The sequence below is a fragment of the Urocitellus parryii genome, unplaced genomic scaffold (assembly GCF_045843805.1).
Source record: "Urocitellus parryii isolate mUroPar1 unplaced genomic scaffold, mUroPar1.hap1 Scaffold_439, whole genome shotgun sequence".
NCBI lineage: Eukaryota > Metazoa > Chordata > Mammalia > Rodentia > Sciuridae > Urocitellus > Urocitellus parryii.
The window spans coordinates 1-144,179 of NW_027553914.1; the positions used below are offsets into that span (position 1 = coordinate 1).

Below are 144,179 nucleotides of genomic sequence, written 5' to 3' on the forward strand. Positions count from 1 at the left end.
CTATTCTAATGATACAACAGATAATATAATAATACCTCATTATTATTTATTACTTCCAAAGCCTGTTGGTGGTTTTGGTAGAGTGGGTGTCTTCTGTCAGGCTTACTCTTTAAGTGCAGCCTCTTTTTAACTGGATCTTCAAGTTCAAATGTTGGTGAACTGGTATCCAACAGTTGTGAAATATGTGGCACAAATATGAAAGGCTTAAAAACTGATCTAGAAGAAAGAGACTTAATTAAATTGACATGTCAAAATGTTTAAAAATTCAGCATTATTCTAAGTTTTCCAAGATTCTCTTAGAGAAGTTTCTGTTAATGATGCTACATAAGTAAGTTGTTCCTGTCATATTAATTATGCTATGCCCAAATCCCAGTGTACAGTGTGATCTCATTTATAGCAGGGGCAATGCTTAATTTAGGGCTGCATTCATACCGACCTACTGAGAGCACAGCACATATACCATGTCAGTGAATGAACAGTTTTCCATTTCCTAAGGTAAGAACAATTCTCAGTGTTATAGACTGAGGATTATAACTTGGAGTGAAAATCAGTACAAGTGTTAATGAAGGGACACAGGTTTCACACTCTAACTTCTTGAAGTATCTTTAACAATATGAAAGTCTATAACATTAAGGGATAGCAAGTACGAAATCATTTCTAAATGTAATGTGGTGTTAAATTTGGTAAGAGATACAAATGACTTGAATCAAGATAGTCTATAAATAAAGTCCTAAAGATATAACTTGAACTACTGATAGTTTAAGTTTTATATGTATGTGTTTTCTATATGTACAAAAGTAAATCTAGCACAACTACATTACTTATTCAATTTACTAACTTATAAATCATCTAATGTCATTAATGTCTGAAATCTGAGTAGAGAAACCTATCTACCTTCTTTTCTTGACAATGTTAAATATATTTGTAGGAAAGAGGAGTACAGATAAGGGTAAATACAAAACTATAAGCCTTTTCTTCCCATAAAAAATGAGAACAGTTACACATTTATGGAAATTGCAATCTAAAATTGGCCCAGAAAATCCACCAACAAGTTGTCTTATTTATGTAACAAAAATTTAGTCTCACAGAATTATCAACACACTATGATTCTTCCCCATACCATGACCACTTGCTAGTTCACAGTATTTTGTGACTTTACCTCTCAGGATCAGGAGTCCCCGTAAAGAAGTGAATGCAAGGAAGGTTGGAATCTTGAGGTAAAACAGAAACCATGCTTGCAGTGGTCAGGAATTCTCCCTCCATATTAATGCCACTTGGTTTATCTCGGAGAATTTCCATCATTGTTTCAAATGTTATGTTTCCTAGGGAAATAATTTTAAAATCCATTAAATATGTTTGCATATATATATTTTACAATTACAAACTGCTTTCTCTACTGATAATATAGGAGATATCGATTTTGGTATAAATGAGATATCAACTATAAACAAACTCTGTTTCAACAGCACATTGTCACAGAAAGATATTTTCTTTTAAATATAAAATATGCAAAATCTCAAAAACATTCTAACAGGTAAAAACTTTGTAAGCAAAAGCAATCAATAGTATAAAAATACATTCAATCCTATTGCACTAACAGAATTTTTAAGGCATATTTAGTAATGAACTGATGATATTTCAATAACCTATTATCTGAGCCTGTCCATTCAATCAATAAAAATATTGTATTTAGTTTCCAATATTATAAAAAATTATTTTTATAAAACAACACATTATTTTTCCTATATTAATTTCTGTGTCTGACATTAATAAGCTTACATTAAAGTGTGGGCTAGAACTTGAAAAAGAATGAAGATGACAAAACACATTATGGTTAATGGAATTTGGGTGTGCATAATCCTGCTGGGCTACTTTAAAAATTAAACGTCCATGTGTGAGATGAAACATGTATGTGATGATATATTGCATGTGATTATACTGTTTTATGCTTTTATATTTAATGTGTATTGTTTTTCAGAATTTTTTTTGAGGAAAATAGAAAAAATTATTTTCTATCTTTAGTAAATATAACATGTCCCTGGTTACACAGAGTTTCAGAATTCAGTATTTGGAAAGCATCACAAAATTTTTTTTAAAGTCATTGATGTTTTCAGACAGCTCTGTTCCTTGCTATACACATTTATAGTCAAAGATGTGGCTCAGAACTACCTTACAGTAACAACAACAACAACAAAAAAACCCTAACCTACCTATATAGTTATTATGGTTTGGATATAAGGTATTTCCCCAAAGTTCCTGTGTGAAGGCAGAAATGTTCAGCAGTGAGAGGATTAGATTGTAAGAGTTGAAACCTAATTAGTGGATTAAGCCACTTGATGGATTAATAATTTGAATGGACTAGTTGGGCAGTAACTATAGGCAGGTGGGAATGACTGGAGGAATTAGGTCTCTAGAGGTGTACCTTTGTATTTGTCCCTGATCCCTCTCTGTCTGCTTTCTGGACATCATGAGTTGAGTAGTTTTCCTCCATCAGCCCTTCCACCATGATGTTATGCCTCACCAAGAGCTCAGAGCAATGGAATCAGCTGAGACCTCTGAAACTGTGAGCCAAAATAAACTTCCTCCTCAAAGTTGTACTTGTCAAGTATCTTGGTCACAGCAATTAAAAAGCTGACTAACACAGCAGTCCTACAAAAATAGTTTGTTTTTCTTCTGACCTATCATTAATTTTCTTCTGCAAAATTTATCACTCCAAATTCCTCCTAAATCAAATTCAAACTCCTGAAAATTAAAACTTACTATTAAGCTCAACTGAAATGACCTTTTCCTCTCCATCTATAAGCATTACTAATCTTTTGTTTATTTGTTGTAGCCCCATCATTAGATTATACATTCCCTATAGAAAAGGATGATATTTCCCTCTATTTAGTTCTCATTTATTTAAAAAAAAAAAACATTTTGGGGCATCTGTTAAGTGCCAGGCACTGTCATAGAAACTAGAGGTGTATATCTATATAGAGATATAAATATGAAGAGATATATCTCTTCATGAATATGATCCAATTTCAACTAAAGTAACAACAGTTAACAAGTCATTGACAATCTCTCCTAAAAAGTTTCAGAATAGGCTTAAAAGTTTTCCTTTGAATATAAGAAATTCTCATTATCAAAAGAAAACTGACACAAGAAAAGACTACTACTCAAAGTAACACATTTAAAATGAGAATCAAAACTTCATGGTAAATAATGGAGTAAAAAGGATTGATTGAACTTTTAATGTAAAATAAAAATATTACAGAAATAAATTTATATAAATATAAACTTACAAAAAACAATTTAGTTTTAAATTTTAACATGCTAATTCTTAGAACAAAGAATGAAGTATAATTTTTCCAACAAAATTTTATGAGAATACTTTATGACTACTGCAGGATGATCATAAAGACAATTTTCACAAAAATATTTGAGGATTACATCAAGTTTCTTAACCCATCATTTCCCAGCATCCAATAATGGGTTGTCACTCTCTTAATCCTTTAATACTGAAGTCACTGTCTTTGAAAGCACTTGATCATATTACCATCCTTAGTTTTCTCTTCAATTAATAGGTCTAACTCTACCCATGTGTTATTTGTCATTGACTTTGTATGAGACTTTTCTTGGGATAAACTGAAAAAATATTATAAAATTCATTGGCAAAAATGAACATTCAAGAATTTCCAGAAATAAAAAAAATTAAATCAACTAAAAATAAAATAAAATATATGATTATTAAAAAAATTGCCAGGATAATTCTGAAAAAGCAGAGTAATAAGGAGGTGTTTTTCATGTCACATAAAAAAACAGTATTATAAATACTCTCATATTGTTCTCTAGCTCATAAAACAGGTTTTGGGGGGCTGGCGATATTAGCTCTGTAACTCAGAGGAAGAGTACTTGCCTAGCATGAATGAAGCCCTGGGTTCAATATATAGCACTGAAGAGAGAAAGAAAGAAAAAGAGAAACTGGGTACCATGGGGCACACCTATAATCCCGCTACTTGGAACACAGGATTGCAAGTTAGAGGCCAGTCTGGGTTAACTCAGCAAAACCTGTCTCAAAATTAAAAGAGGGGTGGGGTATAGTCAGCCTAGCATACTTGAAAAATGTTCAATTCCCAGGACTGCAAAAAAAAAAAGTCATGTTCTGACTGTTTCAGGTATTCATTCATGTTTTTAAACAGGGAGATTTCCACTACTCCAGTTATTATAGTTATTCCTGGAAGAAGGTAAGTTTAATTCCAAGTACTCCAACACAGGTAGCAGTATTCTTTTAACCACTCCATTATTATGCCTCCAATTTATTAAATACATCAGTTTTTTCTTACCCAGAAATAGTACCAGGTTATTTTTTTTAAAGAGAGAGTGAGAGAGAGGAGAGAGAGAGAGAGAGAGAGAGAGAGAGAGAGAGAGAGAATTTTTAATATTTATTTTTTAGTTCTCGGAGGACACAACATCTTTGTTGTTATGTGGTGCTGAGGATCGAACCCGGGCCGCACGCATGCCAGGCGAGCGCACTACCGCTTGAGCCACATCCCCAGCCCAGTACCAGGTTCTTAATAACAACAATGAACATGGTATATCCATATTGTAACAAGTACAGTTTGTTTGTTTTTTAAGTAATAAAACATAGTGTCTGCCATCAGGTATTTCAGATAACTTATGTGGAAATATTTAATTGTTTCCTTAAAATCAGTTTTTGGTTTTGTTTTTGATTGTACCCAGGGGTGCTTAATCACTGAATCACATCCACAGCCCTTTTTATTTTTTATTTTAAGACAGGGTTTTGCTACATTGCTGAAGCTGGCTTTGAACTTCCTATCCTCCTGCCTTAGTCTCCCAAACTGCTAAGATTACAGGCGAGCATCACCATGCCCAGCTAAACATAGTTCTAAAGACTTAAATAACTTTCACTTAACATGGTTAATTGACCACAAGTTTTTGTTTGTTTGTTTGTTTTCCTCTCTCCCCAAACTCTACAGTTTTGGGGCTGGAGATATAGCTCAGTGGTAGAGCACACGCTTAGTATGCACAATGCCGTGGATTCAATCCCCAGCACCAAATAATAAACACAACATTTTACAATACTTACCAGAAAGAAATTTTAAAATGAAGTAACTCACAAAGATAAATAGAATAGGGAAAGCAAGAATCTCCCCACACCATTCCCCTAACATGGGGATTAAAAGAAAAAGCTTCACTGGGAGCAGTGGTGCATGCCTATAATCCCAATGGAAGGCTGAGACAGGAAGATTGCAAGTTCAAACCCAGAGTTTAGCAATTTAGCAAGGCCCTAAGTAACTCAGCAAGACCCTGTCTCTAATAAAATACAAAAAGGTTTGGAGATGTGACTCAGTGGTTGAGTGCCCCTGGGTTCAATTCCGGGAGGGAAAATGGAGGGAAGGAAAGAAAGAAAAGAAAAAGCTCATAGCAAGTCTATACCCAAAATATGATTTTTGTGATACTTCAAAAGAAAATTAACTTTCATATACAATAATGTAATGTTCTGTCATCAGTTAATCATGCAACTTACCAACAATTTTATGGTAATGAAAATAGATTTACACAAGTCCATATTCTATCTGGTTTCTTCACAGTATAACCATGACTTCAAATTCAAACAAGAAAAATAACTTACTGAATTTATAGGTAACTTGTTATAGGAGTCATAATTTTCTGTTAATTTTGAAAAACACAGGAAGAAAAAAGGGTGTTACCCAAAAAAGCACCTTTAATGTTAAAACTCGGCAATAAAACAAAAGCCTACCACCCATACTGATCTACTACTATCAGATACATAGCTCCAATACCTAGTGAGATTTAAAAATGATTCAAGTCTAAATTCCTATAAATGCAAGTTTTAATAAAAAACAGTGGCAGAACATAACACTGTGATAATACAAGTATTACAAAAATGTTTTCTGTATTCAAAACCTACAATTCTTAAAATGAAAGGAGGATTTACATGATCACTTGAGTAGGGTAGCTATAAGTAATCCACTAGCAAGCATTGAATAAGTACTGAGACTGCAGTGGCAGGGTTCAGTAAAATAAATGCAAAACACAGGGTGCAATTTCATTGCAATTTAAACTAGTTATTTAAAATACATGAGTGAATATAGATACAATTTGGATATACATGCAGCACAGTTAATAGCCATCAGGTAGGGATGGTTAGAAAGGAGAAAGGTAGGCTCTTCTATCTAGAAAAATTAGCCATAATGTACTAGTGGACAATTTTCTATGAAAGAATTGGAAATACATTTATTCTTTTGGCAAAGCACAGAAAGCTAGATGAACTATACTTCACACTTGAAAAAAATAAGCTTCATGTCAGATGCATATATTAATATATTCATGTATAACTATCAAATCTACAATTCAGTATTTTGTAGTTAAATATAACAAGTATTATGATGCACTGGGGAATTAATGTTTTATTATTTCTATTTGGTTTTCTTCCTTTTGTCCAATTACTCTAAACCTTACATTCTTGACATTTTCCTTTCCATCTTAATTATGCATTGTTGCTCTTCATTTTTAAAAATTATCTGCTAATTTTATTTCCTTGACTTTATGTTTACTGCCTGAAAAATATACACAACAGTGATCTTTGCTAAACTACCTAGAAGTTACAATTTAATTCAATTCAACCCAATAATGATTCTTAATTAATCATTTCAACACTTATTAAGCACACACAACATAGTAGTACAAGACATTGAGCTAAGTATTAAGAGAAAAATAAAGGTAAATTTAAAAAGCCCTTTTTTCAGTTTCATAGAGAATATAAATGAAGAGCACAAATACATATAGTTTTCTCATTTGTAAAATGAAGATAATATCTACTTCATATGGCTGTTTAAAAAGAAAATGTAAGTGAATAACTTAATACAGTACCTAGCCCTGGATAAGTTTGCAATAAATGAGAGTAGATACTGCTACAACTTTTTTTAAATCTACTTTTATAATAAGTCTAAAATTGAAATATTTAGTATAACATTCTGTATCATTTTTTATATACCTATCCCTATGGAAAAATAGTTTAAATATACTTATAAAATGATAAATTAGCTGGGCATGGTTGTACACACCTGTAATCCCAGTGGCTCAGAAGGCTGAGGCAGGAGGATCAAAAGTTTAAAGCTATACTCAGCAACTTAGCGAGGCCCTAAACATCTCAGGAAGATCCTATCTCTAAATAAAATACAAAAAAGGGCTGGGGATGTGGCTCAGTGGTTCAGCACCCCTGTGTTCAATCCCAGTACTAAAAATAAATTAATTAATACATAAAATAAAATGATAAACTAACATTAAGAAACTTTGTAGAAAATATTTCAAATTTTGACATTGTTTTAGAAATTAAAATATAAGATATTAAATACTTTGAAAAATAACTAATGTGAAATTAATTTGTTTAATGAATACTTGAAAAAAGCAAATATCAATCACTGACTGATCCATCTGAGTAGTTGGTATCTGATTGATTTATAGAACCATTTTATTCTTTAAGTGAAGGAGGATAGAGCAGTCACATGTTTTTTTAGTAAAATGACTCTTTTAGCTATTATCTGCTACTCAGTAATCTAAATAAAATTTATTCTGCCAGAATTATTTGGTAGCAAAGGGGAAAAGTACATTAAAAGTTATTTTTTTAGGAGTTAATAGTGACCCAATATAAAAAATGGGAAAAAGATACACTAATAAGTGGACAATTTATAAGAAAATTATAAATTTTCAATAAATATCAGAATGTCTAATCTTACTAATAAAATAATATATATTGAGATAATAATATGCCACTTTTACCTACAAAATTTATAAGGGCTAGTCAGGTGCAGTGGCACACACCTATAATCCCAGTGTTTCAGGAGGCAGAGGCAGAAGGATTATGTGTTCAAGATTAGCTTCGGCAGACTAACCCACAAAATTACAATTATCTTATATTAGACAAAGGTACCAAAAACATGCACTGGAGAAAAAATAGCCTCTTCAACAGATGGTGCTGGGAAAACTGGAAATCCATATGCAACAAAAAGAAATTAAAACCTTATTTCTCACCACTCAAAAAACTCAACTCAAAATGGATCAAGGACTTAGGAATAAAACCAGAGACCCTGCATCTAATAGAAGAAAAAGTAGGCCCTAATTTCCATTATGTGGGATTGAGCCCCAACTTCCTTAATAAGACTCCTGTGGCACAAGAATTAAAATCAAGAATCAATAAATGGGATGGAATCAAACTAAAAAGTTTCTTCTCAGCAAAAGAAATAATCTGTGAGGTGAATAGAGAGCCTACATCTTGGGGGCAAATCTTTACCGCTCACACATCAGATAGAGCACTAATCTCTAGGGTATATAAAGAACTTAAAAAGCTAAGCACCAAAAAAACACAAATAACCCAATCAATAAATGGGCCAAGGACCTGAACAGACACTTCTCAGAAGATGATATAAGTCAATCAACAAATATATGAAAAAATGTTCATCATCACTAGCAATTAGAGAAGTGCAAATCAAAACCACTCTAAGATTTCATCTCACTCCAGTCAGAATGGCAGCTAGTATGCATACAAACAACAAGTGTTGGCGAGGATGTGGAGGAAAAGGTACATACATTGCTGGTGGGATTGCAAATTGGTGCAGCCAATATAGAAAGCAGTTTGGAGATTTCTTGGAAAATTGGGACTGGAGCCATCATTTGACCCAGCTATCCACTCTCCTGGGTCTATACCCAAAGGACTTAAAACAGCTTACTATAGGGACACAATCACATCAGTGTTTATAGCAGCACGATTCACAATAGCTAAACTGTGGAACCAACCTAGATGCCCTTCAGTAGATGAATGTATTAAAAGAAATGTGGCATATACACAATTGATTATTACTCAGGAATAAAAGAGAAAAAATCATGGGATTTGCAGGTGAATGGATGGACTTAGAGAAGATAATGCTAAGTGAAGTTAATCAATCCCCCAAAAAACAATCCTGAATGTCTTCTTTGATATAAGGAGGCTGATTTATAGTGGGATAGGGAGAGGGAGCATGAGAGGCAGGGATGAACTCTAGATAGGGCAGAGTTGTTGGAGGGGAAGAGGGGGACATGGGGTTATAAATGATAGTGGAATGTGATGATCATTATTATCCAAAGTAAATGTATGAAGACACGAATTGATGTGAATATACTTTGTATACAACCAGAGATATGAAAAATTATGCTCTATGTGTGTGGTAAGAATTGTAATGCATCCCACAGTCATATATAAATAAAAATTTAAAAAATAAAAAGAACTATTTAAAAATGAATAAAAATAAGATCAGCCTCAGCAATTTAGCAAGGCCGTAAACAACTCAGCAAGACTCTTGTCTCTAAATAAAACATAAAAAAGGGCTGGAGATGTGGCTCAGTGGTTAAGTGCCCCTGGGTTCAATCCTGGGTACCCCCCACAAAATTATAAAGGTTAAAAAATAAGTATTTAGAAAATAGGCACTCAACTATTCAAATATTGCTGGTGTTAATTTAAATTGATGTATCTATTCTGGTGGCCACTGTGGCAGTGTGTTTCAAAAACTTTAAAATATATATACATCTTGACTGCACATTCTTCTTCTAAAAACTCATTCTACTAAAATAACCATGGATATGAATATAAGTAGGCTATGAACACTTTATATGATTTTCAGTAATGAAAAACTAAAAATTACCTAAGTAACAGTTATTTGTTAGCTAAAGTATGATTCATACAATCATTCTTTATTATGTAATGATCAAAATACTACTACATAAAAATTGAGGCAATATCAAAATAATAAATATGTATCTATTTAAAGGAAAGTTCTGCAGATACTAAAATAGAATGATCTGTATTATATACTACTAACTTTGGAAAGTTATATGTACAAAAGTATAAATGGCATGCTACCATTTCAGTAAAATACATATACATATTTGTCTCATTAAACCTGTTTCATCTCTGGGAGAATATATAAAGAACTGCCTATGGGGGAAAAAACTAAGTATTTGGGGACAGACTACAAATGTACCTTTAAATTTTCAATCATGTGAATATATTTATTTTTAAAAGTAAAATAATATCATGGAATAATAAAAGACATGTGAAGGAGTTCTACTTTGAACTTCACTATGTAAGCTCGTATCAGACCAACCCTCCCTAATATAAACTTGGAATAAAAATGCAATGAACAATTAACCTGAGGGCTCTTTACAACTAACAAAGGCAAGAAAATTTGGAGGTGATGTGGATGAGAGGATGATGCATAGGGTGAGTTTCCCAATTTTTTTATGACTGCAACTTATAGGAAGTCCACAGTCAGTGCTGTGCTGGCTGCAACAGATAACCTTGGTATTTCTGACCTCAAGAACCAGAGGTCAACCACAAGCACTGGAAAGTGAAGGGCAAATCCCATAATGCAGAGAGTCAGGCAGAAGAAATTCTAAATTCTCTGTTCAAAACAATAACAAAAAAAGAACACATCTGCCCAAATAACCCAAATATTCATCTGATCCCTAAATAATCATGTGGGGCAGAATGCAAGAAATGGACTGAAAGTTGAGCCAATGATAGTTTGCAGATTGAGTATAATCAATTAAGATAAGTATCTGCTAAAACAAGTTATCCATTTCTTATTAGGTAATTTTGGTGTTCTGTGGATTTTAGGGAATTGGTTCATTTCCTCTGAGTTAATGAATTTAGGAGCATAGATTTATTTGTAGTATTCCTTTGTTAGTTTCCTAAAGTTTGTGGAGCCTATAATGAACTCTTATTTCTGACACTAGTCATTTATATCTTCTTCCTCCCCAGAATTAGACTTAAACCAGCCCCAAAGGAAAGACTACTATAGAGCGATCCTAATAAATCTTAAAAATAGGCCTAAAGGAATGAAATTACTAAAATTCCAATAGTGTTTCAAAGAATACAAAATTGCAGCATTCATCAAATAAAATCATAATGCCCACCATCCAATCAAAATTACTAGATCCTTGAAAATGCAACTCCCCCTCCCGCAAAAAAGATGAAAATTTGGTCACCGGAAGACAGACTCAAAAATTATGGAGATGATATTGTTAGCAGACAAGAATGCTAAAATTTCTATTACATTGCTATATGACGAATATGCTCAAGGATTTAAAGAAAAACACAAAGGTAATGAGTAGACAAATGAAAGATAAAGAACCAAATGAAATTTGTAGAGATGAAATACAATATTGAAAATGAAAACATCACTAGATGAGATTTAACAGCAGATCAGATAATACACAGGAAAAGTCAGAATACTTGAGGACATTACAGGAGAAGCTATTATAGTATAGATAGAAACTTCATTCTTTCATCAGAATCCCATGTAATTTAAATGTTTTCAGTGCAGTTACATGTAGATTTATTATAGTACATTTTCCATTAGATAGGTAATTTGAGTAAAATCTGAATATGTATTGTATCAAATATTCACATAGTAGAGTTAGAAATACACATATGCTGAGGTCTTGTATGGTTTACTAATTCCAAACCAACATTTGTTTCTCAGCCCCACACAGGTAGCCCACAAAATAAATGTGGTTGAGAGTTCAATCTCTCATAAGAGACTGTATTGACTTATAGCCTGAGAAAGCAGGAAGCGCAACTCTAGGCTAGGAATCTAGGCAAGAAGTACAGTAGTATTTTTTAGATTTGTACCTTGGGAAAGAGCCTAGCTCCTATTTTCCAAACAAGTCTTTGACCTAGCCATCTATGCTTTCATGGATGTTAAAACTCTAGCCTGTAAGGCTTAGCTCCAATGCAGAATCCCCCTGCCCTTTGACCCAGAGATGAGGAGGACTGTCTGGGGGTGGAAATATTCCAAATCTTGCTCATATTATAGGTTTTCTCTTCATTTTTAGAACCTGGTGATTTCCTATTCTTGTATTTGAACTTAGTTATATATGCTTTTAATGACTATTTTAATCAATATTTCTGCAGTTTTGAAGTGGGAAGGAGGGAATTCTTGTATCTGCTCAGTTTGTCTTCTCAACCAGAACTTCTAGATATAATTTACAGTAATAAAATAACCAATAAGAGTACTATCAAGGGGCTGTAGCTGTAGCTCAGTGGTAAGCACTTGCCTTGTATATGTGAGGCACTAGGTTTGATCCTCAGCACCATGTAAAAATAAATAAACATACTGTATGTTTATCTACAACTAAATAAATATTTTTTAAAAGAGTACTATCAAAAGATAAATACAAGAAGTAGCAGCAAGAGTCAAAGAAGCATGTTTCCATGTTTCAAAAAATTCTGAGAGCCAGGTAGGGTGGTGCACGCATGTAATGCCAGCAGCTCAGGAGGCTGAGGCAGGAGGATCACAAATTCAAAGCCAGGCTCATCGACTTAGCAAAGAACTGGGAATGTAGCTCAGTGGTTAAGCAGCCCTGAGTTCAACCCTGGTACCAAAAAAAAAAAAAAATCTGAGAAGTAACCACAATTTTGTTTGAAGAATATTAACAGAATTTTTTTTAAAGTTTCTAAGAAATGAAAATCTGAACTTTCACATAGAATCATTACCTTCCCACAATTATAAATTTTACACATCTCAAAAAATAGCTTACATCATCATACTGTTTTCAGTTTTAATGACTATATTTTTATTAAATATAATTCCTAAAAACAGATTTATCACTCCTACATTATATCCACAAAAATGTAATTTGTTATTTTGACATTATTAAAATGCTAAAATTACCTTTGTGTTTATTCAGAAGCTTGTAGCCCTCACAGTATCTGCCTGATGAAGTCATCATCTTGGCTGTGTCAAGATAAGAATATGTTGCAGCAAAATCAAATTCCTTTTTACCATCCCACCATCCTTTCTGCTTAGCATAGTTTCTCATGTCTGGGTGTTCTTGGTCAATCTTGGTTGTTATAGAAAGCTGATTAGAAATATTACGAACTCCTTCTATTTTCAAAGAAAAGGGAAATGAAAACGAAAAGTTATGTTTAACATTAATGTTCCATCTATACATTATAAATTCTTAATCACTATTTAAATGTAAACATAGACTTCTAAATTTTGTACTATGTTCATCTATTGCATATTCTAAGAGACAATTTTTAGAATTAAACTTTTTATGTTCAGATAATTGTAGATGCATATGCAGTTATAAGAAATAATCCAGGGAGAAACTGTGTTCCCTTTACTCCATATCCCCCAACAAAAACATTTTGAAAAACTAGAGTATAAAGTCACAATCATAATACTGGTAATGATACAGTCAAGAAAAAGAATGCTTGTACTACCACAAGAATCCTTTATGTTGCCCCCTCTTAGAGCCATACCCACTGTCTCCCACCCGTAGCATACATGAACTCCAGGCAACCACTAGTTTGTTCTTTTATTTCTCTAAATATTAATTCTAAAAATCCTAGCTTTTTTTTTTACTCAACATAATTCTCTTTTTTTAATATTTATTTTTTAGTTTTCGGCGGACACAACATCTTTGTTTGTATGTGGTGCTGGGAATCGAACCCAGGCCACACGCATGCCAGGCGGGCGCGCTACCACCTGAGCCACATCCCCAGCCCCTCAACATAATTCTCTAAAGATTCATCCAGCTTACTGTAGGTATCAACAGTTCGTTCCTTTTTATTGCTGAGTAATACTCAAGGATGTGGATTTACTATAGTTTCTAACACTATTTTTTTTAAATCATAAATACATTGCTTGCAAAGATATTGTGGCACAAGTCACAAATAAAATTTTCCACTAAAATACAAAAGAGGAAAAAATAATAAAAGTCTGTTCACAATAAATTATATAGCTGATGATAAATGAAAATTGACCCAACCACTCAGGAGAATCACAAGTTTGAGGACAGCCTAGACAACTTAGGAAGACCCTGTCTCAAAATTTTTTACAAAGGGCTGAGAATGTAGCCCAGGGGTAAAGTGTCCCTGGGTTTAATCCCCGTACCACAAAAATAAATGTTAATTAATTAAAATTGATAATGTTTTGAAACTGATTTAAAAGACAGCTGCAAAGTAAAAATCAACTAAGTAATTATTCTACTGAAGTAATACTTGGGATAGTCTCACTATAAAATCAAGACTTAAGTCAAAATAGAATCAAGGATAGTGATGAAGTTTCCATCTAAGAGATGATTCCCTATAATCCAACAATTCAGTTTTTTTAAATCAACATATATTTTAATTGACACATAATAATTGTACATATTTATGTGGTACAGTGTAGCATTTCATTACATGTATAATAATGTCTAATAATCAGACCAAGGCAAATGGGTGTATATTATATCAGACATTTATCATTTCTTTGTGTTAGGAACATTCAAAGACAACAATTTAGTTCTTGGGCTCATTTAGAAATAGAAAAACTGGTGACAAAACGTACAACTGGATAATGATACCCAGTGAAGGTGCTTATTTTGCATGACCTAATGAGACTTTTTCACAGAATGTTGAACTGTGTTGAACAGAATTCGTTTGTCTTTTCATGTAGCATATTTGATAAAATTAAAAGTGCTTAATGATATAATAGGGTCAATTAACACAATCAGAAAATAGTCTAAGTTAAACTTTATATATTAAAAAAGATAAAATACATAAAATAAAACATAAAACAATATATATAAAGCAAAATATATAACAAAATGTCCAACAAAACAACTGGCAATGATCTGTTTTGAAAATAATATCCAAATCCTCCAAAGCTCAAGTCTTCCTTTATGAAGCCTTTCTGAACTCCCCCAGCTTACAATGACCTTTCCTTTCTTTAATATTCACAGCATCTATGTGTATCATTCATACAACAATTAACATTTTTACATGTATATATTATCTCCTTAGTAAAACTAGGAGATCCTCCTGGATCTCAAACATAATCACATGATTATGTTTGAACACAGGTTGTGCTCTAGTGAAAGAACACTGAACTGAAATCAGGAAGATCTCAATTCCAAGTTTTGCATATACCAGTCTCTTACATCTCTGGATTTCCTCACTTGAAACAAATAAAAGGAATATATGATCAAAACAAAACCATGGGAAAGAAAAAGCAAAGCATTCTAAAGCAAACAACTTGTGTTGTTCTACCCAATGACATAAAATTTTGTTTTACTATTATATCATCGTACCCTTTCTTTTTTTACTGATAACATTAAAATTAAGCATAATAGTGGGATTTATTATTACATATTAATACATGCACATAATTTAGTCAATTTCATTCACCAGTACCTTCTTTTCCCTCTCCTCTATCCTCCTCCTTGTCCCTTTCTTCTACTCCACTGGTCTCCTTTCTATTTTTATGACAACCTTGCCCCTGCCTTTTATTTTCTTTAGCATCCACATACGAAAGAGAATATGACCATTGAGTTTCTGAGTCTGGCTTACTTCATTTAACATAATGTTCTCAAGTTCCATCCATTTTCCTTTAAATTACACAGTTTCATTCATATTTATGTCTGAATAAAACTCCATTGTCCAAAGTACATGTATGAAGGCACAAATTGGTGTCAACATACTTTATATACAACCAGAGATATGAAAATTGTGCTGTATATGTGTAATAAGAATTGTATCCGGGGCCGGGGATGTGGCTCAAGCGGTAGCGCGCTCGCCTGGCATGCGTGCGGCCCGGGTTCGATCCTCAGCATCACATACCAACAAAGATATTGTGTCCGCTGAGAACTAAAGAATAAATGTTGAAAGTTCTCTCTCTCTCTCTCTCTCTTTCTCTCCTCTCTCACTCTCTCTTTAAAAAAAAAGAATTGTATTGCATTCCGCTGTCATTTATTTTTTTAAAAATCAATTTTAAAAAGCTCCATTGTATATATATGCCACATTTTCTTTATTCACTTATCCATTGATAGACAATGTTAAGGTCTGTAAACAAGTCAAAATAACACCTGGTATTTTGCCAGGGGAATGTTAGAGTTCGTAAACAAGTCTGGATGGTGCCTGGCAAAATGCCAGAGGGAGTGGTTTGAAAAGTAACAAAAGCGAGCCATTAAGTGTGGAGATTCCTTATTGGTTGACTGATGTATCTACTTTATACTAATTAAGATAAGCTGTGCAAAATGTATAAATAGCTCTGTTGTCCTACAATAAACGGTCCTACTCCTGCTGTATCAATCTACAGAAGTTATTCGTCACCCCCCACCCCCCCACCCCCGGCTATTTTGCTGCAGCCGGACTGCAGCAGATCTGGCATTTTGCCAGGCAGGCACCATCCAGACTTGTTTACGAACTCTAACATTCCCCTGGCAAAATACCAGGTGTTATTTTGACTTGTTTACAGACCTTAACATTAGACACTTACAGACAGACATTGGTTCTATACCTTGGCTATTGGGAATTGCATTGCTATAAACATGGGTATGTATGTATAGCTATGCTGACTTTAATTCTTTTGAATAAATATTGAGGAATATCATAGCTGCATCATATGATCTTTCCATTCCTAGTCTTTTGAGGAACCTCCATACTGATTTCCATACTGGTTATACAAAGTCATAATCCCATCAAGATCCCATAAGTATTCTTTTTCTCCTTCATTCTTGCCAGCATTTATTATTATTTGTATTTCTTGATTACTGCCATTCTAATTGGAATAAGATGAACTCTTAGGGTAATTTTGATTTGCATTTCCCTGATTGCTAAAGATGTTGAAATTTTTTTCATATATTTGTTGACCATTTGTATTTCTTCTTTTGAGAAGTGTTTAATTTTTTTCCCCATTTATTGACTGGGTTATTTTATAGATTTTTAAAGTTCTTTATATATTATGGATATTAATCCTCTGTTGAAAAACTAGCTAGCAAAGACTTCTCCCAGTTTGTATACTCTCTTCATGCTCTTTTTTTACTTTGCTGTACAGAAGCTTTTCAATTTGATGCAAACCCATTTATTAATTTTTGGTACTATTTCCTGAAGTTTAGGAGTCTTGTTGAAGAAGTTGTTGCTTGTCTGTACCTATATGTTGAAGTGCTGACCCACTTTAAAGTTGCCACGTTTCTGGTCTGATTCCTAGGTCTTTCATCCATTTTGAGTTGACTTTTGTGCAGGGTGAGAGGGAGCTCAACCTCAAATTCAGGGTGAGTTTCATTATTCTACATCTGGATATTCAGTTTTTCCACACATTTGTTTAAAAGGCTATCTTTTCTCCAAAGTATATTTTGGGCACCTTTGTAAGGATCAGATGAATGTATCTGTGTGGGTCTGTCTCTGTGTCTTCTATTGCATTGCTCTATGTGTGTTTTTATGCCAGTTCTGTTCTGTTTTTCTTACTAGCTTTGTAGTGTAATTTAAAATTGGGTATTGTGATGCCATCAGCATTTTTTTATTTTCTTTGAGTTGCTTGTGATATTCTGGATTTTATATTCTTCCATATGAATTTTTGGACTGTTTTTTCTAGTTCTTTGAATAATATTATTGGTATTTTGATGGACATTGCATTGAATCTGTAGATCACTTTTTGTACTACGGCTATTCTGTCTCTCCATGAACATGGGAGATCTGTCCATTTTCTAGTGTCTTCTTCAATTTCTTTCTTCAGTGTTCTATAATTTTCATTATAAAGGTCTTTCACCTCTTTGATTAGATTTATTCTTTCTTTCTTTCTTTAGGTTATTATGCATGGGATTGTTTTCCTAATTTCTTTTTCAATGGATTGATTATTGGTGAATAGGAAAGTTACTGATTCTTGAATATTGATTTTGTATCTTGATACTTTGTTGAGTTTGTTTATTAGTTCTAGAAGTCTGGGGGAACTTTTTAGATCTTATAAGTATGGGATAATATCACCTGCAAACAGTGATAATTTGACTTTTCCCTTTACTCTTTGTATCCCTTTTATTTTATTTCCTTCTCACATAATTGCTAAAATTTCAGAAAATGTATTGAAATATATATACTCGTGAGAGTGGACATTCTTGTTTCACTATATCCTTTCTAACCACCAACCCAAAGACATCCATCTCCAGCTCCATTCCCCTTTTCTCACCTCCATACTTAAGCATGAAAGAATTTTGGTGTTCAGCTCAAAGTTAAAAGAGGACAAGATAGCAAGGGGTTATTAAAAGAAAAAAAGCACTATAAAATAGCCAAAAACTGATGCACATAAAATATACACACATTATATGAAACTCATATAGCCAGAGATAATGCTACCTTTTAACCTTTTCAAGAATGCACTTCATAGTACATGTTCTTTCCAATTTTTAACTTTTCCCCTACAGGTTACCCTTTATTTTGCTGGAATATAAATCTTCAAAGACAATGAAATGCAATATCTGCAGTTAAGGGTATATTTTATTAATAGTAAATTAAATCACACAAAAAAGTTGTCCATCTAGATTAATTACCACAAGAGCAAGTTATTAAAGCAAAGTCATTCCTTATGTTCTTCGTCTTCTGCATGTGCCCATTTGCCCTACTGCTTTCCCCTATAGGCCGAAGCAGTAAGACCTGCCACAAGAAACTGAGCAGATGTGCCACCATATTCTTGGATTTTCCCCCCTTTCAGAATTGTGAGCCAAAATAGATTTGTTCCCTTATAAATAAAAAAAAAAAGTTTTCCATACCTTTTACTTTTTCTGCTGCCCAATGCTTCCCTGCAGTCTCCAGAATCCAGGCTTCATTCCTATCAGCTATCAGGAAACTGTTGTGATAACTAAATTCCATCCTGCCCTCTGTACAGTTTCCACCATGGCCATATTTCTCTAACAAATCAACAATGACCTTGAGGGCTTTTTCAGCTGTGTCAGCTCTTTCAAGGCCAAGTCTAAAATAAAAATATTAAAATAAACTTTGTTTATTTTTCTGAAATATTTTCATGCTCATATGACTTTGTGTTTACATTCAAAGCAAAAATTCTTTCAAGTTAACAAATAATATGAAATCTAATTTTTAAACTTTTTGACTTGGTAATTTATCGGCAAGTTGCTTTATATCTGAAATTCAGATATCTCATTTGTAAAATTATGATAGTAATACATATTCCATAAGGTTATTGTGTAAATTACACAATTATATTAGGTACTTCCAATGAATCATGATTTCCCTCTCCTTCCCTTCTCCCAATTAGTGATCTTTGATAGCCATGAAATTGCATGCTGAAACTCTAAAACATTTTTATCTTTGATACTATGAAGTATCAAAGTCCAAAAAAAGAAAAATTGAAAAATAAAATAGGTAAGAATTATACCAAGATTTAACAATTAGACAAGTTCTATAATGAAAAAATATAACACACAAATAACCTGACAAGGTCCATGCCCAGTAGTGCTTCTTCATCACAAACTTCTTCTCTTCCCCATACAGCTTCATTCCCAATGCAAACTCCATGCTCACTGGCTCCCATTTCTGCCCCCCACAACCAAGCAGGGCAACTAAGGACAACAGCATATGTTTCTGGAACTTGATCAATTTCTATATAAGTACACTGTTAAAAAAAAGTCATAGCCATAACCACAAAACCAAAAAAAGTTATCAAAATCTAGAATTTCAAAAATCATTCAAAAGATACACCATTATCAAAGAGGTCAATGAAATATAACTAAATTGAAACTTTTAGTAATAAAGGCATTACTCTTAAAAATATTCAGAATTAATGCTAAATCATTTATTCATCCAAATAATGGCTGAGTATCTCCTACCGTAAAGTAGTCTGCTAAAAGAGATCTTAGTTATAAAGACTTAATCAATACAAAGCTTACTTATAACAAACTAAGACTTCTACATTAAGACACAACAAAATATAAAGTACAAGGGTCATGAAGAGAAGTGAACATGAGGCACTACAGAAGCTCAGGAAAGAATTCTAGTTGTAAAGTCTTGAACATTTTTTGCAAAGGAAGATGTATAGGAATTGATGATTAAGAAAGGAATTCTCCAGCTGCGGTTGTGCCTCAGCAGTAGATCACTCGCCTAGCACATGCGAGGCCGTGTGTGCGAGGGCCTGGGTTTGATCCTCAGCACCACATAAAAATAAAATAAAGATATTGTGTCCATCTACAACTAAAAAATAAAATATGAAAAAGAAATGAATTCTCAACCTCAATGTCCAGTGTTTCCTAATTAGGCACACATATGGTAACCCCTAAATACAGGAGTATTATCATAGAAGTCTATATCACTTGTGGAAGAAGTCCATCAGGTATGTCTGCAGCAGTGGAAAGAATGAGAACCACTGGTTTACAAGATAGCCAGATTTAAATATAGAGATAAAGTGGAACCGGTATCCCAGATGAATAAACAGTTTCAGAAAAAGAAAAAAATATAGCCTAATATATAGAAAATGTCTAATATATCTGAGTGTTAGAATGTCACAGAATTAAAATACAAAAAGTACATAACTTAGCAATAAAATATAAAGTGAAACTTTCACTAAAGTTCCATAGTAAATTATTTCTTCCATAAAAATTTTAAAGGATCCTTCAATTCATTTGTATACTATCAAGTGACTGAATAAAATGCATGTTGTTAGTGCTATTGCAGGGCTTAATAAACCTTTTAATGAGTCATAAACCTTTATCCAGAATCTGGATTAACTTTTCTTATTCTACACCAATCAAAATCTTTTTTGTCTAACAAACTTCCTAGTGAAGCTTTCCTTGATCCCTAGTCTGAATCACATGTTTCTCCTATGCTGCAATATGTTGCTTCTACTTAAATTTATCATTTAATTTATAGTGGAATTAGTTGCATATACCTCCTATTCCAACTGTAGACTCTGAATTCCCATCAGACAACATCTGAATCTTACAGCTGACTTTAAACTCCTTGCTCTAACATGCTTGCATGTGAAAAGTATTCTAATATTTCATCAAAGAATAATTTTCATTAGTTATTTCAATTGCTTCCAAATCATTGAAATAAAAATCAGAAGCCTATTTCTAATTCAATTATTTTTCATATTTAAATTCTTGAATTTTAACTTCTATTATCTCTTCCAAATTGCTAGTTAATGATAGTAATAGGGCTGGGGATGTGGCTCAAACGGTAGCGCGCTCGCCTGGAATGCGTGCGGCCCAGGTTCGATCCTCAGCACCACATACCAACAAAGATGTTGTGTCCGCCGAAAACTAAAAAGTAAAATATTAAAAAATTCTCTCTCTCTCTCTCTCTCTCTCTCTCTCTCTCTCTCCTCTCTCCCTCTCTCCCTCTCCCTCTCTCCCTCTCTCTCAAAAAAAATGATAGTAATAACTGTTTTATGATATTTTTAAAGTAGCATATTGCTAATAAAACATGTATTTCAGATTTCCTGTTTTCTGGGATACTTTGGTTTGCAATTTGAAGCAATGAAGATCTCTGACATGCTAGAGGGCTCTGCCTGTTTTTTGTGTCAATTCATGGCCTTGGTGATTTGTCTATAAACTATTCTAAATTCTGGCTCCTGGTCAGAATTAGACAAATGCCTTTTGTGAATAACATGCCACCCCAGAACTCATCTAGGAACGGGTTGTCTTGTAAGCAGAGTGATGCCTGACCTCTTAAAATTCATTTATACTCACCTTCTGTGGCATCAAGAAACATGAACACCCATGGGATATTCTCATTGAAAGTTGTCACATATAAACCAGTGTTTTTAAATATTAGAGGTTACACCTAACATTATTCTCTGATCAAAGGAAGTTTTCAATCACTGTTGTGTAAAAAGAGTTACGAAATAATAGTGCTACATCTGGAGAAACAATCCAAGGGCCAGTGGGAAACAAAAATTCAACATCATCTCAAATAGAAAGTTGGGGACCCTTCTAAGAGTGTCAGATAGAAGCAGTTTTTCCCTTGGTGGACTGTCTAATTTTTTAAAAGAGAGAGAGAGAGAGAGAGAGAGAGAGAGAGAGAATTTTTTAATATTTATTTTTTGGTTTTCGGCAGACACAACATCTTTGTATGTGGTGCTCAGGATCGAACCCGGGCCACATGCATGCTAGGCAAGCACGCTACCACTTGAGCCACATCCCCAGCCCAGGACTGTCTAATTTTTATTGCTTGGTATTAAGTGGAGAAATTAAGCTATAGATTCTGGTGTTTAAGACAACCTTGGTACTCTGGCGATGTGAGGACTGCACTGCCTCTTAGAAGATGGACTAATATCTATGGGTGTTATCTTATACTTTTTTAATGACATTCTTTTAAAAATGAGTTTCTGGGCTGGGGTTGTGGCTCAGTGGCTGAGCACTTACCTAGAATGTGTGGGGCACTGGGTTCAATTCTCAGCACCACATTGAAAAAATACATAAATAAAGGTATTGTGTCTATCTACAACTAAAAAATATTTTTTTAAAAAACGAATATTTTTTTAAAAATGAGTTTCCTCTGTTGTACATATTTATGCACTCTTTGTGAGGTGAAGGTGCTTCCCAGATTTAGACTTGGAATGAAGGCAATTTTTAAAAATAAAGATTTGAATATCTAGAAAATAAAAACATATATTTTACCTACCTTAAGAGGTTCTCTGTTATCATGAACTGCAGCAGGAAAATAAACTACCTCTTGTACTTCATCACAGAGTCTGTCTGAATTTTTTCCAAAAATAATCCTCTTATCAATTGTTGCTGGAGGTAATGCCACAAATGTATCACAGGAATAGGGCTCCATTTTCTAAACAACTACCAATCACATAGAAGTTTTTAAATAACAAGAGAAAATATTGTTAAGTATATACAAAACAAATACTCCTACTCTCTGGCCAAGGGATATTATTACCATGTCTAATAAAGGGTGTTCATTAAAGCTTTAAATATCATAAACTATAATACAATAATCAACATGACTTAAGAATCAACCATGAACTACAAGAATCAACAAGAAAATAGCAATGTGAACTACTTTCTTCTAGTTGATGGGTCAAATTTATTCTCTAAAACCTTTCTCTCCTAAAGTCTCCCCTGAATTTCTTTTCATTATTCCTATATTCGGGAATCTCTACACCTAGCCTACTGTTATAAAGGCTATATTCTATATATTTGTGCACCAGTCCTCTTATTGGCAATAAAATCCTTATGAGGCGAGAGTATGCCTTAATTATCTTTGTATTGTTATCATTGAAACTTACAGGGGGAAAAAAAAACATGTTTTCAGTATTTTCTCGAAATAAGAAAGAAAAGGTTTCCTTTGACCTAAGGAAGAATATGCAGAGATTATAATATTAAAAAGACAGAAATTTTGAAACAGATTCACTACTTCAAATATAAAAAATGTCAATGAAATTCCAATTGTCAATATTTCATGGTGGAAGTTCACAAATATAATTTGTAAATCCTGATTGTAGAATTTCATATGTAGATTGTCTTCACTAGAAATTTGTAAAATTTAAATCATCAATTTTAGTAATATACTTAAGTATTCTATACTTTATTTTGCTTTCAGAATAGACACATTGTTTTAGCTGTTTATTTTATAATGCCCAAACTCCTGAAGTTTTTCTCTTCTCAATGATGAGAAAGAGGTCACTATCCTTATTGTTCTTTTCTTTGAGTATTTCAACTTTTATATCTTGCATCTCCTTCTATTTGTGTTCCAAAGTTGGTTCCACCACTACATAACTTTGACAAGCTATTTAATTGTTCTATGCTTGCAGGCTCAATAGTAGAATAAAAGATTAAACAGAGTTATTACGGGAGATTTCAATTAGACAAGTTAAGCATTTTGCTTAACATGAAACATAGTAGATCCTCAAATGAAAGATGTTATTATCTGGCAGAAGAGTAAATTACACAAATAGTCTAGTCTAAACCCCGCTAGAGGACTTGGTTGATGTGTGCTCTATAATAATAGCAGCCACATCTATTCAAAACCCTGGAGTCCTGACGTCCATCACGCTGCACTAGGAGATCTCAACTATCCAAGAGGGGTCGTCAGGGAAGCTAGGTACAATTGCTGCCTAGTTAGAATGGTACTTGGCCCATTGAGGACATGAAACTTGGACTCTCACACCATTTATCACTCAACAAATGTTTGCTGAACATCTTTCTGCACTAGGGAACGTACAGCTGGAAATAACTAGAAACAAAAGGAGCTCCCGCTCCTGTAGAGCTGACATTCTATTTTATAGCTTTCAAAAAGCATCACATCGTTTGAACCTCACAATCGTACTCCAGTTAAAGCGAGAATTACTCTCTCCACAAGACAGGTGAAAAACCCGGTGCAGAAAAGTTTTTGCAACTCGTGTCAGCGTTCAACGAAAGCAATCTGACAGCTGGTAGAAAGAGCCGCCACCGCGGACCCCGTACACTGCGTGAGACGATCAAACGGCTGTGGCCGCGAGTCCCGCGGTCAGGCAGCGCTGCGCCGCAGCTAGTCCAGGGCTCTGGCCTCCGCTGCGCACGTTCCTCCCTCTAGCAAGCCCCTCACCTGGCCTCTGCGCTTCCAGAAGTGACAGCTGAAAGTAGCGGGAGGAGGCGCCAGTTGACGGAAGCTGTCACCTTTGACCTAGGAAGTTCCCGCGGCTGCTGGAGGCGCAGTTCCGGTTAGGCGGCAGAGTTTGTTTACGTTGCTCGCTGACCGGTTGGTTGCCTTCCTCAGCTCGGATGCCAAGATGGGGAAATCCTTCGCCAACTTCATGTGCAAAAAGGACTTTCATCCTGCCTCCAAATCCAATATCAAAAAGGTGAGTAGAAGAAACCCAAAGGGATCTGGCTTACGGCCACTGGGTCCCCAGGGGCTGCTGGGGTGAGAGTGGTGATGTCGCTGGGATGCCAGGATATCACCTCCTCTCCAGGCCAGAAGCCCAGGTGCTCTCGCCCCCTTTTCCTCACTGATGAAGCAGGCGCTCTACGTTTGTTCTACATCCAAGACGAGTTGGGATGCTCTCGTTGGCTCTGTCGGTCAAAGTGTAAATCCATAAAACGTGGAGCCTGCGCTCACAGTTGCTCAATACTTGCCTTAACTGGTTCGGGTTTGGTCTTTTCGAATCCGAGGTTCACGGCTCCTTAGTTTTCTCCTCTACAAAGACTACTGTTTATTTAAGATAGATCGTATAAAAGAAATCACCCTCATTGAATATTAGCGTTTTAAATAATTAATTACAGTCGGGGCGGTGACGCACTCCGGAGGATCTCAAGTTGGAGGCCAGCCTTTGCAATTTAGCGAGATCCGCAACTTCGCGAGACCCTGTCTCAAAATAAAAAAAAAAAAAGAAGAAGAAGAAGAAGAAGAAGAAGAAGGGGTTGAGGATGTAGCTTAGTGATAGAGTACATCTGGACTCAATCACTGGCACCAAAAATAAATAAAGCAAAATTAATTTATTAGAGGCTGGAGTTGTGGCTCAGTGATAGAGCACTTGCTTAGCATGTGTGAGGCACTGGGTTCAATTCTCAGCACCGCATATAAATAAATGAATACAATCAAGGTCCATCAACATCTTAAAAAATATTTTTTAAAAAATAATTAATTAGGGCTGGGGATGTGGCTCAAGCGGTAGCGCGCTCGCCTGGCATGCGTGCGGCCCAGGTTCGATCCTCAGCACCACATACAAACAAAGATGTGTTCGCCAAAAACTAAAAAATAAATATTAAAATTCTCTCTCAAAAAAAAATAATTAATTAATTAATTAATTACAGTTTGGCTAAGCTCAGGGCAGAAAAACCATAGCGAAAATGATTGTGGTGAAAAGCAAAAGGATGAAGTAAAAAGTCAGGGCTTTGGAGGCAGACGAGGATTCTAACCATTCCAGCATAGTCGGTATTAGACCTTGCATAAAATATTTATATATTAATTTGTTTATTGGTATTGGGGATTGAACCAATGGGCTACATCCCAACCATTTTTTATTTTGAGACAAGTTCTGCTAAGTTGCTAAGGATCTCTCTCTACAAGTTGCTGACACTAACCTTAAACTTAGCAATCCTCCTGCAGTCCCTGAATTACAGGCATTGTCACACAAAATAGTTAATATTCCTGATCCAAAATTTCTTAATCTACAAATAAAGGATGATCAGTATCACTTGCTTTGACTTGTAAAGTTGTGAAGAGTAAATGAGATGGTGTATCTCATCCAGCCCCTAGGACTGTCCTCCATAAATATTAACACCTCATACCATTGAACTGCCATCCTTTTCTTTATACCCTGCATTCTTCCTTGAATGTGTATCTACTTTCCTAAATCTCTATCTGTGCCTTTGGGGGGAAAAATGAGATAGTGTGGGTAGAGGATTTGAAACAAAGTGAGTGCTTACTACTGTGTGCATCACATACAGGGGGTACTAAAATTGTTAATTGACTATACACACAAAGTTGTGAAATGAACTAGGCTTTTAATTTTATATATAGCATGTTTTATGTTTTTGAGTTTTATATAGCCATGTGAATATGTACATATATATGTAAAGTATGTTACCACCATGTAAATAGAATTATGTTTTATATACTAATGCATATGCATTAGAAAATCTTTGGCAGAACAGGGCATAATAGTGCACACCTGTAATATCAGTGGCTTGGGAGACTGAGGCAGGAGGATCACAAGTTCAAAACCAGCATCTGCAACTTAGTGAGGCCCTAAGCAACATAGAGAGACCCTGTCTCTAAATAAAATTTTAAAAGGGCTGAGGGTGTGTGGCTTGGTAGATAAGACCCTTGGGTTCAATCCCTGGTGCCAAAAAAAAAAATCTTTGGCAAGGGTTGGGGTTGTAGCTCAATGGTAGAGCACTTGCCCAGCACATGTGAGGCACTGGGTTCAATCCTCAACAGCACATAAAAATAAATAAGTCAAATAAATATATTGTGTCCATCTACAACTTTAAAAAAATTTAAAAAGAATCTTTGGCAGGATATGCAATAAATGGATAACACTAGCAACCTGTGAATACAATTACTTGATAAAAAATAACTTTTAATAACCAAAACTAAAAAATAAATAACCAAAACTTATAAAGCATTCTATGCTTGTAAAGCATTCTAATCTATGTCTCATTCTCTTTACTATTTTTATGGTGTTGTGAATTTCACACAGACACCTTTACCCTAAGGTGTTCATGCTCCTGAGCACTTCTGTCTTATTTCTTTGGTTTTTTGTTTTGTTTTATGCTGAGGATTGAACCTAGGGCCTCCATCATGTTGGGCAAGCACTCTACCACTAAACTAAATCCCTAGCCCCTGTCTTATCTCTTTGTTTCTTTTCTTGTCTCTTTCTTTTTTTCCTACAATTTCATTTCCTTTCCCTTTTTTCTCTTTCTCCAGTTCTCCTCTCTTAGGGTATTGGTGACACCCAGTAGCATTGGTGGCCATTGCATAACACTACTTCTAATGTTCTGTACTAATGGGTTATCTATGTTAAACATATTCTATGTAAAGAAATGCTTTTTTTGCTCTCTGAAATAATGTAGGGACCGGTACAAGGTGCTGTTGTACCACACATACTGAAAGCAGTTCTCATGTTTGTGTGAAAGTATAGCTATGTTGAATGGTTGAATTTTAGGATTTATATCAAGATACAAATCATATTTTCAGATATTATTTTGTGATGATGTCATTATTACTAAATTGGACTGTCATAAACAATGCCATTTTATATTTAATTATGAAAAAACAAACTTGCTACTTAACTTAAATCCAACTATTTAATTTACTTTTTTACTTTACTCATTTAGGTATGGATGGCAGAACAGAAAATATCATATGATAAGAAGAAACAAGAAGAATTAATGCAACAGTACCTTAAAGAACAAGAGTCATATGATAATAGGTGAGATATGCCCCTCTGCCATTGTTTATAGAATAATCAATTACAGGAGACTAATCCCTTTACTCTCATAGATGGTCACTTTATTTGACTTTACCCATAATTCACGTAAAATGTATTTTCTACGACTCATATAGTTTCTGAGAAAAGCTGGGTGTGGTAGCTGCTTCAGAGGTGTGGCAAGAGATTTGCTTGAGCCCAAGAGTTTGAGACCAGCCTTGGAAAATAGTGAGACCACTGTCACAAAAATAGATTTAATAAACAAAGCACAGTGGGGCACATCTGTATTCCTAGCAGCTCAGGAGGCTGAGGCAGGAGGATTGGAGTTGAAAGCCAGCCTCAGCACCTTAACAAGGCTCCAAGCAACTCATTGAGACCCTGGCTGTAAATAAAATATAAAAAAGGGATAGGGTTGTGGCTCAGTAGTTGAGTGCCCTTGGGTTCAATCACTTGTACAAAAATATAAATAAATAAATAATAAAAATAAGTAAACCAATCAATAAAAATCAAGTGAACTGTAGAACACTCCTCTGTTTATAGGCATTGGGTTGCTTATACTTTTGAGCTATTGTGAATAATGCTGTGTAAATCTTTAGAGGTAACTGCTCAAGTTCCTGTTTTCAATTTCTTTAAATATATTTTTAGGTGGGGCTGGGATTGTGGCTCAGCGATAGAGTGCTCGCCTAGCACTGGTGGGACTGGGGTTTGATCCTCAGCACCACATAAAAATAAAGGCATTGTGTTATGTCCATCTACACCTAAAAAATAAATATTAAAAAATAAAATTAAAAAATAATAAATATATTTTTAGGAATGGAATCACTGGATCATATAATTCACCAAATTCTTTTCTGTAGTGACTGTGCTATCTTTTTTTTTTATTAGAACTTTATAGTTATATATAGTAGTTGGGGGGCTCATCCCAACAAACTCATACATGCATGAAATTTTAATTCAGGTCATGATCCCCACTTTTTCCTCCCATTTCCTTCCCCTCTCCCATTCTCCTTCCTCTACTATAATTCCATTTGCTTATTTATTTATATTTGATCAGTTCTTTTTACTTATGCATAATGGTGAAGTTCCCTGTTGATTTTTGTTTGTTTGTTTGGTATCAGGAATTGACTCAGGGGCACTCAACCACTGAACCACATCCCCAGTCCTATTGTATTTTATTTAGAGACAGGGTCTCACTGAGTTGCTGAGCACCTCACTTTTGCTGAGGCTGGCTTTGAACTCATGATCCTCCTGCCCCAGCCTCCCAAGCCACTGGGATTTCAGGCATGTTTTTGTTTTTTAATTTATTTTTTATTTTTAATTTATTTTTTATTTTTTAGTTATAGGTGGACACAATATCTGTATTTTATATTTATGTGGTGCTGAGGATAGAACCGAGAGCCTCACCATGCTAGGCGAGCGCTCTACCTCTGAGCCACAACCCCAGCCCCTCCCGGCCACAATTTCTTAATCCATCATTTATTGGTGGGCACCTGGGTTGATTTCATAATTTAGTTATTGTGAATTGCTCTGCAATGAACATGGAGGTGAATTTATTGCTGTAGTATGCCAATTTTAGATCTTTTAGGAAAATACCAAGGAATGAGATAGGTGGGTTATCCCTAGTTTTGTAAGAAATCTCTATACTGCTTTCCTGAGTAGTTGTACTAGTCTACAGTTCCACAAAAATGTACAAGTGTACTTTTTCCTTGCCAGCATTTACTGTTTGTGTTCTTGATCGCTGCTGTTCTGACTGGAATAAGATGAAATCTTGGTGTAGTTTTGATTTGCGTTTCCCTGATTGATAGAGATGTTAAACATTTTTTCATAGATTTTTTTGACCATTTGTGTTTCTTTTTTCAGAAGTTTCTGGTTAGTTCTTTGGCCCATTTATTGATTGAGTTAGTTGGTTTGAGTTTTTGTTGTGTTTTTTTGGGGGGGTATTAAGTTGAATTCTTTATATATTCTGTATGTTAACCCCCTATTGGAGACGTCACTGGTCAAGATTTTCTCCCATTCTGTAGCTCTCTCTCCATACTTTTAATAATTTCCTTTGCTGAAATGCTCTATTTAACTTTTTTTTTTTTTTTTGGTTTTTTGTGTTCAGCAGTAACCATCCTAGTAAGTATGAAGTGGTATCTCATTGCAGTTTTGGATTTACATTTCCATAATATTTAGTGATGCTGATCTTTTTAATTTTCACTTTTTAAAAATATTTTTTAGTAGTAGTTGGATACAGTATCTTTATTTTATTTATTTTTATGTGTTGCCGAGGATCAAACCCAGGGCTTCGCACGTGCTAGGCAATTGCTCTACTGCTAAGCCACAACCCAGCCCTTAATTTTCATTTTTTAATGGTGTTAATATAAGACAAAATTTACATACTTGTGTAAAGATATGTTGACTTCTAAGTATATTAAGAGTTTTTGGGGCTGGGGATGTGGCTCAAGCGGTAGCGCGCTCGCCTGGCATGCGTGCGGCCCGGGTTCGATCCTCAGCACCACATACCAACAAAGATGTTGTGTCCACCAATAACTAAGAGTTTTGGCATCATCACCATAATCTAATTTCAGAACGTTTCATCTCTGAAAAAGAAATCTTATACCTATTAGCAATTACTTCCAATTTCCCAACCTTGTCCTTCTTCTACCTCTCAGCCCTAAGTAATTGCCAGTCTACTATCTCTATAAATTTGCCAATTCTGGACATGTCCTGTACATGTGGCATCTTGTAACTGATTTCTTTTTCTTAGCATGTTTCATGGTATGACATGTATCAGCACTTAATTCCTTTCTGTTGCTGAATAATAATCCATTGTATGGATGTCTGTACCTATGTTCCTTTGCTTCTCTTTTTTTTTCCATAACAGTTGTTTATAGAATCCAATGGAAGTAAGAGAAGAATCTCAATCATGTAGCATATCCATTTTGATTGTCTTTTCCAAGTATGAGAGGAAATTCTATTTCCTTGTTGGCTTTCTTCTTTATAATTAGCACTTTACCTGTATTTTTTTTTTATATTTATTTTTTTAGTTATCGGCAGACACGTTGTTTGTATGTGATGCTGAGGATCGAACCCGGGCCGCACGCATGCCAGGCGAGCGTGCTACCGCTTGAGCCACATCCCCAGCCCTTTACCTGTATTTTTTGAATTAAACTTTAACTCAGGCATACAATTTGTGGCTGAGGATTTTTTATAAAAAGCCAAACATTTCTTTTTGTAAATGGAACCTGAACAGGAAACTTTCAGTGTTAAAATGGAACAATAAAAATAAGATTTTTGAGGTACAGCAGGCACTGATTCTATCATATTAAGTTGCTTATTGGAGAGTTTTTTTAAAATGAGTCTTTTTTCATTGGCCTCACTAAAGAATTTGATTCTCTCATTTAGATTCTTACAAGCATTAATTGGCTTTGACTTTCTCAAGAAAACCCAGACTCATTTTCAAAACTGATTCCTCACAATTAAGAAAAACTGTTGGCAACCTTGTCCTTGTCCAACTGTTTAACTTAATTCCAACTCTGTGATGACCTTCAGGATTTCAACAGCATTTCAGAATTTAAGAAAAGTCCTTTAGAGTGACCGTAGAGCTTTTCCTCTTTTTTGTTGAGAGGACCAGAATATTTCAAGTAAGAAGACGGTTTCAAAACTTACAGCCTATTATTAAAGAAATAGTATTGTGATTTCCATTCACATATTCTAAAGAAACAGTATTGTTTGATTTCCGTTCACATATTCTAAATGTCCTCTAATCAGTGGGGTAAAATTTTAGAATTTGAACTCTAACAAAAAAAATATTTATTTTTATTCTCTTGGGGTTCCTTTTGGGGTGGAAGGATAAAACTGTTAAGTTTATTTCTTATGTCATTTAGATTGCTTATGGGAGATGAACGTGTAAAGAATGGCCTTAATTTCATGTATGAAGCCCCACCAGGAGCCAAAAAAGGTACTTGCCCTGTTTCCTTAAAATATTTTATATGTTTACAACTACAGATTGAGAACTGCTGGGTGTGATAGCACAAACCTGTAGTGGCAGCTACCAGGGAGTCTCAAAACAGGAAGAGGCAAATTCAGGACCAACCTGCACAACATAGTGACCTCCATCTCAAAGAAATTAATTAATCAAAATTTTTAAAAAAGATTGAAAACTGCTAATAGACTTTTTTTAAGAGAGAGAGGAGAGAGAGAGAAAATTTTTTTGTTGTTGTTTTTAGTATTTATTTTTCAGTTTTCGGTGGACACAACATCTTTATTTTATGTGGTGCTGAGGATAGAACCCAGCTCTCCACACATGCCAGGAGAGCGTGTTACCGCTTGAGCCACATCCCCAGCCAGCTAACAGACTTTTTAAAAGTATTCTTTGTTTTTAAAGATTGTTATCATGTCAGGTGCAATGGTGCAAACCTATAATCCTTATCTGGGAGGCTGAGACAGGAAGATCACAACTTTAGTAACACCCTCACTTAAATAAAAAGGACTGGGTTTGTAGTTCAGTGTTAGAGCACCCCTGGCTTCAATCCCCAGTACTACAAAATAATAAATAAAAAATAAATAAAATTGGTTTTCTGAGGAGATAATAAAGAATAATATTATAACCAATAAAGTAGAATAAATATTAAAAATATTGTTCTAGTAATTTTTCATGAGGTGTCCTTTTGGGAGGAAAAAAAATCTCAACACCAGCAGAAATGCATTTATTCTTTTATAATGTGGTTATATCTTTAGTCTTTCCTTCTAAATATACTTGTGTATATAAAATACAATATTCACTATCTGTAAAAAGCATAAAAGTTTCAAAATTAGCAATTAACAATTAGCAGTTAACATGTTTGTTAAATATAGTATTGTTAAATTCAGTATTGTATTTTATCCTTTCGTCCTTGATTTTTATCTCATGCAAAAAGAAAGAAGTCAAACCAGTACAATCTTACAAATTATAATCAAATAACATATCATAGTGGTAATATACATTTGATTTTTACACTGATAATTTTAACTTGTCTTACTTTTTCCCCTCCTGTATTTTTGATATGCAATCAAGAAAACAAAGAGGTAAAGCACTATTTACTGTTTTAATTTACTTATAATTAATTTTGATTTTATGGAGAAAATTGAAAGACTTTTTAATGAATGTTTTAGAAAGAAGAAACAGAAGGAGAGACAGAATACAAATTTGAATGGCAGAAAGGAGCTCCATGAGAAAAGTACGGTCTGGTTTGCTTTTAAGATACAATATATATCACTATATCTGCAATCCCATCTTATGTTATTACCTTTATATGCGTTAGAGAAAGTAACTAATATGAAAACATTTTTATTGAACTTTCTTATGCAACCAATCTACTTTTATCATAGTCTTGTTTTATATTCTTGTTCTTTTTATTTATAAATTACAAACTATAAGCCTAGATATTTGATAACTATTTTGAAATATTAAATAGACTATAGTTCTGTATACTTATTGAAGTAATAACACATTTCATATTGTTTTGAGGACTATAACTTTTTCAAGTTAACTACCATTGAATTTATTAAATTATTCTTAATATTTTATTTATACATTTTCTCTATTTAATAGATATGCCAAAGATGACATGAACATCAGAGATCAGCCCTTTGGCATTCAGGCAAGTGACATGTATTTTACCCTTTACGAATAATTTTTATTTAGTAAATATCTACATAATTATCAAAAAGGTGTTCACGCTGAAAAAGAACAATATGGTTTGTATTGGTATCAGATGATGGTAGGAATAAGGAGAAAACATTAAATGTGGTAGACTGACCAAAAATGTGAATCAAAATTACTAATAAGAGTTATGGGGAGGCTGGGATTGTAGCTCAATGGTAGAGCGCTCGCCTAGCATGCGTGGGGCCCTGTGTTCGATCCTCAGCGCCGCATAAATTAAATGAGTGGAATAAAGGGATTGTATCCAACTACAACTTAAAAAAATAAATATTAAAAAAAAAATTATAGGGCTGCAGTTGTGGCTCAGCTGTAGAGCCCTCACCTAGCATGTGTGAGGCCTGGGTTTGATCCTCAGCACCACATAATAATAAATAAATAAGATAAAGATATTGTATCCAACTGCAACTAAAAAATAAATACTTAAAAAAAAGAGTTATAATGATGTTGGTGTCTGCTCTTTTCCAAGAATTTAGAGAATTAGGTCATGACCAAGAAAAGATTTAAAACAGTAATTTGTTTAGAATCAGGGCAGCCTGTCACTAGAGGGAATCCTTATAAAGAAAATGTTGTTGGAACCTTTCCTTGCTTTTCATTTATGTATTATCTGTAACTTAAACAGCAGAGCTGAGTCCTTACAGTTGGCACAGAGGTTGGGCCTAAAAAGCCTAAAATAAGTTCTATTTGAACCTTTACAGGAAAATTTTGCCAGCTCCTGGTTTAGAAATTTGAAACTTTTAATTTTGACTTATTAAAACTAAGAAATTTTAAGATGATATTGTTATATTGCAACCAACTAAGAAGTAAAAAACAATAGGATTCAGCTTAGGTGTTAGGCAGAATTTATAATAAGATTTTAGTATTTGTATTAAATTTACCAAACTTAGTTTTGTAGTATCTTTTCCTACAGATCTTTTTAAAATGTGAGTAATTTAACTTGAATCCTGCCAAACATTGGTTAGATTCGTAGTATTTTAGTAACCAAAAGAATATTCATTCACTTTTCTCAGGTTCGAAATGTAAGATGTATTAAATGTCACAAATGGGGTCATGTCAACACAGATCGAGAATGTCCTTTGTTTGGTCTTTCTGGAATCAATGCAAGTTCGGTTCCCACTGATGGCTCAGGTAGGCATTAGACATGATTTTTTTTAGAATTTAGGTAAATAAGGAAAGAAAAATAACATTTTTTTCTTTAATCTGAGTATTTTTTGTTTTATTTGAGTTTTATTGTTTTAGACTAAGGCACATTACCAAAATATGATTATCATTGAGAAATTCTGTGTTGAAACTAAAATGCTTTGTAATAGAATTAAAATGTAATTTTTCCAGCCAAAGGCCCTATGAACTTGATTTTTTAAGGTAAGATAACAATAAATACTTTATCAGGTTAGTGGCCTAAAATTAGAAAATAAATAGTTGATTCTCATATTTAGATTCTCCTGATTTTTAAAAAAGGCTGGAGTGAAAGCCTCAGCAATCATTTCTCTTTGGTTCATGGAATTAAAAACAAAACTGAGTAAAAAAAGATGATAAATATGTTTAAATTGGGTTTATATTGGAAAATTATTTATCTTACTACGTATTATTTTCTAAAAAAAAATTTGTCCACTTGGGTTTGCATCATTTTGGCTCTTCATAAAAAGGATACTAAAACTGTGAAGTTTTAGCTTAAGTTCATCATTATCTTACTACTATTTCATTGAGATAGCCATACTAATTTAATCCTGTCTCAGAATAAGTCATAATAGAAATACCCTACTTAATTCTATAACCTTCAATGAGTAATTTCACTTTTATGGGCTTCAACTCCTGATTTTTTTTTTTTTTTTTTTTTTGGTACAAGGGATTGAACCCAAGGGCACTTTATTACTGAACTACATCCCCAGCCCTTTATAAAATCTTTTACCTGGAGGTAGGGTTCCACTAAGTTGCTGAGAGTCTGACTGAATTGCTGAGGCTGACATCAAACTTGAGATCTTCCTACCTGAGCTTCCCTAGTCACTGGAATTACAGGCATGAGCCATCACACCCAGCTCAACTCCTGATTTTACAATAAGGATGATAGTATGACTCAGATTTTCAGCACTTTATAAAGCAGCTATAGAACTCTTTTTTTTTTAAAGAAATCTTACATAAAACCCTAAAACATAAAAGCACTGCTATTTATTGAAACAAGTCCTCTGGGCATTAAGTCCCCTTCTTTCAGTTGCAAGGCCTCCAGTCATCTCTTTAGAATCTCTATGGCTTTTGCTGTTCACCTCAATCTTGAGCCTAGGGTTCACCCTCATTCAGCTTTCAACCTTTTGCATCTGTTCTTACTTTCTTCTAGAAAACCACGTTCAAAAAAGTTCATCTTAATATTAGGAGTTTAGGAATTTGATCCATCGTTATTTTGGGCATTTCCCTAGTGGTGGTATAGATGTTAGAATTGGTGAAGGAAGCATACCTATAAAATACTGTGATTGATTTTTGAAAAATCTTTATTCCTGTAAAATAAGTTCAGAAACCACCTTTTAAGGAGAAGGAGAACTAGTTGTTCAGTTGTAAGACAATGTTAATACAGTCTTTGTTCTGGCAAAATACCTTATAAAAGAACTTACCAGGGCTGGGGATGTGGCTGAAGTGGTAGCACGCTCGCCTGGCATGCGTGCGGCCCGGGTTCGATCCTCAGCACCACATACCAACAAAGATGTTGTGTCCGCCGAGAACTAAAAAATAAATATTAAAAAATTCTCTCTCTCTCTCTCTCCTCTCTCACTCTATCTTTAAAAAAAAAAGAACTTACCACTGATACCACAATACAGATACTCTTAATAACCCACATAGCTAATTCTCCCTCCTTCCCTGCCCTCTTCCAATTAGTAGAAGGGATAAAGGCCCCAAAGGAAATAAAACCCCAAAGAAAATGGAGTGGAGTAGGTCATACATCACGAACCCATTTGGCTCAAATATTTTTGACACTTCCCTTTCTTAGTCCAGAGATTCATTGTTACATCTTAAAAGTATATTCTGTTTTCAAGATAGGGTTGCTTCTTTCTCATCTTTTCCTTCATGCCAGTCTTATAGTTTCCTTACACCTACATGATTCATGGGTTGTTTTGAGACAGGCAGAAGTAGTAGCTGTCTTTCTTCCCCAGCCTCATCTTACTCTGATCCTGCTTCTGAGAGAATGAGTAGGATAGACTCCAGGCTTAGCCCTTTCTTTTAATAATCAGTAGGCCTGCCTTGTCTTGAGTCTGTATTAGAAAGTATGCTAACAACAACCCAAAGAACTTGTGTATTAACCTATTTTTAAAAGTATTTAAAACAAGAGCTGGGGTTGTGGTTCAGTGGCAGAGCACTGGCCTCGAACATGTGAGGCACTGGGTTCGATCCCCAGTGTCACATAAAAGTAAATAAACAAAATAAAAGTATTGTGTCCAACTACAACTAAAATATTTTTTTAAAATAAAGATATTATGTCCATGTTTAACTAAAAATATTTTTTAAAAAAATAAGTATTGAAAACAGTAAAACCCCACAGTCACATGCCACACAGTTAGTAAATTCCTGTTTAATGCAGCTGGTTATTGACTTTTCTTTAGCCCTCCATTTGTATCCATTAACCTTATGGTAATTCAGTGTATGCAATTCAGGTTTTTGTATGCCATTCATTGGGGTATTATTGTAGAACTATTCTTTTCAGTTAAGTGAACTTTGTCCAAATAACATGAATGAAGTAGAAAAATACATAACTTGTTGAATCCTATTGTTTTACCTATATTTAACCATATTTAAGAAGTCTACATATATTGACATATGTTACATACAATATATTGTCTGTTTTGCCTGTGAAATTTGGTAAAGACTTGAAAGAACTGTATACAGGGTGTTGGAGCAAGTATGGTAAGATGAATATTTAAATCCTTTGTTAATAAATTGAACAGCCATTTTGAAGGGCCATAATATATATCAGAAGTATTCAAAACATCATTTGGGGCATGCCTGTAATCCTAGCTACTCAGGAGGCTGAATCAGGAGGATTGCAAACTTGAGGCCAGCCTTAACAATTTACTGAGGCCCTGTCTCAGAAAAACACAAACAAAAATCCACCATATCCTTTTACCTTCCAGTAGTTAAAAGAAAGCAATAAGGTATACCCTCAAAGATTCACAGTAGTGAAAGATTAGAAACAACATGTAGACTTCTCAAGTATGGTTAAATATAGGTAAAACAATAGGATTCAACAATTTATGCATTTTTCTACTTTGTTCATATTATTTGGAAAAAGTTCATTTGACTGAAGAGGAATTCTACAATAATACCCCAATGAATGTCCATCAGTAGGGGGTTTATTCAGCAGTTATTTATGAAGCAATTATAAGTTCTGTGATGAAAATGTAATTGGAATCTGTGATCAAAACTAACTGGGGAGTTACTATATTAAGTGGTCAGAAAGGCCCCTCTGAGGAAGTGATGTTAAGATGAGACCTGAATGACAAGACGATTACAGCAGTGTGAGATCTGGGAAAAGAGCATTTGGCGTATCAGGCAAAAGGAACAGCCTTTCATACAGAGGGACCATCAATCCTGATAGGGCACATACTTAGTGGCACTCACCTAGTGGTTAAAAACATTGACTAAAGGGCCTGGGGTTGTGGCTCAGCGATAGAGCGCTTGCCTAGCCATGTGTGAGACCCTGGGTTTGATCCTCAGCACCACTTAAAAATAAATAAATAAAGGTATTGTGTCCAACTACAACTAAAAAATAAATATTAAAAAAATATTGATTGAAGATGACTCCTTAGATGCCTGCTTTAGAACTTCTACTGTGCTGCTTCTTAATTGTAACTTTAGGCAAGTTATTTAACATCTCTTGCTGATATGTATAAAACATAATAGTACCTACATCTCATAAAGTTGTTATGAAAACTAGATAAGTTAATACATGATGCTTAGAATAGTGCCTGGCATGTAATAATCACTTCTTGAGTATTTTTTTTATTAATTGTGGAGTATCTCCCGCAAATGGAATACTCTACAACCGTATGTAATATATATACATAAGTAATATAGCTAGAGATCTATGTTGATTTGTAAGGATATAGGAGGATATATCAAGTGTAAAAAAAGTTAAATGGTATCAATTAAAAGTATGTAGGATAAACAAAATGTCAGGCATTCCATAATTAAATTGGCTTTCAAGGATGAAGTTATTTTTAAAATCTGTATGACTTTAGATGCTCTACCTTTTATGATAAAAGGATGACTTACTGATATAAGAGCCTCTATTTTTAGGGTTGTCGGTGTAGCTCAGTGGTAGTGCATTTGCCTGGAGCCTCTGGATTTGATCCCTAACCACCCGCACCCCCCAGAAAAGCCCTATTTGAAAATTAATTCTTAGAACCAGTTTATTATTTATTTTTCAAACACTTGTTTTTAGCAACTATGTATTTGACATCCTACACATTAGCCAATAAGTTTTTTAAACTTTATGTTCTGGTTTATTGAAGGTATAGACTATTCCTAATTTCCAATCAAATCAGAAACATTAACATATCACATAAGAGACAGTTGGGCACAGTGGTGCATGCTTATAATTCTAGCAGCTCAGGAGGCTTAGGCAGGAGTATCACAAGTTCAAAGCCAGCCTCATAAACTTAGCAAGACCCTGACTCTAAATAAAAAATAAAAGGGGCTAGTGACAATCTACTCAAAATTAGAATACGATTTAAGAGTCTGTTTAATAGAGGAAAGCATTGTTAAATTAGGTAGTTAACAGAGTAAGAAGGACTAAAATGATCTCTGAAGAATTAAAATTTAGATAGGTAGAAAGAAAGTTTGACACCTCCCCCCCCAAAAAAAAGACCTGAAGAAAAACATAAGCACAAAAGAATTTAACTTGAATAGAATAAAATTTGAATGGCTCTCAAGATGGGATGGAGGGAATTTGTCCATTCATCCTGCAACCAGTGTTTCCCAAGCTTACCTACTGTAAGGAATCACTTAACACAGCTTGTTTAAATATTGGTTCTCAAGCTCCTGCCCCATAGGGGCTATTGAATAAGAGTCCAGAGAAAAGTCTGAGAATCTTATCCTCGGATAATGCTTATGATCTGTTGTTTGTCTTTGGAAGGCAAATAATATAGAGGAAAATGAAAGAGAAATGTGTTGAAAGAGCCTTTACATAAAAAAGGGGGGGGACAAATTTTCAACATTTCTAATTTTTAAGTATTGTAAAGAATCTAAATATCGTGCAATAGGGGAATGGCATGATATTAATTAAACTAGGTGTGGTATCGAAGGCCTATAATCCATCTACTCAGGAGGCTGAGGCAAGAGAATCACAAGTTGGAGGCCAGCCTCAGCAACTTATTGAGACCCTGATTCAAAATAAAAAATGAAAAGGGCTGGGGATATAGTTCAGTGTTAGAGAGCACCCCTGATTTCAATTCCCAGTACTCCAGATAAAAAATACTAACTGAATTTTCATTGGAATTAGTTAAGATGTTAATTTGATGAAATTACAAGCAATATTATTTTGTATTAAAATTTTAAAATAAACTTAAAATTTAGCCTTTTTAAGCACTAAAACTCTTCAGAAAGCTAATGCTTTCCTTTCTATTCCCATGTTAAGTTTATTTTCAGAATATTAGAACAGCTAAAGGAAGCAGAGTTATGGTTGTGGTGCAAAGGCTGTGTTCACAATGAGAAATACCTAACAGACTGAATTAATTCTTTGCCTTAATCTTTATATCTTTAAGATATTAGGGAAACTTTATCTTTATATCTTTAAGATATTAGAGAAACTTCCATTTCCAGTTTTTTCTTTCAAACTGACAAGGTATGAGAGTAAAAACTGCCATATACACAGGGTATTTTAATTTCTTAAATTCTGTATCTGAATTGTCTAAGAATATCTGAAGACATTGAACTCTGTTAAAATTGTGAAAGGAATAGGGATTCATTCAGTTGTAAAGCCCTTGCCTAGTATGCACAAGGTCATAGGTTCCATCTCCAGCACCACAAAAAAAGAAAAAGAAATCAGTAGCTTTCACTATCTAGGCTATTACATAAGGTGAAAGTTACCAATCTGTTTCTGATGTACCATCAAGGTTGAAAACCATTATCTTAAGCTGTTTATAAGAATAATTGAAGATTTGGGAGGATAGTACCTTTTACTGTATATTTGTTTGTTTAACTTGTGTTTTATTTATCATAAAGTCATAAATTTATCCTAAGGAAATAGTCATGAATATGTCCTAAAGATTTAGTCACAAAGAATTGTGTATGATAGTGAGAGACAATACTAAAATATCTAGTAAAAAAAAAAAATTCCCTCATACTGGGGTTTGAACCCAGGGGCATTCTACCCACAAGCTATATCCCCAGCCCTTTTTATTTTAATTTTGTGACAGGGTCTTACTAAATTGCTGAGGCTGTTCTCGAAACTTGTGTGTGATTGTTCTGCCTCAGCTTACCAATCTGGGATTATGAACATGAACCTGGACTGTTGAAAGGAAATTAAGTGAATTATGGAACATTGTTATAATGGAATTCTGTACAATGCAGCATTTAAAATGATAAGATTTCTTAATGATGGGGATATTTTTTAAAACATTTAGTGAATTTTTTAAAAATAGGTTATAAGACAGAGAAGTTACAGTTGTATATCTGTTTATGTGTATAGGTAGACACAGAAACAGATATTTTAAAGAAAAGGATTGGAATGAGATAGACCAAATTAATAGTGGTTGTGTTTGGGTAGTAGGATTACTAAGATTTTTAGTTTTATCTTTTTGCTTATCCATATTTCCAACAGTGAAGATAAATTACATTTATAAATTTTTAAGTGAGCATTTCTTTAAAAGAATTAAAAATTATACATAGAAATAAATTATTTTAAATTGTATTGCTCCATTAATGCCTCTAAAGTTTGACCTGAATTTAGCAGTAGTACTTAACTAAAGCTAATAGAAACTCTTAAAGTTTTCTCAAAAACAAAATCAAAACTCTACTATCTTAAATAGAAAAGTGAGTAATAATGATGTAATATTCTGAACTTGAATGCAATGAAAAATAAACTGACCAATTTCCTAATCCACTTGGTGATTCAAACTAAAAAAAAAAATCTTTTCATTTAAAAAAATCACCTATTGAATAATGTCTCACCAGTGAATAGAGATTATTTTTGCAATAAGGCAATTTCAGTAGATGTGGTTATCATGGGATAATCACACCCCTGGGGTACAGCCTTGTGCCTGTAATCTCCCAGGAGTGTAATTATTTCATGATAACTGCACCCCCTGGTGTTACATTATTTCTATTATGAAATTCTTAGTTTAGTATATAAAGTAACTTACTTTGATCACTGGAAACTGCAAGGTGCTGTTAGAATGCTCCAGCTGTGAGGTTTACAGAGACCAGCTATAAGATTTACTTCTCCTTTACAAAGTTAAATTAGGCAATCAAAATGCTTCTTTGGGCTAAGCTGGTTTAGAATATCTTTTCTACTGAAAAGATCATCTTACCTTTTTCATCCACTCCAGATACATCAAAATTATCCTTAAAACTTGTAAGCTTCAGTGGTAACTGAATTTTTATAAAATATTCTATAACATAATTAAATGACTAATTCATATCTTTTATCTATACTCTGTAGAACTTATTTTTTATCACTGACTCTTAACATCTGTCAGTTATTTGTGTTTTTAATGTATATTGAAATTAAAAATCTTTTTCTTTTTTCTTAAACCACAGTGGAGTATTTCAACAGAGCAAGTGATTTGTTTGTTTTTTCTGGTACTAGGGATTGAACCCAGCCAGGGCCTCATGCATGCTAGGCAAGTGCTCTACCACTGAGCTGCATCTCCAGCCTTTTTATTGTATCTTGAGACAGGGTCTCACTAAGTTGCCCTCAAACTGAGGCTGACCTCAAACTGAGCAAGTATTTTTTAAACAGCTTTATTGAGCTATAATTTACATGCCATCAATGCAATGGCTTTTAGTGTATTTACAGAGTTGTACATCCATCACTATAGTCAATTTTAGAACATTTTAATTTTTCTAAAAAAGAAAGAAAGAAAATCCCTTGACCCTCACCCTCCAGTCCCCAGCTGTAGGCAACCACTAAACTACTTTCTGTCCCTATATCTTTGCCTCTTCTGGACATTCCATTCTTCCATGGAATGTGTTTTCCCATTATGCTTAAATGCCCAGATATTCACACACACATACACCAGTCTTATAATAGCCCACCAGGATACAAGTTTATATGTAGGCACCTATAAAACAGGTAAATGTGTAAGATTTTCTTCAAAGAACATAAAGCAAAATTCTATTTTTAAACTCCTTTATTCCCTAAACATGGATTTTGTATCTCTCTCCATGTTTGACTTTCAGATCTTTTTCTTCAGGAAGCAAATAGTTAGCTCTAAATAGTTACTCTATAGGAGAGCTAGACATGCTGAAGCACTTCCTTTGCTAATATTTTATTAAAGATTATTACACCTATATTTTTATACCTCATGAGAGGTACTGGCATGTAATTTTTCTTTCTTGTTTGTATTTGGTTTTGGTATCAGGATGATGTTAGTCTTATAGAATAAGTTAGGTAATGTTCCTTCTGTTTCTGTTATCTAGAAGAGATTATTAATATAATTTCTTCTTAGGGCTGGGGATGTGGCTCAAGTGGTAGCGCACTCGCCTGGCATGCGTGCAGCCCGGGTTCGATCCTCAGCACCACATACAAACAAAGATGTTGTGTCCGCCGATAACTAAAAATAAATAAATAAATAAATATTTAAAAAATTCTCTCTCTCTTTCTCTCTCTCTCCCTCCCTCCCTCCCTCCTTCTCTCTCCCTCTCTCTCCCTGTCTCACTCTCTTTAAAAAAAAAATATATATATATATATAATTTCTTCTTTAAATATTTGATAAAATTAACTAGTGAATCCATCTGGGCCTGTCACTTTTTGTTTTAGAAGGTTATTGATTGATTGTTGGCTAAATTTCTTTACTAGATAGATGCCTATCAAATGACCTTTTTCTCCTTTTGTCAGCTTTGGTAGATTGTGTCTTTCAAAGAATTGGTCCATTTCATGTAAATCAGATTTAATGGTATAGAATCATTTGTTGTATTCCATTATTACCCCTCTAATGTCCATGTCTAGTGTTGACCCTCATTTCATTTCTCTTTCCTTGGTTAGCTAGAGCTTTATCAATTTACTGATCTTTTCAAAGAACCAGCTTTTGTTGTGATTGATTTTTCTCCCTTGTTTTCCTCTTTTTATTTCTTCTCTTCTTATTTTGAATTTAATTTGCTCTTCCTTTTCTAGTTTTATAAGACAGAAGATTATGTAATTGATTTGGGAGAGGTGATGAAGTTTGAACCCAAGGCCTCACCCATGCTAGTCAAGTTCTGTTCCACGGAGCTACACTCCAGCTCTACATATTGATTTTAAATCTTTCTTCTAATACATGTATTTAGTACTATAAATTTCTTTCTGAGTTGGTTTTTGCTGTGTCCTACAAAATTTAATAGGTTTTATTACAATGATTTCTGACATTAACTACCCAGAAATAGGCCAGACTTCATAGGTTAACAGTTCTCCAAAGACTATTCTCAATTAAGACACCAGCTACAAATTTGGGAGTTCCTAGACCACCCACCAAACCTGCTACAAATCCACGCTTCCTTCTACCTGCCTAAGGTTTGATAATTCACTAGACTGACTTACAGAACTCAGAAACTAACACTATACTTGTGATTACAATTTTACTATAGTAAAAGAATAAAAATCAGGGTAAGCCAAAAGAAGAGGTACATAGAACAAGGTCTGGGAAGGTCCCAGACACAGTCTTCCAAAGTCTCCCTGTAGAGTCAGTACCTGTCAATCTTCTTGTACATTAATATATAACAACTTTTATTAACCAGGGAAGCTTATCCAAGCTGTCTAGTTTTTATTGGTCTTTATTACATAGTTGTGAATGATCAAAATCATTAGCCATGAGATTTAACTCTTCTATCTCCAGCTCTTCTTTCTTCCTCAAAGGGCTTCTCTCACCTAGCTCAAAGTCTAGCCCTCTAATCACATGATTTATTTTTCTGGTATGGTCAGCCACTATCTTGAGTCAGCTCTTTTTTTGTTGTTTTGTTTAGTATTTTTTTTAGTTGTAGGTAGACACAATACCTTTATTTCATTTATTTATATGTGGTGCTGAGGACCGAACCCAGGGCCTCTCACCTACTAGGTGAGTACTCTACCACTGAGTCACAACCCTAGCCCTTGAGCATGATCTGATCATGTATATTGAAATTAAAAATCTTTTTCTTTTTTCTTAAACCACAGTGGAATATTTCAATCATGAGTCACCATCATGAGGCACATCAATAACATAAACTATCAGGACCCACCAAAGATACTCTTATTACTCAGGAAATGTCAAGAGTTGAGGTTCCCTCAGAACTGGGGACAAAGGCTAGGCATGGGGACCAGCCCAGCCATTCAGGAAGCTGCGGCATGAGGATCACAAGTTCAAAGCCAGCCTCAGCAATTTATTAAAGCCCTGTCTCAAAAAATAAAATGTGTTGGGGATGTGGCTCAGTGGTTAAGCACCCCTATGTTCAATCCCTACTACTTTAAAAAAAAGAACTGGGGACAAAGACCAGCCCAAAATTGTTATACAGCAGTTGTATTGTCTATTCTTAGTTGAAAATATTTTTTACTTTTTCCTGAGACTTCTTTGATATATGTGTTTAGAGCTCTGTTATTTAATCTCAAAATATTTTAGGTTTTTCTTTTACTTTTATTAAGTTGTGTTATATGGCCCAGATGTGGTCTATTTGGTAAATGTTCTATATGAATGTGAGAAAATATATATTTTTCTGCTGTTGCTAGGTGAATGAAGTATTCTATAAATGTCAATTAGGAAAAAAATGTCAACTAGATCCAGTTGATGGATCAGTTCAATATATTCTGATTTTTCACCTGTTGTATCTGTCAGTTATTGATAGAGGGATGGGAAGTCTCCAGCTATAATAGTGGAGTTGCCTGTTTCTAAAGATACTCATCAGTTTTTGCTTTACACATTTTGATGCTCTGTTAGGCACATACACATATTTGGGTCTTTTTGGAAAATTGACCCTTTGACCGTTATGTAATACTCTATTTAGCCTTGGTATTTGTCCTTGCTCTGAAATCTGTTTGTCTAAAATTAATATGGCGCCAGGTACAGTGGTGCATGCTTGTAATCCCAGCTACTCAAAAAGCTGAGACAGGAGGATTACAAATATGAGGCAATCATACTTAACAACCAGAGCAACTTAGCAACCCCCAGTCACAGATTTAAAGAATAAAAAGGGTGGCTCAGTGGTTTTAACGCAGTGGTAGAGTTCTCCTGGATTCAATAAAATTAATATATATGCTCCATCTTTATTTGGTTATTGTTAGCCTGGGGTATATCTTTCTCCATTCATGCACTCTTTTGCTTTGTTTTTATTTTTGTTTTTTTGTGGTGCTAAGGATCGAACTCAGAGGCTACCACATGCTAGGCAAGCACTATTACTGAACTAACCCCATCCCCCATTCTTTTACTTTTAATTTGTGTCTTTTTTTTTTTTCAGTACTGGGGGTTGGGCCCACGGGTACTTAACCACTGAACTACATCCCCAGTTCTTTTTTGAGATAGGGTCTCACTAAGCTGGCCTTGTCCTTAAGATCTTTCTGCCTTTGCCTCCCGAGTTGCTGGGATTATAAGTGTGCATCCCCCAGCTCCTGTGCCTTTATGTTTAAAGTAGATTTCTTTTGAATATCATACAGTTGGGTCTTTTTTTTTTTTCTTATAGTCTCTTAGTTGGTATGTTAAGATTCTTTATATAAAAGTGATGATTGGTATACTTAATAGCTTTCATTTTTTTAACATTTATTTTTTAGTTATAGGTGGACACAGTATCTTTATTTTACTTTACGTGGTGCTGAGGATTGAACCTAGTGCCTCACACATGCTAGGTGAGCACTCTACCTCTGAGCCACAACCCCAGCCCCTAGCTTTTGTTTTTTGTAATTGTTTTCTATTCATTGCCCTCATTCATCGTTTCATTTTTGTTCTTTTTCTGCTTCATCTGGTTTTAAATGAGTATTTTATATGATTTCACGTTTTCTCAACATTTCAATTATACTATTTCTTGATATTTTTTTTAAATTGGTCATCTCAGACTTTGCAATATACACGTATAACTAAGTCTACTTTCAAAGAACACTCTACAACTTCCTGAATAGTGCAGGTGCCTTTTAACAAAGTACCTAGTTCCTGTTATATAATAGAGTTCTTCCTTCCTATCCCTTAAACATTGCTGTTATAATTTCATTTACTCATAAGCTATAATTATTTATTTTTGCTATCTTTATTTTGAATCAGCAGTTATCCTTTGGATCAGTTAAGAATATGAAAAATGGGTTGGGAATATACCTCAATGGTAGAACACTTACCTAGTATGCACAAGGCCATGAATTGATTCCCAGCACTGCAAATAAAGAAAAAAATTGAAAAATAAAAGATCTGATTGATTTTATTTGACCTTCATTTATTCTTTCTTGAACACTCTTCCTTATGTAGACCTGAGTTTCTGACCTAGGTTATTTTGTTTCTCTCTGAAAAACTTAAAGACAGGTGTACTGACAGCAAATTCCTTGTTTGTCTGTTTATTTTATATTTTAAAGAAGGTCTTTGTTTTTATACTTTTGAACAATAATTTCAGTGATACTGAATTCTACATTGGTGGGGTTTTTTCTTTCTTTTTATTCATTTATTAGTTCTAATCAGTTATACCTGACAGTAGAAAGTTCTTCAATTCATTGTACACAAATGGAGCAGAAATTTTCACTTTTCTGGTTGTGCATGAACTCAACCTATACCCTAAAGATTTAAAAAGTGACGCAACCACTTCAGTGTGTTGTGTATATGTACCATCATTCCATTTGAAAAATAGATACCTTCTTTATCTATTCATCTGTTGAAGGGCATCGAGGTTGCTTCCATAGTTTAACAACTATTCACAATTGCTAAACTGTGGAAGCAACCTCGATTCTGTCCCTCCTTCCTTCCCTTCCTTCCTCACACTAGATAGCATTAATCCCTTTATGAGCGTTGATCCCTCAGAGACTAAACACTTCTTAAAGGTCCCACTACCTCTCAACACCATAACACTGGGAACCAAGGCTCAACATGTGTATTGGTGGGGTCAAACTATATTCAGACCATAACAGACAGATATTACAACTACCAAAAAATTGACTTAAAAATAAAGAAGTTAAGCACCAATTCTCTCCTTTATAAAGTTGATCACAAGTGCTTATACTTGATTGTGGTTGATTTAATTTTTTCCTTTATATGTAGATGATTTTATGTTGTTAAATATTTTATGCAAGAAGAAGCTAGGTAGTCGTTGAAAAAAAAATGTGGACCTATTAAAGAGATTATCTAGGCTGGGTACAATGGTGCACACCTATAATCCCAGTGGCTCAGGAGGCTGAAGAAGGAGGATTGTAAATTCAAAGCCAGCCTCAGCAACTTGGCAAGGCCCTCAGCAACTTAGCAAAACCCTGTCTCAAAATATTAAAAAAGTCTGGGGTGTGGCTCAGTGGTTAATTGCCCCTGGGTTCAATCCCTGGTACCAAATAAAAAGAGAAGTTTATCTAGTAAAACTTGTCAAGTCATATTGTGGCAGAAGTCAAAATGATACTCTTTACTAGTACTTTAAATTTTAAGTGACACCAGTGGTTAAGTTATTTCAGACTATTTGTATATATTATTATAAGTTAGTGATTAAATTTGTTAAAGTGTCTGTTCCTTGAAATTCTATTGATGTGAACAAATTAATTACAGTCCTGTTCTAAATGACTCTGTTCTGTGTTAAAGGTGTGTGTGGGATTAGAGGAGGCTACAACTCCCACATTCTCAAAGGGGTATTATGATTCTCAGATAACAATCATAATTCTCTCTTACATATTTCTTCCTATTAACATCATTGCATCCTTTCAAGGTCTTCCAGCCTCAAGTAATAGAAATTAGTTTGAGATTACCCAGGAAGGAAAAGGAGAATGAATGGAATTCAGTACACCTAGTAAAACTAATTCTTCTACCCAAATCAAACATAATAAACTTAATATTAACCTTCATCATGTTCCAAATGCTTTGCTTTTTACCTTTTCTAAATTCTATGAGAATTTGAAAATCTAACTCAAATTCTATTTTATTCCTGAAAAATCTTAAGTTTTTCTGAGATAGGGCCTGTGTCTTATTTATTTTTGTATCCCCATTGCCTTAAACAATGTACATACTTAGTAAATAATAGTATAGTTGGTGAATAGAAAGGCTTTGCTAATAAACATCATTGTTGATCATCTCCTCTTAATTATATATATATATATGCATATATGAGTATATATTAGGGGTACCAGGGATTGAACTCAGGGATACTCGACCACTGAGCCAAATCCACAGCCCATTTTTGTATTTTATTTAGAGACAAAGTCACACTGAGTTGCTTAGCACCTCCCTTTTGCTGAGGCTGGCTTTGAACTCTCAATCCTCCTGTCTCAGCCTCCCTAGCCACTGGGATTATAGGCATGTGCCGGCTTCCTCTGATTATATTTTATAATAGAAATTATAATTTGTTTTACTTATGAACTAATTTTCCCCAAAATATTATAAGTTTAAAGGTAAAATCCAAGTTCTTGAGAAGTTCTAGTAAGATGAAATAACAAGCCCTCACTAACACACAAATTTAAAAAAAAGAATTTTCTGTGTTATATACTAGGGATACATAAGTTCAAATTCCCTATACAGGGCTCTCCTCAGTTATATACATACAAAATATATATGGGTATAGCCAGAGTCTATAGTATCATGGTCACTCAGTAATTACTAGTGACTGAAAAGATCATGTGTAACTTTTTTTTTTTTAATAAAATACACTAGTCTTAAGTATAGGGTTTAAGTTTGGCAAATGTACACACCTGGTAACAAACATACCTGACAAGATAAGGAGCATTACCATCACCCTAGAAAATTCCTATCTGTCCCTTTCTGGTCTGCCTCCTCTAATCATGAATTTCTAATCCCATCTATTAGTCATACCTGGTTTTTTATTTGGTTTAGTTTTTGGTTTTTTGTTTTGGCACTAGGGATTTAACCCAGGGGCACTTTACCACTGAGCTACATACCCAGCCCTTTTTATTTTGAGACAGGGTTTCACTGTGTTGCTTAGGGCCTTGCTAACTAAGTTGCTGATGCTTGCCTGGAATTTGTGATCTTCCTGCCTCAACTTCCTGACTCATTGGGATTACAGGCCTGCGCCACCATGATTAACTTTATTATTGCTGGTTGTATCACCACTGTAATATTTGCATATAAATTAAGTTGAAAACAAGTTATAAAGATATAATGAAATATGTGTCAAATATCTTCATACTGATTCTGTAAATCAAGGTTGATTTTAATAAATAGTAATTTTTACTAGCATATAATAAGGACAGTTTGATATTTTTTTGCCTTTGTGTATTTTTTAGACACATGGACTAAAATGAAATGTTTGATTTTCCTTTATATTGTGTGTTTTAATAGAGATCAGTTAGTTGTCTTCAGTATGAACTTGGGATGAGGGCAATAAGAAATCCTATTGTTTCCAGCCTCCTCAAAGATGAACTGGCAGTGTGTCAGGAAAATTCCCAGTATGGAGCAGTTTTATTACAATTCAGTACAATTGGTTCTTGCATAACCTTTAGAAAATCATACATAAAACATTCTCATCTATATAAATAAAAATCACCCACACACTTTATTAATAGCTTTGTTCACTTTTTTCCCTGGGAATTATGCTGCATGTTCCTACTGTGCCCCTTTTTTAGTCTTTTTTAAAAGACAACTTTCTATAAGCTTTCTTAAAAGCAAAATGGTTACAGTAATATAAGTGTGAGGTAATTCTCAATAATTCCCACAAGACCTAGATCTCCCTCTTAATAATGTACTATAAATAGTGTTTCTAAGTGTCATAGTCAGTTTAACCTTAGGAAAGAAAAAAGGACAGAAGATTATGCTTTCATGGAAATGATAGTCATGTTTTCTTTTATTTGTGATAATATATGATGATTTACTTATTTGTATTCATTCTGGGGATTGAACCCACAGTCTCGTGCATGCTAAGCAAATGCTCTGCCACTGAGCTGTATACTCCCAACCAACCACTGGGTGTTTGGGGGGTTTTGTTGGTAGTGGTGGTTTGGCTTGCTTGTTTGTTTCTAGTGTTACTAGGGGTCGAACACAAGGCTTCAGAATTGTCAGTCAAAAGCTCTACCACTAAGCTGCATCCCCAGTGCAGGGGGGTTATTGATCTTATTTATTTATTTACTTATACATTCTTGGAGATTAAATCCTAGGTTACTCTACCACCCAACTTTATCCTCAGCTCTCTTTATTTTTTTTATTTTGAGGCAGTGTCTCTCCAGCAGTGTCTCCAGGTTGCTCAGGATGGCCTTGAACTTGTGATCTTCCTACCTGGGCCTCCTGAGTAGCTAAAGTTATGGGGCATGCAGCACCACCAGCCAAGGAGTGTTATTTTAAAATACACATTTTCAAGTTTATGCTGCTGTTCAACTAAGGCCGCAGTAAATACATGGTAAAAGGGGTTACAGAACATACTAAGTAGAAGTCTTACTAGCCTGATTTGCTTAATTGGAGATATATTTTGGGGCTATCATTTTCTGGAATACAAACTTTTTGGAAAATTTTCTATATATTATTCCAAAGGTAATAATGTAATAATAAACCTGTAGATCCAACTACCAATTTACAGAAAATTAAGGAGCTAGAAGAACATGTTCAACAGTATCACCCTCCATAATGTGGGATATTTAACAGGACAGATTACCTGGTTTCTTCAACAAATGAATAGCAGGGTGAAGGGAAGGAGCGGGTAAATTTTTTAAGATTAGAAAACTAGATACAATTGGAGAAATTTAAATATAAACTGGATATTAGATGGTTTTTTAAATTATCAATATTGATAGGTATAATAAAAATAATGCAATGTTAAGAAATTGTCCTTACTGATTCATACCAAAGTGATATCTGAGATTTTGCTTAAAATACTTTTCCAGAAAAGAAATTTGGATGTAATAGATGAAACAAGAATGGTAAAATAGTAAATGCTTGAAGCTATGTTACATAGGTTTGAAACATTCTGTACCATAAAATTAAATTTAAAAGACATAGTTGGGCTAGGGATATAGTTTAGAAAAAGATTGCTTGCCTAGCACACAAAATCCCTGGGATCAATCCCCAACACCACTGAACACACACATATATTGGAAAGGGAAAAATATAGATCACCACAGTAAAAGTGAGCAAAACTGTATTCACTTTCAGAATAGCAGTTTAGTTTAGCAAACAACATCCCTATAAATTAACATGTAAAATTTGGGGGAAGGATAAAAAGGCATTTATAATGAAGCCTTACTCAACCTACAATTCATCCTATTTTCTCTTATACCATTAAATTTTTAGACAATACTTCATTTAAAAAGAATAATGAACTCAGAATGGAAGATACATCTGACAGTGGGAATAGTAGATGGACCTAACTCTGGCAGCGGAACACAACAAGGGTCTGTCTTGTCTTCCACCTTAGTCTCCACCTTGTACCATTTGTGGCATTCACCTGGGACTGCTGTCTTCTAATTGTGGAGGAGTCAGATTTGTGGCCTTTCCTCATAGCCAGACCTTTGGCTTTGTATATTTATCTGGGATAAAATACCTATTTTACTACAGAACATTTTTGACCTTCTATTGCTCATTGCTTTTGTTCAGTTTTATATATTTTTTAAAATATTTATTTTTTAGCTTTAGGTGGACACAATATCTTTATTTTATTTTTATGTGGTGCTTAGGATCGAACCCGGGGAATTGAGCCAAGGGCCTCAAACATACTCTAACACTGAGCTACATCCCCATATACACCCCACCTCCTCAGACAAGGTCTCGCTAAATTGCCCACACAGCTCTCAAACTTGTGATCTTCTTGCCTTGACCTCTCAAATAGCTGGGATTACTGGTATGTACTAGTGAGCCTGGCTAAAATAAATGTCCTTAATGAGTAGATTCAGCCTCTTACAAACATACTTTGTGCAGCTTAATTTACCTTCTGAGAATTTTTTCTTTCCTGAGTTACTGATTGCATGGTATTTTTCCTGGGAGAACATAGTCCACGTCTAATTAGTATATAGAACTGAACACCATAGCACTGGTACTTTGACACTTTACAGTATTGCCATATTACAATAAGAAAAGTTTGCAGAATAAATTAATATTGAGATTAATTCCTTCAATGGACTTGCTTCCTAAATCAGAAATTGTTTTTTATGCTATAGAGGCCTAACCCAGTGTGGCTGAATGATGTAGAAAGCCCTTGCAAGTCTACGTTTTATTGAAATCTCTAGAATTATTCTGCCATAGTAAATTTAAGAGTTAACTAAATATTCCTGAGACCCAACTCCATTTGTAATTTAAATTAAGATATCATACATTAAAAATGTAGTTATTTTTTGTATTTGAACATTTGCATAATCTATTTTATTAGCATATCTGTATTATCAATGAATTTTGAGTTCTCAGCCTAGTGTCATTTCTGTCAATATAACTCTACATAGCCACTGCCATAGTGACATGAAAGTATAAAGATGTCTTGCTAAATATATCTTAATTAAACTTGACTTGTCACATCTTCTAAACACAGAGACTTAAACCTAGAACTTTTGATGCTAGGAGATTTAAGTACAAAAATAAGCCAGGCATGGTGGCGCACTCCTGTAGTTCCAGTGACTCCGGAGGCTGAAGCAGGTAGATCACAAGGTTGAGAACAGCCTCAGCAACCTAATGAGACCCCTAAGCAACTCAGCAAGATCTTGCTTCAAAATAAAAAGTAAAATGTGCTAGGAATGTGTCTCAGTGGTTAATAACCACTGGGTTCAATCCCCAATACTGGGCTGGGGTTGTGGCTCAGTGGAAGAGTGCTTGCCTAGCACACATGAGGTACTGGGTTTGATCCCCAGCACTACACATACACACACACACACACACACACACACACACACACAAAACCAACTAAATAAATCCCCAGTACCCAAAAAATAAAGGTGAATAAGACTAGATTTGAAAAATGTTACTACTAAGAACAATTTTTAAGAATTATAGACTGTTATAAAATAATCATAAAGATTATATAGCTACTGGTAAAAATGAATTGTTACTATTAATTGAGTACTGTTTGTCAGGCACTTCACTAAACACTATTTACAAAGTAGTAATGTATGCTGTTTTTGTACTGCACAAAGTTCGGTTGGGGTTTTAAGAAATATAAATGCCATAAGAGTAATAGTTGTGTAATCTGTATAATCTGTCGCATTGATAAAAGAGAACATTTTCTTGAAGTAGTTGGAAGTACTGTAAAAAATGCATGCTTTCTAAAACATTAAAATTATCCATCTTGTGATGAAAACTAATGAAATTAGTGGTAACCTCTCATCCTAATGGCCAAGCTCTTTGGCCCTTTACTAGAGTGGTTTTTATCTTAATTCTTAGCATATTTGCTTTCTGAATTTATATGACATATAATAAAGTTAACAGGGAATTGTATTTTTGACAGTTCAGAGGACACATTTTCTACTTTCTAAAAGTATGTTCCTACATGTGAAATTTGAGAATCCCACCAATTCAATTGTTTTGGGTTCGGGGTTTGGGGTTTTTGGTTTTTGCTGTGCTGTGGCTCAAACCCCCGTCTTTGCAGATACACTAGGTAAGCATCTACCACTGAAGTACATGGAGCTGTTATTCATTCATGTGAAGCCATTAATTGTATGAGCACTTTTATGCCATTTACAGACAACTAGTAACTAATACTTAAATTTTGAATTTTTTAAATTTTTAGTTGTAGATGGACACAATACCCTTATTTTATTTACTTTTTTTGGTGGGGGGAGGGAGGTACCAGGAATTGAACCCAGGGGCACTTAACCACTGGCTGAGGCTGGCTTTGTACTTGTGGTCCTCCTGTCTCAGCCTCCTGAGCCACTGGGATTACATGCCCCAGCGTATTTACTTATTTTTATGTGGTACTGAGGATCAAACCCAGTGTCTCACATGTAGTAGGTAAGCACTCTACCACTGAGCTAAAACCCCAGCCCCTGAAATTTGATTTTTATTTAAAATTTTATTGTCAATATATGCAACCATTTTGTAATTTTAAAGGGTCATTAAAGTAATCCATAGGAATTAAATATGAACTCTCCCCATATGTCAATGATAGGCAGTTTCCTCCCTATTCTCTCCTTCACAGCTAGAGTAGCCATTCAGTTTTTCTTGATAACATGACTAGAATGGTAAAGCCTAGAGAGCAGTACCCTTTTCCACCCAGTTTTACCAAAGCTGCTATTGACAAATGAACAGATTTGGATTGATTGCCTTTTGTTTTTTTTGTTTGTTTGTTTTAAGTTCTTTTTTTCTTCTTTTTAAAGAGAGAGAGAAAGAGAGGATTTTTTAATATTTATTTTTTAGTTTTCGGCGGACACAACATCTTTGTATGTGGTGTTGAGGATCAACGCGGGCCTCATGCATGCCAGGCGAGCGCTTGAGCCACATCCCCAGCCCCTTGATTGCCTTTTGTTTTCCATGGTAACAGATAGTTACCATATTAATGATAAATAAGTGGTAAAAGACCAATAAAGAAGAGAAAAGGGAAAAAAATAGACAAAATTTTTAATCAACAAACTAGAGAATCTGTTTCTGAATGTTTCTCTGTCTCCTACCATTTGTTATGAAGTCCTTGTCTTCAGTAACTGTCTCAGTCTTCCTTGTATTACAGACATGTGGCCCAGGGTAGTTCATTTAAGCTAATGTACAGAAATTTGGGTGTAGTTACCATGAAATGTTGTCAGTTTCTTAGCTACAGGGAAAATAAAATGGAACAGGAATATAGAAAAGAAGGAGCTGGGGTTGTGGCTCAGTGGTAGAGGGCTTGCCTAGCACGTGTGAGGCACTGGGTTCGATCCTCAGCACCACATAAAAATAAATGAGTAAAATAAAGGCATTGTATCCATCTACAACTAAAAATATTTAAAAGAAAAAGAAAATTAAGAGTGAAGAATCTCTTCTGCTTTACATAGCCTTATTTTAAGGGAATAGGACAGACCTTTCAACTTTTTTTTATAATGTATATTCTGTTAGTCCGTATCACAGGACCAAAAAGAAACTCACTTTTCAGTTTGGGATTTTGCAAACAGTAGCTTATGAAAAATATAAAATATGCACACCTATACCTATCCTAAAATTGCTTTTATCAACCCAAATCTAATAACTAGAAATTTCAAAATCTGGGCATATTTTATAAGCGAGATTAAAGAGCCTAGTCGTTACTCAGTAGACATGGAGGCAAGACTGTTGATAATATCAACCCCACAGCATTGTATTCAATATTGGTGTTTGATAAGCAGGGGTAAGGAATTTTCTTTTGGAAAGTAGGATAATAAATTGTGTATGTACCTGTAAAAATATCTCTTTTAAGTGAATTCTTACTGAGAGAGTAACTATTAAAAGTTTAATTGTAGTTTGTCATTTTGTTTTGATCTTATACTAAAAACTTCCAACCAAACAATATGTAAATATATCTTTTTCAATATGACAAAGTTGCATAAGAGAATCCCCTTGCACGTAAAGAAAAATGCAATTATTTTCTATTCTGAATCTCCAGACTGCTGTTTTAGAAAATCATATCTGATTATTTGCTCAGCAGAAGATTATTGAGTTGATTTAGCTGTGATTTTACTTAACAAAGCTTCAACTGCATTCCTACTGTGGAGTCCGAAAAAGGTAGAGAGATATAAATGATACATTCAAACTGTGATTTTTGTGAACAGGGCCATCGATGCACCCCTCGGAGGTAATAGCGGAGATGAGAAACAGTGGGTTTGCACTGAAACGAAATGTACTGGGGAGAAACTTGACCGCAAATGATCCATCACAGGTAATGATCTTTTTATCAGTAAGCTGAAAATGTCTATAAATCTAAATGTGATTGCTTGTGAATTGCTACTTAATGTTTCCAATGTGCATATATCCATAGGAAAGTCACATAGAGCAAAGAAAATTCCTAAAATGTATTTTGATTTTGCCTCTTTATTATTTTAACTTAAATGAGAAATTGTTTATAAACATATATTTTAATAAATGAAACGGCTCCTCTGTGTTTATATGGATAAAATAACCGAATGAGTGTTAAGATTGTTTTTCCCTTCCTGCCAACTTACCCCTGACATGACATTAAATTGAACTAATGGTAAGAAATATATAGGCAAACTCCTAAAACTTACAGAAAATATTTTAAACTTTTTTAATTTATTAAAGTTAGAAAATAGTTGAGTTTGAAGGGTTGTATTAGTATGTATTCGATAACATACAACTAATATTATAAAGGCTAAAATTATGGATATCTGTGGATATTTTGACCTTCCTATAAGATTCATGATCTTTTTTTTTTTTTTTACAGTGTTGGTAATTAGCTACATGCTAAACAAGTGCCCTACCAGTGAGCTGCACTCCCAGCCTCTCATGATCTTCTTGTTTTTTAAATTTCATTAAATTATTTTAAAGATAAAATATTTAAATAGGAAAATGCTGAAATTCAAGAAATCTAAAGATTGTTTCTGTGTTCATTTTTTCTTTTCTTCCTGATAAAGTTTTCTAATGTTAGCAAGGCAGTTGTACTAACATCTTATGATCCACTGTAACAGGTAGACTACAAAGAAATTTTTAAAATTCCATTTGCAGCCAGGTACAGTAAGATATATCTGTAATCTCAACGGCTCACAAGGCTGAGACAGGAGGATCACGAGTTCAAAGCCAGCCTCAGCAAAGGCAAGGCACTTACAACTCAGTGAGACCCTGTTTCTAAATAAAATACAAAAAATAGGGCTGGGGTTGTGGCTCAGTGGTTGAGCATCCCTAAGTTCAATCCCTGGTACCAAAAAGAAGAAAAAGAAAAAATTCCATTTGCAGTTCCTAGTCCAAAATACCATATTCATCTATAGTATGTCCCTATTAAAAAAAATCTTGTTTATGTTTTCTTTCCTGATAACTACTTGTCTGAAAATTTAGCAATTTGATGTCTTTGTTGACTCAGGAGTATGTTGCAAGTGAGGGTGAAGAGGATCCAGAAGTGGAATTCTTAAAGTCACTCACAACCAAACAAAAAGAAAAACTTCTCAGGTAATTGGAAAAGTATATATTTAATAGATTTTATGTGTGCATGTTTGTGGTGCTGGAGATCTGAAGCAGGGCCTCATGCACTACAAGGCAAGTGTGCTACCACTAAGCTACACCCCCAGCCACACTAAGAGCTCTTGAAGCTATTTAATATGCATCGTGTTGATTTATTCTTCAGCCAAAGTAATACAATTCTGTTGTCTTTTTTTTTTCAATAATATAAGATTGTGTACTTGGATAATACCACAAACTATTGCACTTTTCAGTATATTTAATTTGAAAATTGACTTATTTGTAGGTTTTACTTTTCAGAATAGATTTGTGTGTATCTTTGCACAGTTTTTCTTAGAAACTATTTTTGGTGCTGGGAGTGGTGGCACACGCCTGTAATCCCAGCAGCTCAGGAGACTGAGGCAAGATGATCCCGAGTTCAAAGCTAGCCTCAGCAAAAGGGAGGCTTGCTAAGCAACCCAGTAAGACCCTGTCACTAAATAAAATACAAAATAGGGCTGGGGGTGTGGCTGACTGGTTGAGTGCCCCTGAGTTCAATTCCGGGTACCAAAAAAAGGAAGAAAGAAAATGTTTTTGCCCATGTGTCTTTGTTTTCTTTCTACATCTTGTAAATTTTTGAGAAATGCTGAAAGAATGTTTAAGGTACATGTAAACTTTATATTAGACTACCTTTGGATTAATAAATCTAAGAAATATCTGCTGAGTCCAATAGAGGGAGCTCATGATGTTCTCAGGAAGTAGAGTTTTAAGAATGGCTGAGAAAAGCCAGTGAAGACACTTACCTCAGAGAAACTCAAACATACCATATAAACAAGAAGTTACTCTTCTGAGACTGCATATTCGACTTTAGAAATTCTCAATGCCCTGATGGAATTGCTCTAATTATTTATAAAACTGAACAGTTGTTGAAAAGTAGTATGTGATTGTTTTGTTACATAAACCTAGAAAGGTCATCAATTTTTATTTATTTTTGTGGTACTGGTGATGGAACTCAGGAGTGGTTTACCACTGAATTACATCCCCAGTCCTTTTTGTTTATTATTTGGAGACAGGGTTTTGAGCCTCACTAAGTTGCTAGGGCTGGTCTTGAACTTGCCATCCTCCTGCCTCAGCTTCCCAAGTAGCTAAGATTACAGGCATGCACCACCTTGCACAGCTAAGGGTATCTTATTTTTTTTTTTTAGTTGTCAATGGACCTTTATGTTATTTTATTTATATGTGGTGCTGAGAATAAAACCCAGTGCCTCAGACATGCTAGGCACGCTTTCTACCACTGAGCCACAACCCCAGCCCTAAGGGTATCAATTTTTAAAGTGTATTTTTATTTGGAATTTTTGGAGAATATATTCTTGAATATTGATAATGTAATATTAATATTCTTGAATACTGATAATGTAATATTAATATTTTCATACTTTAATACACAGAAAGTTTCAACAGGTTCAACTAATGTGTACACCATTCACAGGCTTTCAGATATATATAGATATTTCTCTCTTTTTTTTTTAATTGTAGATAGACACAATACTTTTATGTATTTATTTTTATGTGGTGCTGAGGATCAAACCCAGTACCTCATACATGCGAGGCCAGCACTTTGCCACTGAGCCACAGTCCCATCCCTCACAGGCTTTCTTTAGATCAGAATTACTATACCTTTAGAGTACTAAATAATTTCAAATTCTAACCCAGTAAGAATTTAATAGTCATTTCCATTGATGAAGTACAATCAGAGAATTGACTTAATACATTTATTTACTTAAATATAATGTAAACATGCCTTGAACAATTTAAAAGAAAAAAAATGATTTGCCGTTTAATAAAATAAGTTGTTTATATATGGATACCATTTTTTAGTAGCTTCTAAGAAAGCATATTATCCATTAACAATTTTATAGTTGGTGAAATGGCTACTTTTTAGTTTGCTACTATTTTTTCCCCAATTACAGGAAATTGGACAGACTTGAAAAGAAAAAAAAAGAAAAAAGATAGAAAAAAGAAAAAGTTACAGAAGAACAGAAGTAAACACAAAAAACATAAAAGCAAATCCTCCTCCTCTTCCTCTTCCTCCTGCTCCTCCTCTTCCTCCAGTACAGCTTCAGAAAGCAGTAGTGAGAGTGACAAAGAAAAGAAGAAAAGAAAGAAACACAAATGTTCAGGAAATAACAGTGATTCTGAAGAAGACAAGTCTAAGAAGAGAAAACTTCATGAAAAACTTTCTAATAGTCATAGTAACAAGGAAAAAGTCAAGGAAAAGTCTAGGTCTTTAAAAAAAGAGAGTTCCGGAGAGAATAGCAAACAGAGCTATCCTGATAGCCACAGGTCCAAAAGCCACCACCACAGCCCAGAGAAGAGAGGATCAGAAAAAAAAAGAGGGGAGCAGCAGAAGCTGTAGCAGGGATGAGAGGAGTAGGAGAAGCCGAAGCCGAAGTCCTGGTAGTTATAAGCAAAGGGAGATAAGGAAGCAGCCACAGCAGAGTCCCAGTGAAGAGCGCAGCAGAGGAAATGACAGCAGGAGCCATGGCACCAGTGTATACAGAGGAGAAAGAATGCACAGGGAGCATCCCGGAGATAAGCACACCAAAGGGACCCACAGAGAAAGAAGCAGAAGTCGGGAGAGAATAAAGAGACCGCATGTAACAGTTACCTAGTAATAAAAGCATCTCCACTTTCTTACTAAACACTTTTAGTAAGGGCTAAATTATGTACTATTATCTTTGTAATAAATAAAGCTCTATTTTAATTTTCCATCTCTGTAAACTGTCATTTCAAATATAAAACCATAAGAATGAATTTTGCAAATATTTGTAAGTAATGTATTTTGAGAATGTAGAAGTATTTTCTGTTGTTAACTGTTTCTTGTGCCCCTGTACCAGATAAAGCTCCATATAATTCTGACATTTTCTTTGTTCTGAAACAAATTAAAAGAGTGACAGTACATTGAATGGTTATAATTTGATTTTCTTTTTGGTCAATTCAAATTTGTTATTACTTTTAAGATTTGAATTTGCTTGAAGCAAAGTGTAATCATTGAAATTCACTAGTGTGAATTAAACAAGGGATATTTATCAATATTTCTTTAAGGCTTTTAAACTCCTTTCAGGTGTTTTGTTCTACAGAGTAAGCTAATTACATTTGGATGATCCATTAGCTTTCTGTGCTCCCATAGAAATAACATAGAATTTTACCTCAAACTTAGAACAACATAATAAAAATCAAGGCAGAGGCAGGACTGTGTTCCTTCTGGGGGCTCCAGGGGAAAAAAATTCTGTTTGCTCACCTTTGCAGCTTTTTACTGGCTCCCTTCCTCCATTTTTCAAAACTAACAAAGGGGAGTCAAGTAGCAGACACTTCCATATTCGGCATTCTACTTTTTTAGGACCCTTGAAATTACATTGGGCCCACCTGCAGAATCCAGGATAATCTCCTATTTTAAAATCAATGGATTAGCAATCCTAATCCTCCTTTTCCATGAAACATAATATGTACAGGTTCTGGGGTTAAGACATGTATATCTGTGAAGGACCATCCTACCTACCATAGATGGCCTTTCTACTACCGGCATATAACTATTATCAGATTTTGCTTAAAAATATCAAGCATTTAGATTATGTCCCAAATGAAATAATATGGACTATTTCAATACATTTCATGAGTATAAGAATATAAGACATATTTAAACTTAACTGTAAATTCTCCTATATTTCAAAGGAAAGATTTAGAAAAAAGTTAGCACAAATCATAAGTAACATGCAATTTCAAAAACACATATGATGGACATAATATTAGGGCTCTACTTTTTAAAGACATCTGTCATTTAATACAAAACAAATATTGATTAGATGGTTTTGATAGTTGGCAGTCACAATTTCTTAGGTTCTGTAAGAAAGTAAATTTGAAAGAAAAGTTAAATAAAATCATTCCAAGTAGTCTGATACATATCTCTTATTCTTGTCTGCACACACAGAAAACACGTGTGCTACAATTTAAAAGAAACTAAGGTGGTAAGGAATACTTTGGTTATTTAGATTAAGAGAACTAGAGGAGGGGAGAGGAACCTGAATTCCTCTTCACTGTTCTTTCATAATTTACAGTTCATCTCAAAGACCCCATTCCTTCACATTATATATATTAATAACTGTGCATTTGAAATTGATAGACTAATAATTTACACCTTAAGTTCATCAGTGTTGTAGTGATTATTTTATCTTATACCTTCTTAGACTTTATAATTTTCATAATATCAAAACCTATGCAATACTTAGTGCTTTAAAAATGGTTTCTGAACCAATATAGTACTCATGAAGAGAAATGTTAAAAATGAATCTTGTAATTAAGAATGAATTAAAGAAATACATATTTCTTTTCACTTTGACTTTCACAAAAGTGCAGTCCACTTTTAACTTTAAAATAGCTGTTAGGTTTTTTTTTTTTTTTTGGTGTGTGTGTGTGTGTGTGTGTGTTTTAAATTTACTTATTCCGATTTGTTATATGTGACAGCAGAATGCATTTCAATTCATAGTACACACATGGAGCACAATTTTTTATGTCTCTGGTTGTACACAAAGTATAGTCACACCATTCATGTCTTTATACATGTACTTAGGGTAAGGATTTGTTTGTTTATTTTTAAATCTCTGATTTAATCTTCATTGTTAAGATTGAGAAACCATAAAGTGCTATTTCTTTATGAGAAAAATTTTCTTAGAGAAAAAGTCCTACATAGTTATGAAAGATGTCAATTTGCTGTTTGTCTTATAGCCTTGGTCACCCAAGTGTGTGCTAAACAACCCCAAAAAGCTAGCATTCTAACTTCGTAAACTTAAAAATGGAAGGGAAGCATTTTCACACAGTCATAACATAATAAACAGCTTTAAAGAGGTTTTATCTAGTGTACTTTGTGCACCCTAATGATATAGGGGGGGAAGTGATTTTTTAATAAAAATACTAGGCACCTAATTCTACTTTTGCTTTTGAAATGTAAAAACCAGAGATGAACCTCAAAAAAAGGGGGGGATCTGTCTAATTGTATGTGTAGAGATTCCTCTAAGTACAGAAGCCAAAGAAGAATCCTCCAAGTTTAATATGATTTAAGAACCCAAACAAAAGTCCTCAACAGTCTAGGTTCAGTGGCTACCCAGGAGGCTAAGGCAGGAGGATCACAAGTTGGAGGCTAGCCTGGGCAACTTAGCCACACTCCAGCTCAGAAAAGTAAAAAAAAAAAAAGGCTGGGGTTTTAATCTATGCTAGAGTGGCCCTAGGTTTAATCTCCACTACAAGGCAAAATTAGTACTCCAAAGTGACAATTTTGTGAAAATCCATCCGGTGAGGTTGGTCATTCTTCTTACCCTTAATAGAGAAGTTCTTTTAAAGGAATCTGGGTACATGTAGACATTTCTTGATGTGTCCATAGGCCTGGAACTGCACTGAGAGGCATAGAACATGTTTGGGGGACATCCCCTTAATCCTTTTGCCCCAAGCCTAACACTTAACGTAACACTAGCAAACTGATTCCTGTAGGAGGTGCTGTCGATTTACAAATGACCAGGAACGATCAGGCTGCTAGGTTAGGACTTAAGTTATCTGAATGTCTACATAGTGAATTACTTATAATTTCTTTTAATAAATGACAAAATAGTAAGAGGTTGCTGCAGCGTAGCGGCAGGTCTGCTTACCTTGCAATGTGAAATCGATCTTGTTTTGAATCATACAGATGCAATCTGAAGAAAGCTTTTTATGTGAAAGGTTTGGACCTTTCTTACTGTTCTTCCATGAGACGGCTTGCTGACAGAGAAACAGATCAAGTCCCCACTGCTGGAAGCAGGCTTCCCAATTTTAATCATGGAACATTTTTGGTATGCTTTAGCCCTGAAGCTCAGAGTTCAAAATCCACTTGGCCCATATCACTTTTCTTACTTAACGACCAACGAGCCAAGACGCTGGCGGAGGCCTCTAAAAAAGGCCACATCCTCCACACCCTGTGCTTAAGACCAGGAAGAAAGCTGCATTTTTAGCTCCAGTAGCTAAAGGATACTAAAACATCTTATTTAGGTTTTCTGAAAAGAAACCTTTGCTATAGTTACCACTTCTTGAAAAGAAATAAAGAAAGGCATGCAATACCTGCGGGCCTTGGGAGCATTTTAAGATCAAAAGGAGAAATGCTTTTTAAAAGTTGTGAGGAACAAATAGAAACGAGGGAACTTAGCTTTGGGAAACGCAACTGAGAGCTGTTCTGATTGAGGCTCCTAAATCCCGGTTCCTGCTGGCAGAAAAGGAAGCAGATAACTTTTCGACACCTTCTCCTTTTCTCCTCCCTCACACCACACTTAACAGAACCCCAGAACCCCCAGAATGTAACAGTAATAATGAAGCGAGGTTCGGAATGAAATGCCAAGAATTGCTTGGAATGGAGAGAAATGCACGCTCCGGCCGCACTGCCTGTGAGCCGCCTTCCCCCACTCGGAGACACACAAAACCTCTGTCCCTACTGCTCCAAAGACTTCCCGAGGGGGTGGGAAGAATTAAAGGTCCGGGAACTCTGGTGCAGTTCGGAGCCGGGCTTCCAAGGACATCACCCTAAACTTGTCCATTTCCCTAAACCAGCACTCTACCCCAGCCTCTTCCTGCTTCCTTTTGGTTTAGGGTACAAAGTAGGTTGCTAGAAAATTTGAAATTGCCGCTAAGCAGTGCCCCCCAGTAGCGGAGCTCGCTCCCTGATAGAACACAAAACCCCGCTTTTCTTTGCTTGATTTGCTGGGTTGCTGCAGCTCACAGGAAAAGCCAGCTTCCGCACGCTAAGAGCCAAGCTCCAGGCAGACAGGGCGGCTCTCCCATTTTGGAGCTCTAGATGGCGCCAGCGAGCCGCACTCGCCACGCTCCTCTTGTGGGAATCAAGAGCTACTGTCAAACATAAAAGCAAATTAGAGTTTTCAGTTTTTTTAATGTGTTAAGAATGTTATTCCTTAAGAAAATTTGTAGCTAAATTATTCTCACTTAAAATAAACACTTAGTATACCAATTACCCAAATGGGCGGGATTTATGTGAGATTTACTTCATCTGCATTTTTGTAGTGGAAGAGAGCTTTGGTGAATACAGATAATAGATGCAAATAAGATTAGAGTTAAAATAAATAAAGTTTCCATCTGAATAATAAGAAATTCAATTTTACACGATTTGCAACGACTTGACCGAATGTCCAGACACGCCGTTCAGGTGCACAATCTAATCTCATCAAAATAATGTTTTCTCTACTTTGCATAAAGAAAAATTTTTTCCTTTCCTTTTTCCTCACCAGGAAGGATCCAATTCACTCCAGGGGGTTAAAGCAGCGTCCGGAAAGGAAAGCACGGAGGGAGGGTGTAGTTTGGGGATGGATAGGCGCAGGCCGAGGAACGCTGGGTCTTGGTTCCTCTATTGCCCTAGAAGCTGCGGAACAGAAAACTTTGAGAAACCCGCTAAAACGAAATCGCATTTTCCCTCACCCCGGGTCGGGAGGGACTCCGGGCCCCCGTGCAACGGCCTCCAGCCTCGCACCGACCTCCACATCTGTGCCCGGGTTCAGGCGGCGGCCTTCACCTCCTCTGGGTCGCGAAGCCAGAGAGGCCCAGGCCACCCGGGCCCCGAGGTGGCCCTGGGGAGGCACGGCCCCACCTCCGTTGGGGACCCAGCTAGTGTTCTCGCTTATGGACTCTCTCTTCTCACGGACGCCCTCTCCAATTTGCTCGGCCTCAGCTGGTCGCCACCCACTGGGGTCAAGGTTCTCCGCGCCCCTGGGATGCCTACGGCTGAGGGAAGGGACGGAGGAGGGGCTGGAGGCAGTTGGAATCCGTGTTCCCAGGTTGGTTTCGGCCAAGAACGGTTGTCCCGCTCCCACCGGGTTCAGGTTCCGCGCACTCTGGTCTCCCCGCAGGACACTTGGGTCTGTGTCGCCGCCCGCCGTTCTCGGGAGCCGCAGTGATGGACATCGGCTGACCCGCGGGGCAGAGGCAGGGCGCAGATGCCTTGATCACTGGCCTGCGGAGGGAGCTGCGCGGCAAGCGGGACCTGCACAGCCAGGCCCTTTGATCTGCTTTCATTATAAAGGAGAAACAAAGCTTCCTGGACCCGACACCCGGGCGCCCTCATTCCTCGGGAACCCTCACCACGTCCTCACCTCCACGCCGCCCGCCCCCGGCCCCAAAACCTACCCGGCACACTCTGGGCCTGCAGCGCTTCTGTCCAAAGCACCTCTGCCAGCTTCTCCCCAAGACCAGATATGAACCCCGAAGGAGCATGAGGGGCGAAGAGTCTCCGTTAGAAACGGCTTGAGCGGTGAAAGAAAATGGCCAAAGTGAAGAAAAACTATAGAATAGAGTTTTCCCTGCGGAAGAGCAGGGCTGCCGAAGCCGGGGGTGGGGGTGGGGGGAGCGAGCAAAAGAAGCAAAGAAGCCACTGAACCTCACATTGCAAACGCCCCGCTGGGGACCTTCGTTCTGTTCAATCGCTACTTCACTACTTAGCTTTTCAGAGCGGAGTTCTGATGACTGTTAATAACAATAATTATTTTTTTTTCTTTTCTAAGAATTAAAATCTTCAAATTTCCAAGGACAGTAATCGAAAAAGAAAAAAAAATCTGTTGGTGATGACTTCTCTTGTATTTCCTATTGTGTAGGAAGCCTTTTAGAAATATTTTTATTCTGCAAATATGTACTTTATTTTCCAAATTAACATTTTTTTTCCGAATTGCAAAAATTGTCTCATTGACCAATTTTCTTTTCTCTCCCTCCCTTCTCCCTCTTTTTAAACTGGTGCTGTTAAGTTGGTGGTCAGAAGACAAAGAGAGTGAAAATAATTTTCATTTCAATAATTGCCTTCTGGTCAATTTAACTGTGCCTTATTTTGAAAGAGACTGTCTAAATGAGATTCCTGTCCCAAATGTGTTCCCAGGCCTGATCCCAGCCTTTAATTATTCCTGAGTTTTTTTCTTCAGAATAAGACGCCGCACTGAGTAATCACAAAGAAGTCAGAGAGCATCCTTGAACCTTTTCAGAAGCAGCACCACTGATATTCAAATAACCTGCGAGGGCCATTTGACGGCTCCGGGGACCTAGGCATTTCCAATTCACTATTTGCATAGATCAGCCTTCTTTGAAAAGGAAAGGAGCAGTTGTCTTCCATAACATTAAAAAGCCTAGTTATCAAATCAAGTGCTTAGTTTGGGGGCTTTTAAAACGTTTACATTTTATCTCAGGTTGCCCTTTACTGTTTGACATGCAAATTTGGTGCAGTTAATTTAGACAATTAAAAAGATCTTCAAGGGAGCTTTGTCACAGAGAATATTTGGAGTTTTCCCCGTGGACCAGCTGAGATAAAGTTGGCCAGAACAAATGATGTCTAGGAGATTAATTAGATATTTGATAAGACATGAATCCCTAATAAAGGAATACAAGGCACAGGGGGCTGCTGTGTGCTCTAAGTCAAAATTAATAACATTTAACAAGATTTTCATTTAGGCATGAAATGTCTTTTCCGGGGTATTGACTCTAGCGATTTATTCCCCTAAGATACCTCCTAACCTAGAGGGTCTTAAGAGCTAAAAGACTTCTCTCTAAAAAGCTTTTTCCTTTCACAGATTGTTTTCAAATTACTTTCAAAAAACAAACAAATCCACCAGCGTTGTCTCTGACCCCTCTGGGAAGTTAGGTGTCTCCCCAGTTAGACTTGCCAAGGAACTCTGCTGTTTTTAGGTGATGCAGATACTTAAAATGTCACTTTTCCAGAGCCCACCCATTAAGTAATACAACTTCACGTTCTTATAACCCAATTTAATTTATGCTGTTGATATACAAATAAATAATTTTGACTTCTCAAAAATGTATATGTATTATGGCTTTTATAACCCACATAAACTTTACATTACCTACAACTAACATTAATGGAATTGTTTCCCAACAAAAAAGTCAACCACATAAAGGTTATTAAGGGGGAAACAGGATTTAAAATAAAAAAAAGGAAGTGTATTGTTCAGAGTCCTTTAATAATACCAAAATGAAAATATGTCAAGATTTTCTTCATACAGATAAACACATTTAATTTCTTTAGATGACCTTAACTTACGTGTTTGAGTGAAATGATAACTCAACATTTTAAATATCTTTTTACATATATACTGACTTTCACAAAGTGCATCAGAAAATTAAAAAAAAAAAACCTCCCTGAATTTCAGGAATTCACCAAAAAGAAAAAAAAAATTCTATTCGAATGAACATTTACAAGAAAATAAAAGCGAACACAATCTTTTGAACCCTATTTATACAGATGTTATGAAATACAGAGAAACTGTCGCTAGACTTCCAGTTTAATTTCTCACCTTAAGCCTCTTTTTTTGATGCTTCCTTTTTAGGAAAAAAAAAAGTCTCATTGTAAGTAGATATCAAGCAGGACTTGGAGCATTTTATATATAATATAATCCACACAAAGGGTCTGTTTTCAGTTTTACACAAGACAAAAGTCTAAATCTACAGTAATAAGTAGTGAATCATTGTTTGCCATGGGCTAGTGAGTGAGGAAAGAGTGTGAAAATATGAAGGAGAACTGGGATATTTTTGATGTGATGGAAGGGATATTTTGATTATCACGATGTTAACACAACTATCACTACTTTCCCAAAAGTATAGAAATGAACATTTAAAATAACTGGACATTATGATGTGTACATCAAACCTCCATAAATTTAGCTGAAGTTAAAATTGCAAAAAATGGAAAGATTAATCATAAAAATTTGGCAAAAGTATGGCCACAGAAAATATTTGGAAGAAACTCCAAAAATCAAATCATACAAAGAGTTTGTGAGCTGAGACTTGTCACTAAAAGAGTAAGTCACCTATAAAATGTGGGATCATCCTAAGGGAATTCCACAAGATCAGTGCTACAGATAGGAGACAAGTTTCAGACCAGTATTACATGTAGGATAGAATTAGAGACTCCCATGTTATATCAGAACACTTTGAAGGGAGAGAAACTTGATCCATAAAATTAATAAATAGGGAGACAAGGGGAGATAGCAAAATTATTAGATAACAATGGAGATATGAAAAAAAGAATGGGAATGTCTAATATGTGTGTCTGATCAGATATCCCAAAGTAGAAAAGAGAAATTGGCAGACATGAAATATTTGAAGATATAACCATCTAAACTTTTCCTGAAGGTATTAAAATATAAACCCACAAAGAATTTCTCAAAGTACAATTTAAAATTCATATGGTAAGAACAAAAATATAAATACATAGAGGCTTTTAGGAATGCTGAGAAACACCATACTCAAGAGAGGGATTTTAAAAGTAGTCAGAAAATGCCTGGAGGTATTACTTAGTGCCAGCACAACAAAATGATAAGTACATACATAGTAGCTAGAGAAACATATAAGATCAAATATGCATCAAGGAATAATAATTAAACTGATTGCAGATTTCTCAGCAATTAAAACCTGAAGATAGAATTCTATATTTGGGGTAGAATGTTTCTAGAACATCATTACCAATTAAGATTTGTATATCTAGCAAAACATCATTTGAAAGCAAAGTGAAAATAAATAAACCTTCTCAAATATATAATAATTGAGTATACCATTATCAGGATTATATTTTAAAAATTTTAAAGGAAGTTTAATATTTTAAAGAAAAACACTGAATAAGAAAACAATGTAAATAAAACAAAATCCAAAATTTTTGAGAGATAATGCAGAATAAAAATGTTCAGGATAAAAATGTAGGATAAATAAGTAAAAATTCATGATAAAATTCCAAAAAGTAAGAAATCCCACTTGATGTATATATAATCAGGATGATTATAAATATATTAATATAGTGCTTAAATAGTGGTAGCAGTTTGGATTTTAAAATTTCACCCTTATGCTCTGAATAAGAGACCAACCTAAACACAAGTAGTTGAAAATATGTTAAGTAAAGGGAAAAAAAGAAACAAGTATTGCTAATCAAAATAAAGTTTATATGGCTTTACTTATATCATACAAAATATACCTTAAGATAAATATGTTATTAAGATCATTTTGTATGATAAAAGTCCTAATTTAACAATTTTAGATTTTATGTACCACATAAGATAGCAGGAGGAATTTGAGAAATCTATCCTAAATATCTGAGATATTTGAAATATTTCTTGCAATTAAAAGTATCTCATATACAGAAAAGTTTACAAATGTGTAGTAACTTTTTTAAAAAAATGAACCCAGTTCTTAGAAATCAACTAATTTGCCTACCTCCATAAAATTGATATTAGATCGTCTTCTCAAGCATACATGAAGTATTAAACTGCTGACCACATATGAGGACATAACATAAATTTTTGAAAAATAATATGTACAAAATGTTCTTCGATCACAATACCTTTGAAGTCAATAAGGGGATCAGTAATATGAACACTTAGATATTTTGAATTCTACAATCACATTTGTAAAACACTCATAAATCAAAAGAGAAATTATAGTGGATAATATAAAAGTAGTTTTAAATGAATTTTAAAGCACTAGTTACAGGAAAAATTCTTATTTTTAAATGCTTATCTTACACAAAAGTAAGGACTAAATTATTTATATATGTATGTATTTATTTTTGTGGCAATGGGGATAAAACTCAGGGGAATACCATCACTGAGGTATATCCCCAGTCCTTTTTATTTATTTATTTGGAGAGATGGTCTTGCTAAGTTGCCTTGGCTGATCTTTAACATGGGATGCTCTTTCCTTAGTCTCCTGAGTCTCTGGGATTACAGGCATGTTCCACCATGCCCAGCAAAACTAAAAATTAATAAACACACTTGTAATACAAAATTTTCAAACAAAATTACTAAATAGTACAATAAAACTCAAAAGAGGAAATATAATCATATGACCAAATGTTAATGAAATTGAAGATATAGTAAAAATGATCTACAAAGCTAAAACTTAATTAATGAAAAAGTCTAGTACAATAAGCAAATATTTACCCATATAGACCAAAAATGAAATTTATGAGACCAAATAAATACTAGCTATTGTAAAATAGGATAAATGGCCCCAATAATTCTGATATAATGTACATAGGCATTGAAAAATACTTACAATATAGTCAAAATGCACATATTCCAAGATAAATTAACTCACCAGAGCTCAATTTCATTTAAAAATTTAAAAATCAAAATAGATCTATGATCATTAAAGAAATGAAATATCTAGTCTATAATTCCCATCAAGAAAATGATAGGTGTAAATCATTTCTGGAATGTTTTTCATATTTTCAAAGATGATACTACTACTATATAAATTCACTGAAACATAGGTATAAAAACAAAAGGAAGGAAAGTGATTATTCTCTTTATTTGCTCTCTCATTTAAGCAGACATGGAATCATTTACTTGGGAGATCTGATGTTCACTTATTTGTACTTCTCTGAAATTCTTCAACAGAACATGCTACTGGGAACAAAATTAACTAAGAGTTACAGATTGTTACCTGTTTGGATCCACTGTTTAATTGTGTGAAAATCATACTCTCTTGGCTGCTGTCAGTCCCTGAATAATTGGGGCACTAGTATCAGTCCAGTCTTACTAGTGAGGGCATTCCAAAGGCCACTCTCTGCTGGGTACTCTTTGCTCTAGAATTGTCCTATTTCCTGTGACTCCTATTACTCAGTCATGCTTTCTTCTTCTTTTTCCTTTGTACCAAATCTACTTTGTGATTTCAAAAGTCTTGCTTGCCAATACCTGCTTCTTCCTTTTCCTTTATACATATTTCTCGTGAATCATTTTATGAAGATCTAATCCAATCTTTGCATTTTCTACTCAAAGGTAAATAATAGGTGTAAATCATTTCTGGAATGTTTTTCATATTTTCAAAGATGATACTACTACTATATAAATGATACTCAAATTGAGTGACAAACACTAAGATCATGTTTGGGGACAGGCCATCTATGATACACCTGTCTAGGAGGACCCATCATGAGTGATATGAGTTCTACAGAAAGTTGTTGGCATGGTTATGTGGCCCAATTGCAAACTTTTACTCATAGTGACCCCTAAGAAAATTTCCAAGTGAGGAGAATTTTAGTGTTAGTGTGATGATTCAGGCATTTAAAAGCAATGAGAGGGAAATTCCTCCAAAGATAAGAGAGCTGGCAGGTTATTATTAAGTTGTGTTGAAAGTCAACAGAGGAATAGAGCCTTGTCTTTTTTCAGTATACAAGTACAAATGAGGCATGGTCATAGGATTTGGGACTTTGAGTCAGAGAACTCCAGAAATGTTTTACATCCCCATTCATAACTAAGATTAGGATGCCATTTGAGAAAAAATGGAACTATAAAATGTGATATCAGGATATCTAGATGAATATCACCAAGAATTTGAACTCTTCAAACCTTTTAGAATCCTCTAAATTTGCAAGAGCAGCCCACTCATATGCTAGATGTAGCAGGAAGATTCTATGGAGGTCTCTTCATAAAAAAGAAAAAAAAAGTTATTGCTATTAGAATCTTCCTATGGTCCACTCCTGACTGCTAGGCTGAAATCAAGGCATAACTTTCATAACAACCCAGCTCTGGAAGAGCTATAAAAAACAACAAGCTTTATTAGTAGGCATCATATCTTGGGAACACTCTTGAGATTGTATTTTGTGATTGTTTGATCTAAAGGATCAGAACATAAGACTGAATAAGCCAGAATTCATTGAATTTTGGGTGCTTTTTTGGAACATGGGATTTAATGCCCTGTAAGAACTCAAGGGAAAATGTGGTTGAGAAAGGCCTCAAAAAAAGCAGTGGCCTATTCTGAATAAAATGCCTGAATTTCTCTAGTACATAGTAGAAAAAAAATAAAGAGGCTTAAGTCAGTGGTTACTCTAAGATACATATTTATGTAACACCAGAACAATAACAGAGATTATGTTCTATGTGACAACCAGAACCTAAGGCTATCAGAAAAGTTCTTGTGAAAGGGGAACCAGCATTACTAAGGTGGCAGATGGCCTTTGAAAGCTAGGACTGATGGTAGCAGAAGTAATTGCAGATCCAGCCTCTTTAATCACAATAGGGCCAGGCCAATGGGGCTGAAGTGATTTGGGCTGGGTAGTGATGAATTCACTAGGTTCATGGACCAAATCTGTAGTAAATTCTACTCTTTCTGATTATATAATTGGAAATGAAATATTCCAGAGTTGAAATATCTCAGCATAGATCCTTATTCTGAGAGGTAAGAGCTGTTTTAGTGGACAAAGCTGAATGGACCTCTCCCAGGCTACCCTTCTCTTGATGCTGTCCTACAAAAGACTGAAACAAAAATTATATAACATCTTTGGAAGAGTGGTAAAGATTAGTAATGAAATTAAAGATAAAAATTATGACAGGAAAGTAGTCCAAATTATATCTAAGTGTCATTCACCAATATGGCCTCAAATGAAGTTGAGTAAATCTTTGAGAATGACTATAGATTCAATCAAAGAGAAGCCACTAGGAATACCTGTGTTTAGAGGCTATCATTGCTTAAACAGTAAAGCATCAGGTATATATGTTATATTGGCAACAGATTTGATGATTGTTTCTTTTCTTTTCATTGTTTTCTTTTCTTTTTCTTCCTTCATTCCTATTAGCTGGAGGAATTAGAAAGAACAAATTTGTGTGATATGGGTAATTGTATTAACTTAAAGATTTTCTGTTAAGTCTCTTAATTCTTCTTCCCTCAATAGTAAAAGTCCAGAAAGATCTGGATTACTTGGCCATATCTCAGAACATAACACAGATATATTATAATGATGGCATTGTGCTGTTTGGACAGAAGCAATAAGTGGATAGTATGTCAAACATCTTGGTAATACATGTGCTCCAGATGTGAAAAGATAAATCTTATGCAGTTTTAGAGCTTGCTACTAAATATTTTAGGCCCTCATGTTCAAATCTGGGTAGAAATATAATCTTCAAATAAAAGAAAATCAGAGAATCTTGCATTTCCTTACCACAAAGGATGAAGATCCTGGTAGATTTCTTTTTTTTTTCTGGAGACTTTGTATTCTACCCACAGGTATTTTGTTCAGAATCACATATTGGTAGACACAAAAGCTGCCATTTTTGGCTGACACTTGCCATAGTCCAGCTGGGCAAAATAACCAGAGGTGACAAGCAACTTGAAGGTTGAAGGGAGTGAACTACTATTTATTGTGAGTGAACTCAGCGGGAAATGAGTGAGAACTCAAAGTAGCGGGCACCCAAGGTAGCAGGAGCCACTTCTCTGCGGGACAGCAGAGGTTCATATACCCAGCTAATTACACACAGCTTAACTTAATTAACATCATCTAGATACAGCAGTCAGTCATTAAGGGATCCTCATCATTTTAATGGCTCGCTGGCTTTACTTCACAAACCACTCCTCCTGGCAAAGTGCCAGGTGCCATCTTGACTTGATTTGCATCCCCAACAGAGGCTCAGTAAGGAAAGTGCTCTATGTTGCAGTATTAGAGGCCCCTAAATCTTGATCTATATGATTTGGCTGACCCTGTTATTGTGTCTTCTTGATAAAAAAAAAAAAGCAGATATAGTTTGGGTCATTCCAGTGCAAGTTTGGGCAAATTACTGTGGAAGAAACATAAAGTAGACCACTAGGTCCTGTCATTGATAGTGAAGAATTATATGTTTGTTTTTTGCAGGTGGTGGGTATTGGTAATTAAACTCAAGGTAACTTGACCACTGAGCCACATCCCCAGCCCTATTTTGTATTTTTATTTAGAGACAGGGGCTCACTATGTTGCTTAACACCTTGATTTTGCTGAGGCTGGCTTTGAACTTGCTACCCTCCTGCCTCAGCCTCCTGAACAGCTGGGATTACAGGCATGCACCATGACACCCAGTCAAATTATATGTCTTCTGATAAAAACTTCTGCCATGTTACTGGGCCACAGTAGAAACAAGCATTTTATCTTCTGATACTTCATGGCTATGTTTCCACAACAGGTTACTGAAGCTGAAGAATAACAAATGAGATTGGAGTGGTAGGCAGTAAAGGCAGCTAGGGATAGATCATGCAGAATATAATTCGGCAGACAGAAGAGCTTCAAATGCAATCAGAATAGAAACCTATATAATTTTATATATATATATATATATATATATATATATATATATATATATATATATATATATATATATATTTCCAAAAGAATGCTCTGTGAGTTGCTGTGAAAAAAATGAATGAAGAGAAAACAAAGATGTAGGAAGTACATTGGATGCAAAATAATGAAGAATTGGATTGGCAAACATGAAGATGGTAAAAAATAATTGTCTTCAGTGTTTTGATTTAGAAGGAATGATAATAACTGATTCATTGGGTATAGGGGGTAATATTTTTAAAATTTAATATCTATATTAATTACCTGGGGATCCTGTTACAATATAGTTTCTGAATTTGCAAAATTGAACTGGAAATGTGATTTTGCATTTTTAACGAGTTCTCGAATGATGATAAGCCAGGATCACACTTGGAGCAGCAAGTTCCTAATGACTGAAATTGAGAACAATCTGGGGGATTTTATGCTGGGCAACACTGATGCAGTAATGTGATAATAATGTGATACTGCAGATGGTCAGGAACAAGGGAATAAAGCATTTTGATTTGGTGAAAATAAATTTAAGATTGCCATTAAGTATACATGTTGAGATGGTAAATAAACAATTGAATGTGTCAATTGCAACTGCAGAAGAATGATCAGTCAGAGCTGATATTTTAAGATAATCAGTTTATAAATTATATTTTAATCTAGGGGATTTTTTGAGTTAATTCAGAAAGAATGGACACATATAAGCTCCAGTTGGGCCACATGATGAACTCTTAGTCACTCTTACATTTAATGTAAAGTATAAACTAAACTCAGAATATTTTTAAGTTAAAAACTGTTAAAATATGTTTCTTTCTTACTTTTTCAGCTTTTGATGAAGGAAAACAGCAAATTAACATAGACATCTTAAAACAAACAACTACAAAAATATTGAAGTTATTTTCCTTTTGTTCACAACAAAGAAAGGAAAAGTAGTCAAGTAACTTTATTTATAAATTAATTGACCAATAACAGGTAGATATTTTATTAACTAACATTTTTCCTAGTATCGCATTCCTCAAAGTATGCAACATTTTAAAAATTTCTCCACAATAATATATAGCATTTTGTAGTTGATATAAATCTCGATGGTAAAAGTTGTATTTCAGGTAATTGAAGACAGGCTGAGTAATAAAATAATTTGTAAGAAATATCATTTACACTGAATGAGAGGAAAAATATAATAAGTAAAATGATTCTTTTTTAAGTTAACCATTTATCTCAATATCATTAGATTGGAGGTAGGCTCTAGATTTTTTGCCTCCATAGTATGAAAGTGCCCTAATCTTTCACTTTTCTAAATAGGTAAAAGAAATTATTTGTATAAAAGAATGTGAGTAAATTGTTTCTATATCTAAGTGAATTATAATGCCATTTAAAAATTAATATTGATTTGATTATATACTTATATTCCTCCTGATTTTATAGGTTTTTTATAGAAGAAGAGGCTAATTATTTTTGTTTCAATAAAATCTGATGCATGGCATATTTTAAAATTTCATCCTAATCAAATGAATGAATACTTCCTTAACATAAAATCCAGGTAATTAAATATAATAATGAGATATAGAAGAAAGAAAAGAGATAGAGAGAGAAAGAGAGAGACAGAGAGAGAGAATGGGAGAAGTGAGGGAGGGAAAAAGAGATATAATTGCAAGAAAACAGAAAAACATAATTTTTATTAATAAAACATTTGGACATACTAACAAATGCATTTAATCAAGTTTATTGTACTATATAGTGTAAATCCATATTGCATTATTAAATGCATTTTACATTTTTAAATGAATCATTCCATTTTAGATGAAATTATAAAATTAAATAATGTATAACTTGAAAGCCCCAGAAAAATCAGCTGAAAAGTTATGAGGAACAATGTGGGAAATCAGTGCTGTACTTCCCCATGTGTATGAAGTTATGGGCATTGTAAAATAATAAACAAATACCCCACCAAAATAGAATATGAATCTCTAAATTTGGATTTTGTATTGTAGAAAAAGTAAATTAGTCACTTTGGTAATTATTTAGTTAAATTATTTATCTTTTTATAATTTTCAGATTTTGGAATATGATTTCATGATTTATTTAATATTGGAAAATAAAATTTTATTCAACTTGGCCTAGTTGTTCTTTGTAGGATATAAAGTTATAAATTAAACACTAAATGGATTTGTATACAACTCATATCTGGAACATATAAATAATATATCAGAGTGGCTTACATAAAATTTCAAAAACTTTGCTTTCCAGGAGAGGATAAAAATAACCATTCTGAAATCTATTCAGAGTACTAAGTCATTTACTTTGCTTTCCATAGCAAAGAGTAACTTCAATAAAAATCATTTTTACCAAAGTCATAAAGAACAAAGGCAGCAGATGCAAAAAAGGGAAAATGTGACATAAATCTGGTAAATATTAATACAATCATATCAATAATACTCAAATGTGAATCACCCAAAAGCACCAATTAAAGATAAAGATTAAAGAGTGAATAATAATAATAATAATAAACTATAGTTGTCTTTAAAAATTTTACTTTAAAGACACACAGATTTGAAGTAAAATATTGAGACAGATGTGTCATGTTAACTCTAATAAAAAGAGTCCTGAAGTAGCCATATTAATTTCAGAAAAGCAGACTTTAGAGCAAGAATAATTATCAAGCATAACAATGGGCATCATATAATGATGAAGAGGTTAATTCTGCTAGAACATGTAACAAAATAGTGTATCAACAATAAAGAATCAAAATACATGAGGCAAAAACTATAAAATGGCAAGAAAAAATAGATTATTCCAGCATTATAATATTTTAAAAATTTTAATTCCTTAATTATACTTGGAGACTTCAACAATCTTCTTTTAATAATTAGCAGACCCAGCAGGTAAAATATTGGGTGAGATATTATTGAACTAAAGATCATAATCAATTACCTGTATCTAATTAACATCTATAGAACACATCACTTCATGATAGCAGAGTATGCATTCTACTCAAGATCACATGAAGTGTTCACCAAAATAGTCTACATTATGGGCCATAAACACACTAAATAAATTTAAAATCCCAGAAATCCTGCAAGTTTCTTTCAGAACACAATAGAATTAAACTATAAATCAATACCAGAAAAATAGATGGAAAATTGCCAAATATTTGAAAGTAAAATAATACATTTCTAAATACCACTTACATAAAAGAGAAAATCTCAAGGAAAATTCAAAAAACATATTTTACACTAAGGGCAAATGAAAATAAAATTCTCAGAATTTGTTGGATACAGTGATAGCACATATATTAGATAAGAACATCTGAAATCAATAACATACTAGAGGCAGAAAAGTAACATAAAGTTGAAGCAAGTAGAAGAAAAACAATAAGAATTAAAGTGAAAATTAATGAAATTAAAATAGGTAAACAATAGAGAAAATCAATGAAACAAACATTTGGCTCTTCTAAAAAATCCATTGAATTGATTAACCTTTATCCAACCTAAGGAAAAAAGGGAAGAAACAAACTAATAATATCAGAAATAAAGAGGTCATCACCTCTTTCCCAGGGACATTAAAAACCTAATAAAAGAATATTGCTACTCCTCAAATTATTCCATGAAATAGGAAAGGAAGGATCCCTTCCAAACTCATTCTTTGAGGCTAGAATCACCTTGATATGAAACCAGACAAAGACACATCAAAGAAAGAAAACTTTAAACTAATATCCTTGATGAAGGTAGATACAAAAATTATGGATTTTTTTTTGCAATCACATCAATAGACTTAAAGACCTTGCACCTAATTGAAGAAAAAATAGGCCCAAAAGTTTACCATGTCAGCTTAGAACATGACTTTTTTAACAAAACTCCTAAAGCACAAGAAGTAAAATTAGGAATCAATAAATTGGATAGATTCAAACTAAAAGGCTTCTTCACAGCAAAGAAGATCATCATTACTGTGAAGAGAGTGCCTACAGAATGGGAGAAAACCTTTACCACCTCCACCTCAGCTAGAGTATTAATCTTCAGGATATATAAAGTACTCAAAAAAACTTAACACCAAAACAACCAATAATCCAATGGAAATGGGCTAAGGAACTCAGCAGACACTTCACAGAAGAAGAAATACTATCTGTTGCCATATATATGAAAAAAATATTTAGCATCTCTAGCAATTAGAGAAATGCAAATCAGAACTACTCAAAGATTTTAGCTCACTACTGTCAGAATGGCAATTATGAAGACTACAAACAACAATAATTGTTGACAAGAATGTGGGGAAAAAAGGTACACTCAAACATTGCTGGTGGGACTGCAAGTTGGTGCAACCACTATGGAAAGCAATACGGAGATTCCTTAGAAAATTTGGAATGGACCCACTTTTGACCCAGCTATCTCATTCTGGAGTTTATACCTAAAGGACTTAAAAATCAGCATACTTTCTTGATGCAGCTACGTCAATGTTTATAGCAGTTCTCAATTCACAATAGCCAAACTATGGAATCAATTTAGGTGTCCTTCAACAAGATGAATGGATGAAGAAAAGGTTATATATATATACACAATGAAATATTACTAAGACTTACAGAAGAATAAAATTATGGCATTTTCCAGTAAATGGATGGAGCTGGAGAATATGCTAAAAGAAAAATAAGATAATCCCCCCAAAACAAAACAAAAAAAAAGATGAATGTTTTCTCTGATATGGGAATGCTAATTCACAATATGAGGACTAGGGAAAAATAGAAGTACTTTGATTAGGCAGAGGTGAGTGAATGTAGGGGAGGTAGTATAGGTGTAATAAGGACAGCAAAATGTATTGGACATCATTACCCTATGTAGATATATGACTACATGATTGGTATGATTCTACATCATGTACAGTCAGAAGAATGAGAAGTTATGGTCCATTTTCATATGATGTATCAAAATGCATTCTACTGTTTTGTATAACAAATTAGAACAACAACAACAAAAGAATATTATGAACAACTCTATGGCCAAATGTTTTTAATTTAGATGAATTGAACCAATTTCTTGAAGGAGATAATTTTCTCAAACATAGTCAAGAAGAAATAGAAAATCAGAACATGTTTTTATCTATTAAAGAAATTGAATCAATAATTAATAGTAATCCTTCAAAACAAGATCACTGAGCCCAAATTGATTTCATTAATTAGTTCTACTAGACACTTAGGCAAGAAATTAAATAAAGCTTTTATAATCTCTTCTAGAATTAGAAACGGATTGCATTCATCTCAACTAATTCTATGAAGCCAGTATTATCCAAAGTCAGAAATAGATGTCTTAGTAAAAATATAAAACAGTATCTCTCATGAACACAGATGCAAAAGCCCTTGAAAAATACTGCCAAAAAGAATCCAAAACTGTTTAAAAATAATGGAACATCATAATCAGGCAAAATCTATCCCATCCATTCAGATTTAATAATTAGAACGTTCATGTACTCCCTAAATTCATTTTGAAAGCACCATTGTTATATTAAAAGTTGAGGCTGTTAGGAGGATTTAGGTCGCAAGGACAGAACCTTCGGGAATGATATCAGTGTCCCTATTAAAGAGTTTCCAGAGAGCTGTCCTGCCTCCTACACTATTTGAGGATATAGCTAGAAAGGATAATCTGTTAAACAGAACCAGTGTCTTCACTAGACACTCTTTGTGCCTTGATATTCAACTTTAAAGCCTCCAAAACAGTAAGTAATAAATTCCTGTTCTTTATTAGATATCAATTTATAGTACTATGTGATGGCAACAAAAACTGGCTAAAACAAAACTAGTGCAACCTTGAAAATTCATCAATTGGTGCAAGTTGCATCTTCAATGGGCTAAGGAAAACAAAAAAACATATGGCCATACAAATGGATGCACAATAATTTGATAGAATCCAACACATATTCATGGAAAAATCTATTCGGAAACTAGAATTAAAGGATGAATTTTCTCAACTTGTTAAAGAACACTTAACAAAAATCTATAGTTCATATTATATTAATGATTAGAAATTACATACTTTCTCCCTAAGATTGAGAACAAGACAAACTTCCTCATCATGCTGAAAGTCCTATCTAGTGCTATTCAAAAAGAAAATGTATATTGATTTGAAGAAAAAAATGAATTATCCTCCTTTGAATATAATACGTTTCTGAGGAAAATTTCAAAGAATCAATAACAAAGACAACAATAAAACTCTTGGAGCTAGTATGAAATTATAACAGCAAAGTTTCATAAGCTATTAACATAAAAATCAATTGATTTTCTACATATCAACAATGAAAAATACATATTCAAAATTTAAAACACAATACCACTTTCATTAGCACTAAAAATACGTAGTTAAAAATTTGACAAAGTACATAAAAATCTATATTAGGAAAATTATAAAACTGATGAAAAAATTAAAGAATGTGTAAGCAGAGACATATTCATGTTCATGTATAGGAAGACTTAATGTTTTTATGTTGTCAGATCTAGACAAATACATAATGGTCCATAAGAAATAGACCCATGCAAATGGGAAATAAGCAAAGATAATTAAACAAAAAATATACTCTTTTCAACAAATGTTTCTGGAAGTACTAAATATTGCATGAACAAAAGTAATCTAGACCCATATTTTATACCTAGAAAAATGAGTTTCCTAGATTGCCAGATTTTTCGAGGTACACTGAGGACTCCCGAAGGAAATTTTTATCATGCCTTATGTCATCTGAGAAATAACCTCTAACATGTTAAAACACTTTTCTGCTTATAAACATGCTAAATAACAAAAAAATGGATCAATAGATAAAACTTGATTTTATTAATATATTTATATGCTTTGAATTTATGCAATAAACTCAAAATCATTGTAATCACATTTGTTTATGTAAAAATATCACACATTTGAGCAAGAGACTTGGCATCTTCCAAGAAAAGAAAAAGGGAATGTTTCTACTGGTATATCTAAGAAGTTTTTTGCCAATTTCATTCATTCCATATTATCCCTGGATGATACATGCACATGATTTCTGGTGATTGTGGAGAAGCACAGCTGGTAGCTACCATCAAAACTCAAATACACATCTGTTGTGATATTGCCTAAAAGAATTTCTTACTAATTTATATGACAAAACATCTTTTACCCACTACCCCTTCACACAGTAGTGTAAGATATTTTCAAAAACATCTGGACTCTCTGCTCAAAGGAGGCATTTCTTATCTAGTAGGGCATTATTTTCATTAGATTTTACTATAATTTGCTATTATTATCCAGTGAATCATTAAAAACAACATATTAGTGTCAAAGATATGTTAATTCATAAGCATTTTTTAACTTTCTTTTTTAATCCTTCTGAACTATTCCAACTGTCTCAGGATTTCCAAAGCAAAGCAAATTAATTCATTTCCCTACTTTAGCAAATTAATTTTTCTCCTGATTATTTTTTCTAGAGACTTAGCATTCCATACATTTTTAGATCTCCAAAAGTTGCTTGTAATAAATCCAGTATAAGAATACAAAATGAATTATTTATAACTCATACATTTTTAGGTTGATTTTTTAAATATCTAATTTGTTATTTGCTATATTGCATGATGGTCCTGTTGTTGACACATAATCTATATAGCAGACTGACCAAATAGTTGACAACTAAATTAACATGATCTAAGAGCCCTATCTTCGGTGTTTTCTAAGTTCTTGGAGTATATACTAAATTTTTATTGATTATGCATTACACAGTATCTATTTTAAGTTGAATGCATGGTATCAGGTGACATGAAATCATAGGACACTATAATGAGATACAAAAAATACTTAAAAGAAAAAAAAGCAATTTCCTAATTATAGATGGGTGTTAAATCTGTGAATTTTCAAGCATGAAAAAAAATCATTATAAATGTTAAATTTCACACTTAGGCAAATGTATTCAACAGAATGTTCATGTACAATCTGCACATTCTCCGCATTTCTAGCTGGTTTTCAAATTCCTCACAGTATACTTCTAAACTATCTTTGTGAAATTAGGCATAAAACAGCTTATGAAATTTACAAGGCCAGTCTAAAATGAATATACAATTTCCCTTCAAATATCCCAAGAGAACAGCAAATAAGGCAATAGGGTTGGACAGCAGCTATTTAAAATAAGGGAGGTAGGAAATTAGAGAAGATGGAATCAACTGTGATAGCGCCATTGTTGACTCTTTTAAGGAATTTGGAGTCAATTTTAATGTTATATAGCTAATATAGAGAGTTTAGTAGACAAAGTACTGCTTTCTCTAATTTATCTTTTTAAAGTTTATTTTTTTACGAAATTTTAAGAAAAAGTACAGGTGGTTAAAACCTAGAATGAGATCAGAAATGGGGCTGTCTTAATGTCAGTGTTACATTAAGTCTAAGCTGACCTCTCAGTACATTCAGATTGTGCAAGTATATTACAAATAAAGAATCCAGGATGCCCATGTCAACCATATCTCTTGCGTTGGCATCTGTCCTTCAACTCACATCTATTTCTATTGCCTCATTAGGTGTGTGTGTGTGTGTGTGTGTGTGTGTGTGTTTGTATATACACACAAATGGAAAAGAGAAAGCAAAATTCAAGGTTTAGACAGCTCAATGATACTAAAGTTAAATTTTTTGTTTTCATTAACAGTCCCTCAATGAAATAGTGTGCATATTGAAAATGGATGGTTAGAGGCAGATGTGAATGATGTGGAAGGTTGGAGGCACATATGAATGACTTGAATTTTTGTCTGGTTCTCAAAGTAGCGATATTGGAATATCACTGGAACAATCTTGGAAAACACTGTGAACCTATGGACTTTAGCACAAGTATAAGAATTCTTGTGTCTCATAGCAGCAAAGCAGGTTCTGTAGAAGAGATAGTAAATCACTACACACACATACACACAGTGATTCATTCATGAGTGGAATTCTTTGTCACCTCTGTGCATATAGAATAGTCCTATGAACAAAGTTGTTATGGTTTCAGGTATGTGGAATATTCCTGAGCCAAAGTGAATACTCTCCTTTCTATTAAGTTGGTCTAATTCTTCTATTAGCAGAGACAAACTTTGAGTTTCCATGATGGTATTATTTCAATAGGAAACGGATCAGCAACTTGATGGAAAGTAAATTCTCCAGCTTTCCTCTTTGACCATGGAAGGTGCAGAAAATTTTCTTTAGATAAATGATAAAAGTTATAGTCTAGTAGACTTTAATTTTTAACGTTACTTTTTTTAAGTATCATTATAGTCATTGTGACCATCCATGACTGTGGGAAATTAGTAACATAATGAGTGGTTCCAAACTGTGTAAGCAGTAGACTAGAATTCAGAAGATCTTGTTGGAGCTTCCATCTGCATTGCTTTTTCATGTATTTCATTATTTAGACCAAGTATTTTTTTCCTACTATAATCACATGTTCATCATTGAACAGATTTTTGTTGATGTCAGAGCAAGATCAGCCTGTACCTATGGCAGACTATAAAAGTTAAGCAATTAGTGACCTTAGGAACCCCTCAAAACCAATAACTGGTAGAAGCTAATGAATCTATATCAACAGTTGAAAATGATCATAAAATATATACTTTAAATCAATCTTTCCTGTAACTGTTTTTATCACTTACAAATTAAAATATTTCTATTCAAATCTTTCTTTCTGATTTGCTTTTGGCAGAAGATTACAGAAGACATTAAAAAAAATTCCCTGATTTGTGTTTCTATAAATATGTTCATCAATGAAAGTGAGATGTCCCTTTCACTAGAATCCTGGTTATATCCAGCTTAGCATGTCTCTCTGAGGAATAATGAAATTTCAGAGGATTGTGAGTGTTTGATGCTTCTTTCCCCAAAAATATTCTCTTGTTTAATTTTGTGTTAAAATTCTAAAGCATTAGTTGTGTGTGTCCACATTTTCTTTTCCATGGGAGTTTCTGCTTCTTAGAGATAACACTAATTCTTTATCTCATTCAGTACCACATTAATGCCCTACATTGTAAGACTAAACTACAAAGATTCTATAAATACTTACTTTGTATAAAATAATAGGGAAATATGAGAGGGGAATCTGTGTATTGGCTCATATGGCTCAAGTGGTAGGATATGCCTTATAACCTGGACCAGCTGAGAAGTCTTGTCTTGTTCTTGGACCTATTCAACTTATGTAGTTTTAAAGATTAAAGATATATTGGAAACACATGCTAACCTTTGGTATTAATTACCTCTAAGTCCAAAATGTCACTTATCTTGTGCTGCATCACTTTCTTTTTTTTCTTTTTTTTCTTTTTAAACATGTATTTAATTTTTAGGTGTAGATGGACACAATACAATGCATTTATTTTTATGTGGTGCTGAGGATTGAACCCGGGTCCCAGGGGTGCTAGGACACAAACAGACAACTGAGTGAATGAAGGAAGACTGTACAGGATATGAATGAGAAATTCAATAAAGAGATAGCTATATTGAATAAGAATCAAAGAGAAATCCTGGGGGGGGGAGCACATTTCAAAACCCAGTTAAACATCTCACCAATAGGGCTCAGAGGTAGAACGCTCACCTAGCATGCACAAGGCACTGGGTTTGATCCTCAGCACAGTATAAAGTAAAATAAAGACATTATGTTCACCTATATCTAAAAAATAAGTATTTTTTAAAGTCTCACCAATAAATTTTAAAAAATAGAAGACAGAATTTCAAGACTGGGAAATTCATAGCAATAAAATAAAAAAAAAATACAAAGCTCTTACTAGAATATACAAGAACCCTTGGACAACAATAAGAAACTAACTTAAGAATTGTAGGTCTTGAGGAAGTATAAGAGGTATAGGTCAATGACATAAGATATTCTGTAAATATAAAATTCCCTAAACCTCAGGAAGAAGATGGACATTCATAGACTAGAGGCATTTATAACCCCAAAAGATAGGATTAAAAAAAGAACCTCTCCAAAATGTATTACAGTTAAAGTGTCAGAAGTCAAGTACAAAGAATACAAGTTGCAAAAGACACATAATAAATCAATTATAAAGTCAAATCAGAATAACAGCAGATATCTAAGCAAAATATCAAGGGTCAGGAGGGCTTAGACTGTATTTCAAGTCCTGAAAGAAAACAACTGCCAACCAAGGTCCCTATATTCAGAAAAGCTATACTTCAGGATTAGAGAATAAAAACTTGCTATGATAAATGGGAACAAAATGAATTCATGACCACTAAATTATCATTGCAGAAGGATATAAAAGAAATCCTACACACAACCAAGAGGGCATGGAAAAGAAGAAATCTCATTAGAATTGTCCACAGACAAATGGGAATTAGAAATAAATCAAGACTTAGAAATGAAAAACAAGAACAAGAAGAAGTTAATATATAGCTATGCATATTTATACATATTTATAATGAAAGAGAATGCAAATCATCTTAATTATTCAATTAAAAGATACAGACTGCCCTACTGTATTTAAAAATAAATTTTATATTGTCTTCAAGCAACACGCCTCACAGGCAAAGACATTCACAGACTGAAAGTGAAAGGATGAAAAATGATATTTGATGCAAACACAATCCAAAAACAAGCAGGCACAATCACTCTAACACATGTCAAAGCACACTCTAAACCAAAACTAGTCCAAAGAGACAAAGAAGATGAAGGGAAGAATTTAATAAGAAAATAGTAGGATTATAAATAATACTGGCACAAATATTGGTGCATCTCATTTTATAAAACTAATGTTACATGATATAAAGTTAACCTCAATTGTACTGATAAAGTTCTTTATAATAAAATTGGGGGGCAGCCGACCCGCCTCTCGGAGCCGCAGCGGCGCAGGCCGCCTCGCTCGCCCACGCCGCCCGGCCCTCGGGTCCCGCGCCTAGGCGGCGCGCGCGGCCGGGTGGGGCTCGGCTCGGGCGGAGGCGCGCGGGGACGATGCCGCGGAGCTGAGCGGACGCGGCAGCGGCGCGGCGCCCTCCACGGGGTGGCGCAGGCGGCTGGCTGCTAGGGCCCGGCCGAGCCCGCAGCCGCCGCGGGCCCGCCGGAGGCGCTGAGCCTGGAGGAGATCCTGCGGCTCTACCGGCAACCCATCAACGAGGAGCAGGCGTGGGCCGTGTGCTACCAGTGCTGCGGCTCGCTGCGGGCCCCCCGCCGGCCCGCGCCGCGTGCGCTAGGCCGCACAGGTCCGCGTCTGCAGGGACCCCGTAGTCACGCTGGCGCCCGGAGACGAGGGCCCGGCGGCTGCGGGTAAAATGGGAAATTCACGTTGTACAGAAACAGAGGTTATCCAGTCCTTGGGAATTATTATCTATAAAGCACTGGAAGGAGAATGAGGAACGGGAGCTAAGCCCTCCCCTGGAGCAGCTCATCGACCGGATGGCCAACACGGTGGAGGCCGATGGCAGCAAGGACGCGGGCTACAAGGCTGCAGACGAGGGCCTGGAGGAGGAGGAAGATGAGAAGAGGGCCCTCTCTGCCATGCGCTCCTACCGAGACGTCATGAAGCTGTGTGCTGCTCTTCTCCCAGCCGAGTCAGAGGCACCAAATCATTATGAGGCAGTGTGTCGCGCACTGTTCGCAGACACCATGGAGCTCCACACGTTCCTGACTAAAATCAAGAGTGCAAAGGAGAATCTTAAGAAGATTCAAGAAATGGAGAAGAGTGATGACTCCAGCACAGACCTAGATGAGCCGAAAAACGCTGACTGGGCCCGATTCTGGGTCCAGGTGATGAGGGATTTGCGAAATGGGGTAAAACTTAAGAAGGTCCAGGAGCGGCAGTACAACCCACTGCCCATCGAGTACCAGCTGACCCCCTATGAGATGCTGATGGATGACATCCGGTGCAGAAGGTACACCCTGCGGAAAGTGATGGTGAATGGTGACATTCCTCCTCGGTTAAAGAAGAGCGCTCATGAGATCATCCTGGACTTCATCATGTCAAGACCTCCTTTAAACCCCGCTTCAGCCAGAAAACTGAAACCAACCCCACCACGGCCTCGGAGCCTGCATGAAAGAATATTAGAAGAAATTAAAGGAGAAAGAAAGCTGCGGCCTGTGTCCCCAGAGGAGATTAGACGGAGCCGATTGGATGTGACTACCCCAGAATCTCCAAAGAATGTTGGGGAGCCATCTATGCTGAATGGAGGCCTGACATCGCAGACAGAGATTGGGGGGACCCCTGCTGCCCAGCAAGCACCTGCACAGCGCAAGAAGCTCCTCAAGGCCCCCATGCTGGCCGAGCTGGACAGCTCTGATTCGGAGGAGGAGACTCTGCCCAGGTCGTCCAGCGACAGCAGCGCGTCTCCCTCCTTCCTCGAGAACCCAGCGCTGGAGGCCACGTGCGAGAGGAAGAAGCCCCAAGAGTTCCTGCCCATGTCGTCCACCCCTCAGCCCGAGCGGCGGCAGCCGCCCCAGCGCCAGCACTCCACCGAGAAGGAGACGCCCACCAATGTGAGGCAGTTCCTGCCCCTGACCCGGCAGAGCTCCCGCTCCCTGGAGGAGTTCTGCTTCCCCGTGGAATGCCTCGCTCTGACGGTGGAAGAGGTGATGCACATCCACCAGGTGCTGGTGAAGGCAGAGCTGGAGAAGTACCAGCAGTACAAGGACATCTACACTGCCCTGAAGAAAGGAAAGCTCTGCTTACGTTGCCGAACCCGGAGGTTTTCCTTCTTCACCTGGTCTTACACCTGCCAGTTCTGTAAGAGGCCCGTGTGCTCACAGTGCTGCAAAAAGATGCGGCTGCCCTCCAAGCCATACTCCACTCTACCCATCTTTTCTCTGGGACCTTCCACCTTACAAAGAGGGGACAGTACTACCAGGTCAGAAAAGCCCCCAGCAAGCCACCAGTGGCCACTGCGCAGCATCGCCAGGTTCTCCTCAAAGTCTCCCAAGGAGCTCATGGAGGACTGGAGCACCATGGAGGTGTGCGTGGACTGCAAGAAGTTCATCTCGGAAATCGTCAGCTCCAGCCTGCGCAGCCTGGTGCTGGCCAACAAAAGAGCCCGGTTAAAAAGGAAAACACAGTCCTTCTATGTGTCCTCTCCTGGCCCCTCGGAGTACTGTCCTTCAGAGAGGACTATCAGTGAGATCTGAGCCGTGCCTTCCACTGGCTTCAGTGTGCAGAGTTGGGGCAGCCATGTCCGAGGATGCTGACCAGGCCGCTCCTTTCCGTGGTTTGACTAAACAGGCTTAAGTTTGAAGTGGACCAGAATCCTGCTGCATCACCTTGTCCCACAGGCTCTACCCTGAGTTTCCTCGACTGGTAATAGGAAAGGCCAGCCACCTGCTCGTTGGCCCTGAGAGGACAGTACTCTGGAATTTGCTTTGTGTGTGTGGGTGTGGTGGCTGGAACCTTGCTGAGTCCAGTTCCTTGCCGCCCCTCCAGTGATCCTGGCTGAGGCAGAAGCTGCTCCCGCAAGTAGTCAGTCCAACAGAGATGTCGATGGCAGCAGGGCTGTGCGCAGGAAGGCACGTTGGCAGTTCCACCTGACAGTGTGCCTGTCCAGGGTGCCTGGTGATGGCGGGCCAGGCTGTCCATCATCTCAGCACAACACCTGAGGGACTTGCTGATGCCGACCAGCTGACTGAAATCGTCATTGTTCCAAGGTTCAGGTTTGTGCCGGCACTGTAGTGCAGAGCATCTGAGGGAGCGGGGCCTCGAGGTGGCCATGTTGTCTTGGTGCCTGCATCGGTGTTGCTGAGCCTGTGACAGGCCTCCTTCCCCATCACGAGGGTATTTCAGTTACTGGGTGTCATCATGAGGATCTGAGAATGACAGTTCTGTGGGAGTTTCAGGACAGAGGAAGGCTAAACTGTTCTCAAGCAGCTGAGGGTATTTGGTCAGCCCTAGAGTGGCTGGGACCACAGAGGGTGCCGGGAGGAGGAGCTGGGGCTCAGCATTTTCAGCTGCATTTTTCATGACTTTATAGTGCAGCCATCATGACTAAATTAAGCTACAATTTGGTACCTAAGGTGTCGGAGACCAGCTCCAACAGGGGGTCTCAGGAGACGAACGGATGGTGAGGAGTCGGCGAAAGAGGGGGTGGAGAAACAACACAGACACCAAAGTGAAGGTGTTGATCCCAATCTTTACTTGTGAAGTTGATCATATATACTTTTCATTTTGGCAGGCTCACAGTATATTGTGGTTACAAAACAGGAATCATTATTCAAAGAAACAAAATATTACCTAGCTACAATTAGAATAGAAGAATGTATCTTGGCTTATGCATAAGCAAGCATTTGTACTTTCAGTTCGAGTTTTGTTTTGAGCTGTTTCTGCTTAGTTAACTTTTAATAATAGTTACAAATGTCCCAAACTATTGGCCTATACCTTGACTATTTTTTCTTGACTTACTGACTGGAACCAGTGCCATGGTTACAGCAAGTGGTTGATTTGTTATTACTTTTCATCAAACAAAAGTAAGAGCACAAACCATTGTGCACAGGAACAAGAACAAGTTGCCCAGTACTAAGCACTAATCTATCTTCTTAACATTAATTTTTCTTCTCTAGATTTTAATTTAATTTCTCAAAAACTTCCTTGACAGGAATACAGGGAGTTTTTCTTTAGACATTAACAATTTACACTCCACAGCTGAATCATTGCATTTAGAGCAAACAGATCTATGCTTTAGAAGTAGTTGCATTAATTGGGAAAGTCATGATTTTTCCTTCATACTTAATGGTCATATGAGAAATCACAACTATACTTATTAAAGGAATATAAAAACAAATCAGCCCATTCCCAGAAACATACTGCGCTCCTCCAGAGGATGGACGCCTTGCGCCATCCACCTCAGTAGGGCCTTGCCATTGCCTGAGTCAGGGGAGGGGCGCAGCACTAAGGTCTCAAACTGAAATTTATTTTTATAAATGAATTTTGAAAGAAAAATGTCTAGCTCTTTTAAAATTATATGAAAATTAACCTGCTGATAGGCAAGATTTTTGGATGCTTTTTGCACTGATTTCCTGGTAGATAACTTGAGTGTTGGCTGGGTTTCAGATGAAGGAGGCCTGGAGGGCAGTTTCCCAGTTCCAGGGGCCCTTCTGTGGGCCAGCCTTTATTATTTTGGTATGCTTAGAAGTGACCAGCCAACCAAATCAGCATTAACTTTCAGAAAGTCACTTAATGCACGTGCACAGTAATTTCCTGAAAGCTGTAGATCGTGTCTGTGGTCACACCCCAACAGCCTAGGGAGCTTCGGGCACGGCAGTCACATTTCTAGCCACATTTCCATATTAAGTTAACAGTAATACCTCAGAACTGCTCTGGTAGTAGTTTTTAAAGGATTGAAATTTACAATTTAGTAAATGGCTTTAAATTACTGATACTTATGAAATAAACTTTAACAGTTGACTAAATAATACATGTTAACAGTTGGTCTGTGCTGCTTGTGAAAGCGGGTCCCCAGAATATGCTGCTGGCTGCTTCAGCCATATTCAAGTCTTTTTTTAAAGAGCTTTAGAAATCACGCCAGGGAAGCTTGCTTATGCAATTTTCCAAGAGACTCTGAACTTCACATCCCAGACAGTTAGGTGAGGCCACCTGCTTTGGTGTGCACTCGCATGCAGGGCGGTGACTAGTTACTGTGTGTGCAACACAAGAAACAAAGCCCAGGACGAGGATTTTACTCGTGTTCACAAAGCAGTGACCTGGTTAAACCCCTTGTCCCTTCACTTCCTCATATGGGATGACCGGGCATCACGGTCACCCCTTAGCAGGCTGTGAGGGTGTAGATTCTTCAGCAGCAGGGATGGGTTTGGCCAAGTGCACAGAGGTCAGATGGATGGCATGTGGTTGAAACCACCAAAACCAATAGGCATCGCCTGGGCTGCCAAGAAGGATTCTGAATTAGCCCTGGGATGTGTGCCGCCCCCTGCAGGCTGCAGGAGGTAACTTCCTCAGGCTGACTCTTACCCCTAGGCTCCTGGCATGCCCTCCCTCTGCACCTTCCTCTGTCCTGACTGCCCAGTGGGCCCCTCTGACTTCCACGCCAACAAGAAGCATGCTGGCCTCAGTGTCATCCAGCGAGTTTTGAACACTGTGCACATCTGAACGGTCACCCTCGTCTCATCCTCCTCTCCTTCCTGAGTGCTGCTTCCTTTTGTCCCATTTGCCATGGGGTCACGTTGTCAGGAAATCTTCCCTCCTGTGGCTTGACTTTCCAGTCAGTGTCAGAGTATGTGAGAATGCTTGTAAATACTGTAGTGTATTTATTAATATTTAAGTCATTCATCCAGTGGACAGTGGGAATTAACTCTCCCCAGCCAGTAAAAATTAAGTCAGGTAAATGACATACATGTGCATTGACCTAACGATCTCACTAGATTTCAAGTCACGTCTTTCAAATTAAACCAGAGGTTGTTATATAAACGAGTCTTAAAAATAATCTTATGTTAAAGAAATTATGTGATTAATACATGAACTCATACCATGAAAAAAAAAATGGGGGACTTCAATATATCTAACTCACTGACAGATCACCCAAACAAAAAAATCAAGAAAGATACATTGGATTTACACTTTACTATAGATAAACTGAACTTAAAAAAAATTAGTTGTACATGGACACAATATCTTCTTTTTATTTATTTATTTATTTATTTTTATATGGTGCTGGGGATCCAATACAGGGCCTCACGTGTGCAAGGCAAACGCTCTACCACTGAGCTACAGCCTCAGCCCCAGATAAATTTAATTTAACAGAAATCTACCAAATATCTATCCAACAACAATCAAATACACTTTTGTTTAGACATCTCATGGAACTTTCTCAAAAATAGATCACATTTTAGTCCATACATTCACAATGTTATGAAATTAGAAACCAATACAAACTGTTCAAATACATGAAAATTATACAGTACACTTTTAATAATGAGTGGGTCATTGAAGAAATTAAGGGTTAAACTTAAAAATTCTTAGAATTAAATGAAAATAGAGCCAAAATATACTAGAATCTGTGATACAGTTAAAGAAGTGCTAAGAAGGAAGAATATAGCTATGAGTGTCTACATAAAAAAAAGAAACAGATTTCTCAAATGGTAAACTTAATGACCCATCTCAAATCCCTTAAGAAATATGAACAAGCTCACTCTAAAAACAGGAGAAAGAAAGAAATAATAAACAGTAGAACTGAAATTAACAAAATAGAGAGTAAAGAATAATACAAAGACCAACAAAAAAAGTTGTTGAGATTGATAAACTCTTCATAAAACTAATCAAAAGAAAGGCAAAGAAATTCCAAACTAATAAAATTGAAGAATAAAATAATTATTTTTGTTACAGCAGATGTTACAGCAGACACAACTGAAATGCAAAGGATCACCAGGGATTGTTTTGAAAACATACATTTAAATAAATTGGAAAATTTAGAAGAAATGTATCTATATCTAGGCTCACTTGAACCTAGAAGATTTAGAAAACCTAAACAGACTAATATCAAATGATTGAAGCAATAATAAAAATCTTTCCAGTAAAGAAAATTTCAGGATCAGATTGATTCATACTTAATTTTATTGTATATTTGAAGACTAGCTAATACCAACACTCCTAAAATTATCCCATAAAATTGAAAGCAAATAATCGTTCTAAACTCATTCTATGAAGCCTATATCACTCTGATACTAAAACTGGATAATGACAGTTCAAGGAAAGAAAACTCTATAACAATATCTTTGATAAACAAAGATGAAAAAATTTTCAATACACTATTAGAAAGTCAATTCAAGAACACATTAAAAACATTATGTATATAATTAAGTTGATTAGTTTTCAAGGATGCGAACATTATTTAACAGATGTAAATCAATAAATTTAATATACCACATAAATAGAATCAAGGACAAAGCTACACAATCATGTCAGTAGATGCAGAAAAATCTAAGAAAATTCTACACCCCTTCATATAAAAACCCTGAAGAAACTAGAATAAAAGGACCTACTTCAACATAATGAAAGCTACATATGACAAACCCAAAGTCAATATCATAGTGAATTGGAAAAGCTGAAAGAATTTCCTCTAAAATTAGGATCAAGGCAAGGATATCCACTCTTACCACTCATATTAAATATAGGGCTTGAAATTTTATCCAGAACAATGAATCAAGAAAAGGAAATAGGAGTTTACAAATAAGAATATATCAAATTATCACTATATGCAGATATACTTAGAAGACCCTCAAGTTTCTAGCAGAACACTACTAAACTGATAAATTGAGAAAAACAAGAAGATTCAAAATAAACAAAAAAATAACTAACTTTTCTATATATCACTAATTATTCAGCTAAAAAAGAAATTAGGAAATTAATTCTATTCACAATTGCTTAAAATAATTAAATCTGACCATAAAGGTGAAACTCCTCTACAATGGAAATTATAGAAAAATTAATATGACTTTGGAAAATGGAAAGAACTTTCTCTTCGTGGATAGGAAGAATTAAAATAGTTAAAATGACCATTTTCAAATTATATGTAAACCCATCAAATACCAATTAAAATCTTCATAAAACTGGAAGAAGACCATCTTAAAATTCACATGAAAGAAAGAAAGACCCAGGACAGTCAAAATAATCCAGAGCAAAAGAGGAATGCTAACAGCATCACAGTACACAATTTCAAGTTATATTGTTATAGCATCAAAACAGCATACTAAGTACTATGCACGAAAACAGACATGTAAAACAATGTAACAGAATAGAAGACTCAAAAACAAACTCATTCTGATTCTTGACAAAGATACCACAAATATGTTTTGGGGAAGAGGCAGCTTCTTTAAAAACTGTTGCTAAGAAAATCAGTTTAGTGTTTGTAGAATAAAACTATATCTCTTATCTCTCACTCTATAGAAAAGTAAACTCAAAGTGGATCAAAAACCTACCTGTGTATATTACTAAAAACTGTTAACTGTTGCATCTGTTAGAAGAAAAAATAGGAAAAACTCTTAACATATAGGCAGAGGTAAATATTTCCTGAATAGGAACCCTACATCTTGTGAAATATGAGCAATAATTAATGAATGGCATAGCATAGAATTTTAAATCTGCACAATAAAGGAAACCAAAGAGTCAAAAGCCAAAGTACAGATGGGAGAAAATCTATGCCAAATACTCTTTTAATATAGAATCAATATCCAGAATATATAAAAAGAACTAAAAAAATCACTATAAAAACAAGTAACCTAATCAATAAAAAATGGACAAATAAACTCAATGAAAACTTCTCAAAAGAAATACAAATGACCAATAGTTATGTGAAAAAAATATTCAACTCTTTAACTCTCAAGGGAATTCAAATCAAAACTACACTTAATTTCCATCTTACTTCAGTTGGAATGGCAATCATCAAGAATGTAAATAATAATATTAGCAAGGATAGAGAAAATAACTTTTGCTCTGTTGGTGGGAATGTACAATCATGTAAAAATCAACATTCAGTTACATTAAAAATCTAAAAATAGAACAATGATATGATCCAGCTGTACCACTTTTTAGAATTTATCAAAACAAAAATTAAGGTCAGCATACTTTAGACGTATATGCATACCCAGGTTCTTTGCAGCACAACTCACAATATCTAAGTGGTAAGAATCAGACTTACTGTCCATGAACATATGAATGGATGAAGAAAATGTATATACACACAATGGAGGTTTATTCAGCCACAAAGAAGAAAAAAAATTATGTCATTTTCAGGAAAATAGATGAAACTAGAAACCATATTTTAGAGTAAAAGAATTTTTAAAAAATTATATGTTGTCTTTCATATGTGGAACGTTGAGAAAAAAAAATATAGGTACTATGCTAGGGTAGAGGAAGGAGATCAGGGAGAAGTAGGGTTCTATGATGGAGCTATTGAGGAATGAAATTTACCATATTGCATTTTTATGTATATGAAAGTATGCCATGATGAAACTCAATATTTTGTATAAACAATATGAATCAATATAGAAAAAATGACATTAACCACATTAATTTGGTCCAATTAAGAAATCATATCAGGAAACTATCTGTAATCTGGGTATCATCATTTATTTTCATGATAATCTACTTAGGTTCTCTAAACCAAAATGCCATTCATCTTTTGCCAAACCACAAGAATTTTCTATAACCCCCAAATTAATATCAACTTAATGTATATAAATCAAAATCCCTCTAAATTGAGTATTTTCTTTTCACTGATACGCATATTCTCTTTAGCAAGTCACTACAAATAAACATTATCATATATCTGGCAATGTTAAAATGTCCTTCCTCAAATAAAGTTTGTTCCCTTTTCATTCTAAATGCACTGTGTCCATGAACTGACTCAGGTCTATAAGTTGGTAAAATATCTGCACCCTCCATTATAATAATTCCAAATAAATACATTTCCCCATGCATGAAAGTTTTTATGTTGTGCTTTGTTTTAAATTTGTTTCATTTATTTTTACAAATCACTTAATTTGTTTTAATTAGTTATACATGACAGTAGAAAGCATTTATTCATTTTGATATATCATACATAGATGGTGTATAATTTCTTATTTTTCTGATTGTACATGTTGTACAATCACATTGGTCATGCAATCATATATATAATTATATATGTATATATTTATATATATGTTATTACATGTAATAATATATATATTATTACATAAAGTAATAATGTCTGTTTCATTCTACTATCCTTCCTATACCCAGATTCCCTTCCCTCCTCTCCCTTCACTTCCTCTACCTAATCTAAAGTAACTCTATTCTTTCCTAGTGCCCATCCCCCTTATTTTGATTTAGCATCCACATATTAGAGAACAAAAATGGCGTTTCGTTTTTGGGGGATTGGTTACTTTGGTTACTTTTTTTAAGCTTACTTTGCTTAGCATGATATTCTTCAACTCCATCCATTTACTGGCAAATGCATAATTTCATTCTTTTTTAAACCTGAGTCATATTCCACTGCGGGGAAAATATATATATCACATTTTCTTTATCCATTCATCTATTGAATGACACTATTTTATAAGAAAATATTTTGTCACATGTCCAAGAGGATTTTATTAGATTGTTCATCTATTTTTGTCCATGTAAAATCCTGAAGATTTGTCTTTCATCAAGAAAACAGAGATGGCATCCAAACCAGATTTTTTTCATTTTTTAATAAATTTTATTTTATTTTTGATTAAGATATAATATTTCACATATTTATGAGGTATTACTGAGTAGATTTGCTGTTTATGACAGTAACTATATCCATTCTGCTTCTGGCATTTTTTTGGGCCATGTCTTTCAAGAGAGATAGAGAACATAGACACTAATGTAGGTATTTCTACCAGAAAGTGATTTATTGCAAGCAAGTTGGTAGTGAAACATCACAAGAGTGTCTGAGTAGTAACCTTCACAAACACATCTGTGTTGCTACAATAGAAAGCTCTAGCCATTGTGCTCTTTTCCTCTTAATGCTACCTCTGATCTCATAAAGATAAGAATATGATAATAGAATACAAATCTATCCATTTCACATTTTCGTGTGCAGTGATTTGCAAGTCAATTCTTTTGACCCAGCTGGGTATAACTGATATCCAATCACTCAGTGTAATTGATAAGTAAAACCCCTATACATTTATTGCACACAACATGGTGTTTTGATATATACCTATACACTGTGAAATGTTTAGAATTAAGCTAATTAGTATATCTACTACCTCACAGTTACTTTTGTGTGTGTATGGAGAGCATTTAATATCTACTCTCAGTGAATTTTGGGTATACAATACAATATTTTTGAGGATAGTCACCATGTTGTACCACTCATTCAAGTCTTCAGCTACTGCATCTAATTATTGTAATCTAATTATCTAGAAATGTGAAAATGTAGCTTTTGTATAGAAGTTTTTCAATGCAGGAAGGTTGAGTACTTATATAATAGTTACATAGTTTCTAATTTTTATGTATTTTCTTATTTGTGCTTTTCCTTATATTATTAGCATAAGGAATTTAAAAATTAAATTGGCAAAAACTCATGAAAAACAATGAGAGTGAGCTTAAGGTGTAATTCAGTGTTAGAGCACTCACCCAGTGTGGGCAAAAACCTGGTTTTGATCCCCAGCATTACATACACACAAATAGTAATAATAATAATAATAATAATAATAATAATAATAATAATAGAAATAATAGCAGCTCTTTTTTTGAAGACTTGTGATATGATAAGCACTGTTATCATATTACCTGCTTTATATATTTTTCTTTTTCACAATAGCTCTATGGGGTATTATAATTATTTTATAGATAAGAAAGTTGAAATGCAGAATGCTACATAAAACAACAAATATCACAGAGGTAAGTGGCAGAAATGGATTTCAAACTCAGACAGTGTTTTTTCAGAGAATGTACCCTGAATCACTGTGATACACCATCCTTATTTCAATATTTTCTCAGTATAAGGCTGATTCTTCTATTCTCTCTCTAGCTGTAGCAAGAAAATTAAACAATGTTTTTAAAGATCTAGAGTCACTTTTACTATGGTTTTCTTTCCTAATTCTTTTCATTTCTTTCTTGACCTAGGTATGTACTATTTCTTATGTTCACTAAATTAGTAATTGTATATCTTCTAAGTAAGGTTTTCATCTCAATTTCTTTCATTAAAAGCAAACATTTTTAGCAAAAAATAAGGATGTATACTATGCATTTATACATATCAACTGTTTTTCTAAATATACATTTATTTACTATGAATTCTAGTGATTGAAGAATATTTTTTAATTTATTGCAAGAATAGGAGGTATAGAATGTTTGTATTTTAAAAACTACAAGAGATTAATACTAATTTTAAATATCAAAAATATTTCCAAACACATTGTTTCTATTATTAAAACTACTGTCTCACCATCACAGTTTTTTTTGGGATTACATATATATAAAGAACAAAAACTTAAACACAAGATAAAGAAGATAAAGATGATGAACAGAGATAATTAAAAGAGCAAAGATATTATTTAGCACCATGTAAAAGGGAAATTCCAAATTAGAAATTAATAGTGAATATATATAGGAGGTTTGATATGATCATACAATATGTGTTATTCCCTCTATCTCTTTTCTCCTTCTGGGGCTGAGGATTCAACCCAGGGTCTCACACATGCTAGACAATCTTTACTGCAGAACCATACCTCTTCCCTGTGTTACTAAGGAGAAAATGGTCATTTAGCTGGTGCTCCAGTGTGAACATTGGAATGTGTCCATTGCTTGCATAACTAGGCTACCCAAGTAGTTTGCAGTGAATGGAAATAGGAAGACAATTCTTATTATTAGTTGCAATATTGCAAGCTTTTGTGTTCTGCCCCAAGCAGATAACTGTGGACACATGTCTGAATTCCCCTTTGTGAAATTAAACCTCTTAATGGGGATTCATAGAAAATATTCTGAAATTGTATTAGTTGAAACTATTATACGAAGTAATTGAAAGAACAGATCATTCAATTCATATATTATGGTATAATTACTGTTTCTTAACAAAATCCAAAGCATTAAAGAATCTGACTTAATTCACATGGCTTCAGTGATGGGAAATCCTGGAGTTATCATACCTTTTCAGTCTTAGTGGCTTGGAGGTCAGTATTTCTAGTAGAATTCAGCACTTTCCCATCACACATGCTAAATTTTATTAATTTCACAAGTTATTTTAAACTTCAGCAGAGATATCAAATCAGGTGACACTTTTCTGATAAACTTATTGAACAGAGATTTCGTTTTGTAGTTAGAATTGAGGTTTAAAAATGATCTGTAACTCTGTTGAACATTGGAAAACCTGTGGAAATATACCAGAAAAGTTTTGTCACATTCTTACACCTTCTACATTTCTAAGAAAAACTTAATCCATATCAAAGAATATTACTTTTAAATATCATTCTGTCTTGGATTTCTTCCAAAGAAAGATGACTATCCTGGTGTTTGACATTTTTCTAATTGAAAGCAACTGATACATCTGCAGACCTTTTTTAAAAAATTTTACTTTTAATATATAATCTAAAAAATAAAGTTTTTCTTGAAGCTATCTCATAACATCCTCTCATTAGCCTCATAGTTCTAATTTTGTTGACAGAAGTAAGTGAATTTATTAACAATAGTTCTAAAGGGACTAATATGACAAATATTTAGTAATAAAAAGTTATTAATAATTAAACTGCTTAGGTATAAATACATAAATAACCAAACATTTGATGGATGCTTTTCAGAATATTCCAGAATGTAATCCAGAATACATGAAATTGAACAAAAAATTCTCAAAGCCTGAGTCTAGTCAATATTGTAATTAGTATATAAGTCTGCAATAAGTAAAAGGAGGTTCAATTATTGTGGTGAATTGTATTTTTACATATATATAAATTTCTTTTCCTGAACTCATTTCAGCTATTACAGGATAATGAGGATTTAGTGCAGTTCAGTATCACAAATATGCTCTTTCTCAACCCTGTGACAATTGACTCATGTCTAAATTAAACTCTTCTAAGCTGCCAATCTTGTTGAACTCCATTTTCACTGAGCACTATTAATTCAATTATTAACACTCTACTTCTTTTGACTGATTGCACCTTGGAGTTTCTAGAGAAGTAATTGAACTGAAAACTATATTCTTTTCTCCCTTTTGTAATTACAGACTGCAATGATTATGGCATAGCTATGCCCAATTTCCTATTTCAGATGATCAAGAGGACCTCATTTAAAAACAGAGATAGTAGGATCCCTTGTGAGTAAGATTTAGTATGTATAAATGTTTCCCTTTTGAGTTTTAGGAAGATTTGCAATTATCAACTCATAAAATATAATTTAAATTTTTCTTGGATATATACTATGTCATTTTCTGGCATATGTATTTAATTTTATTATAGATTAATCTTGATGTGTTTTAGTACTGTTAGATGAATAGCAGTATTTAACTAAATTTCTTTATTCAGAATAATTAACTGATTTAACAGTATGTGCTAGCCTTTTCAATAGCAAACAATTGCGTTGGCTCTTTGGAAGATATTCTTAGAAATCCAGATATATGGGTAAATTTTCCAATCAATAAAAATCTTAGTAATATTTCTTTTATCTGATACATTTTTAAGGTTTTTTTGTATTTAAAAAATTATTACAGGCATGCAATCCAACTGTAAATTTAATGTACATTTAAATGCAATTAAAATTTATTATGGTACTTGAAAAAGATTAGACAAGGCTACATCAGTAATTACACTGTACTATTTAGGGAATAATCATGAGAAAAAAAATCTATACATATTAAGAACAAATGCAATATTTTTTCAAACATTTTTATTGGCAGTGAAATTTATGAGTGCAGAATCTATGGGTATGGGATGGCCAACTGCATTCATTTGAGTGGCTTAATATGCTTAGTTTCTTGGACGGATTTTAAAATCCCTCCACTAGGGTTTTAGAAAATCTTAATCTGCTCTCTATTCTTGGTTCCAACCACAACTCAGTTCTGTAGAAGCTGCTGAGATATCAAATTAATTTTCTTGAATAAAGAACATGAAGTGACTTTATTTAAATAAAAGATTCCAATTAGGCTTCAATGTTAAAATTTTAATATGATAATAAATGATAAATTTTAAATAACCTTCTATTTTACAACAATATGTATCCTCTTATAATTTGAAATACAAAGTTCCTATATATCCCTTGCCCTCATTTCTCTAGTATTGACATTGTGCATTATGGTGTATTTGTTCCAAACAATTACATAATATTGATAACATGGTTCTTAACTAAGTTCAGACATATTTATATTTCCACTGTTTTTGCATAATGCCTTTTTGGTGCTTTAGATTTCCATACAGGATGCATTACATGTAACTATTATGAACCCTAGGCTTCCCTACCCTTTGACAGTTTCTCAGACTTCCTTGATTTTAATAATTTTGAAAGTTTGAGTATTGACTGTTCTGCAGAACATTCCTAATTTGCATTTCTCTCATGTTTTTCTCATAATTAGACTATATTTATCAAAAAAGAAAAGCACCATTCTCAATGAGGTTGTATGCACATGTGTTAACATGTGTTAGTCACTAGTAATGTTAACCTTGATTCTCTGAGATATGGTTCCTCATTTTTTTAAAATTGTAAATTAACTTTTCCCTCTCCTTTCTAAACTGTACTCTTTGACAGGAAGTCACTATGAGTAGCTCACATTTAAAAAGGACACCATTTTCTTGAGAGTATCTACATAACTTATTTAGATTTCTTTGTGGAATATTTATTTCCATTATTTTTGTATTTATTGTGTTATACTTAAATTCCATTATTATTTTTGTTTGTCACATGCTTCCAGCTTTGGCCAATGGAAATTCTTTTACTTGGCTCCTATAACCCCATGCCCTTTGTTTTGTTAGCTCTTATTTTTGGCAGTACTTCAGTTTTATCTTTTATAGTCCATGTCCCAAACCTAGAATCAACCATTTCTCCAAGAATACCTCATTGATTTTACTGAAGAACAGTATCAATATCAGTATCAGTATCCAGACACTGGATTTGCTCATTGCTGCTAGTATAAACTGATATCAAGAGAAAACCATAAATGACTGATGACTTAGAACATCATAAATAAGCTAACAAATTCATCTCTGATGAATCCCACATCGTGGGACAATATTCTGTGGTTTATCTCTCTGCTGCTACCTATGTAGAAGGCCATAAGCATGTCAGTGTGCTATTTGGAATCAAATTCTTTTAAAATAATGGATAAGAGTAATGGACACGGGTTGTTCAGGAAGAAAGCGAGCCTAATTTGCAGATTTGCTGGTCTACAGTGGGGTTTTTTTCCCAGTTATGTAAATACTCCCAGCATGGCTGATTCCAAACTACCAATCAACAGCTTGAAAAAACTCCTGAAATTTTATTTTTTTTCAATTTTCAAATTTTTTATTGGTTTAAAAATGATAGTGGATTGCATTACAATTCTTATTACACACATACAGCACAATTTTCCTTATCTCTGGTTGTATGTAAAGTATGTTGACATCAATTTGTGCCTTCATACATGTACTTTGGACAATGATGTCTATCACATTCCACCATTCTCACTAATCCCCTGCCCTCTCCCTTTCCCTCCCACCTTCTGCCTGATCTAGAGTGCATCTATTCCTCCCATGCTATCCCTACCTACCCTACTATGAGTCAGACTCCTTATATCAGAGAAAACATTCAGCATTTGTTTTTTGGGGATTGGCTTAATTCACTTAGCATTATCTTCTCCAATGTCATCCATTTACCAGCAAATTCCATGATTTTATTCTCTTTTATTGATGAGTAAAATTCCATTGTGTATATATGCCACTTTTTGTTACTCATTCATTTATGAAAGGGCAACTAGTTTAGCTATTGTGAATTGTACTGGTATAAACATTGTGTGGCTGTGTCCCTGTAGTATGCTGATTTTAAGTCCTTTGGATATAGACTGAGAAGAGTGATAGCTGGGTCAAATGGTGGTTCCATTCCCAGATTTCCAAAGAATCTCCATACTGCTTTCCAAGTTGGCTGCACCAATTTGCATTCCCACCAGCAATGTATAAGTGTACCTTTTTCCCCACATCCTCACCAACACTTATTGTTCTTTGTCTTCATAATAGCTGCCATTCTGACTGGAGTGAGATGATATCTTAGAGTAGTTTTGATTTGCATTTCTCTAATTGTGAGAGATGATGAACACATTTTCATATATTTGTTAATTGATTGTATATCCTCTTCTGAGAAGTGTCTGTTCAAGACCTTGTCCCATTTGTTGATTGGGTTGTTTTTTAAGTGCTTATCTTTTGAGTTCTTTATATACCCTAGAGATTATATGATGTGTGAGGAGTAAAAATTTGCTCGCAAGATATAGGCTCTCCATTCACCTCACAGATTGTTTTTAATGATGTGAAGAAACTTTTTAGTTTGATTCCATCCCACTTATTGACTCTTGGTTTTAATTCTTGCACTATAGGAGTCTTATTAAGGAAGTTGGGGCCTAATCCCACATGATGAAGATTAGGGCCTACTTTTTCTTCTATTAGATGCAGAGTCTCTGGTTTAATTCGTAGGTCCTTGATCCATTTGAGTTGAGTTTTGAGCATGGTGAGAGATAGGGGATTAAATTTATTTTGTTGCATATGGATTTTCCCAGCACCAATTTTTGAAGAGACTATCTTTTCTCCAATGCATGTTTTTGTACCTTTGTCTAATATAAGATAATTGTAGTTTTGTGGGTTAGTCTCTGTGTCCTCTATTCTGTACCATTGGTCTACCAGTCTGTTTGGGTGCCAATCCATGCTGTTTTTGTTACTTTGCTCTCCAGTATAGTTTAAGATCTGGTATAGTGATGCCATCTGCTTCATTTTTCCTGCTAAGGATAGCTTTAGTTATTCTGGGTCTCTTATTTTTCCAGATGAATTTTATGATTGCATTGTCTATTTCTATGAGGAATGCCATTGGGATTTTGATCAGAATTGCATTAGGTCTGTATAGTGCTTTTGGAAATATGGTCATTTTGATAATATTAATTCTGCCTATCCAAGAGCAAGATAAATCTTTCCATCTTCTAAGGTCTTCTTTGATTTCTTTCTTTAGGGTTCTGTAGTTTTCATTGTATAGATCTTTCACCTCTCTCATTAAGTTGATTCCCAAGAATCTTATTTTTTTTTAGGTTATTGTAAATGAAGTAGTTTCCCTCATTTACTTCTAGAGGTTTTGTCTCTGATATACAGAAATACCTTTGATTTATGGGTTTTGATTTTATATCCTGCTACTCTGTTGAATTCATTTACTAGATTTAGAAGTTTTCTAGTGGAGCTTTTTGGGTCTTCTAGGTATAGAATTATATTGTCAGTAAATAGTTCTAATTTAAGTTCTTCTTTTTCTACAAGTATCCCTTTAGTTTCTTTAGTTGTCTAATTGTTTTGGGCAGTGATTCAAGAACTATGTTGAATAGAAGTGGTGAAAGAAGGCATCCATGACTTTTTTTTCCCTCATTTTTAGAAGGGAGTGCCTTTAATTTTTCTCCATTTAGAAAGATTTTGACCTCAGGCTTAGTGTAGATAGCCTTTACGATATTGAGATGTGTTCCTGTTATTCCTAGTTTTTCTAGTGTTTTGAACATGAAGGAGTGCTGTATCTTGTCAAATGCCTTTTCCATATCTATTAAAATGATCATATGTTTCTTATCTTTGAGTCTACTGATGTGATGGATTACATTTATTGATTTCCACATATTCAACCAATCTTGCATTCTTGGGAAGAATCCCACTTGATCATGGTGCACAATTTTTTGATCTGTTTTTGTATTCAATTTGCCAGAATTTTATTGAGAATTTTTGCTTTTTTATTGAGAATTTTATTGAGTATTTATGTTCATTAAAAATATTGGTCTGGGGCTGGAGATGTGGCTCAGCGGTAGCGCGCTCGCCTGGCATGCGTGCGACCCGGGTTCGATCCTCAGCACCACATACCAACAAAGATGTTGTGTCCGCCGAGAACTAAAAAATAAATGTTAAAAATTCTCTCTCTCTCTCTCTCTCTCTCCTCTCTCACTCTCTCTTTAAAAAAAAAAAAAATATTGGTCTGAAGTCTTCTTTCTTCAATGTATCTTTGCCTGGTTTTGACATCAGGGTGATATTGGCCTCATAGAATAAGTTTGGAAGTGCTTCTTCTTTTTCTATTTCCTGAAATAAATTGAAGAGTATTGGTATTAGATCTTCATTAAACGTCTTGTAGAACTCGGATGTGTATCCATCTGGTCCTGGCTTTTCTTGGTTGGTAGGCTTCTGATGACAACTTCTATTTCATCACTTGATATTGGTCTGTTTAAATTGTGTATATCTTCCTGTTTCAGTCTGGGCAAATTATATGACTTAAGAAATTTGTTTATGCCTTTAGTGTCTTCTATTTTGTTGGAGTATAAGTTTTCAAAATAATTTATAATTATCCTCTTCATTTCTGTAATGTCTGTTGTGATATTACACTTTTCATCTCCAATGGTGGTAATTTTAGGTTTCTTTCTCCTTCTCTTTGCTAGCATAGCTAAGGGTCTATCAATTTTATTTAGTTTTTTAGAAAACAAATTTTGTTTTGTTATCTTTTTTAATTTGTTTCTTTTGTTTTGATTTCATTGATTTCAGCTCTAATTTAAAATATTTCTTGCCTTCTACTGCTTTTGCTGTTCATTTGTTCAGCTTTTTCTAGGGCTTTGAGATGTAGTGTGATGTCATGTACTTATTGAATTTTCTTCTTTTAAGGAATGAATTCTATGCAATTAATTTTCCTCTTAGTATTGCTTTTATAGTGTCCCAGAGATTTCAATGTTGTGTATATGTTCTCATTTAGCTCTAAGAATTTTTAATCTTCTTATTAAAGTCTTCGCTAACCCTTTGTTCATTCAGTAGCATATTGTTTAGTCTTCAGGTGATGAAGAAATTTTTATTTTCATTTTTTTGTTGATTTCCAATTTCTTTTCATTATGATCTGATAAAATGCATGCTAATATCTCTACATTTTTGTATTTGCTAAGAGTTGTTTTTTGGCATAATATATGGTCTATTTTAGAGAAGAATCTGTATGTTCCTGAGAAGAAAGTGAATCAGCTTGATGCAGGTTGAAATATTTTATATATGTCAGTTAAGTCTGATTTATTGATTTTATTTTTGAGTTCTATAGTTTCTTTATTCAACTTTTGCTTAGAAGACTTATCTAGTGGTGAGAGAGGTGTGTTAAAGTCACTCAAGATGATTGTGTTGTGGTCAATTTGACTCTTGAACTTGAGAAGAGTTTGTTTGATGAACACACCATTGTTTGGAGCATATATATTTATGATTGTTATGTCTTGTTGGTGTATGGTTCCCTTGAGCAGTATGTAATGTCCATCTTTATCCCTTTTGATTAGCTTTCGCTTGAAGTCTGCTTTATTTGATACGAGGATGGAAGCCCCTGCTTGCTTCAGCAGTACATGTGAGTGGTATGTTTTTTCCCAACCGTTCACCTTCAGTCTGTGTATGTCTTTTTCTATCACATGAGTCTCCAATAGGCAGCATATGATAGGGACTTAAATAAAAGTGCAATAATTGTGGCTTTAAATTCTGGTTTGCAAAACTATTAGTTTATAAGTAAACAACAACAAAAAGTCTAAAATTTACCCCAAGGGGGGAATATATATATATATATATATATATATATGTGTGTGTGTGTGTGTGTGTGTGTGTGTGTGTTTTATGCATTTCATAACCATCTTTGCAAGTATACAAATTCATTGCAATAATGTTTGTAGATATGTGCATTGATATTTTAATCATAATTTAATATTTGATTTCTTTAAGAAAACTGATTTCATAATTCAGTCACTTGCATCTTTTCTACAGAACATAATTGGTGGGCAGAATTCTCAAACACATATTTTTTTATTGACATATCTGAGAAAAAGATGTCATTGTGTAAGTTGTATCAGGGATATGAATACAGATATATATTCTTATTTGGCCATGTGAAAAATGCGGTCCTGTAAGTTAAATACTTATAATTTCAAATCAGTTCTTCCCTTGTTCTTATTATTCTTTTGTTGCTTTTCGACCTATGAGATGGAGCTGCCCTTGAACTTGGGGGTTCCACCCCCCGCCACCCACCCTGATCATTCAAGTGCAACCATCAACTTGTCTGTAATATTTTAAATCTGAGGCCTCATAGTGTTATTTTACAAAATAACACCACATAAAAGTCTGGGCTTCGGTTTCCTTAAAATACAGTGTTGGTTGCTTTATGAATAAAAGCATAATTTCAATTTAGGAGACTTTTTGCCTGAAGCCTGCAAGACAGATGCATCTGATTAACTTTAGGGAAACTGGCCTGGCCTGTTATTGTAATGTAGATGTTTTGGGGTTGGGAGGATATTTTAAAAAGGCATGCAAGAAGGTCTCTTTTTAAGAGAGTCAGAGAACAGTTTTGCTACAGAAGCTTCATCTCAGATCGCTTTTTTCCACACTTTTATTTTCTAGTGGAACCTCTCCATTAGCCTGTCTGAATGCAATGCTTCACACTGACACTCGGATAGGGGATGGAACATTCTTCAAAATCCCTGGAAAGTCAGGCCTCTATGCTCTCAAAGTAAGTTGTATTATTCTGCATGTTATGTGTGTTATTACCATGTATCATGCATTTTTTTCAAACATAAGAAGGTAAACAAAATTAAGTTTGAGTGAAGGGTTGAAGAATGACCCCTATGCCTTTTAAATGTTTTCAGATGTCATAAAAATGATTTCATACTGAGAATAAACAATGACATTTTTCTTTAAGGAAAGCTTATCTGTGGTTTCTCCACAGCATCTGGCAATGGAAAATAGCTACGGCTTCCTTAAAACTTTTGATTTTTCAAAATTTATAGGGAGGAGTATCATGAGTCATCAGTGAGGAGTTTAAGACAATCAAAGTTGCCAGAAACTCTTTGACTTAATGACCATCAGCTTCATTTTTACTTATTGCTATTATTCTCACCAATTCTGTGAAGTCTAGAAAACTTGGACTACTTTTCTTGAGGAAATATATGATCTTAGTTAACTGATATTGACTGGGAATAAATAAAATATTTTTTTGTTATTTTTATCTTCAGAAAATAATGGAATTATCAAGTGTACATTTTATATAGCTAACTGTAGTTAAACCACAAAAATTAAAAATGGGTTGCTCCAGAAGTCTCTATTCTTAGATATTAGGAACACTTATGTAACATTTCTTATTTTTCACTTATTTTTTAAAATTACAGTTAATGCAAAAGTTAATCACCCTAATCAAAATTACACAGTTTAAAACTCTATATCTCTGTGTATATATTCATATACATACACACACACATACACATATATACATTTATATAAAAAGCAATAAAACTTCAATGTTTTAACAAAATATCTCTAAAAGTTCAGAAGTTACTTACTTTCTATCAAGATGCATTGGAGGAATCATGATGTCCCAATTTATAAAAGAAAAACAAAGAAAAAAAAGAAGAAAAGAAAGTTAGTTTTCCAACATTAAACATGATTCCACATTTTACCATTTCCATGCATAGGATAATGTGTAAGAACTAGACCAAAGCCTTAGATTTGGCTGCCTATGAGAAGATAGGAAGGAAAAAAAAGATCAGTGGGCTAAAAGTTACTTTGCTTTCCTTCCTAATTCTTCTACAATGTTTTCATTTTGTTCATAATGCACATATATTTTCAGATTATAAATACAATAAGAAACAAATAAGCAGGACAATGTACACCCCCAATTCTTTTCTTTCTTCCATCCTCTATAACTGGGCCTTTTCCTATACACCTGCCAGGGTAGATACACAGCTTATTCTGTTTATTTGTTTTTTTCCCCTAGACTGTAAGGTTGTGGAACCCTTCTAGTTTGTTTTCATTTCCCACAACCCCTGAAGCAGAACAGGGGTGGAATTTGGAGGCAGGGGAGCAGGCATAATTTAAACTCTCTAGACATCAAAGAACCCCCAGAGACACTTTGCAGAGCCCCAGTGCTGTGTGAAACATAGAAAAACCACTGCTTTATACCATCAAAATGCTGATGGGACATACAACATTTTACTAATAGTAAACACTTGGTGAAGGGAATGAATAGCCTCTCTATTTAAATAACTTTAAAATTCAGGAAGAATAGTGGAGAATGTGACTGAAAGACTATTTGCAAACATGACAAAGAAATATCATAATCATGAGCCTCCATTCCTTTATATATAAAGTAAAATGCTTTACATGACAGTACTGAAGTAAGCTTAATATTAAACTATTTTATTAATGTACCTGTTACTTTATAAAAAATTTAGATGGAAGCTATTTCTCATAAACATTTTTAAATCTCATTTTCAGATATGGAAATACAAAAAATAATCCTTTTCAACATAAGTGTAAAAACAGATTGAACAAGCAATTATTAAGCACCATTAGTTATTAGAAGTACTATTAATATCAACAATTATATGCTCACTCTCCTTTCAGAAAAATTATAATTGCTTTGTTCAAGTATTTCCAGTATCAGTTTTCAGAAAATATCTTAATTATAAAGAACACATCTTTAAGAGAAAAGTATGTGGGCCTCTGGCAGTGCAAATATGATTTCAGCTGTTGATCTCTGTGTTTGGGTTATAAAATTAAATTGTTTATACTTAGGATATATGCACTTAAATCTACACGTTTTACTTCACAAAAAAGTTTTTGAATGTTGAAAAGGAAATAATGTACCTTTGGATATATTTGACTATTCATTCTACAAGTGGAAAATTAAACTATTTTTACCAGTGAATGAGGATAACATCTAAGCACACATAGTAATATAGTATATATCAGCTGATAAAGCAGAGGCCTAGATGAATAAAAAGAACCCTAAAAGTAAAGACCAAACTAATGTCTACTCTAAAGAAATGTTACTACTAGTAAGATATTTTCTTAAATGACTGCTAATAAAACCTTTATTAAATACTAAGGTCTTTTGTATGTTATATGAATAATACATGCATGTAAGTATGTAATTGTTATCTGAATAACCCCAGCACAAAACATGCACAAAAATGACCAAAGTAAGCTTGAAATTGATTTTGAAGAACAGTCCCCTAAACTACACATTCCCTTCAAGAAGCTCACTAATGAGAGTTTGATGAACACTGACACAGGAGAAATAACAAAGATTAGAGGTTGGGGGAAAAAAACAGGAATAACTCAGGAACTCAAATAAGAGATGGGTTAAAGGAAGATATTGGGTAAATTTCTATGTAAACATATTTACATGATTTTCAATATTCAGCATGTCTGTAATAGAAATGTAATCCTAGTCCTCTTTTATCAGATGAAGATATTGAGGCAAGAAATGATCATCAAATGCCATATATTATGCAACTTACTTCTTCAATTCTTAAATGAGAATTTCAGACTTCAACCTTAATGCACATCTGATGGACTTCAATATAAGAAGATATTCTTAAACAGATATTGAAACTTAGACATTTTATCCATTTCTATATACTACGATACTGCTACTAAACAGATGGTAATAATTCATACATTGTTACTAAACTGACAATAATTAGGAAACAAAAATTTCAAAACATTAAAAGAAAGATAAAAGTTTAATTAGTATCATTTTAAAATAGGACCTAAAAGGGCATTAAATATCCCTATAAGTATAAACAAAGTATAAAATCTATATTATAATTTTCAAAGTCTTTCCAGTAAAACAGGAGGACAGATATCATCTTTGATTGAAGACATCCAACAGCCTGTATGCCACATATGGGGCTAGATATTGATAACTTTTCCTCTACGAACATGCATGTCCTGACACGCTATGTTAGCCTGCTCACTACGGAAGGCCACAGAATGAACACGACTGTGGTCCCTGGAGGCTGGCAGCCTGAGTTCAACTGAAGCAGACTATTCACAAGATGCATCACAATGAACTCAGCCTTCCTGGGTCACACTCTCTTCAACTACAAAATGTGAACACTTAAAGTCACAATATCATAGAGAACTATTCTAAAGATTAAATAAGTCAAAACATGGAAAACATTTAGAATGATGTTTGACATGTTCTAAGTGTTCAAAAGTTACCACTGCTACTCAACATAACCAATATCTATCTGTAGGCTCAAAGAATGGAAAATGGAAAGAAGTTAGTATTTCATATCTTGTTTAAAAAATTGGTTCAGGAAAAAAAATACATGTATAAAGACATGAAAGAAAGAAAAAAAAGAACTGGTTCAGTTAAGATACTGTTTAAGTTCTAATTTCATTTTCATCTCATTAGTAAGAATTAGCAAGTGAAGACAAAGACAGTGAAACTCCTAGTCTGCAGTCCTTCACATGTGAATAATATTGAAAATCAGGGATGACTTACACAGTCAGAATACAGAGAAAATAACAGCAATAAATGATTATTACAGTTATTGATTATTAAGAACATCTAAAATGTGTCTAGGCTTTCACAACTGATCCATATTTCTTATATCCCTGACAGCTACATAAGATGTAAGCATGATTCCCAGTTTTACAGATGTGGTTGAGGCTCAGATATTAAGAATCTTATTGACGTACAATAACAACTAAGTGATAAAGTGAAATCCAAAATTGAATCTAATTCCAAAACTTTCCACTGTCCTATATTCTGTCTCCACAAAACTGCCTGCTACACTTCACCCATCTTGACCACAAAAGGAAGAATATTTAGCACTTGAAGGAAACACACCAAGAAATGCCAGATGTTGCTGAATAGTAAGGTGGTTGGCTCCATCTTAAGTCAATACTGCATATGGCTTTGAATTCCACAGCACAGATTTTAAATATTATAAATATAGACCTAGGCTATAGAAGATTTTGTCAGTTTTCTTACTTGGGTAACGCTATCCCTGGAAACTAAGGAAGGACAAACTTTGAGAAAATATGAGAGAGAATTCAGACCTACAATTGAGATGCCTTTGTAGAATTGGATCACTAAAGAAAAACAATCCATTCATTGAACAAACATTTATTCAAACACTATATATGTCAAGATAATCTTGAAATAAATTTGCACTCTGACAGTGCTTCGCACATAATGGAAATGTAGGCTGAACTGAACTGAATTTTCTGAATACATATGAAAGGACTGGGATTCGGGAAAAAGGCTGCCATGGGGCACATTACAAATGTGAGGTGAACCATTTAGAATTGAAATGTTGCCCTTAGTTTATTCCAAGGAGGTGACTGGAGATATGATCATGTGTAGATTTCTCATGTCATCAATTCCAAATGCAACAGTCAATCCATGTCCACTGGTGACTCTCTGGGACTATATACTTTTTCCCCAGTCATGCAAGCCCAAAGAGAATACTGCCAGATCAAAATGAAAATTTGTACATTCTACTAGGACCTACGCATCCTCTTCCATCTTGTCAGCAACAGTTAATACCACAACTCCCTTCCCAAAATCTGTTCTCTGGGATATTATTCCCAAGTGATGCTCAAAAAAAAAAAAAAAAAAAAAAAAAAACCTGACAAATGTGTTTGGAAAACACAGCATGCTGTAGTTGACTCTGGCAAATTTACCAAATATATTAGCAATGTATATTAAAAATCTCTGAAAAATTCTGGTTAACTCCTTGTTTCTTAACCGCATATAATAAAATAATTCTCCACAGCATGATATTTAGCAATGTCTCCAATTATATGCCAAAAAATATACATGGTAAAAAAATGCAATACTATGTTTATATGGTTAGGATCATTTGGAGGAGAGTACTAGTAGTCATCATTCCCAATGTGTTTAATTCTATTAGCGAGAACTTAAAAAGATTATTTTAAAAGAATACAATATATCTATTTTTTATGAAAACATAATGCAAGGTGAGATTTTTTCCTGTGTACATTTATAAAATTGAAAAATACTGACAAGAATTTTGAGTAGTATTGAGATATTATAAGCAGTAACCATATATAATTGAGAATACTGTGAATTTTCAAAACTATATTACCCAGCTCATCCTCCCCAATTTCCAATTGCTTAGTGAGCGGCACCATCCTCCTCTTCATCATCATCATCACTTGGGACAAACATTTCTCAGACTATTCCAACTATTTGCCTCCACAAAGCCTCCTCAAAGTTCACCTTAACTTTACTACATTATTATTATTATTATTATTATTATTATTATTATTATTATTATTATTTTACTTTCTCACATTCTAATTCAGTCCTTGCCTCACTCACAAGAGGATAATTCTATGGCCCCTAAATGTTTTCTCTGCCTTCAATATCTCCCTGCTGTATAATAATTCATCCAACACAGTGGTGCCAAATAGTTTTCCTACTTTAAAACAAAAAAACACTGTTCAGACTGCTTCTTAGGCTATACCATTCACTGGCTTTGTTTTTTAATTTGTGGGGGGTTTTTGCCCACCAAAGGAAGTACAATCTCACCCCGCCGGCAGTGTAGTCCTATACAACATGCTCGGCTCTCATCTCATTTCATCGGCTTCAACCCTCAGACATTCTCCCAGTCCAGTCCAACTCAGTAAATCACAATGCCTCTGCCGTTTTCCACCTCTCTGCTTTAGAGCTCAGGTTAGGACCTGTGCCTGCAACCATCACCTCATTCCTACTGGGTTTCATTTTGCCACTCTAATACAATTTTTAAAGGAGATGTTAACCACCTACTATACAGTGAAGCCCTTTGAACTCAAGTATATCCCCCTTCCTCTGGAAAATATTAACACTGAGGTCCTCTTGCACAGTTTCTTGTCTTCAAAAACTGTTTATACCTCTAACTTTGCTATTCTTCCTACTTCCAAAATGTTTGGAAACTCCCCTGGAGATAGACATATATTTATCTCTGTATCAGCTGACAAAACATTCCAATATACTCAAAAGGTGTTCACTGAAGTAAGTTTGATTACTGCTATAAAACTGTTGCAACCATGGATGCATAGACATAAAACACCTGTGGTGAATATCATAATGGCTCCCTTCATGTCAGAAAACACTCCACACACCCGTCTGCAGAGGTCATCTTACAACTGGCATGCCCTGCAGTCTTTCTTGCAGAAACTCTCCTTCCTTATTAATGTGATTCCAGTGCAGAAATCAATGAAATGGTCCAATTTTCCCACCAAGAACACTGGCCAGATTAGGCTGGGGATATAGCTCATTTGGTAGAGTGCTTGCCTCACATGCTCAAGGCCCTGGGTTCAATCCCCAGCACCAAACAAAAACAAAAACAAAAAAAGAACCCAAGAAGACTGGCCAGATTAAACTATGTTCCTGATCATAGTGATTAGTCCTCGGATGGGAATTGAGTATTTTGGTGGGTGGGGGGTGAGTGGGTAGAATTTTTAAAGAAATAAAGAGAAGGAATATAAGTAATTTTCAGTAGGAACATTAGCTGTAAAAACATAAAAAATATTACCTGGTGCGTATCTCTCTGCCTCTACAAGGATAGAGCCTACTGAGAATAAGGCTACCAAGAGGAAAGCAGAGCAAAACACAGAAAGAAGAGGGAGAAAAATTATCCCACCGAATCTACTGCATTATGTAATCATGTTGAAGATCAACCCATTCATTAGATGTTGAAGTCAAATAAGCCAATAAATCTGGCTAATTTTATTTTCGATACCTGGCTAATAGAAAGCCTAAATGACTTATATAAGCTGACCTTATTTTTATGTGTTTCAATTTCAATTTCCTCATCTATAAAATGATGAGTTTAAAACAGGTATGTTTTAAGGCTCCATTAATCTCTTTCTGGCTAAAGTTTTAAGGGCAGCTAGTGGTTGACTATTAGCTTTCTAAAGCTCATTCCACTTGGGCTTCCTGGCTACATGCTTCCCTCATTCTCAATGCCCTTTGCTCCTATAAACTGCTAATTACCTCTCCAGCCTCTAAGGATCCTCTCTGCACCTCCACAGGCAGTGTAGTCTGTGCTGCTATCCTAGCACTTAGCTCTGGCCAGTCTAACACTGCAATGCTTGTGGCAATAGCTGCCGGAGGACTCCGGCTTTATTAATGATTCTTCCTTTTCCCCTCATTGGAACCCACTGGCCTTGAACACTCAGAAAAATTCAGGGCTTGTTAAGAAGCTAACATTTCACAATTTACAGAGAGGAACAAAATTTAAACCTTGAGGATTCCAAGTATTGGCTGAGGATGTCCAGACATGGGAATTATGAAATACTCTAGTGAGAACATGAACTGATATAACCAATTTGGAAAGACATTTGGCAATATCTAGTGAAAATAAGCATACATGCTCTACAGACCAGTAATTCCACTTTTTGGTATAACTCTAGAGAAACTCACACTTTTACAAAGAGATGTTACTCACTATGGGGGTGGGGGGAACTATAAATACTCTAAACGTTCAGTAGGGTACAACTATAGGCAAACTTTTCACCCAGATAATCAAAGTAAAATGTAAAGTTCCAAACTTTAGTAATACATAACAAATCTATAACAGTGGCTGCCTCTGAGCAGAAAGAGAAGGAAATTGAAGGAATTTCAGCTTTTTCTGATACTTTATTAAAAAACAAAAAAACAAAAACAAAACCTGAAAAACTATGACAATATGTCCAGAACTGTTAATTCCAACTGGTTTCTGCTGGTATATGGGCACTCTGTGGTATTTTCAAAACAGAATTTTATATATATATATATATATATATATATATATATATATATATATATATATATGATTGATCATTGTTATTGTTCTTTTACCCATGATTCAGCTTCTCTCTAATACTATCGGATTTCCTGCTTGATTCAATTTTTGTTAATGGCTAATTTTTATGCAAGCAAATTAATATTTATGTACATAGAAAGTATAAAGATAAACATTATACTTGGTTAAAAGTAAAAGTGCCTCTCAACTCTCCTCAATCCTACCCAACATTTTCAGAAGCAATAACTACTGAAAAATGTACAATGTTTTCTTTTAGCTCTTTTTGTATTTACATCTATTTATGCACATATTCAAATGGTTTAAAGGCTTTATTTTCAAAACAAACAAGAGCATCATAGTAGGTACGCCTTTGTACTTAACATGATTGGGAGATTTCCCCACAGAATAATTTTTGTTCTTTTTGTTTGTTTGGTTTTGGTGGTGCTGGGGATTGAAGCCAGGGCCTTATGCATGCTAGACAAGCATTCTACCAACTGAGCTATATCCCCAGCCCCATGTTTTATTCTTAATAGTCTACAGAATCTGAATGATTTTAATATTCATTTAAAGCTTTTAAGAGTCTATAGAATCCATATACTGTATCATGACTTAAGTATTTCCCTATTATAAAGTAATCAATTTGCATATAATTTTTTCATTTTGAATAGGGCAGCAATAAAGAGACTTGTTTATACTTTCTAGAATATATACATATATATATATATGTATATATTCTAGATTTCATATAAATCTTTTTTAATATTTATTTTTTAGCTTTTTTTTTAGGTGGATACAATATCTTCTATTTTTATATGGTGCCGAGAATTGAACCCAGTGCCTCAGGCATGCTAGGTAAGCGTGCTACCACTTGAGCCACATCCCCAGCCCTAGATTTTATATATCTTGAACCAATTCCAAAAGTTGAGTTTTTAATTTGAAGAGTGCTTTAAAAATGTTGATGGGTACCTTCCAATGAGAGTGCCTAGTTAATGAAGGATCTTAAATCTTTGAATTTTTGATAAGCCCATCAAACGTGGGTGTGGCAAGATCATTCCAAGTAGAGGGAGCAGCACAAATGAGGCATAAATGGAAAGGACAGAATGCCCAGTGCAACATAATTAGCTGGCATTTCCTCAGCAGACAGTAGGAGAGAGTCTAGGGTAGGGAGCAGATTCCTGAGGGAAGGCATGCACTCCATCATAGTGCATGACGTTTACTAACACAGCAAACAGCTTACACTTCATGCAGGAGGTGATGGTGAGGCCCAGAGGATTAACAGGAAAAGTGCTCTTGTCCCTCAGCCAGCAGCAGAACAGATTTAAACTGAGACACTCCTAGATACATACCAATTAGGAACCTGTAAGACTGGCCTGCAGGGAAGATGGGAAGAGTTCCACCAGACAATGATATTAGTATAAAAATGTGTTAGGACAAAAGATGTGGATAAAAGTCAAGAAACACATGGGGAGAAGTAGGGCAGACAATGACAGGATTGCTTCAGGCACTAAATGTGAATAATGCTTTGATTAATTAAGATGGACAATAAGGCTTGGCACCGTGGCGGATCAGGAAGCTGAGGCAGGAGGATAGTGAGTTCAAAGCCAGCCTCAGCATAAGCAAGACACTTGGCAACTCAGTGAGACACTGTCTCTAAATAAAATACAAAATAGGGCTTGGATGTGGCTCAGTGTTCAAGCATCCCTGAGTACAATTCCTACTACCAAAAAAAAAGATGGGCAATAAGAAGAATGGTCAGAAGACAATATGGTGAAATTAGTTCTGGACTTTCTAATTTAAGGTGTGCATCCAAATTCAGATAGACACAGACATCACAGAGTCAATACTGGGGTTAGAGATAAACACTGGGAACCATCATTTCCTAGATAGCATTTAGAATACTGACAAACGATAGGCACACTTGTAGAGAAACAAAAGAAAACTTACTCATTTGAGTTTATTATACTCCAACTTCTGAAAACTACAGGAGAAAATGTTCCTGAGACCAAAGAATGGAAAAATTCTATGAAGACTTCGTTATAATATTGTAAGATCTATTCTAACATCAGCATTTGATTATTTTATAAGCCAGAATTAAAAAATCTGATTTCACAAGGAGAAACAACTTATAAATAGGATGTTATCTAGAGAATCTTGCCAGCAGAAACCCTTCCTTTAACAGTCTTCTTTTTCAAATTAACAAGAATATTACAAAACATCTGCCAATTGAAAAAAAAAGATGAGAAAAATTGCTCAACTTCATAACCCCTTAAAATACTTTCAGCATTTTGTGAATTTTCTTTTAGACTATTTTTATTATTCCCCTATTTTAAAGTTATAATTTACCTAAATATTACAACTCATGATAACGCTTTTCCATACTACCACAAAACCACCATTAACATCATATCACATATGGTTGAACACATTGTCAGTGGTCTTCAACCTGGCTGCATTTTAGAATCTTAAGTGAACTCTTCAAAACTGTGAATTTCAGGACCCATTCTCTATCTATTAAATAAAAATCTTTGGGTGTGCCCAAACATTAGCATTTTCTTAAATCTTTCCAAATGACTCCAATGTACAACCAAATTTGAGAAACACTGATATCACCAGTGAACATTTACATTATGTTCTTTATTGACAATTGAAATAGCATCGATATGAATCTCTCAGTGCATATAATATCTTTTCCTGGGAATCAAGAATAATTTCTTAAGATGGTGTGCAGAAGTGGCATTATTAATTCATGAGATGGAGGTTATTTAATGACCTTTGGTGAATAATATCAACTGACTTTTCATATAAGCAAGAAGCACAATTTGGAGTCGGGACAAAAGCATGGACTTATTAATGTATTTGGTGCGCCCAAAAACAATCTCAAAGGGTTGCTTTAACTTGCACTTTGATGATTATTAGTAAGAACAGATATTTATCCACCTATTTGTTTATTATTCATTAATCTTCTCCACTGGAGGTCCTCTGTTCACATCCTTCCACCATGATGCTTGACAGTTATTATCTTTTCTTATTGTTATAATAATTTATTTATATAGCCCTTCTAACATGTGCACTAAAATATTTTCTTCATGGGTTTATTGTCATTTTTATATGCAGGCATATTACAAGCCAATTACATCCACCTTTTCCCTCATGCTTTGTTTTATAGCTTCTGTGAAAAGCTATTTCTCTATCAGTGGTGAATTTAAATGTTAGATTTGATTTTTTTTCTGATTTTTTCCCAATGGTATGAATGTTTCATATTTGAATTTTCTATCAGGCTTGTATCTTCTTCAACATAAAACACAACTACCACACTACAGGTTCAATAAAAATTTATCATTTGTAATGGCTTTCTATGGCTCAGAAAGAAAAGGTATATAGTTCCCTTGTCCATTACTTCAGTTCAAATGAATCCTCCCACTCCTTCTCTGCAAAAGACTCTGGCACTACTACTCTGAAATTCCTTGATCAGCAGAATGTCAAAAGAATTCAGCTCAGAATTTTGCTGGCTATGGGAAAAATTTTACCTTTAAATGTTTGATAAAGGAAATGCCTAAAAATAACTACACGGACCACTACTGCTAAGATTGGCATTCACACCACAAAACAAATGCCAATTTGATTTAGTTTTCTTCTCTCCTCTCTCCCTTCTCTTTCTTTGTCCACACATATTCTTACTTTGTTCATAATGCCTTCTACTTGATTAGAAGTGTTAACATAAAAAGATATTTAATAAAAATAACCTTTTAGGAAAAAGATAACTTTCTGCTATAAAATGTGTTTTGTAAAAATTCAAACACCATAGTTATTTATAATGATAAATTTTTGATAGAATTATAATGTAAAAACAAACTTTATTTTACCAAAGGCATAATTTCAAGATAATACTTCTTATGGAAATAATGTGCTTTGGAAAGAAGTATAAATACAAAAACCAATGATTTGAAGAAGCATCCTTCCTTTTCCCAAACTTAGCATGCAACACTTAAAAATATATCTTAAGAATCAGCAGGAGGTCTAAAAGAAAGGCAATACACCTAGTTCTTGCTTTACTTTCACCCTAAGGAAAATATGATTCATGAGAGATATAAATAGGAAGCAGGGGATTGCCGAAATGCTTATGTTTACTGTAACCCACAGTAATACTCTTTCATACAGTAAAAGAAAAAAAAATAACATAAAGTTCAGGATGGATACAATCAATGTAAATGTTTAAAGCAAACAAATACTAATGTTTCAGGCTACCAGTTTTGAAAATTATAAAATCACATATACATACATATTAATAAACTACAAAAGTAATGTTACTATTAGGTTATGTATATATTACTTCTGTTTTATAGTAATAAATATCTTCCTCTGGGAAATTGTGCATTTTGATTACCCATGAGGAGAAATACATGTTTAGATAAAACAAGATTTCTTGTACATTATTTGACAGCAATATCAATGTTCCAAACAGGCATACACAGACTCCCCAGAGAACAACCACAGTAAGAAAGAGGGAGAACAATAGATAAACAAAATTGGGGTGGCAAGAAAAAGAAATGGTGAGCTAAGGTAACATTCAAGAAAAACTACTTCAAACTCGTGGTCTTACTCAACCAACTAACCGGTTGTTAAAATTACAGAAAACCATCTATGTTTACCTAACTACAGGAGAAAGATTTTTTCTGTCTTCATGTCTTAATTGTTTTAAAAACACAACATGAGCTATCATGGTTTCTAGCAATTTGTCAAACATCTTATTTAAATAAGCATAACTCCAATCCATTCAGTTAACTGGAATCAATATTCCTGAATTTTTATACTGCCACTTGCATAAAGCTTTCAGGAAATATTTCCTTGATACACCTGCCACCCAATTCCATGAAATCAATATTTCATTGGAGCCAAGCTGGGAAATCCTAAGGCACTGAACTCAAATATGAACGCTGCTTTATGAGTTGCTAAGATAGCAATGAAATTGAACACCACTATCGTCAAAGAGTTTTACCTCTCTTTATTGCAAGGGGTTTGTTTTCTAAGGTACCAATGAAGTAATTAATAACAACATTGTGCTAGGATAACAGTAACAACTTTAATTTATTATATAGCACTTTCCTATTTACAGATGCCAGTCTGTAAGCCCAGAAACAACACTCTTTTGGGCTATTCCTGAAATAAATTTATTGTGGTGGTAATAGATAGCTACCCATCAATATAAAAAGGAAGACTAACAATACGAATCCCAACTTTGAATCCAATTCAAAGATAAAGACAACCATTTACTAAAATACATACAAATTACTCTTTAGGCAGAACAAAAAAAATTCAGCACACTATCGGCCACATCTATCATGTTCACGTGTGAGAACACGTAAGCAGAGGTTCCAAACAGAAAAATTCTGCACATTTTTTAAAAGCCTTTATTCACAGTAAACACCTGGTATTTGCCTTCAAACGTTGTTTTTTCTCAAATAATTACTACCTGAGTACTTCATGCATTGATTTTTAAAAGTAGTTTCCTAGGATCCAATACAGGGTATCATTACTTCATTTTCAGCACCAATAGTGAACAAATGTCAGAACAAAGATATAAAATCCAAACTCTAAACCTATTCATCTCTTAAATGGTAAACATTTGCTGACCCTAAAATTATACCTTTTGTCACTTGGCTTGTCAAACTGGGTTGTAAGAAAAACTCTGAAAGTTTTCAAAATAAACATTCAGTTAGTACATTCCTATGTCTCCCATTTCCTCCTTGGTTTTTTTCATGGCTCCTAAAAGGCCATGTTTTTCTTTTTTTTTTCTTTTTCATCTTTTTGTTCTTTTCTCTGGAGACCCCACTTAAAGCTTAACATTTGCTTATAGCCCACTGTGACGAAAAGATTGAATCTAGAATCAGCCAACCTAGGCTCAAATACCAGATCTTCCACTTCTAACTGTGAAGTTAGGCAATATACCCAACTTCTCTCAGCATCAATTTCCTCATGTGTAAAATGAAGACACAGCACCCACTTCTCAATGTTACTGTGAGGATTAAATTAGCCAAAAAAATAGAAAATGCTTGGCTCAGTGCCTGACACTGATCACTTACTGCATAAATGTTAGTTTCCTGCCCTTTTGCCAAAATGACATTCAACAGACAATTCTAATGATATTTACAGACACATACATCTGTGTTTCTTCTTTTCAGTTCTTTACCCACAGGCCTAATAAGATTCCTCTATGTGCAGTGCTCAAAACGATTTTCATTCTTCCAAAGGAAAATAACTGAAACTGCATTGCATAAATAAATAACAACCAAAAGAGGCACCAGATTTCTAAGAAAACATGTCCAAAATTGAAGAAAATCTACCATATTGCTTGTAAAAAACTTAAAATGCCTGAGCAGCTTAAGGAAAATTATGTTGCAGAATTCCTTAAAAGTACAGCCCAATTTGATTCTCGGTTAAACAGAGTCACAATAATGAAGTGCTTTCAATGAATAAAAAAACAAAATCACTGGGAAAAATCAGCCATCAGCCTCCAGCATATCGATTAAACATTACTCAAATTGTAATAGGGTTTTTATGATGAGATAAATTTGTGCTTAAAAATATGGCCACAGTGTACACGAACTGTAATTCTAACAGAGAAATTAGAAAGCACACCAGAGCGCCCCACATATTTTCACTTTCCTACATGTTACCCTTTCTCAATTTCCATTCCAGACGGCACTGCCACACTGACAGACGGAAAGTATGTGAGCGACATCATTCTGGGAATCACTCTCATAACCTTCTACCCAGTCATTCAGATCGCACTGCCTGGTCTTTAAGTTGTCCTCTCATGTCCACTAAACATGAACTGGGAATGAGTGACCACTATGGGGTTCCATATGGGAAGACCCTCAATGTCCATTTCACCCACATCACTAGCTGGTACCTACCCGGAAGGAATGAACGGAACCACTCCAATGCAATCCCAGCCACTCCTGCTAGTTCAAGCATTCGGTTCAGCATCACCCCATGACCAACACGAAAGCAGCTGAGGCTCTAATATAATCATCATGGAAAGTTGTCCCAAATCCTTCATTTGAGGAAGATCCTTCATACACACCAACGCTGTCTCCAAGCCATGCCGGGGTCTGAAACCAGACTGGAAAATATTATATATGTGTATATATAGTAAAACTCCCACAAACCACTCTTCTACTTTGTCATATTTATTTACAACTGCTAATCCCATCCTCTATGCATCACCTTTGCAAGGTGAAAATATGACCATTCAAGGAAAGATCCTTTCCATAGTAGAAGGTAAACTTAAAGCATATGAAGACCTGGTGCTGCCTGGTAAAGTGGTTGAGGCGATCCCAAATGGAACATACTTTGTCCTGAAGGGAAGAGAGAAAACACAATATTGGTTTCCAAGGCTAATTTTCTAAACTTGGTGGACAGGATCAAACTATTCTGATTGTTTTAAAAGCCTTGGCATTTTCAGGGGATAGAATAACAGTGCCAGATTAATTCTTGAAGCTCAATTTGTTATTACCAATTGTGCCTCATCTCCTGAATCCCACTGGGTAGATACTGCTTTCATAATCCTAACTACCACCACCTTAATCACGTTATCAGACTCTGTGCTCATCAAAGAGCTCTACTGCACTTACTCATCGCGGAGACAGGGAGGGCTAGGAACCTTAGAGTGAACCACAACTTCAACTGGGAGGAAAAACAGAAAAGTGATCAATCGAGCCCCAAGATCTATTATAACTTAAAATAAAATAAAATAAAATTCAAGACAATTTTAAAAAAAATTTCCTTCTCTCTCCTTAATGAATAGACTTTTTAGAAAGAAGGTGATAGAGTATACAAAGTTTAATCAAAGAGTCACCATTTTTATTATCTTGAGCCCTTTATTAAAAGATTGAAGACTATTCCTTTCAGCTTGCCCATTTTACCTAAAAGAAAATACAGACAACTACAACTTTCAATCCCACCACAAAATTTTACCAAGTTTCTATTTCCAGAATATGTTTTAAATGAGTTATATCACTGCAACATTATTTTCTATGTACTTACCCTAAATTATTTTGTATCAAGCAAACAGCTACCTATGAAAGTGCTTGTCACATGTAATTCCATTTAAAAGTTAGTAGAATTCTGTCTTATCTCCATTTTCACTTGCTCTCCTGGCCAGACTCACTCCATCCTTATCTGTTACATTCAGTTTATATTAAAAGAGCTTGGAAATGTCCATCTGCTAGCCTGCCTACATACATTCACTCCCAACTCTGTTAAGTTCTGTGGACATTAAATATCCAGAAATCTTTCAGACAGATTTGGACCTGTAATACTTATTATGTTTTTCTGCACAGTCCCCACTACCTCACTACATCTCCTAAAACTGACATGTCCCTCATTAAGGATCATTCACGTAGTTAAGACTCAGAAAACATTATTTAAAAATTTATAGAGATATAAAAACTGAAGGGACAGTATACTTGGTTGTTTAGTTTAAGCTCACAGACTGCTTGGTGCTTGCAAAATAGTGCTTTTCCTCCTAAATGTTAAGTTCTCAAATTGAACCCTGCAGCATTATCTGGTTTCTGACCATAGCACAGTAAGTTTATCAGTTTTCAAACCATCACTTATGCAGATAAGGCTAAAGGTTATCTGTAAGTAATAAAGGTTTGGTCAATAAACATTTGCTCTGATGCCTACTATGAACTAGGAAACGTACAGGATGTGCAAATATAAGGTATGTCACTCACCATTGAGGAATTCATAATTCAGTTGAAAGAGAGAGGTATAAACAAAACAATTATAATAATGATACAGTAAAAACATTCCCATGAAATACAAAAGAAAATTTATTCTGCTTGGATGCTATGGGAAAAGTTTCATCAGGAAAGTGACAATCTGTATCTTAAATGATAACAAGCATTCGAATGACAGTGACAGTAATAACCCACAGAAGCTAAGCCATTAGATCTATGCAATTTACAAGAATCTTGGAAATCAGTTCAATACTTGCAACTAAAATATACACTATGGTATATTTAGTTTCACAGGCAGCAAACTATTTCATTATAACAGAAAACTCCTCACATATTATAAATATTCAAATATATAAAAGCTGTGAGAATCTCAGTGACTGAAGTACAAAAATAATGACACAGATTTTCCAAGAAATTAATTATTTACAACATATATAAATTTAGAGCTAAGAAAAAGCAAAATGGGATTGTTCATTAAAGTCTCTTCTCCAAAATTTTATTTTGTGTTTTTAAAATTTCGTAATTGAATTTCAAACAAAATTTAGGTGATATGTAAATACGCAGGACATTATGATGCATCTTCCTTCCTCCAAAAATAAAAAATAAAACCACGCCAATTAGATAATTAGGAGTACTTTCAGGATACTATATGTTAACGCATATGAATTTAGAAGGTGAGGGAGCAGAGGAAATTCTACATCAAGACTGTAGATTCAGAAGGCTCGGGTGGCTGAACAATGGGAGTTACCTAAGGAAATACACTCTATAGATTGCAAATAAGACCGAGGAAAGCATATTATTTCACAAAAAATAATTTAATTCCTGGTATTCTATATCAGGAAAATCCCTAATCCCACACTCCCAACGTTCATCCCTGGCATATTTCATTACTAATAACAACTGGCTTTGCTCTACCAACTCACAGTAATTTAAAATCTTGTCATGGAGTCTGAATTAAGAAACTAACTAGAATCCCTTTTCTAATCTTGGATGAAATTTTAGATAGAACTTAACTGGTCAATGATATTATACATTTCTTATTGTAATGTGAAACATTTGGCACCACTGTGACAAAATACTACTGTAAATAGCTTAGGAATAATATAAATTGGACTTCATCCCATCTTGATTAACTGCCTCCAAATTGCTAACAAAATGGCCAACATGAAATCTCATAAACCAAGTATCTTACAATTGGCAGCACATTTTCAAATTTTTCCACATTATTTATATCTTTATATAGCCTTATAATGCAAATAAAGTTAAGTTTCTTCTATTTTACTGGAAAGATGAGAAAGAAATGACAGAAAGACTGACGACTGACTGACTGACTTATCCAGGATAACACATTATGTTAGAAGCAGAAATAAATCTGGAATTCAAATTTCCATTCCCTCAATCAGAAAACATCATGAGCCTATTATGTGAAGGGCACCATAGGGAAGAAAAGGATCAATGAGACATGAACTTTACCATTAAGGAAATTGTAGTCCTATTACAACAAGAGAAAATTTGAGAGAGTTTATTAGGTACTACAGCAAAGGAACACACACATTATGTTATAATGGAAAAGCAAGGATAAGATGATGAACTGAAGCTGAAGGAGTTAAAAGAATTCTACACTGAGAAAGTGGACTTCACATCTGAGCCTTGAAGATGGGGGCGGAAAGCAAGAAACAGTGAGGGTCCTTATAGGCTGGCAGTGACAGACCTAAAAAACACATGAAATGTTTACATAAAGTATACAATTTTTTCAATATAAAAACACATATTTAACTCAAATCAAGTCCAAGCATGAGATTAAATGAAAAAATAGGAATGGGAGAGGTTGTTATTTCATCCTCAATAAGGACTTCCCTGCACTTAAGTCCTGCCCACTGTTTAACTGGGAACATGCCTCTTTTGCAATAACCATAGTACACCCACCCCCTGCCCACCCCCAACCACCGCCTCAGCTTCTCTTTGAGCTTAGTACAAGTATAGGTAAGGCCAATAGGACATAAGGAAAGAACTGATGCCCTTAACGTCCAGAACAAATCTACAAAGGGATTACATGTGTTCCTTCTTCCAACTGCAAGCTCTCTCAGATCAATGAGATAAGAAGAAAATCACAGAGATGGGAACACAACAAGCTGCAAGGATCTGGTTCCCGGGACATCTTGGTAGAGCAAAGCTAATCCCATCACTCCTGGGACTCCCCTTCAAACACCTATTTGATTAAGCCACTTATGTGGGAAATCCATCATACCTAATTAAACTTATACATAAGCTTGTATAATAGGTTACTGTATAAAGTAAATAGCAATCAAAAGTAATTCTCAAAAATCTAACAAAACAATCTGAAAATATGTAAATTATTTGCAAGGGCTAAAATAAAATGTGCAACATGCAGTTGTAAGAATTTTTAAGTGTATTTTTAAATTTTAATCTATGGAACAGCCATAAACATTAGAAAATTCAGGGTTCAATATTATTTTATATGTGAGGAATAATAAAACATATAATTAATTACAAAAGATATTTGATAGCCACAAATTGTAATGAATTTAACCTCATTTAACCCATTAAAAAATCATTACACATATTCCATGCTACATTGATACCTAAAGACCCATTCATTAAGTCAAATAAATTATTAATATCAGAAAAATAGGAATCAATGATTGAAAACTTGATTTTTGCTGTAGGTTCACATTGGTCTATGTTTTCATTTACCCAATGGACTTTTCAGACACCTCAATTTCATTGATTATATTTATATATTTAATTATTTTTATATATGTGCATTTAACTGCTATCCACCTGTGTTTATATAGAGAAGAGAAAATATAATAAGTAAGCATAAAATAGAATAACATTTAAGAATATTAATACATAAAAGCACAATAGGCTGCAAGTCCACTTGGAAAAACTGAAATCAAGAGAAAAATGGATGCTGGATGAACCGTTTTATTCAAACTATCTGCAGGCAAATCTATTGGCCCTTGTTTTACTCGTCTTATTCTCATGTACATTAGAAAGAACAACTAGACTAGGAATAGTCAATAAAATTATCTGTTCCATTTTCATTGGTTCACTGAGCCTGGCTCTCGCTGGATCTCTTCAATCAGCCCCCAGCAAGGAAAGTCTATTCTCCTGCTACTCCTTTGGGGAACCAAGGAGCCCATGAGACCAGAACCAAGAACTTTAGATCACGATTATAATCTACAGTACAATCTTTCTTTTACCCTTATGCCAAGAGTGCTACTGGAGGCAAATGGGTCATCAGGTAATAAAGATGATAATAAAATCAGGTAATAGAAGATGACTGGATCACAGTCATCTTTAACTCAACACTTCAGTAAAAACAACTGAAAGGCATGATCCTTCTACTAGTACCTTAGAACACACCTGTTTTCTTTATAAAGTCTAGTCTTCACTCACTAGTAGGCTTTTGTATATTCTACTCAAACTCCAAAACAATCACCCTTTTCTAAGTTGAAAGATGACTCAAATATTCACCAACTCTACTATTGTGGACAAGTGACTTACATTTTCAAAGTCTTAGTGTACTATCTGTAAAATAAGAATCTAAAACTATATGATTTGTGAAGTCCTCCCCAGAAACACAATGGTATAATTCCAAATTAAACTTCATCACATCTTAGCTTGCATCGTAAGTCGGAGCTGTCTGAAGGATCTGCTTCTAGAAGGGAGTTTGCGCTTCACAACTATTCTCACAAGAATAGTTTAAGGTTGACAAATGACAACAGTAAAACTAGTCCCGACCTTCTCTCTACCAAAGCACTTAACCCCTCCTGATACTGAGGGCTCTCACTACCCGTCCACTTTGTTTTCACAGAGCCACACTGTTTAAATAAAGACTAGAAGTTTTGGGAAACTAGGTAGTTGAAGTTGAGTAAAGGGAAGACTGGATTTTAAATTTTAGATAATTATCCTAATTTCCCCAAATGCCTTTGAGTTTATTTCATAAGTACCCATCCCTTTCTTCAAAGAAGACTGTAGGTTCACATTATTCTACCACTGTGCCTGATTATACAAAGTAATTTATGAAAGTATAAAAACTAAAGTTTGTAACTTTTTTTTGGTAACATGACAGATGAATGATTTGTAAAAATAAGCATTAAGTGATCATCTTAAAAATCAAGTTAAAATTCCCAATATTGAAATTGGAATTTTTAAGAGGGTGGGGGGCTGGAGATATGGCTCAGTGTTCTAACATTTGCCTAGCATGCATGAGGCCCTTGGTTTTGATCCACAGCACTGCAAAATAAATAAATAAATAAATAAATAAATACATAAATAAATAAAATTAATATTTTTAATGTTAGAAACTGGTTTGGTAATGCCTAATAGAATCTCTGTTCCTAGATGTGCACTTCCCTTCTTGGAGTGAACATGTGGGGGATTCCTAAGTGAACTTTGCCAGCAACCCCAACACTTAGCAACTTAAGATTGGAGGCATTCTTTCAACTATCCCACTAACAAAAGCCTATTCCTAGATCTGCAGCAATGCCATTTTCTAGCAATGAGCAGGTCTTCTTCAAAGAACACAACATAAACAACAAGTTGAATAATTTGTTATATAAATCATTATACTTCATGAAGACATGTTAGGAAAGAATTAAGTCATGGATTCAGGAGAACCATGGCCTGGCAATTGTGCATGTCTATTGTAAAAGTAAAAATTAAAAGGAAAGAGAAACGATCTTGTGACTCCCAGCAGGAGTACAGGAAGGCTGATAGATAAGTGGACATGATACAAATTACAAATAACAGTAAATTGTCTCTGGTCATTTTCTGCTTAACAAAATTTCCTAAAGGAAGCACTGATGGTGCTTCTGAAACTATATTTACTTATGCCTCTCAGCCTTCTAGTGTCTTTTCCTACTTGCGTCTCTCAAAAGAAAAATGGGATTAATAACCCAGTGTTCCAGTACCTCCACCCAACCACGGTTTAAACAATACCATCTATTTTCATTCAGTTGTTTCCACAAATGGACAGACTGCTAATCTCTAAAATTGTCTTTTGGATTATCTACATTTTGTTAGTAATCATGCTTTGATTAATCAAGTTAGCCAGAAAGAAGAATTTTAATTTCTAAGTCTAAGATCAACAATAAAACAGTAATATTCCTATGAAGTCTTTGGTTCTCCCTTTATTCACAGTACAAGTCACATTCTCACAGTGTTACCTTGTTAAAAAAAACAAAAGTAAAAATTTTGCATTTGAACGATGTCTTGCTGCTGCCCATAACCTTGATTCTTTACTCAAAATCACCTCCTCATATTAGACAAGCATAGTCATCAATGTCTGTCAAAGGCGTGGCATCCCACAAATCTCAGGGTTTATGAGAAGGCTTTTTTTTTTTATCCATCCATCCTAATTACAAATAGACTATAAACTGAAAGCACTTCAACACATTTACCTACAAGTTAGATTTTAATCTTGGTGAGTAATATATACAAGATATCAACAATGAACCAGAAAAACCACTAAAGAAGATGGGAGGAGTATTTATTAATAGAATCTTACAGGTTTTAACTTTGTAAAGTTGAAATCCTGTTTTATCACTAGCCACTGGAAGAATTATCTCAAGGTACTTAACCTCACCTTCCCCCATTTCTTCTCTGTAACATGGGATATAGCAGAATATCTACTCACCGCAGTGCTTATTTTACAAAGATAATTCACACAAAGTCCTCAGCCTAATATAAAGGATCAATAAACATCAGTATTCTTTTTATCATCAAGTCCCTACTCATTAATTTGCCTGACATGCTACATAAAACACAATGTCTTGGCACTCTGCTAAGAAAATTAATGGATAAAGGTATCAGTTTCTTATTTTAATGATTTTAGATTTGTGCTAGAAAGACAATCTTTACTGTCATGTTGGAATACCAGATATTTGTAAAAAAAAAATCAAGAGTTTAGACATTCCCAAGTATAAAAGTTAAACATTATGCACTAGGTTTAAGACATGCTTCACAGAGATTAGAAGATTGAATTAAATAACACAAAGACTGATCTGGAACCACAGTGTTAAACCCCAAAGCAGAGACCACATTTTGTTTTTCTATTAACCCCATCATGGGCTTAGAAATGCTAACAGAATAAATATTTGCCTCTTAACTTCCACAAAGCCCCTAGGATCTTGTAAGTGAACACTGAGTAGGCCCTTAACTGGCCAACTTTGTGCAACGATAGTCTCTCTCTACAACTTATATTCCTTGATGCCCTTTAATTTCTCTTATGTCCCTCTAATGTAACTCCTATGCATCCTGGGCATACACACTTGCATACTGAGAAAAACCCAAAAGATGATAACCAACAGACTGAAGAGACCAAATACAAAAAAATCTTTACACTACACCTAGCACAGGTCTTGACTTAAACAAAAAAAAAAAAAGGTTAACAAAATAATCACCTGAATTTCAGGCAGAGTTCCAGCCAACAATTAGCAATTTAATTTTGCTTGGGTATGTGAGGAGGCATTAGATAAATAGTCTTTTTCCCCCCTAAGAGAAGTACAACTTGTTCTTAGGAATTATGCACTATAGCTTTTAGAAAACCTGGCTCAACAAAATACCATAATTTTTATTCCTTCTGAAAACAAATCAACTATAAAAAGAAGTCCCCATGTCAGCATATCAACTATTTTGCATTTGAATTATGTTGTCAAGTTCAAAACAATGAAGCAAAACTAAAATCATTTAGGCGTGTGGCAATTAAGAGCACAAGGAATGTAAGAAAGGATGAAGAGAAAAGCACCACTTAGGAAAGAATGAAACAAAATCACGACGCTTACAAGCCTGCTCCTCCCCAAAGATTTTCACCTGCACAGGATACTTAGAAAGACTCATGCACAGTGTAATTTTATATCCATTTCTGGTTCTATTTCTGCACTGAAATATTTATAGAGTGCTCAGTGTTTCTGGAGTAAATTATACCTAGATCTTGGTAAAGCTAAAATCACTTAAATTACCTTTTTTGCTCAATTATTTGGAAGAATGGAGAAAGAAAGCTTGACAGAATAAAAAGATATATTAAGCAATGGCCATTTCATAGCTATAATTGCATAGCTAAGTGGATATTGATGCCTTGAGGGCTATATGCAGTCACCACAGCTATTTTTACCAAAGGCTTCAAATAAAATCCAAATCAATTTATGTTATGTGAGCATACACATTATACTTGAACATGAAAGTTCTTAAGCCAAGTATTCCATCGGTTTGTATGTTAGGAATAACATAGAAAAACACATATTAGCAGTACACAAAATGAACGTATGGTACTATGTTAAGCACACAAGTATAAATACCTTCCAAAATAACCACTCAATTCTAGAAATATTCTTATGATATGCCATGAAATTCAGAAAATGTTCCAAATTTGGAAATCACTGTTATGGACTGAATGCCATTCACCTTCCCCAAGATTCACATGTTGAACCCTGAGCCCTCAATGTGATTATATTTAGTCCTCTAAGGAAATAACTAACCTTAAATGAGAAAGGGGTCCTGATCTGATAGGATTAGTGTTCTTATAAGAAGTGACAGACAGCTCTCTCTTTCTCTGCAAACTGTACTGAGGAAAGGCCCTATCAGGACATAAGCAAGAAGGTCAGCTACAAGTAAGGAAGAGACCTCTAATCAAAAATTGACCCTGCCAGACTGATCTGGGACTTCTGGTCTCCAGAATTGTGAGCAAATAGATTTCTATTACTTCAGCCACCCAGTCTATGACATTTTGATATGGTGGCATATACAAACTAAGACAATCACTATTAATATGACTTTGATGTGGAGAATCCTGTTTTAAAGTTACTATATCACTGTGAAGCACTGCATGTGAAAAGTACATTAGACCCACTCACTCAGCAATTCAATCTTTCTTATATCAAAAATGTGATAACTATCAAAAGTATATGGGAGTGTATACACACACACACACACACACACACACACACAACTCAATTCATAAATGCCTTGTGGGCTCTACTTCTATTTTTCAAACCATTAAAGAAATAATGGGGGAAATTTCACAATGAAAGACAAGTCATCAACTGAGGCCACAATGTCAGATATTTGATTTTGAAGGCTCTACAGCTGCCCAAGTCCAAGTTAATTAGGGTTGTACTAAAGATCTGGAACCTGATCTTGTAGGATAATATTTCACATAATTACTTTTAACTTAGGAACTGCTTCCACAGTAAAATATAACGGTACTCCCCTCAAGAATTATTTCAATTATTTTTGTCACTATATAAAAAAGTAATTTTAAGTTTAACAAAAACTTAATTTATGAGATTACAAAATTATTTTTAAACAATTAGTAATATTCATATATGACTATGTATTTAATCAACACTATACCATTTAAGTTGAAAATTATATACAGAAAACATACAATGCCAGCAAATATTTTTAAAGATTTTTTTTGGGAAAAGTCAAATGTATATTAAAATGACCAGATTAGAAATTCAAAATTTCACCTACATGTAAAGTATAACAACATGCATTCATCATTCATATCATATATTGTCAGAAATATCATAATTTATACAGAGACCAAAAAATAGGAAAAATACCATGCCTAATTTCATCTGATTAACCACAAACATACAATGTATAGTAGTTTTTGATTCATAATTCACCAAGTGTGATACTGGTTCTAGAATATTATAGATCATTAGTAAGAAATGCTACAATAAATGTTGTTGTTTGTTTGAGGGTGAGAAAATAGATTTGAAAAGGGAAACCTAGGAGTATGGTCAACAGATAAGAAGACAGTGCAATAATACAGGTAAGAAATAATAAGTGCTTGAAGAATGGCAAAAAGCAGGATACAGAGAAATAAATGTGTACCCGAGTAGTAGAACTGACACTATCCATGAACCAACTGGCCGTAAGGGCTGGGAGAAGACTGTTAAGAATGACTCTAATGGAGATTTCTAATCTCACAGTGATGACAAGTAAAATTTTGCTATCAACCTCTAGAGGCTTGCTTAGACACATGGACACACACATAAATATATGCAAATTACCCTATGTTTCTGCTTAATAACGCCATTGTCTCATGCATCCCTCTCTCAGTAGCTGACTGTGCACACCATTTACACAATGAGATAATTAGATGTTAACAAATGGTAGGGATGACACTGTGTGCTAACACTATAATTCTAAAATGCCCCAACACAAACTAGAACACCATTTCAGTATGAAAGGAGGACTGCCAACATGGAGACTGGAGATAAGAATTGATTTTGCAATAGAAATTATTTGTGTCTCTCTCTTATCTCTAGACAAAACATTTCAGCAGCAAAAAAAGGAATCATCTCCTATAGCACTAATTAGCAACATAAATCTCACCAGGAGCAATGCCAAAAGATTGCAACTTAGTGAAGCTGTAAGAAAATCAACAAAACCCTTTTTCTTTATAGAATAATTTATTAAAGACTGAGAGTGTTTTTAGCAAAAAAGCATATCTGATTTCAATTTGTAATATGAGAGAGATCTTGCAAAAATAAAAAAAAATAATCAGTGACACTCTTAGTGTCAAGTATGTAAATAATTTTAAAGTAATAGTGAGCTAGTTGGAAAACACATCTAGGTTGTTAACTGATGCTTTGGAAAGTTAGTCTGCTCTCCAACATATAAAAGTGAGAGAGGAATTCTTTATTAGGGTGTGTATAAGAAAAAAGGGGAGTTTTGACACAGCTTTTAGTTGACCCAGACTGGGTCAACTTTAGTGGGTGATTAGGGTTCTGCCAAGATGATAAATTCTTGATTTATTTGAAATAATGTGATTTTATCTAGTCTTCATAAACAAAGATTGAGATCTAATATAAATCAGGCTTGGCTAAGGAAAAACATTTCAATGAAAAGTAAATGTATGAATAAACACATAAAACAATATTTAACAAAAAGTTAACATTCAGAATATTTATGCAATTATGTAATGATGAGTAATGTAAGAACAATGACAACTAAAGAAAAAGTGAATTAATAAAAAAACAAATAAATAATGTAATGGATTAATTAATGAATGAATAACTAACAAGTACAAAGATGTAATGTGACTGGAATTGTCAAAGTCAGCTCATAACCATGAAAAAGTGTAAAGGTACATAGAAATAGTGTTTTACTACTTACTGAGACATACCCTATGAACTATAAATTCCGCTCCTAGGTGGGAAGAGTTGAACACAGAACCCATTCACCTGGCTCTCTCACTTGGGATCTGTGCAAAAAATTACCATTTTCTTTCCCCTCAAATTTTATTGCTGCTTCCAAGAACACTAACCTCTATATTGGGTATCATTGTAGACTTGTAGCATCTGAACCCCTCTACTGTTCAAGTTTTTCTTCTCTTTTTTCATTGCTCTTTTTCTCCCTACCCCCATATCATCCACCAATACTTATTTTGTATAGCAAAATCTACATACTCAGCAATCACCAGTCTTATATCTTACTATATCCATTTCCTACCTTGTGTATGACCACTTTGAGATCCCCTCCATCAAAACGTCAATAGTCCAAAGTGATCAGAATTGGGGGTAAAATTTGCAGAATATTAAAGGTCAGTTACATAACAAGAAAGCTATAAAATGTGGGCTTCATTTAAAAATAAAAAGAAAAAGAAAACCTTTAGACTTCACTAGTTAAAATAAAGGATCCAAGATTTATGAGTCTCAATAATTTGAATTATACTTGTGAGTCACTTTTTTGTGGGGAAGGGATATAAGGACATTGCTAATGAGTTTAAAGCTCAAACTATTTTTTATGAGACAAAGAACAGAAAAGTTAAAAAATATTAAAGTAATTGAGATATCATTTTAATAAATAAAAATATATACATATTTATTCACAAATTGCTTTAACCTTATAAACAGTTATAAGTGTCAATGCACTTCTCTCTGCACTAGCTCCTATTATTGGAAGAAAACTTTGCCTTAAAATAACCCCATACACAGGTATTTAATGCAATTTACAGGCCATTAAATAATAATAATAATAATAATGATAATAATAATAATAATAATAATAAGTGAGGTGTGGAGGATTTCAGGGTTGTAAAGCATACCTGTAATATAAGTTAATTGAAAAGCCATCACAGGAGAATTTTATACACTGACATATATATTTAAGACATATATGTAAATATTATTTATAAAAAGTGTTTATGGGTTCTGTAGTCTTTTTTTTCCCCACAGTCTTTTTTTTTTCTTGAATATTTTTTGTTGTAGATGGACACAATATCATTAGTAGTTTGTTGGTTGGTTGGCTTTTTAATGTGATGCTGGGTGTTCAACCCAGTACCTCACGCATGTTAGGGAAGCACTCTACCATTGAACCATAACCCTAGTCCCCAAAGTTCTTTACTTAATTCATTTTTTTGGAGGGAGTGTGTGCGTGTAGTGCAGGGGATTGAATCCATGGCCTTATACAAGCAAAACAAGCACTCTACTGACTAAGCTATATCCTCAGCCCTGATCTGGAGTCTTTAAAAAAAAATTAAAAAGCGAGAGAGAATTTCTGCAGACATAGCACCTTTGCTTGTACGTGGTGGTGAGGATCGAACCTGGGCCACACTCATGCCAGGCGAGCGCGATACCCCTCGAGCCACACCCTGAGCCCCAGATGTGTAGTCTTTATACAGTGACAATGGAGCAGCCTGTCATTCAGACTTTGATTGTGTGTCCACTTGGCTCAGGTTGGGGGCAGTGCCTGAAGCCTTGACCAATCAGTCACTTAGGTGAGAACTGTCCAATCCTCAAGCAGCCGGTGATGAGGGGGGGGCTTCCACAATCTTCCGTTCCCTTTTCGTATGGAGCCCGCCATTTTTTCAATCTTTTGGTAGGCTTCTGTCCTGGATCCGGAGCCCAGGTGTCTGTGCTATGCAGAATCTGAAAACAAACCACAGGGAGAATCCTGAGAACCCTGAGAGCCAGGAAATGGTAAGTGTGCCTTGTTATATTGAGACTGGGTAGGAAGGTGGCTTAAAGCTGACAGGAGTGGCAATGGTGGAAACTGGCAGTCATGGCTAGGGACTCCTCGTGGTCCTCTCCAGAGTCTTGTGGCCAGAGGGTCTCTCTGTGGTAGCTTAGCCTTCACCTCCCTCTGACTAGTCTAGTGAGGCTTAGATCAGCAGTTGAAAACCTGGGCATTTTATTCCATAATTGTATGGTGTTTTCAGCTTCTTTCTAGAGCCCTTTGTGGGCTTCCATGTGCCATGAGTCCAGCATGTCTCCAGATTGCATAGTGAAGACTGAGATAATTACCAGGAAAGAACTCCAAATCCATTTATTGTATTCATGCATGAGAGAGGCTGTTGATTTTAGGGCTTGTTACTCATGAGGGTTTTGTTTGTTTGTTTATTTATTTATTTATTTTGTATGTGTCAGTGTTTGTCTGTCTGTGTGTGTGTGTGTGTGTGTGTGTGTGTGTTGTTTTCTTCTTGGTACCAGAAATTCAACCCAGAGGTGTCCATCCACTGATTGACATTCCCACCCCCTTTTTTAGAAATATTTTTATTTAGAGACAGGGTCCCTTTGAATTTCTTAGGGACTCAGAAATTTGATGATGCTGGCTTTTAACTCATTCTCTTCATGAGTCCTGAGATTTTTAAATGTAGCAGAAGCAGTATCTCAAATCCAGAACAAAAATCTGAAATCCAGAACTTCAGCTCAGCTCTCCATAGGTCTCAGAATAAACCCCTAGTTTTCTAGCTCTCTGTTCACATATCCAAAACTAGGGTTCTCTGTTCACAGAGAATGAGTATAAAATAGAATAGATGATATAATGACCATGTAATTCGAATAATGGGCCTCACTCAAACACACCTGGTGGCTAACTGAAAGATATGTTAATGAGCACCATTAAGGCCTATTTGACATGTAAAAGACCTTGAAGCCCACTTGTGGGAACACCTTCTACAAAGTCCTTTGCCCCAGAGGTGATTCCTGATTGAATTTGAAGAAAAAAGGACGGGTCACAGAAAGTGAACCTATATGGTAGTCAGGATGCCTTTTCCAAAGCCTATTCTAAATGCAGTATGCTCCTTGTTCTGCCCAAAACCATCAGTAAAGTTGTAAGATGGTACACAAAAATGAATTTTTTTTCTGGTATCATTCCTCATACCACATGGTGGTCATTCTATTTCTTTTTGCTTAAATAGATTTTTTTCTTCAAAATTTATGAGACAAGCACCCAGATTCAATTGGCAAACTGAGAAATTTTGGTTCATCTCAAAACTGCACTTTCAGCATTATTAATCATTATTTTCCCATGTTTTATTTCAAATGTATGCATCATTTATAATGTTTTTCTTCAAGAACTTGAGGGCATTTTTAAAAGATTTTAATTTATCATCTGAGATTTTCACATGAGAAAAAAGCAGAATAAAATTAGGTGACATTAAAAAGAATGAATCTCTCCTAAATGAGATTTATGTGTCCCATTTAAGGATTTTTAAAAAGTTTAATGGGTCATCAATTGAGGATTTATTCATTTATTAATTAATTTGTTTATTTACTTATTTATGGTCAGATCATTTCATTAAAATAACCCACAGAAGGGGATGGGGTTGTGGCTCAGTGACAGAGCACTCACCTAGCATGTGCAAGGTCCTGGGTTCGATCCTCAGCACCACATAAAAATAAGTAAATAATAAATAAATAAATAAATAACGCACAGAAACGTTCCAAACATTTCAGGAAACTCTTTTATTCTGGTGTGGCAGGAAAAAATAAAAGTGGGACTAACTTGAATTTAAATTACATGCAAGTTAAATCTCTCTCTCTCTCTCTCTCTCTCTCTCTCTCTCTCTCTCTGTACTGGGGATTGACCCCAGGGCCTCATGCTTAGAAGGCAAGCACTCTACAAGCTGAGCTATTTACTCAGCCCCATTTATTTTTTTTTTGGGGGGGGAGAGACCAGGGATTGAAGTCAGGGGCACTCTACCACTGAGCCACATCCCTACCCCTATTTTGTATTTTACTTAGAGACAGGGTTTCACTGAGTTGCTTAGTGCCTCGCCATTGATGAGACTGGTTTTGAATTCATGATCCTTATGTCTCAGTCTTGTAAACAGCTGATATTACAGGCATGCACCACCATGCCTGGCAAACTTCAATCTTAAGGGCTAAAGTACATAGCAAATTAGATCAAAGTCCATGTCAATATCTTGGTACTATATATAAAAGTTGTTGATAGACCTTATATTTCATTTACTTATATGTGGAGCTGAGAATTGATTCCAGTGCCTCACATGTGCCAGAAAATTGAGCTCCACTGAGCTCCAGCCTTAGGCCCCTGGTACTTTTTTTATGGGGGATATTGGAGATTGAACTCACGAACACTTGACTACTAAGACAAATCCCCAGGATTTTTTTTTTTTTTACTTTATTTAGAGACAGGATCTCACTGAGTTTCTTAGCACCTCACTTCTGCTAAGGCTGTCTTTGAACTTTTGATACTTCTTCCTCAGCCTCTTCAGCAACTGGGATTACAGGCTTGCACCAACACACCCAGCCCCTGGTACATTTTAATACTGTTTTATGTAGATTTTAACCAGTAGCTTTAACTTTTTTTCTAATATATATTTGATTTGAATCCATAACCCAGAAATCAGTGAAACAGAATCTATTTTTTTTTTTATCTCCAACACTGCTTTTGGTTATGACAGTGTCTGAGTTCAGATTCCCCATTAAAGAGTTTACTGTGTGTTGTGTTCTCATTCTGACCCCCCATATGACCTATTTCTGAGTTTTAGAATATCTGAAACAAGGTTCCCAGAGATTCCAAATTTTTTGGAGTATTTAGAAAACACCACTATCTAAGTCTTGCCTTCTAGGGACCAGTTTGAATTTTAAGTGTATAGCATCTGAAGGGATGGAGTAATTAGATGCTTTGCAGTTGGAAGACATTTTCTGATATACTTTCTATCTAAAAGGTACTTCATTTGTTTCCTTTAATTAGATACTGTGAATAAAGGTACAATAAAAATAGATGTGTGGCAATATATTTAGCAAAACGATTCCAATTTTTTTACATATATACCCAGAGTTATTATTACTGGATTGTATGGCATTTTTTAACCAAGAATTATTATTTATATCTTTTTATTTATTTAAATAATGGAAATTAACCCCAGGGCACTTTACCAGTGTGCTACATACCCAGTCTCCAACACTTTTATTTATTTATTTATTTTTGAGAGAAAGTTTTACTGAGTTTCTTAGGACCTTGCCAAGTTCTTGAGGCTGGTCTTTAATTTGAGAATAAACCCATAGTTTTCTACCTCTCATCCTCCTAAGCCACTGGGAGTACAGGCATGTACAACCTTGCACTGCTACCCCAAATTATTACTAGTGGATTATGTGGCATTTTTATTTTGGGCTTTTAAAGAACCTTAACCCTTTTATAAAATATATTTATTAAATTTACTTAAAATATATTTATTAAATTTATTTAAAAATGTCACCAACATTTTTACATATTTGTGTACCCTGGAATCCCTATTAATTATGAGATATTTGCTTGGTTTTGTATGGTTTGGTGCTGAGTATTGAACCCAGGGGTGCATACCACTGAGATACATCCACATTCTTTTTTATGTTATATTTTGAGATAGGCTCTCATTAAGTTGTTTGTAGCTTTGTTATGTTAATGAGGCTGTCTTTGAATTAACAATTCTCCTGTGTCATTTTCCATAGCTTCTCGAATTTCAGGCATCTGCCACCATACATGACAATTTTATATTTTTATAATAGCTATTCCAACAGCACTGCATAGGCTGCAGAAAATCTATTTGATTACTGCATTAAATCCCTGAGGCAGTTTATGTGAAGTAGCCAGTGTAGGAGTGTTGAGTAAAGATTATCAAGGATTGTGGAATGTGATAGACATTATTATCTAAAGTACATGTATGGGGCTGGGGATGTGGCTCAAGTGGTAGTGTGATCACCTGGCATGCATGCGGCTGGGGTTTGATCCTCAGCACCACATACAAACAAAGATGTTGTGTCTGCCGAACACTAAAAAATAAAAATATTAAAATATTCTCTCTCTCTCTCTCTCTCTCTCTCTCTCTCTCTCTCTTTTTAAAAAAATAAAGTACATTTATGAAGACAGGAATTGATGTGAACATACTTTATATACAAACAGAGGTATGAAAAATTGTTCTATATGTGTAATAAGAATTGTGATGCATTCCGCTGTCATTTATTTTAAAAATTTAAAAAAAAATCTTTATATGTATTGCTGAGAATCAAATTCAGTGCTTTGCACATGCTAGCAAAGTAGTCTACCACTGAGACATAACTCTAGCTCATGTACCCAGCTTTTTATACTCTCTTTGTAGTAATCAGAAACAACTTTAAAAATTAAAATTGCATTTATATCATTTTTCCTAGTATAGTAATGTATTACTAACTAAACTTATTCTTAGTATTTTTTAAAAATAATCTAATGGATGACTGTTATTTTTTCCAGAGATTATTTTATCACTTCTTTAGGGCTTGGTGAAGAGTCTTTTTTTTTTTTTCAGAATTTAGATGTCTTCTATTATCAAATGGGTCCATGCTAAGTGTGTTGAAAATAGTGATTCTAAAAGTTTGCACAATCCACACCTTTCCAAGACTATAGGAGAAAGGGAAAGACAATATTCACAACCAAGAAACCATTTCCCATGGAAGCATAGTATCAATGTCCAACCTTTCAGTGGTAAGGTTGTTTAAGAACCACAACCATAGGTTTCTGGGATCCTCTAAAGAACACTGAATGGCTAAAAATGACTTACTCTTCTTCAAAATAAAATTTTTGCTACCTACTTAAAAAATAAAGCACTATGAATGAGAAAGGTGAATGAGACTTAAGTTCTGTGGAGGTACTGAGGTTGACATTTCATTATAGTTTATAAATAGTCAAATAAGAAGGGCCTTAGAGTTGTCTCATCTTTTCCAACACATGATATGGAATACTTAGATGAACTGACATGAAATAATGAAAATGCATTTCAGGGAAGTGATATCACAGAAATTTTCAGGGTAGAATCTTGGAAATGTGGGAAAAATATATTCATATTCATTTCTATAGAAAAAAATAAGTGATAAGTACATGAGTAGGGTAAATTCACTGTGCCTCATGTATTGTAGGTTGAAAGTAATGAGAAAGTAGAACTGAGGAGATCCAGAACTCTATAATTGTAGGAGAAATTAATAGCAATTTAGAAAAAGAAAATATAGTTAAATCCCTTTAGATTTGCCTCTGTCCTCTGTTCCTCTTATGAATTTGATTCTGTCAAACGAGATTATGTGGGTATGGTTCTCTTTGAATTTGTTTTCTTTTGTTTTTAGGATTTTGTCAGCTATGTCATGTAAAGCCCTGTGTAAACTCACTTTGGGGGCTCTTTTACCTCCTGTTCTGGACTGCAGAGCAGAGACCCACCTCACTCATTGTGTGCAATGAATTGACTTTTGTCAATCTTTGCCAACAATGGTTGGAAGAACAAGCATATTGGAGGGTCTTTCATATCCTATAATATGGTTGTCAGACCCTGTGGGTTAAAGGGTAATTACTTGCTATGTTAAAAACATCTTCCCTATGAGAAGGGCTTACCAATATATATATATATATATATATATATATATATATATATATATATATATATATATATTGTTTTGGAAGCCCCATAAACACAAAAGGGAAGCATTTATGCTCAAAAACAAAGGAAAGCCAGAAGCCATTAGATGTGAAAAAATACAAAAAATAAAATCTTCTCTTAGAGCTTTCAGAAGTAAAAAGTTTATTTCTGTTTTGTGCAAGAAAACTAAAATTTCTCTTTGGCCTGACAATATTTTGATGTTTTAAACTTACTTGTAATTTCTACCTGTGTTTTGAATTCACCTATGCCTGGCTATCCCTTACCAGATAACAACCCTCTCTAAAACCTTACTTGTGCCTCATAAATTCTGGCTTCCACTGACCAAACAACAATTCTCTCTAAATCTCAGTGGCAGCTCATAAATTCTAATGTCTGGAGCTGAATTTATTCCCTCCCCTGAAATGTTAGTGATGTAGATCCTTAACCTGCTATCTGCCTTTGTATTATGATTGTCAAAATCTTGTTAGCTGTAAGCACCCTATACACCCACCTCCTTTGTAACTTTTTGTGCTTTAAAAACTTTTTCCTGAAGATCAGCGGGATGATCTCTAGCATGGAATCTTGAAAGAGACAGTCCTGGCCAGTTTTTGTGTACACAATACAATCTTGATTTAATTTGATTTAAAATTGGAGTTGGTGGTCTTTTCTTTGTGATTTGGTTTAACATTAACCTTTTTTTAACTTCACTGTAAATAAAACCAAAGAACACAACAAAACTCCTGTAAATGAGCCAGGTGCATAAAAATAGTCATTCTTTACTGAAAGCACAGTATTCATTATAGAAATGATATAAGCTTAAAAATTAAAAGATAGCTCAAATATCAAGGTAGTTTAGGAGTTAGAATTCTTTTCTTTCAGAATATAGGTAGTAAAATAGGACAAAAGAGAAAATGTGAAGCCTAAATATATTAAGTAATATGCAAAAAAAATCACCAAAATATTTATTATAAAAAATTGTTTCCACAGAAATGGTTCAAAAGAAGCAGTCTTTTTGTCAGGAATAAACATTTGGACAGGAATGGAAGTTTTGGTTCTCTCTTTAAGTAGTTTTACTCATGGTGAATAATCTTTACACTATTTCTGCATTTTACTGGTTGGAATTAATTGTAATTCATATGTCTGCAAAAAAGGTACTAAATGCAGAAAAATATTATCTCTGTATATTAGCAGCAACTGAGTTATAAAATTTGCTATGATAACTTGTCTCTTCATGTACTTAAAGACTATGAATTTGCTGCTTAGCACTTAGGTATAATTCTCTATGTTGTTCTCTAGTTATTTATGTCTCTATGTTTTATACCAAGCTCTTAGTATGTGCCTTAATTACTGTGTGTAGCAATGTAGGATTTATGTCTTATTTGTGACACTTTGTTCCCAGAACTGTGTCTAAAGGGAAATATTAACAAAATGATTCTCTCTAATATTATATTATATTTTATATTTATTTATATATTTATGTATACATATATTTATAATTTAGAAACATACTTTGGTCTGAAACTACAATGATACTAGTGTATTTTAGCTTGAATTGGTTGTGAGAAACAAACTAAAAAGACTTTTCTTTTTGTTGGTTGGTGATTTCTGCAACCTCAGGAACCTAATGAATAATGGCAGAAATAAATAAGTAACTCTCTAGTGTGAGGCAGAACCACCAAACTAGATGATGTTTTGCTTCTACTTTCTATATTGATCATTAGAAACATACCTTTAAATTTACATGGAACACTTTTGGAATTCTGTTCTGTTAGTTCTTCTAAAAAAAATCAATGAAAGTGAAAAATAATGCAGGAAAGATAAATA

The 144,179-nt window shown here is 34.7% G+C and overlaps 1 protein-coding gene and 2 pseudogenes across 1 annotated transcript; 2 read left to right on the forward strand and 1 right to left on the reverse strand.

Annotated features, from left to right (window-relative positions):
• Window positions 1–35: 35 nt before the first annotated feature.
• LOC144252497 (secernin-3-like) lies at window positions 36–24,452 on the reverse strand (the record flags this gene model as incomplete). The annotated part of the gene is made up of 7 exons (XM_077794776.1): window positions 24,371–24,452; window positions 22,460–22,626; window positions 19,273–19,454; window positions 18,595–18,794; window positions 12,738–12,950; window positions 1,160–1,322; window positions 36–216 (listed from the first exon to the last, which is right to left on the reverse strand). Coding segments are annotated over exons 2-7 (1,095 nt in total), but the record flags the coding sequence as incomplete, so codon positions are not given.
• A 15-nt stretch (window positions 24,453–24,467) lies between these two features.
• Window positions 24,468–60,558, forward strand: LOC144252498 (corepressor interacting with RBPJ 1-like; annotated as a pseudogene).
• A 26,456-nt stretch (window positions 60,559–87,014) lies between these two features.
• LOC144252499 (protein spire homolog 1 pseudogene) lies at window positions 87,015–88,962 on the forward strand (annotated as a pseudogene).
• The last annotated feature ends 55,217 nt before the right edge of the window (window positions 88,963–144,179 follow it).